Below are 144,179 nucleotides of genomic sequence, written 5' to 3' on the forward strand. Positions count from 1 at the left end.
TGGACTGAGCCACCCAGGGGCCCCATAACACATTTTAATTACTAGAGTTTATAGAAAAAAATTATGTATTGTACCACTGGATAAGTGACATTTAACATAGGCATTTATCAGTCAATCAGTTGATCAGTCAATAAGTATTTATAGAATACCTATCACATATCTAACTCTTTACTCTCAAATAGCTTACATCCCGTAATGCATCTATAGCTATGTGTCAAGGTCATGGTTCTCCATATTTTTTAGAAACTGTCCATATGACTCAAATAAAAATCTCAAATGACTAGTATCAACTAAATTCTTGTATTTATTATATTTATTGTGATTATTATTCATTAACCTGTTATTAAAATTACTTGTGATAGCTAAGAAGTTCTATGAAATTCTGAAAATACAATACTTTCAACAAAATATTTCTCTCATTTTAAGAGCACGGATAGAAGTCATATCTCAAACAATGATAGCCTCAACAAAAATTAAAAATTGATTTTCAACTTCCAGTTTCCTTTCTGGTATGTAAGTTCTTTAAAAGTAACCACTCTATTCTAACATCAAGTAAAAATCTGAACAAACTGAAAGAAAGATCACATCTCTTCTTGCATATATCAGAGAGTGAGGTCAAAGGTCAAACCACTGTCCTCAAAAATTAGAAAAACAGACAAGCAGATAAAGAGAATCACAACTTACCAGACCAGAAACCCACAATAAGAAATTTCATGGGAACCAGTGCCAGGATTAGAATATCTGACTGCAATCAACAAATTCCTGGAGGCTCAGTGTGGATAAGTCTCAGAGTTGAAAATTTCAGGGCACTCAATCATAAAGAGCCTCACACACCTTTGTGAGGCTTATCTCTAGGAGCTCTATCAGTTCTCACAGTGAATTTAGGAGAAAAATGTCTTTGGCTTCTACCAAGGGAAAATAAAAGGAACCATTTTGAAATATTGCAGGGCATTCTGTACTTCTTAACAAGGCCTGACCTCAAGAGAAAGTATTTTACCAAAGCTTAACCTGGCAGGGGTCTATCAGAGCCTAATTTATCTGTGGGAAGGGAAACAAACCAATTTTAGTCTCCTCTAGCCTCCCATGTAGGGAAAGAGAAATACCCAACTCCAGCCCTCACAGGCTTCCATGTGAACAGAAGGAAATACACACCTCCAGCCCTCTCTAGCCATCCTGTTCCACCTAAGATGGGAAACCTGAGAAGCACTGGTGAAATTCACAGCCTGAGTTTACAAAGACCTAATCACAGAACCATAGAACACTCCCTCTCCCCTAAAACTCTACTACTACACTAGTAAAGATCTATTTACCACAGTCCCTTTTATCCAGTACCTTATGTCTCCCTTCAAAAAAAAAAGACATACTAAAAGGTTAGAAGATATTCAAGAGATTAAATAGACATCAGAACCAGAGTTAGACATGGCAACAATGTTAGAATTATTAAACCACAACTTTTTAAAATTATGACTGACATGCTAAAATTTTTCATGGAAAACATAGACAATATGCAAAAATACATGAATCAGGTATGCAAAAAGGTGGGCATTCTAAGAGAATTAGAATGCAATGTTAGAAATCAAAAACACTAACATAAATGAAGAATGCTATTGACTAGCTCATTAGCACACTGGACCCAACTGAGGAAAGAATTTATAAACTTGAGGATATGACAATTGAAACTTGAAGATTAAAAAGCACAAAGATAAAAGACTAGGAAAAATGATAAATAAATAAAATAATATCTAAGAACTGGGGGACAATTAAAAAGGCATAACATACGTGTAATGGGAATAACAGAAAAAAAGAGAAAAGAAGAAATACTTGAAGAAACAATAATTAAGAATTTCCCCAAATTAATGTCACATACCAAACCACAGATTCAAGAAACTCAGAAAACACCAAACAGAATAAATGTCCAAAAAACTGCACTTAGACATATAATGTTCAAACTTCAGAAAATCAAAGATAAAGAAAAAATCTTGAAAGAGGATAGAGGGAAGGAAAAAAAAAAAAACACTCTATCTATACAGGAGCAATAAGGATTTCATCCAACATCCCCACAGAAACCATTAAAGGATGAATTAGAGTGAAATACTTGATGTTTGAGAAGAAACAAAAAACAATATAGAATTTCATAATCAGCAAAATTATCCTTCAAATATGAAGGAGAACTAAAAACTTTGTCAAACAAAAAGTGAGAGAATTTGCCACCAGTAGACCTGCCTTGTAAGAAATGTTAAAAGAGAGAAACAAATATTTCAGAGAGAAACAAAAAGATATAGGTTAGACACATGGATCTACATAAGAAGAAAAGAATTAAAGAATGAATAAACGAAAATAAAGTAAAAATTTAATATCCTTATTCTAAATTGATCAATAACAGTTTTTTCAAAATAATAATAGCAAAAATGTACTTATGTATACTTTTATGTATATATGTATATATGTATGTAGATTGTTCCTTATGTATATATACATATATATATACATATGTATGTATTTTGTTCCTTATGTAAGCTTATGTATAAGTAAATGAATGACAACAGTGACATAAGGAACTGGATGAAGGAATTAGAAATCTATATTTTTAAGGTTCTCACAATACTAATAAAAGGACATGGAGTTAATTAAAAGTGGACTTGGATTTTGTAAATGTATACTGCAAACTCTAGGGCAACCACTAAAAAAAATAATGTGAAAAGAAAGTCACAATTAATATGGTAAGAAAGGAAAGGAAAGGAAACTATACATATGTTCAATTAAAACTACAAAATGCAGAAAAATGTGGAAGACAATAATAGAAATAAAGAACAATAGCAACAAATAGAAAATAACAAATAGAATATATATTAATCTGACTATAGTAATTGTTACCTTAAAAGTAATTGGTCTGAATACACAAATTAAAAGACAGAAATGGTCAGAGTGAATCAAAAAATAAAAGCCAACTATATGGTTTTTACAATATGCATATTAAAAATAAACATGTGGAAAGATATACCATGTTAATATGCTAATCACAACAAATTCCCGATAGTAATATGAATTTCAGACAGAGGAAGAGAAGAAACCTCAGAGCAAGGAAGTTGCCAGGGATAAAGAAGGGTATTACATACTAATAAAAGGATCAACATGTGAAGTGTAGAGCAAGAGAGCATCAAAATACATGACAAAAACTGGTTAGAGCTGCAAGGAGATTAATCCACTATTATAGTTGGAGGTTTAACATCCTTCAGAAATGGACAGATCTAGCAAGCAAAAAATCAGCAGGGATATAGTTCAACTCAACAGCACTATCAATCAACTATATATAATGGACATCTATAGACTACTTCACTTAACAGGAGCAGATTACACCTTGCTCTCAAGCTCACATGGAACATTCACAAAGACCACATACTGGGTCACCAGCTAACAAATTTAAAAGAAGAGAAAACATACAATGTCTTTCCCCATACCAAAATAGAATTAAACTTGAAATCAGAACAGAAAGATATCTGGAAAATCCCAAAATACACGGATATTAAATAAGACACTTCTAAATAACACCTGGGTCAAAGAAAAAATATTAAGAGAAATTGAAAAGTACGGTGATCCTTGGACACCACACAGTTAGGGGCACTGGCTCCTCACCCAGTTGAAAATCATTATATAAGTTTTTATACCTTGAAAACTTAACTACTAATAGCCAACTGTTAACTGGAAGCATAACATAACATAACATAACATAACATAACATAACATAACATCATAACATAACGTAATGTAACATAACATAACATAAACAGTTGGTTAACACATACTTTCTGTATTATATCTATTATAATCTGTATTCTTACAATAAAGTAAGCTAGAGAAAATAAAGTGTTATTAAGAAAATCATAAGAAAAAACACATTTGCAATATTGTACTGTATCTGTCAAAAAAACAAAATATCCACATATAAGTGGACCTATGTAGTTCAAACCTGTGTTGTTCCAGGGTCAACTTGATTTTGAATTACATGAAAATGAAAATGCCACTTATCAAAATTTCCAAGGGCAGCAAAAAAATGTTTAAACTAAAATTTGTAACACTGAATGTATATATTAGAAAAGAAGAAAGATCTAAAACCAATAATCTAAGCTTCCTTAGGAAACTATAAAAAGAAGAGCAAATAAAATTATAAGTAAACAGAAATAAATAAATAAAATTAGAGCTTAAATAAATACTGAAAATAGGAAATCAGTAGAGAAAATTGACTAAACCAAAAGCCTGTTTTTTTAAAAAATCAGTAATGTCAGTAAGTCTCTAGCCATGCTAGCTAAGAAAATAAGAGAGAAGACCCAAACTACTAACATTAGAAATGAAAGGGGATATCATTACAGATCCTATGGACATTGAAAAGATAAATAAAGCAATAATATAAATAACAATATGCCCCCAAATATGATAACCTATATGAAATGAACCAATCCTTTGACAGGCACAATCTACCAAAACTCAGGCACATATGAAAAATATACAGTCTGAATAGATCTATATTAAAGAAACTGAGTCCATAATTAACAGCCTTCCAACAGAAAACTCCAGGCCCTAATAGATTCACTGTTGAATTCATTAAAACATTTATGAAAGACATTATACTAATTCTCCACAATCTTTTACAGAAAATGTAAGCAGAGTAAGTACTTCCTCACTTACTCTATGAGGCCAATATTACCCCAATACAAATATCAGACAAAGACGTTACAAAAAAGAAAAGTACAGTCCGATATTGCTCATGAGCATAGATGCAAAAATATTCAACAAAATATTGGCAAAATGAATCCACAATATATAAAAAGAATAGTACACCACATGAAATGGGATTCATCCAGGTATGCAAGGATGGTTCAATATTCAAAACCCCATTAGTTTAATCTCTCACACTGATGGATTAAAGAAAAAAAATCACATGATCGTATCAATAAATGCAGATAATGCATTTGACAAAATCCAACATTCATTCATCATAAAATCAGCAAACTAGGAATAAAGGAGAATTTCTTCTACTTGACAAAGAATATCTACAAAAACCCTACAACTAATATCATAATAATGGTGAGAAACTTGAAGCATTCCCACTAAGATCAGGAACAAAGCAAGAACATCCCTTCTGACCATTCCTTTGGAACATCATACTAGAAGTCAGATAATTCAGTAAGACAAGAAAAAAAAAAAGTTCTATAGTTTGGAAAGGAAGAAATAAAACTTTGTTCACTGATGACATGATCATCTATGCAGAAAATACAAATGAATCAACAAAAAAATCCCTAGGACCAATAAATGATTATAGCTAGGTTGCAGAATATAAGATTAATATACAGAAGTCCATCATTTTACTAAATACCAGCAAATAATAACTGAAATTTGCAGTTATTTCAGTGGTATTCAATGGTATTTAATACCATTTACGTTATCACCCCCCAAAAGTTAAATACCATTTTACGTTATCACCATTTACGTTATCACCCCCCAAAAGTTAAATACCATTTTACGTTATCACCATTTACGTTATCACCCCCCAAAAGTTAAATATTTAAGTATAAAGCTAACAAAATATGTATAAGAGCTATATGAGAAAAATTACAAAGTTCTAATTAAAATATATCAGAGAAGACCTAAATGAATGAGGAGATATTCAATGTTCATGGGTAGGAAGACTCAATGCTGTCAAGATGCCATTTCTTCCCAACTTGTTCTAGAGAATCAATGGAAGTTCAACCAAAATATTATCTCTAAGTTAAAGTAATCAGAGCACTGTGGCATTGGTGAAAGAACCGACAAACAGATCAGTGGAACAGAATAGAAAACCCAGAAATAGACTCATATAAAATAGCTAATTAATTTTTAACAATGGAACAAAGACAATCTTTTCAACAAATGGTAATAGAAAAACTGTACCTCACATGCAGTAAAAGAACCTAGACATGGATCTTACTCCCTTCAAAGTTAAATCAAAATGATCATAGAGCTAATGGGAAAACATAAAACTATAAAACTCCTAGGCTTACAAAGTATAAACCTAGAAGTACTTAGGTATGGATGTGACTTTTCACATACAACACCAAAGGCGTGATCCATGAAAGAAATAATTAATAAACAGGACTTTATTAAAATTAAAGACATACTCTATGAAAGGCAATGTCAAGAGAATGATTAGACAAGTTACAGACTGGGAAGAAGTATGTGCAAATGACACACCTGATAAAAGACTATTATGCAAAGTATCCAAAGAACTCCTAAAACTCAAGAATAAGAAAATAAACCACTTTATTTTTAAAAAATGGGGAAGGACCTAAACAGACACCTCTCCAAAGAATATATACAGATGGCAAGTAAGTATATGAAAAAATGTTCAACAGCATATGTCATTAGAGAACTGCAAATTAAAACATGGAGTCACTACTACACACCTATTAGAATGGCCAAAATCTAAAACTGTGACACTACCAAACGCTGGTGAGAATATGGAACAATAGGAAATCTAATTCATGGCTGGTGTGAATGTAAAATGGTACAGCCACTTTGGAAGACAGTTTATCAGTTTCTTGCAAAACTAAACATGTACTCACCATACCATCACAACCTGACATTCACACTCCTTCATGTTTACCCCAATGAAACAAAAGCTATGTCCACACAAAAACCTGAAATGAATGTTTACATGAGCTTTAGGTATCATTGTCAAAACTTGGAAGCAACCAAGATGTTCTTCAGTTGGTAAGTGAATAAATGGTGGTTCATCCAGACAATGGAATCTTATTCAGTACTAAAAAGAAAGAAGCTATCAAACCATGGAAAGACATAGAAGAATGTTAAATGGCTAAGTGAAAGAATGCATTCCAGAAAGAATCTGGAAAAGCTTCACACTACATTCTGGAAGAGGCCAAACTATGGAGACAGTAAAAAGATCAGTGATTGTCAGGGATTGGAGAGAGAAGGATGAATAGGCAGGGCACAGAGGATTTTCAGGGCAGTGAAACTATTCTGCATGATGATATTATGGTGGATAAATGTCATTACACATTTGTCAAGACCCGTAGAATGTCTAACACCAAGAGTGAACTCTAATGTGACTTACAGACTTTGTGTGGTAATAGGTCAATCTAGGTTCGTGGGGTTTTAACACATACACTCCTCTGCTGTGGGAAGTTGACAGCAAAGGAGACTATGTATATGTGGGGAGTTTATGGGCTCTCGCTCTGCTGTATACTCAATTTTGTGGTGAACCTGAAATTGCTCTTAAAAATATAGTTAATTAACAACAACAACAAACAACAACAACACTGACTCTCAAAATAAAGTGCTATACTTGGGAATACCTGTGTTACTCATACAACCCTACTCAATGAGGAGGTGGTTAGCATAAAAGTTAAATGTCCTGTTGTTTAAAGTGGATGGAGAAAATTGATACTTCCAACCAATTAGGAATTCCTAATGGTGAATGAGTTCATGGATAGACATGGGTGGTAGTTTACAGCTGATATTTTTGAGGTTATAACCAGTTTAAACTGAGACATTAAGTAAAATGTATTTGAAGGAAGAGGGGTGTGACCATTCAGTCACTCCTAACACATACAAACACCTCCTCCAAAAGTGAATCTATTCATTCTACAAGCATTGACTTAAGTAGCTACTATGTACAAGATACTGTACAAGAGCATCCGGGGATGAGTGAGATGTAGAATCTTTGTGGAAGTCACTAGGGAGTTGTCATGTGTATAAGGAAAAAAAAACACATCTTATAAGTCTAAATGTAAAGGAAAATAAAGTATATGGAAAAGGAATCCAATGCTGGAAAAAAAAACTGTCTGGGAAAGAGGTAGCATATGGACCAAGTCTTGAAAGATGAAAAAATCACCAGGTGGAAATGGGAGGAGAGGGAGAATTCTACCAGAGGGAACAGCATGAAGCAAAGGGAGTGAGAAAGGGTCCTGTTCGAAGGACTGGAGTTTGGCTGGGATGTAAGGTATGCAAATGAAAGTAGGTAGAAGCCAGACTGCAGAATTGTAAATGACAGTTTAGACTAGATTCAGTCAACACTGGGAAAGGAGGTTTTGAACAATTTTAAACAGAGGAGGATAACATGATTCTCAATGAGCTTTAAAAAGATCTAATCAACAGGATTCTGATGAGATAAAAGAAGAGGGAAGGGGGTGATAAAAACTATCTCCAAGGGTGCCCTGGAGAATTAATAATGCTTACTTAGAAAAAAAGTCAAAAAACTCATGTCTGGACTTAAAATGTATACATTACATACACAGTAACATTAACGTAGCTGCGATTCTGAGAGGAATGAATATTTCAAAGCCTGATAATCTAGTAAGCTAGTATTTTAAATCACCTTAAGTGAATTATAAGGATTTATTTTCTGTAACCGAAATGAGCTACAATTTAAGCAATTCATCATTTCCCAAAGTGTCTTTTAAATGCAGCGTATGTGGTGTATCGTATAGTACAATGCTCTTTCAAAGGAACTTTTTCAAATAAAGCACCACCGACTCCTCTGTATGTGGAGCATTGTTAAATTCCAGCCCTGCTTTGAGCATAATTAAGTACCCATAACACCATAAAACTTTTATTAAATTACAGTGTTGGGAATGAAATGTAAATTTGTCTTCCAATATGATGTTGGCATTTCAACCTTTTTTTTTTTTTTTTCAGCCTGAATATCATTAATAGTGAAAGTTCAGGGAGTAAGTAAAACTGAAGTATTGGGTGAAATTCAAGGTGTCACATGATCATAAATGTTACTGTAATTCTATTCTTGGGGTATTCTCCATCTCTCATACTCTACTGATTTTCTAAATAACCATCATTGATGCGGTTTATGATTATGAAAGAAACAGTAAGAGTGGGTTAAAATGCAAACATCACCTATAAATGAGTTTTCTCTTTTGTCATAATATATGGAGAACATAAATGGCTTTACCTGTCAATTGTTTATGTGCAAATTATAAGAAAAAATGCAAATATTATGAGCAGAAGATATCCATTCAAGCTCAAAACCACAAAGGAAATGCTCCAAAGAGAATAAGATTTCTATTAACACACAGAGAGAATAGAGTAATTTATTTATGCTTAAAATGAAGTGAAAAAAATAAAAATATTTTTATCTACAATATGGAAGGGACATGGACAAAAATCAGGGAATTCCACTACATGTAGGGTACAGCTGACTACATTGAGTTAAAAAATAATTGATTTGAGAATGTCCTACCCGAAAGAGATATCTCTCCCTTTTAGAAAAGGGAAAACTGCTTTCATTTCATAAAATCCTCATTGCCCCAGTATAAAAAGGTGCCAATGCAAATATGTTCAGGGACAATATCTGTCTAGAATACGTCATCAGTAAGCAGAAATTCTCTCACCTTCCCTAGGTCCCCTAGAGATTTGATCCAAAGAGAATGTGGATGGAGTTTTCCATTTTGTCTCACATCAGGGTCTCCTGAGAAGCAAAGGCCTGGAAAACTATAGCCACAATATCCAAAGCATGATTCAAGCTGATGTCTTAGTAAAGGAAATGTGTACTCCCAAGACTTTGTTTTTTTTCAACCCACCATTCACTTCAAATGATAAAATCACAGCCTCAAGGAAAATCACACCTTAAAAAAATTGTTTGTGTTGGCTGTTGTTTTAGAGAAGTTGAGTTTTCCTGGAAAGTTAGCATTCCTTGTCAGAGAGCAAATAAAAATAAATGTGGCACAGGCAAAGATGACATTTGAATCCAAACAAAAGTGTGCCTTTTGCTTTTTTATTTTTTTCCCCTTTTTCTCCCGATCATACACTGATGTTGCTAAAGAAAACAGTCCCAATATAGCTTCCCATAAGCCCTTCAGAGTGGTTCACATATACAGTCTCTCCAAGGGGGGTTCACTTGCAAACCTTTGTCAACAAAAGAACAAATATGCCATGTGAAAACTCTGGTTGGTTAGAGGAAATGGATCAACACTGAGACCACAGGGGAAAAAGTGCCAGTGACTTATTTATTGAATGATTCAATGTTTTAGACAAGGAAAGATTGAAGTATGTCTCATGAGCTGAAACCACCTTCAGGCTGACAAACTTCCACCTACAGAACTTATGAACATTCCTGTAGGATACATTACATTCAGGGTCCAATTATAAGCATCTTTGCTAAACCCTGGCCAATTAACAGTTCCAGACTGGTTATTCCAGGGCCACTGGTCTATATCCTTTCTTTCATTTATACTGCACCTAGACAAATGTAGAATATTCACTACAGGCAGTGACACGAAACACTTCAGAATAAAGAACTACATGGACAGAATATCAGAGAAGCCACCAATATCCTAAGTGCCAAATTCTGGGCAACATCACCTTTCCCCAGGATTCCTGCAGTGACCTTAATAATACGTCTTCCAAATGGATGTATTGTCTTATTCTCATGCATTGTCCACATTGTCCACTTCTCCTTCTAGAAGCTTAGATTCTCTAATGATTTTTCAACGACCACAGGATGAAATCAAAACTGCCTACCAGAAAGTTGTTCAAGGCATGGTGTGTGTCTCTGGAGTCTTCTCTCCACAAGCTGACACCCTCAAAACTCAAGTCCCAGACATGGAGGCTTCAAATTTCCCATGCCATTTCACTTTTGTCTCTGGGTATTGGTACCTTGATAACCCCTCAGACTAAACATTCTCCTCCTCCATCACAACCTCACCTTTCCTCTCATGACTATATAACTTTAATTCACTCCCATTTCATCCTATGCTTGCTATTATTTTTATACCGCAGACTGAAGTAACTTGTCACTCTTCTCTCTCATTATAAAAACTAATAGTTGCTAACGACTACTGACTACAGTATCTGGCTCACAGAGAGACTGAAAAAATACTGTGAATGAATAAATGACTGAAAAACAACTCATCTCACTTCTTGGTTAAAATCAAATTGTCACAAATTCAGTATGTTGAAATCTGAATTTGTGTGAACATGAAAAAATTTGGGGTAATTATCATGTCTGAGGGCTTAATAAACATTCAATAAGTGTTAGTAGCCAACATCTATGGTTTAGAAAATTCTTCACAACTATTATTTCTTTTCTACAGCCATTCCATATAGATTATCACTTAAAACTTATTAAAATAAATGTTGTTTGATATATGTACATGTCTTGCCAAAGCAACTTTATTTAAATGAAGGAAACTTGTAAGGACAAGAGGACTCCAAGTTAACAAACCATATGGTTACATACTATTGTAACAACAACAAAAAAATAATTATCATTAAAAGCAGCTCACCTATACCTCTATTTCTGTAGCGAATAGGGAATTTTAGGACAAAAAGCAGCAATGAAATCCCCCAAATGTTCCACAAATAACTTAATGTTAGAAATATACATGCATGTGGTTTATATGTCATTTTAATAAAAGTGCCTAGAGGGCACTGATTTGCCACATTTTTCTGGATCTGTATAGCAAGCGCTGTACATGTGTGGGTATTACTTGTGGGTAAGCACTATTTACTCTACAAATAAATTACTATGTAGCTTACATTGTTAGGGTCGCATGATAGCCCTATAGCTTAAAAGACTGAAATAACCATGCATTTATCTTGTCACTACAGGTACTTACAGTGTAATTACAAGGTCAACAGTTACTATGTAATTACGTAGTTTCAACATTGTGGTTCTTAAAAAAAAAAGTACACTGTTCTCCCAGTACCTGCTGAGAACCCCTATCTCTGCTCCACCATCTTCACTTGCAAATTTTAAATAGCCACAAACAACATTTTAAAAGGAAAACAAATTCACGCATCTTTATTGGAATAACGGGTGTCTTAGAATTATTATACAATGATAGCACTAAGACCTCAGACATCTTCTGGTCCAATGCACTCATTTTCTTGGAAGGATTGTTTTTTTAATTGCTTATAGTTCCTTGTCCTAATTTAGAAAGTAATTCAAGATAAAAAGTACCACAAATGGTAATTTTTGTTCAGCAGCACCATGTTATAATGGTTGCTTGCATATATATAGTAATGACATGTGGCACACTTTCAAAAGGGTCGATTTCCTGGTTTAAACTTAATCAAAAGAAAATAGCACTGAATCTTAACTTACAATAGAACCCTCCTAAAATTTCATGCTTCTGCAGTTTGGATCCTAAGTTCATTTCTGTGGTCTGATTAATACTGGTATCACATTTGTATATAATTTTGTGGTTGGTCCTGTATATGTGCACTGTGCATAAGCCTCTTAGATGTTTCTTTTCCAATGTATGGTAACTCTAAAGTCATGGGTTTCATTAAAGCTTTAAAAAAAACCTTCAAATTCACTCCCCCCTTTATTCATAGAAGCAGAAGGACACTGCTTTGATAGTCAATATTTGAACAACTCATTCCAAATTTATTATAGGTTACTATCATACAGAGAATAATAAAGAATTTTTTTAATTACTTTAGCTCATAAGAATGGGCTGATAGATATTCCATCAATGTTATGATTCCCTTGGATGGAGAAAAGCTAAATGCTAACCCAAACAGATTTTAAAACCATAATTACTTGGTAAACAAGGGAATTATAGCCAAATAATTATTCATGATTACAGATTAAATTCATCTATATTTAAAAAAAAAAATCTTATTGAATTCTTTTAAAATTATTTTATTTTTTATTATTTTTTTAATGTTTATATTTATTTTTGAGACAGAGAGAGACACAGCATGAGCAGGAAAGGGGCAGAGAGAGAGGGAGACACAGAATGTGAAGTAGGCTCCAGGCTCTGAGCTGTCAGCACAGAGCCTGATGCGGGGCTCGAACTCACGAACTGTGAGATCATGACCTGAGCCGAAGTCGGACGCTTAACCGACTGAGCCACCCAGGCGCCCCTCTTATTGAATTCTTCTATCTGTGGCAAAGCCACAGAGCATAGCACCATCCACGTAGTATTGCTTCTTCAATAGGTTCTACACAAAAGGAGCAAACTGTATACAGGTTTTGCTATAGTGTCTTTCTTCTTTCTCTCTCCAGGGATGAAGCACACATGAGTTATCCAACATTAGTGTGTGTGCATCATATTAAAAGGATGCTTGTTGCCTGATACAGTGGCTCATTGGAAAGTAAACTCCAGGCAATCAGGTAAGGAACATCACCCCACAATTAGTTCTTACAACTAAAGTTCTTACAACTAGTTCTTACTATGATGAGAAATCACAAGGAAGGAAATCACACTCTATACAGACAAATGGGGAAAAGTCCTGTTCAACAGAGAATCTCAGGATAGGTGATGGTCAGGATCTCAAGAGAAAATAGAAACTAACCTTTCTCTTACCATCTAATAAAACCAAGAAGTTCATTTAAATAGTTGCAGGATTTACCTTCCTAATACCGACTAATAATTGATTTGTCTATGAAAAGTTTCTTCTTTTCAATAGTTCCCAAACTAATTTGGACACTTCTTTGTAAGTTTCACCTTATAAATTAAGAATGCAAAATACACCATCTCTAGGATACATCAGAGGTTAAAAAATGCAAAGTATGAATGGTTACCTGCAGGAGGATGTTTTTATGCTAAGAACCAAAATGATTACATATATACCAAACTAAGTAGAGAAGCTGACAGAAGACTCGGATGGGGGATGAAGGTCAAAAATGACTTTAGTCTCATCTATGATGTTCCAATATTACTTACAAAAAGAACAGGCTGATATTAAATATATAAATTAAGAATATAAAAGAGAGTAAAGCAAATCAGAATATAGCATTCATAAAGAAAAACAGAGTATTTCTCCATTAGTCTAGAACACAGTTTTCTGCTTTGGTGGCAAGAGGTCTACCAACACAGTTTGTTAGAAATCAAAGGGCAGACAGAGGGGGTATTTTTCAGACTGCTTGGTATAGAGATGCATGGAGAAAACCATAAACAAGGACACTTGGACTGACCTTGTAGTTGCTAGAAGTGAGAAAAATGTATATTATTAGTAGCATACTGACCCATAGGATCTGACCAAGAAATGATTCACACTGTATTTATTCCACACTTTAAGTAAGTATGCATTGCAAAGACTGCTCTCATTCCATTTTTGGTAGTTATTTTCAGTAAGTAAGAAGCACTGTACCTTTAAGTTTTAAATATAAAAAATGACACTGATTAACCTTTAAAATGGTGCCATTTAATCAAAGCAAGTAGATCTTTAATGGGTTTTAAATGGACTAATAAATCACAAGATTTTTTTTTTACCATGGAAATAAACGAAATATTTGAGAAAAAAAAATCTCATTATGCCTCTTGGAGTGTTTGTGTGTGAGAGAACGGGCAAGAGGAGAGGTGACAGGAGTCCACACATGGGTATTTTCCAAGTGATGATGATTTGGAAGGTGACTGCCTTGCCTTATTTCTAGTGAGTTCTGTATTTGTTACCATTTTGCTCTGTGTGCTCATGCACAAGACTTTGAAAGGCTATACTGATATGTTCCAAGGAACTTTGTTAAATTTTGAGACTGGGACTAAGAAAGGTAGGTGAGCATCATGTTGAAGACAATTGATCTTTCACTTTAGAAGAAGCTAATTGAAGAAGATGAGTATGTTTTACTTCTCCCACTCGTTCCCTGCTCTCATGCCCATCACTAATTCTCCTCAGGCACAAGTGAAAAACCAAGCAACCATCAGTCTCAGAAAGTACAGACTGGTCTCCTTATGTCCCATTGGTTTTCCTGCTGATGCAGCATTCTGTATGTTCCCCATGGATGCGCAGGTCTGTCTTAGCACTGCAATATATCTTCACCTGGCTCAGAGTGGTTTAATGCAAATGAGTTGAATGAATGAAGTGGATAAGAAGTGACAGCTTGATAATGATAGACTAGCTGTGCTTTCCCTTTGAACCAGGTACAAACTTAGGTATAGAAGAGCAAGATGCCATTCATAATAAATTGATGTTCAACTCTAAACAGCCAGCAAAGGATCAGCTAAAGCAAGTGCCAGTGTCGGGCCACAAGTTGGAGGATGGAACAAGGGAATGGAGAGAAGTTGCACCTGCAGGAGGATTTTAAAAATCAGACAGAGTGTAGGAATAAAAGCCAGCCTTAATGATAGCCACCACTTTTAAGCACTTATAATGTGTTAGGTACTGAGCTGAAAATTTATAGGCATTATCTCATTTAATTCATATAACTCAATAAGGTCTAGATAATTAATGCCGCAATTTTACAGATGAGAAAACTGAAGATCAGAGAGATAATAAAACTTGCCCAAGGACACACCTGACAAGGCAAGTCAGGATTTATATTCAGAATAATGCAGTTTTGGAGGCTTCCCCCATGTCACTTCTTTCCCATCAAGCAAGTCTGTATCCACACTCTGTCTCTGGGGTCTGAAAGTGTATCTCTGCTTTTCCTTATCCAAGGCAGCTTTCCACCTGTGCCACTGAACACATGGCATCCAAGAATATTCTCCTGTAACTTGTCCCATCACCTATAAGTTGAGTCTCCCCCATCCTTTTATCTTCTTCCCCATCAGTCTCTAAAACTACTCAGATCTGTCTCTTGACCACAACCTCATTCCTTGACCCCTGCATTTTCTCTGAACATCGCCACTTTGTGATGGAATAATTGTCTGAGCTTGTTCTGCCCTTCTCCTCCCTTCCTCTGGTATAGATCTCTGCTGCACCATGCCAGGAACTGCTTCTGCTGAAGGCACTGATACTCTACCCATAGACAAGACAAATGGATACCTCACCATGACCTGAGGCTTCTGGGTCTAATGACTGCTCCTTGAAACATTAATGACCTTCTCTTCTGAACTATCAGCCTGCTGGCTCTCCATTCCTGAGAAGGCTTTTCCACCAGTGGTTCTTCCTTTAAATTTCTTAGAAATGGTGGTGGCATTCCAAGTTCCTTCTTTTCTGCTACTTTCCTAGCAGTGTCTGGATGCTCACAAGCTCTCACAGACTTACACAACATTCCTTCACCTGACTTCTTCACCTATCCCACCAACTGGTATTTCTCATCTGAAAACCAGAGCTGTGAATCCCATTGGGTGTTAGCCACAATGACTTCCCAAATGCATGCAGTAGCCTTAAAGTCAACATACTCAAAACTGAGCTCACTGGGTCCTTACCACACTTCCTCACCCTACAGTTAAACTTTTCATCTTTATTACATTCAAAGAAGCCAAAATCATGGATAACGTATTTGACACTTTAATCTTCATGACACCCTTTTTCCCCCTTCAAAATAGTTCCTCGGTCTACCAAATTCTCTCTCATAAACCATCTCACTTTGTTGTTATTCAGGCCTTGGTCACTCTTGCCTGAGCCAAAGAGATGGCCTGCCTCCTTGAACTCCAGTCCCACTCCTGCCTTGCCCCGTTTAGCCAGTCCTCCTCACTGTCCTTAGAACAGTATTCTAAAACACAAATCAGATAATGCTTTGTATCTGCACAGGATTTGCACCTGTGTAGGATATGGCTGCTGTCTCCCTGTTCAGCCCCATCTCCTATCACAAGCACCACTCCTCCCATATCTTTTGTACAACTGAGTGTTTTGAGTATGCTGTAACTTTTCACATCCCTGGATATTTGCACACTCAGTTTTTTCTTTGTCCACCTTTAATGACCTTATTTTTGCCAGAAAAACACGTATTTTCTCTTCACTATTCAAATAGACAAGAATTACCTTCTTGAAACAGTCTGTGATCTTTCCTAGAGGTAAGCACCCCTTCCCTTGAATGCAGGCACAAATGGCAAAAAGCATCTATCACTGACACTTTATGTTGCTAATTTTATTTTTACCAGAGTCTGTCTACTTCACTAGACTTTAAGATCTGAAGCTACCTTTTCAATCATTTTGGTATTTCCAGTGCCTAGCACAAGGCCTACCACACACTAGATGCTTAGTAAATGACTATGGAACTCGACTTGACATGTGATGGCCTAAGACCTTCAGTCTCAAACTGAAACAAATAAACAGGCAACCCCAATTGTTTTAAAAAGAATCAATATGCCTTAGAAGCAATTTGGCCATTGAACAAATGAGATTTACTTTGGAAATCAGTAAATTGGAAGTCCAAAACGTATAGCTCCAGAGCCTATCATGTGAGTGGATAAGTAAGTGTAAGTCCTTGGACAACGCGACAAACAAAGCTTAAACTGCTTTGTTTAAGCATTCCACCTGTAAAGTGAGGTGAACAGGATACTTTCTAAAATTTCTATAGCTCTCAAGTATCTATTTTGTTATATGAGGTCATAACCAATCACATAGGGCCAACATTCAAAGAAAAGGACTGAACTGATATTAGAAAAAAAAAAAAAAAACAAAACTGCTTGTTGTAAACAACCAAAGATATGTGTTGACTAAAAAGACATAACAAATTACTTCAAATCATCTTCTCAAAAGTACGCATATAACTGAATCTTTTCATACTTAGCTCCAAAAAATCCCCATAAAAATGTCCTGGAAAACAGTCATTTGGCCGGGAAATGTAGGTCTTAATAGATGCATCAAAGGCTTCTTTCTCTCTTTTTCCTCATATTTTCAAATCAAATACACAATCCTACTATCATTTGCAGCTCTAAGTTTCCCCCCAAAATATCAAAATTGTCTTTGATTCCACAGATCCTGAATATTTATATGCCTTTCAAGTCAGTACAGTTTACTGAGGAAAGAACATAGCTCCGTCACATCTATTAAATATTAAGTATTTTGCTGCAAAAGCAGATACAGGTACACAGATGTGTGATCACAGCCTCTAGAGATACAAACATGATGCTTTTCCCCCCATTTGGTTGCAAATGAGGGAAAAAAAAACGGTGCTGAAAGAAAACTTGCTTAAGTAACATGGTGAGCAATAATGTGGTATTAAACTAAAATGTGTTTGAAGTTGCATATTACATCCAAAGGAACACCACCATAATTCATAGTGATTAATGTTAATGTCAAAAATATTAAAGAAAGTAATAATGATTTGTATCTTCATGTAATGGGCTATCCTTTCTTTGATCTTTTATTCCCTTTGATCAATGAAATTAACGGACAATAAATTTCAAACCAATAAAAAGAAATTCATCTTCGCCCAGCACATCGGTCAGCCTGTGGGAATAACTGCCACATGAGGTCAGAGAGACAAATGCGAAGGCTGGTGTTAAAAAAAGATCAGATAATTTTATGACCATTAATAACATTTGTCGTGCTGCAAGCTCACATGAAGATAAGAGTAATCCAGTCCTCCTTTTGGGCTCAGACTAATTACCTCTGGGTCACAAAGACACTGCTGGACCAGCACACAGCCTGGGTCATTTGTGCACTTTCAGAGGGGACTTTACTTCCATTTCAGTGGAGAACACAGTCACATGAAGACCTCTGAAAGGCCCTCAAACCTGAAAAGATTATGGCACTTGCTCCTCAATTTGTAATTAAAAACAAAAACAAAAACAAACCTAAGCCAAAAAACCCTTAATTTCATGCATGTGCTGAAATTAAAGTGTTTTTGGTATTTTTCCCCCAGGTTCCTTTGGTTGAAAAGTTCAAGTTAAGTGTTTTTGTTTGTTTGTTTGTTTGTTTGTTTTTCCAAGCTGAATTGTTTAGAGTATTTTGATGTCCCTCGCATCCTAGGACCCTGAGCATTTGCCTGTTAGGTAATTGAACACTTGGTGGGCAAAGCAAAGATAAATTATGCTCACAACCAAAAATATCAAAATATATGTGGCTCTCTTTTTCAAAAGCAAAGTATCAGAATCTATTTCAGGAATTCTGCTCCTCTATGCATTTGTGGTGGTTGTGGATTATTAAGACCTTTAGTTAGGGCTGCTTATACAAATTATGGCCTGTTGGAGGTATCTTGCCAACCAAGGTATTCCTTCAGACATCCCATATGTATTATTTCCATACCTCTAATGAGATCCCTATCTGCACTTACATTAGTGCTCAGTGCCAGATAAATGTTGAATACACCCAGGGAATGCATGCAGTCAAGGCTGTCTTATCACAACTTCAATGTCAATTGCTAAGGAAATGCAAAATGGTTACATGGTTCACTATCTACTTGCATGTAGTTATTTGTTTCTTGTGCTCTGCTCCCATTTCACTAGATCCCTGGTGTATCATGGAAAAGAAAAGGTGTCTTATTGGTATCTAATAACCTAAGGGTTACTGAAAACTGACCACCATGTTGCTAAATCATTCCACCCACAGCTCTCAACAGCAGGAAATCATGATTCTCCTAATAGACTTATAATATACAGACACAATTTACTTTCATAAAACTGCAGGGGAATAGCTCTAGTTGGCTTTCATGTGAGAAAATTCATGATCATCAATAATTTATTTCAAAGATTCATTAAAACTCAATGTATTTATAGCCCTCTAACTACAGTAAAGCGGGATTAGAAACTGTCAGTGGGGGAAATATTATTCATATCATTTAACATGTATTAAAATACATTGTATAGAAATCTATTTTTTTTCCTTCAGAGTGTAGGTCATTTAGTCCTCTCCAAGGGAAAAAAATTGATAGAGAAGAAGAAATTTTCAGAACTGAACACAGACATGAAGATTATAAGTTATGGATAAATAAGGTCTTAAATATTCCCCTTAGTTACCCGCTAGTGTTTCTTCTCACAGAACTCAGTTATCTCACTTTGATTCTAACAACTCTTTTATTGGCTTCTGTGTTCCTGACCCTAATTTCATAAATTGACTGCTGTTTACTCTTTTAGTTTAGTGTTTAGGCTTATGAAACCATGTATCTGACCTGGGGACTTCAACTCCAGCCTTGAACCAGCACACTTCTAGATTGCCTAAATTATCAATCTCAACTTGAAGGTTCATGTCAAGGCCTACCACCCAGGAACCATTACCGATCCTGACTTTGGCAAGAGAGAGATCTGAGATGGTAATATAAATTAGCTCTGATTACCATTTAAAACTATAAGAAAACTTGAGATCACTCCACTAGTGAGTTCAAGAAAGAATGGTAGAAGATGGTATAACATGAGTATAGACTGTTCTTAGAAAGTTCTTCCATAAAGCAGACAAATGAGGGGTGGGTAGCAAGATAGGAATGTGAGACATAGAGTGTTTTGGTTTTTTTAAATATATTAAAATAACAGCATGTTTGCAGGTTTGAAAGTACTTATGGATGAATGAATGAATCCTGTAAGTCCTATTTATGCTTCCAGAGAGAAGGCACAGCCTTCAGAAGATTATTAGAGTCTCAATTTGAGGACTAATTCCCTAAAGAGACATGAAAAATTCAACTATGACTTCAAACATGACTGCCCTCAGGATGTATGTTGGTGGAGCATTAACTGAGGAGGTAAGCATTTGTGCTTTATTTTTGTCTTTTATGGTAATGAAATATTAACTTCTTTATGTAGAAAATTCATTTCAGAACCTTTAGTTATTCTGATTTCAAATATGCTTACAACTTTGGGGCGGGGGGGGGGGAGTGTTTAAAGTGAAACCTATCATGACATTGACCTAAAACTTTACACATTATACATACACAGATAGTTTTGGTAGCACCAATCAAAATGTGATGTTGCTTCCACCTTCTATTTTTGTAATTGACATTATATTCAATTTATGTTTTGTTTCCACTTGCTACCACAACCAGAAAAAAAAAAAAATCTGGCTGTACAACTGTGATTAGGGCAGTAGCCATATATTGGTCTTGAGTGAACACACATGTTGCTGCCAATACTATTCCTGTAAGCACAGATTCCTAACCTGCAAATTATAGGGTTATCTGCAGAGCAATGATAGTTTGAGGTTCCCAGCCAGTGCCTCTTCCATTCACCTTATCAACACCTAAAATCTCAGCATTGGTAAGGAAGCCCCTGGTATGAAATTCAAGATTCTTCCCGATGCAGGGGTCCTCTCCACCACCCTTTGGATATAGCTAGTTAGTATCTGCTTGCACATATCTAAAGATAGTAGCTCGTTCTTATAGGAACGCCTAGTTTCAGTATTTAAAAACAGTTCTGAATATTTCAAAATTGTAATTCACATTAGCATATAATCTCTCCCCCTAAAATGCCCCTAGTTTGATTCTGTGAAGACATACAGAATTAGAGTCCTTCAGCCATGACATATGAAGACACATACCAAATTCCCTTTACATCTTTCATTTTTTACAGGCTAAATACATGCCTTGCCCGCTATATCTGTTTTTCAGATGGCAAGGATCTCAGATCCTTTATCATCCTGTTACTTTCTCTTGATATTTACATTTCCTACATTTCCTACTGAACTTCTCCACAACCAGATTTGGGTTTCATTTCCACAGCAAAAGAGACAAAAAGTAGACACCAAATAAAGCCTGAGAATGCCAACTCCAAGGAGATTCCAAGCTGTTTTGCCGAGAGCAAGTCTCATCACTTATAGTGTCCATGATCTCTAAAAGCAAAAAAGTAAATGTTAGGGTGAAAGACTAGAACTACACCAGGTAAAGGTGGAAGAATACTATTCTTGACCTCCATCTCTATTCCCATCCATTCTTATGTGGATGGCATTTCTCTCCCCTTAAGGATTACCTACCCAGACCCCACAACTTTTCTCAGACAATGAAAGTCCTTAAGTGACTCTTAGTTAACAAAAATGCTCTTCTTCCATAACTAAAATGGCCAGTCTAAGACACTAGTTAAAACTAATTCATTTAAAGTTCATTTAATCATTACCTTTGTCCTCCCTGTCAGCCCTGCTTTGAGCCCAAACTCCATGTTTGTGGGGAAGAGCTATGGTGCCCTAGATTTCTGTTTACTGCTTTGTATTTCTCCTCACTCCTAGCTCCTCTGCCTTGATTTCTGACCTTGCCAAATTTGTAGCAGAAAAGCCAAGAAGGGGCAAAAGTTATAGGGTACAAAAGAGCTTATTGGACTAGCACTGATATAACCTGGCCTTGGAGTCCTTTGGTCATGAAAGATGTTTGATGCCTGACTGCTCAAGGATTTTCTCCCACACCTGCTGCCATTCTGAGGACAACCAGACCCCTCAGGGAGGTAAATGTCTCCATTGGCTGCTACTAGGCATGCCCCTTAGTCTTCATCTCCCAGTGCATCTTCAGTCTCTTTTTCCTGTGTCTGTCTTGTCTTCCAAGAGGCTTCCTTTGGGAAAGTTTCTCCCACAAAGCCTATGGGGAACACTTACACATCTTTTCCTTCAGTAGAATCTGGGAGCATAGGCCATTCTCAAAGCAGTCCCTCTCCTTGCTCCCAAATCTTAGCCTTCCATGTTCTCTCATTTCCTCCTCCCCAGGAATAGATGCACCAGCATACACTGTGCTTAGGAGATAGGAGGGGATGTGGGTCAATAATTCTCTGAAGACTATCTCTGTTGACTTGAGGGGAGAGACCTACTCCTCACCCTTTCACAAGACCCTGCAACCCCCTCCATAAACTCTCACCCTCTATGCCCAGCTCCTCCTTCAGGTTCTGCAGTCACTTTGATAGAAAGGATGGTGGTCATGTCTGGGTGGCATGTCTGAGTTCCTAGACACCTCTTTTGCAAGTTTGTTTGCTTGAGCTAGTACCATATGTTGCAGTGGAAGTAACTGGGGCCCGAGATGGAACAGGGACAGCCAGAGTCCTGATGTACTTCCCTGCTACACTTACAAACTGCAAATAATCAGCAGTGAAGCCGCAAAACATTGTTCTTATTTTAAATACATTAAACAAGTGTCCAAATGAAGACCTTAAAAACAAAAAAGCTTCAAATCATAACATTTAGTAAAACAATGGTAATAAATACAAGTGATTTATAGAACCTGAGATCAGTCAACAAAATTTTTCTCCTAAAATGATCACTTAAGTGTCTCAAGAAATCAAATTATCAAAACATCACTCAAAAGCTTGAAAGCAATAGTATTGATGGGTTGCTTTTCTAAAGAGAGGAAAATGGCAAAATCTGCAAAATGGTTAGCTAAAATGTTCCTCAAAATGCAATGCAAAAATGTCCTTGCAAGAACTGAAGAAAACAATAAGTCTTTAAATGTATTCTTTCACTGATTTTTTTTTTTTTTTTTTTTTTTTTTTTTTTTGAAAATAGAAACTAAGGATTCATACAATCTGGTTTCCAAACCAGATTCAGATCAGGGGAGAGATATTTTGTTGAAATGCAATTGAGGATCCCAAAGCAAAATAGAATTTAAATGGCAAAGTATATTCAGTGTGGGAGGGCCTGCCAGGTCTCACTTAACATCTTCATTAATGGTCCAGACCAGAGAAATAAACAGCAAGTTAATTAAACCTACAGGTAGTCTTAAATCAGTATGAGGGGAAAATACTGGTGAGAGATAATAAGGAGGCTTTAGAGGTTACAAACAGAGCAGCAAATAAAAAAAGAATTTGAGAAAGTGCATATATTTAACAGAATAAGGCCCCTGGAAAACAGGACGGCTTAAACCATATTCAACTGATTATGCAAACAATTAAATAAATCCTAGATTCACTGCCTCAGGAAAATAATCACCAACCTTATTTGGCATTCCCACTCAGAGATATAAAAGAATAGATAGGGGGAGAAAAACTTTATAGAAAGATACCTCAATTCTGGAAAAAAAAAACTGTTTATGTCTAAATGTAATATAAGAATTCAAAACACGGATGCTTCATTGATATAATTTGAGAACCCATGATACAACTTAAATAGAGAAGAAATTAATATTACCATTTGAATGTAATAATTATTTTATTGGTCTACAGAGTAGAAAAATTAAGATTTTGAAGGGTATAATTTGTTTATAAATAAACTATCTTGTTAATGCTTAACAATTATTCAAAACAAAGCAAATGAGTCACAATAAACATGAAATAAAGCCGGGTGTAGTCCAAACTCCATGTACTTGTTGAGCTTTCTCTCTTTCCAGCCTTATTTGTGTGACCTTACAACAACCTCCAGGCTTGGCTCTGCCTGTGGCCTTGTGCTTGCTCTTCCCTCTCCCTACAACACTCCACCTCTCAGACCTTCCCCTAGCTGGTGTCAGGTGAGATGTTCCCTCCTCAGAGATCCTTTTCTGACCATCACACTTAAAGCTGATCTTCTACCAAGTCAGTATCGCATTTTCACCTTGCTGAAGTTTCTTGGCAGGACATACCACTTTTTAAAACTATCCTATAAGCAGTTCATTATTTGCTTGCTTACTTTCTATCTCCCCTTTTCCTCCCCTTGAATATAAACCCTGTGATGGCAATATCTTCGTCTCCTTCACTACTGTGCCCTCAAAAATAGCTCCTTCCATATATGATCACTGAATAAATGAACATATATAACCAGGCTGATAGGTCATAGATTGCAAAAATATTACCAAGAGTAGAAGAAGTGGATGCAACATAGAAAATGGTGGTAGATGATATGATTATCCATGTGTCCCAGCAAGGAGTCTGAATTTAGATTAAAGTTTTAAAGAGGCAGATGCATTAAAACAAATTCTCCAGCATGGTTAAATTGCCAACTCTATAATTATGCATTTGGTGATATTAGGCCTCAAATAATGAAATTTTGAGGATCACTCATCTGATAGCATCAAACCAGTGTGTATATTTACTCATGAAAATTCATATGAAGTTAACTACCATGTAGTGACTTCCAGTTTTCTTTTTTTTCCAATAGAGTGGAATTAATGTGTGCAACCTAATGAAATATGCTGCAATTAAAGAACTACTATGCATAGTAATATCTCTGCATGTATATGTTTCAAATAAAGTAGAGTCTGTGGTGACATTTCAGGAAAGGAAAGAATGAAAAACAAAATTAAATTGCTATTAGACTTCAAATTACAGCTAGGCACTTGAACGCAAAGTCAATCTATGAAAAGCTGATTGTTTAACATGCCCCACCCATCCTAAAACATTATAATATGGATGTAGGTTTGTTGTATATTCATTAGGAAATATAACTTGGTCCGTAAACCAAGAAATGTAAAAGCACTTTCATTTATAACAGAAAATCACCCACACAAAGGTTTTTAACTTACTCTAGAAGAGTATTTTCCCTTTTCAGGAGGAATTTTGGAGCCTTAGAAGAGAGTACTAATTCCTGCTGCAGCAAGGGTCCCTGTGACCCTACGATGTGACTAGAGTAGTCAACCTCAAATCAAATGAAGTAGATTAAATAACCAACCCCTGGCTTTCAGCCTCAAAGGGATTTGGAAATTAATCAACACAGTTCAAGAGCATTTTGGAACAAATACTGGAGGAAAATAATAATAATTCAAATGCATTTTTCTTGACCACTGGTGTAAAACAATTTAACTCTGAAAATAATATCACACCTGCCTCTCTCTTCACTGTTTTTCTTCCTTACTGTCAGAGTAAGTTCCATATTAGGGTATCCATCCAGGATGATCAATTGTCCCATCATCTAATTATTTTTTTAAGTTTATTTATTTATTTTGAGAGAGAGAGAGAGACAGAGAGATAAAGAGTGGGGAAGAGGCAGAGAGAAGGAAAGAGAGAATTGCAAGCAGGCTCTGCACTAACAGCTTGACTTGGGTCTTGAATCCACAAACCGTGAGATCATGACCTGAGTCGATATCAAGAATCAGACGCTTAACCGACAGCCACCCAGCACACCCCCTCCCCATCACCTAATTCTAACATATCTAAGTGAAATGAACCTCTGAAAGAATGAACTAGTTTTTGCTGCTGAACCCTCAAGATTGAGTGAGGCAGCAAGAGTCATTGATTTGGGGGCATGAGGGTTGGTCTGGGGAATAGGAAACCACATAGAAATAGCCAACATTATTTTCCCATTTCCTGGTATGGTCAAAAACTTCTCTAGTCTTCCCCATGGAGTTCAGAGAAGGTTTCCCTCATTTCCCTGTACTTTCTCCCAAGATTCATAAAGCTTCTACCTATGGTACCCAACTCCAGTATTGTATTTTATCAAGGGGCTACTCTCAGACAATGGCAAGTATCTATTTTCATGATAATTGTGAGGATTTAGGAAAGTTAAGGTACATGTATATTCAGAAAGACATGCATATGAACTTAATGAATACACATGAAAAACTGATTCATCCAAGAGATCTTCCTCTTGTTTCTTTCAGTCTTTGTTTTATTTAAAGTGGAAAAAATCATTAAAGAAAACTATAAGTTCTACAACATGATATAAAAACTTTATGTTGTAGCACATTTATTATGTCTAAAAAAACCCAAACCTCATAGCCAACCCCCAAAAATGTATGGAGTTACAAATGTTGAATGACAGTTAGGTGTTTGCTAAAAACAAAAATGTTTCTTGTAATGAGTATCAATGTTACCCAGAATAATATGGTTAAGTTACTTATGTTCCTATGCTTACCTTCTTTCGAATGATGCAATTTTAAAAGTTTCACTGTCATCTCTTTTTAGTATTAGGAAGAAAAGGTCTGTAATATATTTTCATATAAAAGACAGGAATAAAACCTATAAAAATCACCATGAAATAAACTAAAACTGACTAGCTGGCTTTCACTTTTTAAACTGTACCTTCAACAAAAACAAATATCAAGTAAAATTGCAAGCATCTTTCAAAGGTTAGTCATCAGTGTTGAAGACAACAATCAGCTTGTCATAATTAACTTTATAACTAGGAAAGGTGAACACTAGAGACAACACGATGTCCGCATCTACAGCTTAAAAGATAAAACTCAAGTGGATGAAAATTGAACATGGGCCAACCTGCATTATTCTATTCACCTTGTATAAATCAAGTACGCAGAATGCCTGTACATCAGCAGTGTTGTGTATTAGTTCTGTTTTATTGGACTGAATGCATTATTTCATGAAGTGAACTTTCTCAAAAAATAGCAAGTATAAAGAGATGTGAATTATATATGTGCTTCAGCACAATATACTATTGACTTTAAGTTTAATGCTGTTCCTGCAAATATTACTAACCTGCATCCCAGCCCTTTGATCTAATACTTGTCAGTCAGGAATGTGACACTGAGAAAATTATTCCAGCAAGCAAGCCTAGATGCTTTCTACTTTTAACTTCTGTATCTCACTGAAGTTTTCCCATTGCCTTGCCTACACAGCCCTACTTGCTATGGCTTCCAATAATTACACCTCAATTTTTTTAGCTCAAAAATAAAGGAATTCAGGTGAGAACTTTATCTGTAAGAGCCTTGTATTCACCATGGAGAAACTTTAAAAAAAAAAATAGACATAAGATGGAATGATATAAAGGTGACAAAATCCTTCAGCTGAGTTCAAAATAAAGTATGTAAATAGCTCTGTAACACCCCACAATTTCTACAAATATGAAATACAAAAGGGAAAACAAGAATAAAATAACCACAGGTTCAATGAAGATAGACCATGCAGCCCTGGAGTGAGGGGGGAGGAGGTGGATGGGGAGAGGAATCCGATTCAACTTTTTTTCCCCCACAATTCAGGAATAGTTCTCTTGGCCACGTATTTATTAAAACTCCTTACCCAGTCTGCTTATAAACAATTTGAGAACTCATACACTACAATATTCATAGCCATGTTCAAGAAGTGACCTTCTGAGCTGACTTTATTATGAGCTATAAAAAGTGCTAGCTAATAAAACACAAGGGCATTTAGTTGATTTCCAAGACTTTACTTTCTAGGCTTCTCACCCCTTCACAAAAGCTCTCCCACTAATGATCAGAGCTGTTTTGTGAACCACCCTTGACAATACAGAAACCCAAAAGCAAAGGCAGCAAAAATACATCCCACTGAATCCTAAAGACATTATTCAACCTGAATTCTAATGTGAGACTTACAAATTGTACCACTAAGCATCTCTATTGTGCCTTACTTGTTGTTCAATTACGTTCATGCAGGTTTTTTTTATTTTTTTTGGTGGTTTTACCCTTGGGTTTGTATTCTACAAAAGCTCATAAAATTCTTGAAATTAGCTATACCTGTAATCTTATAATATTCCCCAGACTGTGAATGAAATTGTACTTATTCACTTAAAATTAATATCCTTTTCTTGATTCTCCGTGGAATTCTGACAAAACATGGAATTTAACGTTCACGTACCTAGCTGTTTTAATGCAACAGTCATGGCTATCTATCGCCTAACTGTGGCAAAGTAAGATTAGAAAACGTCTTACTGCTCACAGCGTGAACCTGTACGCAGGTCATTTTAGCAGGAAGAGAAACTGAACAATTCACAAGCTTTTCAAGAATTCAAAACAGGAATAAAAAGAAAAAGGGGGAGGAAGAAACCTTTCCAATCCTATGAAAATAAAATCCATTCATTTTATTCTTAAGTTTGATTATACATATCTTTGAGATTGTCCTATTTTGGAACCAACTACTGACTCAAGTACTCAGATGACTGCATGTTTACTAACTGAAGTCATGTCATGTGGGAACGCAGTGCTGCCATTTCTCGAGGAAAGACAAAATAGCTAGATTTTTTTTTTTTTAATATGAAACTTCTAACATTGAAATTCTCTTTACATTTGGCTTAAATGAAAGCTAGCCTCAATTGCATTATTAAACTGGAAAACAAATAGTCTCTGGTACTTGTGATGAATATTTATAGAGAGAAGAGATCTTGCATCCTGGCCATAAGCATGATTGAGTAGAATTTTGCCCTTTGATTGGGTCTCAGTCTTCCTACCTTCAAAGTGAAGCTTTTATTAGACTCTGGACCAGCCACTCGAAAGACCTGGAAACCACATGTTCTCAGGTCCCATTCCAGTTCTACAGAATCAAAATTGCCAGAAGTAATATTTAAGGAAGCTCCTTAAGCGAGGCCGGGAACTGGTTAGGCAGACTTCGAGGTGACCTTGGATTAAAGCCCTTCAGCTCTAAGGAACAATAACATTGTAAGGAACATCTGCAGAAAGTTACTTCCTGGCCAACAGGAATGAGTGTGGGGGAGGAGTGGTCAATAAAGTGTGTCTGGCAGGCATCAACAAAGTTTAAACATAGGATATGGTTGCCACCAATTTGTGCAGAGAATCTCCCTTCCCTTCTCATGAGTCTCCTACCCCTGCTGGTACTACCCAGAATTTTTCACTTCCCTGCTATGTTCCTGTTACTATAGAGACAGAAGCCAGTAAAAGCAGCAATGGTGCAAACACCAGAGCTGGCTCCTGAGAGTGAGGAAAGAAGGAGAAAGGTCAGAACAAAGAGGCCAGCAAATGGGAGTTAAGAGGAAAACAACAAATCCTCATAGGGCAGAGTCCATAAACACATATGACTACAGGGGCTAAGCAAGTAATAAAAATGAAGCTGGGTAAATGGAAAAAAGGGTGTGGGACAGGAGCATGTGACCCATCTAAGAGGGTTACCAGTCAATTGCATTTATGTGGGAATAACAGCCCAGGGCTGCCATATCTACCCATTTTATCAAGAAAAGCCAGAAATCTCAATTTTATCTGAAATTCTTAACATTTAAGTTTTTATAACTAATTAAGATAATTTTTAAAATCCACCAGCCAAACTCATCCTTGGCCTGCATCACTACCCAAGGAGATATGTGAACTGTGAGAAGGCAACCAGTGGAGAGGCAAAGAGCCCAGGAAGGAAAAACATGATGTACAACAGCTGAAAAGGAATTACCCAACAAAGGACCAGGGGATTTTAAAGATTAGCCAGGATGTTTGATCGACTCCTGACAATTGGAGATTTGACATGTTTGTTTTTAAGAAGTCACTAACTCTTTTTGCCCAAATCAGAGGAACATCCATGTGGCTGTTAGTCATTCTGAACTTGGTGAGGACCTGAAGCACAGGCTGAAGGGTAGGTCCCAGGTATCAGTGACTGAGGTATTTAGCAAGGTCCAGCAGGACTCTAACAGCACCCACTGCACCTTCCTTATAAGTGGGAACTATTATGTGACCGAATTATATGTTTCATTTTTTTCACCTGTGGAAGATGGTTGTGAAGATAATAAAGTAACATTCACTGAGTACCAAGTGTTGAGTCTGCAAGGGTTGTGAGCAGTGGATAAATGTCAGCCATTATGAACATCTCAATCATCCCTGACAAGTCCAGGAGGAAGGAATTAATGTAATCTTGATTTTAGAGATGAGGAAAGAGATTTAGAGAGATTACTAAATGACTTGCCCATGTACCTAGGAAGCAGTGAATCAGGTTTGGAGGCTTCTAATCACTAGTCTACACTACGAGCACCAAGTGTAGAATGCAGTAGAGAAAGGGCTAGCGTCCAACACACTGGAGTAGGTAAGCTACTTCTCTTCTACTCTTCCAAAATGTTTCAGATAAACCAAATCATTGATTATAGTGTATCTACTGACTCACTGGAGCACAAAAGAGACTGTTTAAAAATTCTAGTAGCTCTTTACTATATTTTATGAAGAAAATGATATCCTTGCTGTATTTATGACTGTTAGAATTCGCAAGGCCAAGGGTCTGTACTATTAGATGGGAAATCGGGGAAGAACAAAGTATTTCAGTTCAGCATCCTACTCTTGGAAGTGACAATGCAACAAAGAGATGTATTCATTGGGGAGCTCATCCTATGATTGCAAATATAAGCCATACAATTAAAATGACCTGGCTGGCTTGGGTACAATGACTAAAATGAAACACAACTCTGCTTAACTGATGAAATTAGACTGCTGAGTTACAATTTTTCATGTCCTGCTATTTAAAAAATCAAGTAATATTTTTCAAAGCTTCGATGGTAACATGGAAAAACCCAATACAATGCAAACAGAGATTCAAAGAATTTTAGACCTGAAAGGGTCCTTATAAATAATTTCATATAATTCTTTCATCTAGTAAGTTAGGAAATTTAGATCTATAAAGTATGACAATATAAGCCCCAAATCACATTGCCTCATTGGTTGTAGAACTTAGCTTGGGAGAGATGCTATTGACTAACTCATAGATAAGATCAACTTAGAGTCTTCTGTTACTTTAATAAGGGGGCCCGCTAAATTTGATTTCATTTGCTAAGGAAAAAAAATACATGAAAGAAAAAGTTAATAAATATGATGACTTCCTACATGTATTTGCTATTTATACATTTATATTATTTGACAGATATACTATATTGAGTTCTCAGACATAAGAAAAATGAAACATCTGCCTACAAAAGTTGGCAAAAGAAATTTAGAAAAGAAACAATAGCAAAACACATGAAACCAAAGGGATACATTTTTTCACTTAGATTGGCAAAGAGTAAAAACATGATAAAAACATTTTTGGTGAAGACACAGGTCAATTGACACAAAACAGACTGTTGACAATTCTGTGGAGAGAATTTTCACAATGTGTTTCAAAATATATAATGTGTATGCATACCCTCAGATTGATTAGGTCTAATACTAGGGATTTATTTTTAAGAAAACAATTTGAGAGTTGATCAAAAGTATGTGAACAAGGATTTTCATTTTAATGTGTCTCATAAAAAATTAGAAACAACTGAAATGTCATATTAGTAAAATAAGTTATAGTATATTTAGCTTATGACATTATTATACCAGCATATTGCTCTGTATTCATGGGCATGATGGTTAAGTTCTTATAACTGAGAGGGCAAAAAAAAAAAAAGTTTAAAATATAAATACATGATGCCTTTTATGTAAAATTTTACAGGTATGAATAACAAGATGTCTGGGACAATATGTACCAATTAATATTGATAATTTTTGGATATAAGATTTTGGATGATTTGTATATTCTTCTCTATGTCTTACTGAATTATTTAAGTCAAATTTAAATGACAATGCATTATAGTCAGGAAATAAAAAAACAATAAATATATTTTGATTTTGATTTTTTTCTAAAGTAAAAGTACTTAAAACACACACACACACACGCGCGCATACACACACACAAAACAAAAAAGGGCACAAGATGATCTATACCATTACCATAGACTTTCCAAGTAACTTCTAACATTTACCATTTTTGAAAAAGCAAGCAGAATTATCTGTGATCCTAACATAATTCTGCACCTAAAGTAAATGCTAATAGAGACCTAAGTACCTCCAGGACTTTACAGAGAGGATATTTGAATTCAAATAGAGATTTTATTACTATCTAGCTAGGTAAACCAGACTCAGCCAGTGAACATTCCCTAGACCTCATTTTCTAAAACATTAAATGAAAAATGTGAACCTGATGACCCCTGAAGGTATTTACACCAATAATAATAATAATAATAATCCCCAAAACTTGAAAATACAAAATAATTTCTTAGTAGTAATTCATATCCCCTGAAAACGTCCTCCAACCCCTGTCTGAATGCAACTCTTGATTATAGAAGATAAAGTCATATTTCAAAGTTCTTAAGTGGAGCTATGGACATTATTTGAAATTCTTCCAGAAGTCCTTGAAGAGACCCTTAAGAACTAAACAACATATAAACTCCTACTTGGATGGTCTCATGCCAATGATAAAGATTAAAAAGTGATATCTGTTCTTCTGCTTCCTGAGGGCTTTGCTAGGATCCTAGATATAATCACACTGTCACAAAAATGTTGACTAATCTAAAAAAACCAGCAATGGGCTCTGCTTCAAGTAGCTCATTCACTATGTTACTGCCATTCTCCAAAAAAATCTCGTTTAGAACTGATGAGAACAGAGCTTGCACTTTAAGCTTGAAGATCACTTGGTGTAGGGTTTTCCTGAAAGTGGAAGCTTTTCGCCTACACACATTTGTAGGGCAAAAGACACACATTTCAGGATACCCACATATCTTGTTTCAAACACAGCACTCAGGTCCTACCTCCAAAAGTCTATATAGTAAGCATTGGGAATCGGAAGAAAGTGACCTAACATCTGTGTATAATAATGACCCTAGCTGCTTTTGGAGGGCCAGGAAGTGTGTGGCATTGAAGAGAGCAGATTTAACATTGAAAGAGATCAGAAGTCATAAATTCATTAGCATACTTTTGGCCACAGAGATCATGGTAACAGTTATAATAAAATTGCAAGTACAAGAGTGATGATAAACAGTAACTGACATTCAGCTTCAGAGTCAGAAACACAAGAGAGCACAGCAGAAACTGGATACCTGAGGAATACATGTTGGCTAAAGGGGAAAGCTTCAACTTGACACTGAAGATTATCTATCATCAGGTGGAAATGCAAGCCTTGTGTTATCCACAGTTTTGTTTTTTTTTTCTTTTCTTTTTTTTCATGAGAAGCTGCAAATGTAATTGTTCTGAACAAGTCTAATTGATTCTTACATGCCAACAACCAATTTTTAAATACTATACAGACCAACACTGCTTTGGAAAAAAATAAAACAGTGTTGTGGGTGAGATTTGGCCTGTGGGCTACTACCAGAGAATAACCACTCAGATAAAGAATACACAATCTGGTGGGAAATTATATTCAAAACAGCAACAGAAGTAAAATATCTTCAAATATATACATATATATACATATACATATACATATATATATGTATATGTATATGTATATGTATATGTATATATATATCACAACTTGTTTGGTTGGCTTCATGGGCAAGATGACAGTGGAGAAAAAGAAGGAAAAATAGGATAAGGATGAAACTAATTTAGAGGAAAAGGTAAACATAACCAAAGGTTATGAAAGCCTTTGCCTTTTTTATTATTATTTTAATATAAAGATTCAACTGAGCTGAAGGATTATCTTACAGCAGGTACTGTTCTCGGTATTTTATCTATGTTTTCATATTTAATTCTAATGATAATGTGGTAACAATACTATTCTTCCTTTATAGATGTGGAAATGAGGATAGCAGACATTAATCAATCTATAATCCCACAACACATGGCTGCAATTGAAGCCCATTAATGTCTGACTACAAAACCAAATTTTCTACCCAGGACTATGTCAGGCTAGAAAGTAAGTAAGCTGGACTCATAGTCTATAGCTTCCCTGTCCAAGAAGGTAGTCACTAGCCACATATGTCTGCGGAGCACATAAAATACAGCTAATGTGACTAAGGAACTTAGCTGCCAATTTCATTCAAGTTTAATTAGCTTATAACTAATGTTTTTAAAAATGAAACTGAATTCAGTTATTAAAAAAAAAAAAACCTTTTAAGTATGTGATGAACAAAGTGGGTTTGGCAATCTACCTTTTTAACCATAAGCTTTATAAACAGCAAATATAACTCAAGTATTTCTGATGAACATTTGCCATCAGAATCAAGATATACTCTAAGTGGAAAATAGAACTGGACATAGGATGTAAAAAGAAATTTGACATATTTTTTAATTTTTGTATTGACTACATATTGCAATGGGGATACCTTGGACATACAGGGTTAAACAAATATATTATTAAAATTAACTTTATCTGGTTTGTTTTGTTTTGTTTTAGCGTGTTTATAATGTGGCCACTAGAATATATGTGGCTTATATTATAATTCTGTTGGACTGCACAGACCAAATCAATGTTTCTCAACCTTGGCTGTATATTAGAATCCACTATAAGCTGGATATGAATATCAATGTCCAGTCTGATTGGATTAGTTTAGAGTGGGACCTGAGCACTCACATTTTTAAACATGCCCAGTGCTTCTAATGTGCCTCCAGGATTGAGGTGCCATACTGAAGTGATCAAACTTCACTGTGTAGATCGGGGCGGTGGTGGGGGCCGGGGGAGGAGAGGCTGAAAGCTTTTCAAAGAGGAAGTAGTGGAATGATTTCAGCTATTATAGAAAGGTGAATTTGGGAGTCCTGGATGGAAGAGTGTATGCATGGATGTCCCTGCATGGTATAGTCCCTTACCTGTCAGCCTCATCTTCACCATTGTCCCTCTGGCTCACTAGCATCCAGTCACAATGATTTCTTACAGCCCCTTGAAATAGCCACGCTAGTACCACCTTACAATTTTTATATTTGCTGTTGCTCTGCCTACAAAGCTCATAGCACAGATCCTTATGTGGATAGCTCTGGTCTGTTGCCCATGTTTTCCTGCCCAAACCTGACTCTATAATATCCAGTAGTCTGGCCAGCCCTGACGCTTACTCTCACTCCCTTCTCTGTTTTATTTTCTTCATGACTCCTGACACCTTCTGACAACCTCTTGTTTATTATTTACCTTAGGTATCTCCTACTAGAATGGGAGCTCCAGAAGAGACTTGTGTCTTTGAGCCACTCTCCCATCCAGCAAATAGGGGGACCTCAGTAACTATTCAATGAATAAAAGAATACACATATAGTATTTAACAACAAATTATAACCATGGAGGTTTAATTTTCAAGTAGTCTACCAAGTTTTTAAGATACCTTTTTTCAAAATCTTACAGCTAATGACTAAAACTGAGGGGAAATAATTAGAATACTGATTAATATTCAATTCTGGTAAATCTCTGTTCTTAAGGCTAATTTGATTGCTGGTTCATTTATTTGAATAACCTATTACCTCAGTTAGAAATGTGGATATATTAAAGTTTAAATTAAATGTGCTTTCCTTGAGTGAAATGCAGGACTTGTGAATTTTTTTTTTAAATTCCAATACATAAATATGTATTTGTTTGCTAACGGTATTTCCCATTAGCAAGCCTTCATGAGTAATTTGCTTTTAGAATTGTTGACCAGAGGATAATTCACTAAGGGAATTATGTTTTCCATCCCAAAAGAAGAACAGAAAAATGCAGCTAAAGCTACACTTGTAGACATATGCTAATATGTGGCTCATTTGCTTCCTGATAATAATTTGAAGACCTCTGTGTTGCAATTTCTATTTTGGACGTATAAGGTGCATTCTCATTCTCTTGGGGTGCATAACAGTGAAAAGATAACAGTGGGTGGCTTTCAAAAGAGACTTTTTTAATTCATTAACTCTGATTCTATTGTCATTCTGGTCAACAGTGTAAGAGTAAATAGCCATCCTATAGGGATATAGGGGGAAAATAACATTTTTATTGGATGCATGTTACCTTTAAAAATCATCTACACTTTTACACTCACACAGTTCATAGTACTAATATCACATCTAATTTCTCTGAATCTTAAGAGATATTCAAAGAACGCTGTGATGGTTTGTGTCCTCAAAAACCAATAAAAGAATTACATTCATCCAGGTATGTGCCTTTCTCATCTGTGACAGGTATATGTGAGTAATACTCTTCACATATATAACCAAGCATAATTCAAAATATTACTAATGTAAGTTAATACCCTCCATTTCATTTTAACTACTTCAGAATGCCATGCATTAAAACACAGTAAGCTGAAAATTGCTAATAAAGTTTAGTTGCAAGGTGGTGTAAGAATTCCTGTCATTGTCCTTGGATTGAACCCAGTAGTGAAGAATGTTAGGATTATTATTACTCATCTATCAGTGGCCAGAGTCTCAGAGGCTAAAATTCTCTGAAGGGAGATGGAACATTTAAGAGGGCCAGTATGTAGAAAGTCTTAGAGGATGTGATAAGTATATCATAATTCCAAGGAAAATGCTTTCCTGTGGCTACATGATGTCTTGGAATAGTATCAACAAATATTAGAGTAAACAAATTTGTACTTTTGTCTTTACTAATTTAATGCACTTTTGAATCTTCATTAAAAACCTTCATACTGAAATGAACAAAATATATTAATACTCCAAATGCCTATGTAGCCACTAGAGTGAGGATTCCAAAGCCAAAGCCCTCCAGGAGAGTCATGTAAATTAGGGAAGAGGGGACAGAAGAGAACAATGAGTAATGGACAGGATTGAGGCTACTGGATGGTACATGTCTCAGGTGACGGGAGGAGAAGGTAAGTATTCAGCCTGTTATTGCCACCAAGGTCCAGTTTTACCAAATATCCTAATTTTTCAGAAGACTTTGAGAATTTACATTTTTTTCTTTCAAATTTTAGAAGCGACTAATACCGACTTTCATAAAGACACAATGTGAATTGAATAGCCAGATTTCTCAAATAAATGTACAAGGCATTCAATCTTTTTGAATTCCAGATAAACAATGAATCTTTTGGCATAAGAATGTCCTGAGGATCACGAGGCATAGTTATACCAAAAATGATTGGTTGTTTACTCTAATATTCAAATTTACTGTGCATCCTCTATTGTGTCTGGCAATCACATGTGTGAAGCAAATTTGCAAGACAGATTCATCACTTGGGCCACACCAAAGTTGCAAAATAAATCCTGCCTTGTTGAAAGGCAATGGCCACTTCATTTGGGTATTCAATTCAAACCACCTCGCTGGAGTCTGTTATTCAATTGCTGTGTTTCTGTTTCTTTGGGGTCTTATTTTAACAAATGGGTATCAAGTTTCCTCAAATGCAAGGAACTCCCCTTCATTCTGAAAATAGATCCACAGAGTTAAGTACACTAAGTACGTGCTATGTATCAGGTCTTGTTCTAAGTGTTTTATACACATTAAGTTACTTCACTCTCTCATTTCTATGAATTGTTGGTACTCTGATTATTCTCGTTTTCCAGATGAAATACTGAGGCACAGAGAAGTTAAGTATCTTGCACAGGGTCATGAAGCTAGTAGATGGCAGAATCAGAATTCTAATCCAGATGTTCTGGCCCTAGAGCCTGAGTATCTACTCCATAATCTTTCAAGAAAAAAAAATCAATGGACAGGAACCTCTGAAAGATAGGCAACTCTAGGAAAAATAGCCATCAGCTTAATAGAAGCTGAGGCAGAGAAATTTGATTCAGGTGTATATTCATGAACAAAGATTTCCCAGACCCCAAAGAGCAACATATGGTATAATCTGTGCTACCACTTGTATGTGAAGACAAAAAAAATGTTCTTTCTTTCAAAAAAAATACTTTTTTTTAAAAAAGGTAGAACAACATGAAGGTGAGACTATAGCCTCACAGTCAGAGGAGTAAAGTATGGCACTGGCTTTATGAGTCGTTCTGTGAATTTTATGTTCTGTGCATTCCACAAAGTAACGGGAAATTAAATTAACACAGTTCTTTATAGCATTTTAAATTTTTACCACAATTAATTTCCTGTACTACTGTATTTTCATTCTGCAGCAATCATTTGAGTAAATTTAACTGAGAGATATAATCCCTTCCCCCAAATCAAAGAAAAAGTCATTCTTTCCTGACTCCCACATGAAAACTCACCTGCCTACCTTATTTTATGTGAAAGGTTATGGGGCATAGTCCACTTTTGCACTTTAAAGTAGAAGTTTAGGTATTCTTTTAAGGGTGCTCTCTATCCCTTTAATACCTCTTTCAAAAAAGACCTCTTTATGCAGCGAATAAGATATACAGCAGACATGAGATATATATAAACTTTCATCTTTTTCTTGGGTGCTTCCCTAGAAGTCAGCCATTAGAAAACTTTGGTAAACAGGGAAGCAATTCACCTTGCCTCAAACTTAAACCAACAAACACCCACATCTCCAAAACGAAGACTCAATCACTTCCTAAAGAGGGCTCTTACAACCCATCTGGTCTACACTCCTTGTTTTTCAGGTAATAAATTGAGGTCCAAAGGAATGAAATGACTGATATAACTTGTTTCTCCCATTTTGGAAAGGTTCCTTAAGATTTCCTTTCTTCTACCTAGTGGGCACCCTTTGCTCATAGTCCTACAACAGGGACAGCTTGGGCAGACCAAGCACAGATATACACAGGTCCTGCACATTTGCAAATCTCTTTCCTCGGCTACAGAATGAGAGAAGAGGAAAAAGTATTGACAAGTTTCATTCTAGCTTTCTTACTACTCTGTAACTTCCAAAATGATTTCCAGTCACTTGAGGCATCAGGCATATAGAATGTTGACTTCTAAAAGGTGCCTTGGGCATGGAGCACAGTTTTTCCTACACCCAATGTTGACTACCTACTCACAGATACATTATGTTCCAGAGTGTTTGTGAGTAAAATCTTACTTGGAATAATTTTCCCATAGAGGATGTATTATATGTGGTTACATGACAGAAGGTGTCAGAAGATAAAGAACTTTAATACTAGGTGACTATTCCTCATTCAGAGTACAGGGCCAAATCTAGGTAAAGTTTAGAAATAGGGAAAATCTTTTTATACTCTCCCATATTTGATTTTTCTTCCTCCATTTCTCATCATTCACTCCCCAGCCCCTCCCCTGACCTATGCCATCTCCCATCTTCAAAGCTCTAGAATTCAGTAAATTACCTACTAGCTCTTGGCCTTACACACAATTCTTTTTTCGTTTTCTTTTTCTTTTTTCCTTAAGAAGAAGCCTTGTTAAATTAGTTTACTCTGGATTTGAGGACTTGAGAACTACAAAATCATCATGCAAGTAGTCTAAATTTGTCGAACCTGTGCTATTTGTTTCTTCCACAAAAAAGCCCAAATTGCTCGGCAGGATCTTTCACAATCTCTCCACAACCAAACATACCTGCCCATTTTGATACACACTCAGTGATCTAACCAAAGCAAATAGCTAGCCAGTCATGTTCTTCTTTGACCTCACCTACATTGATTTCTCCACAAGGCCCTTTCCCATCAGAAAAACATCCATCAGGACTGTTGAATCACCACTACTTTTTGGAGACTCACCCCAACCCCACTAAGTGGCAGAAAATGAATGCTGAGTGAATAAGTGGATGGGTGGATGGATGGATGAATGGATGAATACATAAGAGAGAATACCCCTTAATCTAACCCTGTGATTCATGGAACTTAGGCAAGGTAAATCAAAGGGAAGAGAAAAACAGGAAGAAAATAGTAAGGCAGAGCTTGCAGTTAATGTACTGACTAGGCTTCAGAAGGATCTACTTTGGAGAAGCTTTTTAAACCCTTCGTTTCCATACAACCACATTAGATTACAAAACATTTTCATTTGTATTATCTCATTTGATTTTAACAAGCCTCTGAGGCAGCCAGGAAAGGTATTATTTGTCTTATTTTACACACGTGAGGATTGAAGCTACAAGAATGCATTAATTTTTTTCTCAAGAGCAACTAAGTTGTGCATAATCTCCCAGACTTCTATCTCATGGTTGCCCTCTTTAAAACTTCACATCATCCGTAAAGTTTCTTTCACTTTTCTTTGCCTTAGACACTCTATTTTCCCCAAAGTATTTCCACAGCAATGAGTGTGAATAGAGACACAGAGATTAGATTGATGCAGAAATCTCATGTCCTCACATGTTATTTGCAATATTATACATGTAGACACACAAATGAGTGTTTACTGGCATGCTTCCCTATGATGAAAGTCTTTATTTCACATGAATTACTGTTCTTGGTAGAGGCAGAGATACATCAAATACATTATGATGATAATGAACTTTCATTAATTTCTTCATGCAGTGACTCAAAAACGATGTCTGGTTTGTGTTATATATTATTTTAAATGTATTTTTCTTACTTTTATATTAAATATATATATAAGTGGGATTTAAAAAAATACAGGTGAGATGGCTTTTCAGGTATCAAGTTCTCTGATAATTAGCTTTATTGTTGTCTGTAGTGCTAGGTTGAGCACCTCCTCTTTGTTTTGGGTAGAACACTGACCCACTTAAATGAAACACTAAAATGAATTTATCTTACTCTTGGAGTAACAAGAATTGTAATATATTATTTCAGTGGAAATTGACTGAACAAGCCTTCTTATATGCAGTGTAGCTCATTTAATGTTAATGAAGGTGATTGAGTGGTTTTTATACCTTTAATCTACTCGCACTTTTTAAAATTAAGAATGTGTTATGAAGAAGATTAAGAAACTTAAAAGACTATTCGATGTTATTTTCTATGAACAATTTTGCTTTTTGTAAAAGATAAACACCGGATAATCATATGTTGATTAACTGTTAAAGGTCTCTCCCACATTTTTGATTTTCCTCGGCCCTTTATCCTACTTTTATTGACATTGACTTGTTGCCATGTTCAACAGGTTAGCATGCCAGTTAAGACAGGAACGTTACTTTCACAAGTTCAACAGATTCCAGGGGAAAAGGCTTCTAGACTGCTGTAGTAACCCAAAATACCACAAATTTTCTGCATGTACTCATATGATTGAAAATAAATTTTAAAATTTTACACTAGGAAATTCACAATATAAAGTTTTAGCAATTATGAAGTTTAATCTCTCTTAGATCTTTGCTCAAATATAGAAATTCAGCTAATATAAACATTTCTGATTAAAAATATATATTAAAATTGCTGCTAATATATAAAATCAGAAACTTGCAACTTTAGAGTTGGGCCTCTAATTCAGGGGTTGGCAAAACAGAATCCACAGGCTATCACCTGTTATTGTAAGGGAAGTTTTCTGGAACATTCCCATTCATTTATATGTCATCTGTGGCTGCTTTCATATTATCTTGGCAGAGTTGAGTAGTTAACTGTGATAAAGACCTCATGGTCCATAAAGCCTAAAATATTTGTTTACTCTCTTTGTGTGTATAGGGAAACTGAGGCCAGGAAAGAATGACTTCCCTGAGGTTGCAGAGACTATTTTTGAAGTTTTATTAGAAATATATTCTCAAAAAAAATAAGCCCTGATATTCATCACAAAAGACTGTATAGAAGCCTGGACTTCTGAAATGAAACAGAACTGATTTTAAGTTTAGGGACCACTAGTAAGTAGCTATAAGGCCTTAAGTATTACCTAATCCCTCTGTAGTAAACAGTCATTTTTACCCAGAATCCATTCACACTTTCCTTCTTCTTGGAATCCCAGTTGTGTTCACTTATCACCTTCCCATTGTAATCAAAGAAAGGGGAAAGGAGAGCTGACTCCACCTCCAAGTTCAGGCATGAACTCTGATTTGTATAAACTTATCATAGTAACCCCTTCCCTTTTACCAGTGATTGGTACAGGAATGAGCATGAGACTTGGAACGGCCAATGTGATTTGAATGAAGGCTTGCTATAGAGGTTTCATGGAGAATTCTTCCCTTCTCCAGAGACTAAAAAGGAGCTAGTTGCTCTTTCTACCTCTGGACATAAACAAGAAAGTTATTTTGCTTCAGTCAGTCTTGGCAGCTCTTTTCTAAGCATTAGGGAAAATAGTCCAAGGTTAATGCTGATGCAGAGATTAGGACAGATTGAGAATGACAAAAAAAGTAAGATAGAACTCTAACCAGAACCTGCCTGAGTCTGCTATATCTGGTCAATTACCAGTTACATAAGACAAAATGTCCTTAATGCTTTTACCAATTTCAATCATACCATTCCTTACAGCCAGAAGCATCGTTCCTCTACATTTCAGAATAAGAATATATCTATCTCACAGTGCTGCCCTGAGGATTACATGAAATAATATATCAAGTATCTGGCATACAGTAAGTATTCAATCAATGTTAGTTACTATTATTGATATCCATGAATATTGATTTCCATGGGACAAAATGTCTAGAAAATGAACATAGTTACTAATATTTTATAAAATATGGGCTATGAATCCAGTGTTTATAAATACAGTATACATAATATACATATAGTACATATAGTAATAGAGTAAACAGTATATAACTTCCCTAATGCAATATAAATAATTATATTGCAGGGTTTCCAGATAAGTAACTCATATTTCCCTTGGTGTTCTTCAGCTTTATGGCCAAAGGAGCACAAGAATACTGGATTAGAAATTTGTCATAATTAACCTAGTTGGAATATATTTTTTTCATCTCAGTAGACAGGACAAATCCCACAAGTATAATATTCAAGATGAAGAATTTTTGCTTGTAATAAGACCAGAAGGGAAAGATACCTACCACTCAATCAAATATCTGAAGGAAATACTCATAACGTATATATTTGCTACCTCACAGGGTCAAGGTTGGTGGAGGAGAGAGTGACAAGAAGCTGGGGGACTTCAGTTTGGGGCATGAGTAGGTATCTGGATCTGAGGCATCACTGTCAGGCAGCTAACTGATATCCTGAATAAATATCCATGACAAATAATCTCTTGGAATTGTGGTATCACCAAATGCTATTTTCTCATTAGGTAGTAATCGGGTACGCTTTGGAGTCAATAAAAGTGTCTTGCTCTCATAGGGGTAATCTATTGTGACCTCATTAGGATAAGTGATGATATTACTAAGAATTGAAACCTCTTCCTTTTCCCATCTTCCCAGAACAGTTACAATAACCAGGAGACAGTATATAGCCATAGCAAGTGAATTCACTCGGGTTTCAGGGCATAAGTTTCATCAGACAAGAATTGGCTCAGGTTTATCAATATTTCATTCAACCCAACATTTAGAATAAAAACTATTCTTGCCAGTATAAACTCAATTTAGGTGATTTTTACTTTATCTAAATCATCAAAAATTGTTTTTTTAAAAATGTTGGTCCCATCTCCTTTATAACACACTCAAAAACAGAAATAAAACAGACTATCATGAGACATGGCATTGGTCAATGGACTAACAGAGTGTACTAATGATTGTACACAGAAAGAAAGTAGGCAGGAGGTTTCCATCCCTTCCCTCGCTGGAGCTCTCCTCGCTTTGTATGCCTCCGAGGATTATTCAGGGCAGAAAACAGAAAAGCAAATTGGTACAAGAGACAGAAAAAGAAATGCCTTTAGTATGTTTGGAGTCAATACCATGATGACTCTACATTACAGACTAGTAAATTAATGATAGTCTATTTAAATCCAAGGTAGGTGAGGTGGGGGGGGGGGACTTACATCTTTTCCTTCTAGCATAATTACTTGATTTAGCCACTTGGACCATTCTTACCATGAACAGTCCTTGTGAAATGAAAAGATGCCGAACAAATGAACAGACAACAATTTGTAAATACTTTATAGAAGTCATGTATTGTCTTATGAACTAACAAATGTACAAGAGATGGGTAACAATTTTTTCTATTTCATTTTATAAATAATTCAGGACCGTCCAGTATTCCTGGGAAGTATATGAATATATAGTAAAATGTACCACAAAATATATTCTTATGCTCTGATAATGAAGTTCCATATGCTCTTTGCACAAATGCCTATGTTTAAAAAGTGATTTCCAGGCTGGAACCTCAGCCAAACACCTGCATGCTAAAATATCACTGTGCAAATAATTTTTACTATACCTACTTAAATCTAAAAATGATCGTAAATGTTCCCCTCTGCGAAGATAGAACTAGAAAGAGTTACTGCATTCCCCATACTTCCATCACATTTTAGAAGAGCATAGTATTTTGAGGGAAAAAAAATCATTTTTATTTCAGCCACTGAAATAACCAAAAATATTTAGATTTTTCAAAATATTAACAGGAAACCAGTAAGATAAATGAATCCATTCATTCTTACATTCAGTAATTAAAGATATTTATTGAGAGCCTAGTATGTGCTAGAAAAGCATTTAAACCACCTACACTCTTTATATATAAACAGTAAACTATACCCAGGAAAGCCTTGCATTAAAGCTAGAGAAGAGGTTTGTATAACGATGGTTTATATAAAATTTTAAACCCTTACAGTAGACAGCTAAATCATAAAGCAAAGCTACAACAGTTTTTATGTACCCTTTCTAAAAGGGATTAATTTAGGTAGACCCAGCAGAAACTACCCACATTTACAAATGCATTTATTTAGGGGAAAAGGTGAAATGTCACATCTGGGATTGATAATGTTTGGTTTCACCCTGGTCTTCAATGATAACTCTTAGACTCCAAGCAGCACTGTATCTGGAAAGAAGAGTGGGTGTAAGGATACTCAGCGTAATGAAATGGGCCAGGTTTAATTCCCTTAATCGCTTGGTCAGGGCAACTGAATTAACCAGCCACATCTGTTCACTTTGGAGTACCCAGTCTGGGTTCTTTCTCTTTATGTAACAGAGTTCTGTAGGGTTATTACACTCTTTAGTGTATTTGGACTATTTGTACCTTACCTCTCCTCACCAAGCAGGGTGTGAGAGGAGATGGGGATACATTAAAATTCAGGACACAGGCCTGCCCATATTATCACTTTCCCTGAGATAATGTGAATAGGGAACTGATCCTTAAATAGACTCTTAGTGGGCCAGATCTTTTACAATATATTAAGGAAAGGGGAAAGGCGGAGTGAAAGAGTTAAAACCCACTGACTTGAGCTGTTTTTATTCCATTTCCTTCCTCCAAAGCTAAGAGCAGATCACTAAACTCTTCCTTTCTCTTGTTAAACCTAAAGTACTTCATGCCTTATTTTATCTGTCTCCAAAAAACAGCATTAAACACAAATTCTGTGACACTCTGAAACATTAAGTTCCAAAATATCTATGAGAGTCTTACTCTTATAAAGCTCATAATCATTGTAGGGGAAACGATTGGTCATCTTAGATGGCATCAAATGCCAGTAAATAATCCCCAGGTCCTATAGTGTAATACTTGATTTTCACAAAATAAACCTATATAATGCACTTCAATCCTAATTCTTTTAGGTAATTACAATGTCCTTGCTCTTGAGATTTCACTAAAGATTTCATGGAATCAGTGTTTCACAATCCCAGGTTCATCACTTTGCCAACCTGCTGTGTTTTCATGAGAAACTTGTCAACATTCCCTTATGAGTGTAATCATATTGGAAAACTTTATCATATACAAGTTATAATTATACCTTATATTAATAATCTTATAATCCAATTCTACCCAGAGTTGGCAATAAAGCACTGAGATTATAGTCAAATCCACCTTTTCCCCACAGACTTGTTTGTACTTTTTAATGTGGATTGGCTTTCCTGAAAACAAATGGCATTCATACATTTCCTTCATTTCCATCAATTTGGAATATCACTGTCAAACAAATGAGCTGTGTGCACAGGCTATAGATGGGAAAGATGGAAAATGCATGCTTTCTGAATATAGAATTCTTATATTTTTATTTTTTTGTCATGAGCCACTGCAAGATTCTAGTCTTGGCCTATTTTGATTATCAGAAGAGGAGACAAGGCCATTGGATAGAATATTGCTCCAGTAAGTTTTCTGTCCTGGTAAGGTTCTCTCTTCCACTTTACATGTCACAGTAATCTTTTTAAAACATAGTTACTATGTTATGGGATATGTTATCATATCCTGGAATAAGTCCTTCTAATAGCCTCTGTGTACTTAGAATACCATCCAAACCCCTTACAAAACTGCATGTTCTGGTTCCTACCTGCCTCTCTAACTTCACCTTCCACCACTCTATTCTCATTACTTCCTACACTCTACTCCAGCCTTACCTGCTAACAGGCCAACCTTACACACCTAATTAACTCAAGTCCACACTAGCCTATGAAACCATCTACACTAAAAACAAACAAACAAACAACGCACAAAACTCCTGGTGGAAATAATCTCCTTAGGTACTTAGCTTAGCAAAAAGAACAGCTTTTGCGGTTTAAACAAACAAACAAAAACCCCACTAATCTCTGGGAAGATTCAGCCCCATACCTGATAGTATGTTATGTAAGAGAAGCATAAGATTTCAGGCCCACCTTCTCCCCTTGGCTAGGTGCCTTTGTGCAGTGCACACACTACATAACTTCCCATGGCAGCAGCTTGGAAGCTCTTCCTCCAAATTTCTCACACCTGGTTCCTTCTCATCACTCAAATCTCATGTCAAATATCACCTCCTCTGAGAGTCTCCCCTGACTACAAAAACCTTTTAGCCATCCCGACCATCTCTATGCACACTATGCTTTATTACCTCTGTAGCCTTACTACTATCTGAAGTTATCTTGCTTCCTGGTTGTTTATATGTTGTTATCTGTCTTCCCCTCACTAGAATATGAGCTCCAAGTGCAAGGGGATATGGTTAGTCTAAGTCACTGTGTCTCCAGAACCCATGGCATGCTTGACATGCTGAAAGCATTTGATAAATACATGCTGAAATGATGGTTGGATGCAGGGACTAGAGTTTAATGTGGAAGGAAAATGAGATCAATGGACGGGCAAATTCACAAGTTTAGAGATAATCTTTGTGAATGCTTTTCATTCTGGGTGTGTTTGATCTGGGACAATACAAGACTTCTATAAAGTAAGGAATGGTAAACAGCCAATAAAACCTGTTAAGAAACTGAAAGCCAAATTGTTTTTGTCTTCTTTATTCTGGTTTTTATGGTTACTGAGAGGCCACAACTCCATGAGGAGAAGGATCCTGAGAGCAACAGAGCTATCAGTCAGAAGACAAGACTAAGCTGAAAGATTTCATGGCCATCAACTGCCATGAAAATAAACCTTGGGTAATTCACAGCCAATAGAACACTGCACTTTTACAAGTCCATAACCTTGATCTCCACAACAAAGACATAAGTAATCTAACAAATCACATCCTGTGACATAAGTCTATACGACTAACATTACTTTCCTGAATAGGAAGTGAAATCATAATCTATGTCACCTGCCAAGTGAGTTCACCAAAATAATCAACTCACTGTCTGGCCTCAAATTCTCCCACTAGCAAGGAGAAGAGGGACTCCCAAACCTTGGCTGCCAAGGCAAGTATATACAACAAACAAGAATGACCCCCTCTCACCTGTGCCCTAGCTCCCACTTAGGCTCCTCAAGGGCAAGTTTCGCACCCTCTCTCATTAAGTGACCAAAGAACCCAGAGACTTACTAGTATTTATATGTAAGACTTAATTTTTAAATTCACAGTTTATACCTCTCCATAAATGCTGAAACTGCACTTGTCCATGCTCAGAATAAAACCCAAACATTTAATCATTCACACTGGGAATTGTAGATATTATGACCCATAGCTAGGCTTAAGTTCACCTTTCTGTGATGAAGACAGGGTTTATTAAAAAGAAATAATAGTACAAATTACTACAGACTGTATAATTCCTTACTTAGAAGTTAATGGATTTCACCATTTATTTTTAGTTACAATGGCTCCTGCTCAGGCTGAATGCTGTTAACTATTTCCTTGCACAAGAAAAGTGGAGAAAGTAGTGATGAGCAGTTAGAGTTACTACAGGAACCAAAAAGCATTAACTTTCCTTTCCCAAGAATTTATATTTCAGAAGGTCCTAAACTTCTGAACAGGTAATTTAACCTGTTTTTTTTTTTTCCTTAATATCTATGAAATGGATAATTATACTATCTGGTGCACATGGGTGCTTTGAGGAACAAACATTATGATGTTTTATAAAGGGCTGGGCAAAATACCAGTCACATATTCATACCTCACATTTGTTCATCATTTGCTATTGTATCATTTTACTATCATTCATCCAAAAAGCTGTGTCCCTCATTGTTGTCATATTAAAAAAATAACTCTAGGGGTGACTGGGTGGCTTAGTCGGTTGAATATCCGACTCCAGCTCAGGTCACGATCTTGCATTTGTGGGTTTGAGCCCTGTGTCGGGCTCTGTGCTGACAGCTCACAGCCTGGAGCCTGCTTCGGATTCTGTGTCTCCCTCTCTCTCTCCCCCTCCCCCGCTCATGCTCTGTTTCTCAAAATAAATAATTAAAAAATTTTAAAACAATAACTTTAGTTTCATAAAAGTGTGCCACACAAAAACAAAAAAAGTCCCACGAAATAGACTAAAAATACATATTCCCATTGAAAACAAACAGAGTGTTTTGGGGAGGGATATAAATTACCATGGTGAAATTTTTAAAGTAAAAACTATTAGCTATAATGAAATAGTAGTTTTGCCCAAATAGCCATAAAGTGGCAGAATAGCTAACTCTATCAGGTACCCAAGCAGGAGATTTTTTTATTCACCTTATGAAAAAATGAATCATTTGCCAAAATGTATCACTCCATATATTCTCACCTAGCACTGCCATCGTCATTCACATATCTACCAAGCTGTCCATTAAAATGCCAAATGGGCAGTATCTTCAGGCAAATGGTTTGACTTCTTAAAAGATCTAGTTTCTTTGTAAAATTTTATTGCTGTTCTGACGCCAACTTGCACCACATATTTTACTTCCTATGCTTCATATCCAAACTGAACTAAGAACTGTATCCTAAAACCAATAAAAAATTCAATTACATTTTGGGATAAATTCCAGTGATATCTTTAATACTAACTTACCCATTTAAGAAGTATAGTAGAAGTCTCTATGAAAAATGCTCTTAATTCAGATACTTTTCTGGCTGACATTACCAGCAACCTAAAAACCAGTGTGATGGATGGAAAAAGTTAAAAATATTTCACTATGTGGTTCTAACATTTCAGAAGCACAAGTGCTGGGAACTAGATTTAAGCTTTAATTAGGAAACGTATATATCACAGGCTTGCTCCTTTCCTACGATGCGGGGAAAAAGCGTTTTTATGTGCGTGAATTGAAATGTAGAGATCAATAAAAATCAAGTTTGACAACACCAAGACCAAAGAAGCTTTGAGGAATTTGGAGATTGAAAAGATTACCTCCATAAATGTGGGACCACACCACTTAATTATTCTATCATTGGGGCTACAAACTAGAAACAGAAATCCTTAACTTAAATATTATTAGACATTTTAACACTTTATTCTAAAGACAAAGGGTACTTCACAAAACATCTGTTAATTATATAGCCATTTATTTGTTTTGAACAATATATATCTTTATACTTCTAATTATTGAAAGTAAGAAGAAAGGCACAGTCATACAGAAAGATTAACGAATGGGTTGGAAAGGAAAGGAAAGGTGAACAGCGCAAGGGAGCAAGAAGTGTAGGAAAGAATGTTTCTATTTCTTTGCTCAGATTAGCCACAGGAGAGAATGGGATAGAGTGGGATGGGTGGGTGGGCATGTGTGTGTGTGTGTGTGTGTGTGTGTGTGTGTGTGTGCATATGAGCACCTGATCATTTAATCAATATAAGCCATCACAACAGACAATTCAAGCCTAAAATTTAACTTTGGAGCTCACGTCTCTTTTGAAGGGTGTAAATGAGTTGATCTGAATGGCACAATGGAGTTGATCCTCTCACGTTTTCTGGTGGAAGCTCATTTTCTTACAAGTGCTTGATAACCACACACTTGAACAGCCAGGCCTCTGATCCGTTTCCTGTCATGTCTCGATGTGAAGCACAAAGCTGGAAGTGGGACAGCCTGCAGGACCGATGCTAAAAGCTTTGTTGTGGGAATTCCTAAAGCGTATTCCTATAAATAGGACGGTCTACATTTACTCGAGTTGTGCACAATGACCCAAATAGGGATGATGCATATGATTCACAAATGTGTACGTCAATACGCTGGGAATCGAAGGGGCAGGCACCGTTCCCAAACGTGGATGTTTCCTTAGAAACATCCTCCGTATTTTGATCTTCTAAATGAATTTTGAGACAAAGTCTAAACAAATAGCTACAAGAAAATAGTTTTAACATATATGTATACAAAGAGTTAAGATATCCCAATACAAACATATCCTGAAAATTGTTAGGAAAAAGGTAGCACACCCAATATGAAATATACTGCCAATTCACAAAGATAATGCAAATGGAAAAACAGAGCACTACAAACAAAACCCACATATGAGAGCAAGCCCGACTTCTCTAGTAATCACGTAAGCGGAAATTATAACAAAAACCATTTCAGACTAATTAGATTAGGGGCAATTTTTAAAAACTGTTAATACTCAGTGTGATTAAGGGTATAGGAAAAGGGTACAGGCAGGCACACTCATCCGTTGCTGGAAGGAGTATGAATTACTGCCAACATTTTTATGTGTTTTCTTCTGGCTCTATTTTTTTTTAAGCTTATTTATTTATTTTGAGAGAGACAGAAAGAGAACAAGCTGAGGAGGGGCAGAGGAAGAGGGGGACAAGAGGACCTGAAGTGGGCTCTGTGCTGATGGCAGAGAGCCCGATGCAGGGCTCAAACCCACAAACTGTGAGATTATGAACTGAGCCAAAGTCAAATGCCTAAGCAACTGAGCTACCCAGGGACCCCTCTTCTGGATCTGTCTATTAAAATTTAAAAACGACAACAGCTCAATGTTAGGAAGCTTCTATCCTACAGCAACAACAAAAGCAGCAAAAACAGCTGCATGTCAGGATGTTTATAGAAGTTTGAAAATTGAAGGAAAGGTTGCAAAAGCCAAAACTATAAATTAGTTAAATGTCCATTAACATGGAAGAAATCATAATGCACACTAGATGTCTCAGATTGAATTCCCTAGAAACAGACCCTGAAACGGGATTCATGTAAACTGACTTATCTGGATGTGCTTTAGGAAAAGCAGGTAAGGAAGGGGGACACAGAAGGAAGGGAGGCCAGTGTGCAGTCTCAAGCAGTGACCCATAGTAGCTAACTGGCTGAGTTATACAAACAGATTATGGAGGCCACTGGGGTCATGGTCAGCCTAGACAGACCCCTGCACCTGTCAGTTCCAGGTTCCACCAATGGGATATAAATCAGATTCTGGCATCTGGAGCCAAGTCCCTCAGAGAGCAGATGTTGGCTGGTGGGAGTGAAAGTGCACCAGGAGCCAGTGGGCATAAAATAGAAAGATTGAACCTTACCTGCTACTCATGGGTATTATGTGCTATAAAAAAGAATGAATTAGAGACATACATTTAACTATAGAGTTGACCATGATATATGAGTAGAGTAGGGGAGAATGTATAATACGAATAAGACACCAGATTTTCTTTTCTGCAAGTGGGAAGCCTTATTTAATTCTTTATTTATATAAGACTATTGTAGAGTATGAAATGATAAGCATCAAGATATTAAAATAAAAGCTACTATGGGATGGTGGGGAAAGAGTAGACTGAAGGAATAGCAAACAAAACTAGCACTTATCTATCTTTCTGTCTATCCGCTTTTATACTTTTGTTTTGCCTTTGCATGAATTGCGTCCATAAATTAACAGACAAATAAGGTAAAAGATCAAACATGCTGCATCAAAATTAACTTCTATAAGCTCTTTTCCTTTAATTGAAAAATTCTCAGATTAAAATATTTTCTCAGAGTTAATAGGCTTGCCCTTTTAACTGCATGCTGAGAAATGCCTTTGGGATTTAAGTCTACATATGCGATCCTGAAATTAACAGACAAGTACACACAGTCATTCTGGGCAATGGGGGAATAAGGCAGAAAGAAATGGAAATATGTATGTTAAAGCATTGCAATAATATTCAAAATGCAAGCATCTCCATTAATTATAAAGCTCTAAGGAATCAATAGCAGGAGAACGGGTAAACGAATGAAAATGCATTAAACAGAATCATGTACTACGCAGGCATTAAGTTATGTTTTTGAAGAATTTTTACTGGCTTAAAAAACATGATATAATGTGAGGTTTAAAAAAGGAATGTGTAGTACTGTATAAATGATTCTTATTATGTACTTAAATGTATCAGATACCTGATACATTTCTGTAGTACACATATACATACATGTAAATAAGAATGCATTTCTTTAGAAGAACACATACCATCTACATTTTAATAGTGGTTTTACCTAGGTTATGGGAATATGGCTGATTTTAGAAGTTTTTCTTTCTTTAATTTTTGCATTTTCTTTCAATGTCATGCTTTATTAGCATTTTCAAATAAAACCAAATCAAGTGATAAAACAATTTGCTTCTTTAAAAAAAAAAAACTTGGAGTGATTTTTTTTAAGCTTTATTTTATGTATTTTGAGAGAGAGACAGTGAGAGAGACAGAGAGTGCACCTGAGTGGGGGGAGGGGCAGAGAGTGAGGAGAGAGAATCCCAAGCAGGCTCCACACTGTCAGCACAGAGCCTGATGAGGGGCTTGAACTCACCAACTGTGAGATCATGACCTGAGCCGAAATCAAGATTTGGACATTTAACAAACTGAGCCACCCAGGTGCTCCAAAACAACTTGTTTATTAAAAACTACTTACTGTAAAGAAATAAGTTCCCATATACTTAGCAATTTTAACAGATCAATAGTGGAAAAGGGGTGTATGCATATCCTCTTCTCTTGTTGAACTGACCAAAAACTCCCTAAAAAATATCTGGTGTCTGGCCATTCTTATATTTTACAAACCTCATGGTAAACATAGTAATATGGTTGGCTAACCACAGAGTAGTTGGGATCTGAGTGCACAATTTCAGGACTCCTAGGTTGGCTTCAAATAAGTGGGAGGGAACCTCCAAACTGCAGGTCCTTAAGAATGAGGAACGCTAACCTAGACTCAAAGGGCTGTATTTGCCGCCTCTCTATTATGTCCTATTACAATTAAATTAGACTTCAGCAGTTAGAACAAAAATGAGCATTGACTATCCATAAGTACATCTACATATATCAAAAGAAGTGAAGATTCCTTAAAAAATTAAACATATTGGAAACATGCCATGGAGTTAAAAGTTTGGTATAGTACATATTGTTTATGGCAAGAGATCATCTTGTCTTCTGCACTCTTAGAAGGCAAGGAAGCCATTTTTAAAAGTCTAAAATGGTGGGAAAAGAGCAGCCTTCTATCATTATTATTAAATACCAATGGTGTTCTTAAAGAATGTTCTGCAGGTTTCAATCAGAAACTGACATTCTGTTGACTGACACACTAATGAAATGCATATACCTGATACCCAGGGAGAGGTGACAAATCTTTACATCTTTTAAATGTTCCTACCCCCCAACAGACTATTTGTAACATTCAAGAGATCTTCCTGGGGGCACCTGGGTGGCTCAGTGGGTTAAGAATTGGCTCAGGTCATGATCTTAAGGTGTGTGAGTGAGTCCTGCGTGGGCTCTGTGCTAACAGCTGAGAGCTTGGAGCCTGCTTCGGATTCTATGTCTCCCTCTCTCTCAGCCCCCACCCCGCTCGTTCTGTCTCTGTCTCTCAAAAATAAGCAAACATTGAAAAAAAATAAAAATAAAAAGAGATCTTCCTGTAAATTTATACATACGACATGCAGAAACATAAACGCCACTACAGAAGAAAGCCCTTGAATCCATCCCTACCGCATCACCTTGGAAACAGTGAGGCAGCACATAGACTCACGGAATTCCAATAAAAAGAAAAACCAAACCAAAACAGATTCCTTCCCAGACTTTGTTTTTTAAAAAATTCCCTGATAAAATGGTTCTTAATAACTTGCATTGTAGAAGTTTTCTGGACCTTTTAAATTTTGTAAATGGATGGCTGAATTAATTTATTTTTCCTAACTCAGCATTCCAATCATATTAGGAAAACAGCTGGAAAGAAAGGTCAGTTCCAAAGTGAGGTCTAGGTGAATAATATGATTTGACTAAGTTCTTTTTACTTAATTTTAAAGTACATCTGCCAGGCTTCCTTTCCACATTCCTATCACTCAAGCAGGCTGCATGGTAGAAGGAAAGTGCTTCTTTGACATTCAATAGTGAAGGCCTGCTAACCCAGGGGAGCACAGAGCCTAAAATGAACACATACCACCAACTGGAAAACTATTTAAAATATTTTTACGATATCAAGTTTTATTTCCCTACTAATGTACCTACTCATAACAAAACAATAAGCCACATACTAATTCAAAGAGTAATAATATTTCCCATCTTTGATTTTAAACATGATGATGTCTTAAAACGCAAATCCAAAGGATCTGGCAAAATACAGTATAGAATATTCTTGTTACTATCTTCTTTTCAGCTGTTCTTTTTCCTGCTTAAAATAAAAAAAAAAGGACCAGATTACATAATACTGCCACAAATAAATAACTTTTATAAGTGATGGCTTCTCTATATACTAGAGAATATACTGTAAAATGATACTTTATTCAAGGGCAGCAAATAGCTAGCTTAAGGTAAACATGGTATAGTTTATATGAAACATGATTTTTGTTACAGATAAAAAAAAAAAGAAGCCGAACTTTTCTTTTGCCAAGATATAACAGGATTTCTCATTTTTCAAATGAGACACAAAACCAAGTATTTTCTTCATCAGTAAAAACTAGAATTAAATGTTTTCTTGAAATATCTTTCAGTGACTAAGTTTTAAATCATCCTTCAATACATCAAACTCAATCTATCCTAATGGAGAAATACAGCACTGTGAATTACCCGTTATGTTGGAGAATCCAGAAGTCGTTTTAATTGGTTTTGAATGAAAGCATTATTCTGCATTTCTAATCATGTTTCTACCCCTAAGGCTAATATTAAAAATGAATTACAATTCCTGAGCAAAGGAACTGACTCGGAATCATGGCTGGGATTAACATTTTGTTGCAGATAATCCATAAACTAGAGAGTCCAAAAGCCTGTAACTGAAAGTTAAGTGTATTTTCTAAGTAAGAAGCTAACACGCTCATTAGACACACTCCTTGTTAATAATGAACAATCTGAAAATGTAAAGTGCTGTACATTCTATTGTACAATACGGGTCTCTCTTCCAAGATTACCAGTCTAAGTATTTATTCACTGAATTTTCTATTTCTAAAAAGGAGACACTTACAGGGTTAACTGTCTTGCCCTGAAATGATGTAGATCTTCAAAATGCCTTTATGATTTCAAGATATAAAACAAGTTCTACCTTACCAACCACGCAACAAATGGTGATTGTCAATCACAAATACACATTATAGAGAGTTTAAAGTAAATTTGACCTTGTGGTCACAGTGAATTAAATTATGCTATAAGACAGAAGCTTATCATTTGTGTCATGAAGTGATTTCAACTAAAACTTCAAATATTTATGAGGAATGATATACTGACCTATTCACTGACAATTAAGCAACTCTGAGGTGAGCACTAGAACGTATTTGCGTAATGAAAATACCCTTCCCCCAATTATCCAAATTACAGTTTAAAAGGAAAAGAACACTCTAGAAGAGGTTTTTTGTTTGTAGGAACATTTTAATGAGGTGATAGGTATCTTAATAAGTGTTCTTGGGTGAAGACACCTGGATTATTAAACGGCAGTTCTTCTGTATCCTATATTAATTCATAGAAAGATTCTATCATGTCTGTTTAATTTATTAGAGACTTGAAGTACTTAGTATCACTTGCATGGTTTAAAGTAAACCAATTTAAACAAAAGATGAAATAAATGGTAAGTTTGGATGATTTGGATTTTTCTGCTCTTTTTTTCTTTTAGTTTAACAATAATTCACTACAACTACAAATCAGGATGATCTGCATGAAATTAACTTCAAAGCAGCTTTGCAAATGAGTCCTAGAGGGTTTTATGAAAAAATGTCACCAGGCAAAAATAATTTTAAATATATTAATTATATTTAATTATATTTTATGTGGAGGATCTTTAAATTAAAGGGAAAAATCCATATCACTGCAAAATGACCTCTTGAGTATCTATTACTTTTTAAGAAGAAACCCTTACCTAATTAAATAAATAATTAGGGATAATTAAAAGACTATTATCATTATTATATTATCATTATTTACTGATTAACAAATTTTGAATGCTTATAAATTATTTTACTCCAGACTGCTTTAACTGATAGTTATAATTCTTTTCTCAAGATGAGATTTTAAATATAGTGTTAATCTTTTATTTTAAAGATAAAGAACTAGCATGCAATTTAATATCTTATGATTACTTTCATTTAGACAGTACAACAAGTTTTACAGATGTTTTTACAAGTTGTTTCCTTGCTTTTTGGTCCAAATTTACCCTTTTAGGAGGTTAAACTAAATGTTCTCCTAAGTGATTTACCTCTGCTCTTCCAGTGATATTTTTCTGAAAAAGATCGTTCTTTCATAGTTCTTTTTCATACGAACTACAGAGTCTGTCCAAAAATATCCCTTGTCATTTTACTGTTACAAGAAGGGAAAAATATTATTGTGAATAGAATCAATTTGATTTAAATGCAAAAAGAATTTTTATGATGAATTAAATGAACCTGAGCAAGTAACTCTTTCCGTAAGAAACTCACTGAATACGTAACAAGCAAAAGCAACATAAAGCAAAATAAAATAAGCAATTGGAGACTCCAAAGACATTTGTCTATTAAAAAAGAGATGGGGGGCAGGGGGAGAGAACTGGAAGGGTAGTCAAATTCCAGCTATCAACAAGTTTGTACTATGTGCTTTTCTGTATGAAACAATCACTGTCACCCATACAGTGATTATTATTTCTTTTGATCCAATGGGCTGTTCTCATAGATATGGTGGAAAGCAACATTTGCAATAAAATGTGACAAGGCAGGTTTTTGCAGCCAGCTTTGGAGAGCCTGAAATTTGATTGAATCTAATAGTCAAGGACCGTGCAAAAGTAAGAGACATTTAACTTGCATTTGTTATTATTGTTACTGTTCAGATTTTTGTTTTTTATTCCACTTTGGATAGGTCTTGTTGGACAGTGCTCTTTTCATGAGATGAAGTATAACGGCAGATGTCCACACATACCATAACTTCTCCAACCCCATAAATCAGGTTAGTACTGGTGTATAGAGAAAGAAATCAAGATTCAAGATATAAGATTAGTGCCTACACTCTGGAGAATAAGAAACGTGAAATATGAATGCCTTGAGAATGGTTTTTCCATAAGCCTGAAGAAAATGAGAGTAACTCATGATGCTGTTAGTGTTAGGAGATGATTTCCTTTCCATTATCTAACTTCAGTACCTTTAACCAAGGCTTATGCGTGAAGGTTATAAGGCCAAACTTTTTCCTTGAAACTGTAAACCTATAAAGTGAAAACTTGAGTTTCTTATCAAATCAAAACAATGTCTTAATTTGGAAATGTGGAACTTTTGGATTTAGACCAATTTCAGGTAGTTTTCACACCAGCCTACATTTTCATCTCCAAACCTCCACGTGACAAGCTGATTAACTAATTGGCTAATGGACTAAACTGTCATTTTGTATCAAGCAAAGTAGAAATCCAGGAAATAACAGCAACAACACAAATAAAATTTTAATACACATGATAATCAGCTTACTTTTCCTCAAGAAGGTCTGAGGATTAGAGAGCTTTTACCTGAGTAAATTGTAAAATATTTTAAAACCACCTAATTAGGGGCACCTGGATGGCTCACTCAGTTAAGCATCCAACTTTGGCCCAGGTCATGATCTCCCAGTGAGTTCGAGCCCCACATTAGGCTCTGTGCTGACAGCTCAGAGCTTGGAGCCTGCTTTGGATTCTGGGTCTCCCTCTCTCTCTGTGCCCCTCCCCAACTTGTGTGTGCACTCTTTCTACCTCTCTCAAAAATAAAAATAAAACATTGAAAACAAAAACACCCAATTAAATTTTGGAAGGAAAATATTTCTATGAAGAAAGCAAGAGAGTTCCAACAAGCCTATCTAGACACACAACCATTTATTTATGCATTTATTTATAGCATTTATAATAAATTTAACCATTTATTCATTCCAAAAACTAGTTCTATGTAAGATACTGGGATATCATGATTAAATTTAAATTTTAAAAATATAAAATTTAAAAAACAGGATATTAAAAAATATCCTGTTTTTAAAATTTTCCAATCTATTTTCTCTGTTCTATTTAAGTGGTCCCTAATCAAGCATCAGACCAAGTGCATAATGATATACCCCAAAAATCTATAACATGACTCAAACATCTATTATTTTTGGCAAAGAGAATTATTTATCAGCTACATTTTTGGTGGACTTTTCTTTAAGCAACAAATACACAAATGAATTTAGTAGTTAGAGATTACTTTGGAATTATAAAAGTCTTCCTGCAGATTGATTTCCAATATGTTTCCAATCACAAACTTGTAAATGTAATTTACAAAATAAAATCCTCATCTGAACCATCCAATGTCATAAAGCAAATTAAAATAAATTTCCTGATTATTAATGGTGATAGAGGAAATGTCTAACGATTCAGATAGGTTTTGGCATCTATAACTTGATACTTGATAGAAATGTTTCCTTTCTTTTTGATCTTCCCGATCTCTATTTGGTTTTCACTTAAATTTTGGCTGGTTTAGGTCTGAAGTCTCATTAACTGACTGACCCAACGTAGCCCTGCCTTCCACTGCCTGTGATTTTTGCTAAAATTTAACAGTGGCTTCTTCATGACCAAGTCCAATGATACTTTCCAATCCAAATCTTACAGACCCCACTATCATGCATGATGCCAACTGTAGTGTCCTGTTTCCTGAAACTCTTTTCCACCTCGGTGTACATTACTCTCTCAGAGTCCTGCTCTTGTATCACTTTTCAATCTGGTATGCCTCAGCTGGAAGTATTGGTGCTTCCCAGACCTCTGCTCTCCTCTTCTTTTAAATATGTGAGCCATTTTGCTCACACTGACACTACCAGAGGGCTCTTGTCCATATTTCTCCTTTGAGCTTCAGGCCTTCATGTCTAACCATACAGGACATCCCTATTAAAGGCATCTCAAAATCAGGTGGCCAAAACTGGGCTTCTAACTTTTTCCTACAAAACTTGTTTCTGCCCTAATTAAAACTGCTCACCACCTACCATATGCTCACCACCAACCTGAAAGCACTGTAAGATTTCCCTCTCCCTTCCTTCCTACCTCCAGCGAAGTCATATTGATTCCTCTTCCTAAATATGTTACAGATCCCTTGCCTTCTCTCCATTCTGACTTCTATTACTTCAGTCAATGCACTCAGCATTGCTCACCTGAATCACCACAGTGGCCTCCCACCTCAGACTCCCTGACTCTAAGCTTCAACCCCCTAATCTGTTCTTACTCCTAACATCAATCTGTCTTTGGGGGACCCCCATTATTTTCAGGTGTGGTTTTGGCATGTGTCCCCCAAAAGATGTTCTTTTTATGTAAATGGGGCAGCCATTTACTCAATGCCCAAACCAGAACCCTACATGTCGTCCTTGGTTCTCACCATTTCCTTTCTTTTTGCACCCAATTCAACAGCAAAAGTTGTCAACTCCACCTTGGAAATACACCCCATAGCTGTCTGTATCTTACTCCAGATACCACTTTCACCTACGTTAATCATTGCTTGGCTGGAAAACTGAGTTTCAGAACAAAGTTAGAGGTGTGCTGGGTATATCCCCATCGTGTCCATTTAAATGTATTCCTCTTTCCTTCTCTTTCCTATAAACGAATTATTGGAACTACACGTTTAACTATTTTCAAGTCAGATGTACTGAAGCATAATTTAGGTACAGTAACACTCAGGAAGGGTGATTTTTCTTTAAAAAATATATGAATATGATCACAGCACTCCTTTGCTTAAAATCATCCAATAAATTCTTATTTCAGAGAGAATAAAATCTGAAGATTCCTCACCATGGCTACAGAATCCTTCACAGTCTAGTCACTGACCATCTTTCTGATCTCACCATGGAGCACTCTCTTCCTCCTTAACCTTGTTGTAACCACATCTGGTCTCTTCTTCATCTTGCCAACGCTCCCCTTTCATTTCTACCTCAGGGCCTTGGCATTTACTGTTCCTTTTACCTGAAAGAATCCCACACTTATTCAAATGCCTGATTCCTTCTTGCTAGTGAAGTCTCAGCTCAAATACCATGCCTTCAGAGAAGCCCACTCTGTCCACCTTTTCTATTAACTGGTTCATGTGGCACATACATGTATGTTTATGTACATAAATAGCACTCCCTCTTGTCTTCCAAGTCATTATCATTTTCTAAAATTATTTTGACCTTTATTTGTTTATTTTTTTTTTCTATCTTATCCCAATAGACCATAGAATACATGTGTATTTACCACCCTGGTGCTGAAATATGTGCCTGGTACTTAACATAATCTCAATAAGTGTTTGCCGAACAAATCAATGATTCATGAATTATCTGACTCCTACAATTTCTAGCACTCTCCTTCACTAATGCTGTAATTCAGATCAAGTGAATGAAGACATCTGTTATCCCCAAATCCATCACTTTCTCTCTGGGCTCCACACCTTGGTATGTGATTTCTGGTGTGCCTTCTTTTGTCTTGATTTTTCTGCCTTGCTCACTCAGACTCATTCATTGTGTTTTAGTTAAAAACAAAAAGCCAGGGACACCTGGATTGTTGGTTGAGCATCCAACTCTTGACTTCAGTTCAGGTCATTATCTCAGGGCCGTGAGATTGAGCCCTACATAGGACTCTGTGCTGAGTGTGGATCCTGTTTAAGATTCCGTCTCTCTCTCCCTCTGCCCCTCCCCCACTGCTCTCCTGCTCTTTCTCTTAAAAAAAAAAAAAAGCTTATTCATTGATGGCACATCCTGTATATATAAAATACGGTGTTTGAACTTCAGGGAGAGCCCTGCAGAATAGTGATCTAGAGTAAGGTTCTGGAATAACATGGCCTAGAGTCTAATCTCTACTCCATCACTGAAGTATTCAGGTGGATTCCATAAAATCTTTTTGCCTCAATTTCTTTCTTTTACAAAGAATGGGACTCTTGAGGATTACATTATATATATAAAGTGCTTAGAACATCTGATCAATAAATAGCATCTGTTTTTAAATAGCTATTATGTACTTTATTTAACATTTCACACTAAAATAATTTGTCTCTGCTTATTACTACTGGCAGGTCTTCGACGGCATGTTGAGACAGACTTCTCTCTCTTTCCCTCCCTTCCTTTCCATCTTTCACTCTTCCTTCCTTCCATCCTTCCTTCCTCCCTCCTTCCTTCCCTTCCTTTTTTTTCTTTCTTTCTTCTGATCCTGGGGCTAGGCACAAGTCCTGACACATCATAATACTACTCTATATACTTCTTAAATGACAGTAAGTTCATCTGGTGTAGAGGTGAGGTCCAAATGCATGTGAATAAAAACCAGTAATACATGCCCCCGGTAATTGTACAGATAAAAAACAAAGCAGCCAGGAATAACTGCTGTGTGGGTGTGTAAAGATGGGGATCAAACTGGCTTGAAAAGGATCATCAACACGAAAGAATAGAAAGTTCAAATTTTGGGGTAAAGCCTTGTCCTTTGAACACATCTCTTCCTTATCTCACAGGGAAATATTGTCTATTCTGTTCTAAAACCGGGAGCTAACATTAGAAATAGCATTATTTTATTCAGGCACAAAATCTTCCTTTGGCTCACATATTCAATCACCTATCAACTCAAAAATCCCAAAGCAGGTCAAACCCAATAATATATATGAACCCATAGAAAAAGAGCGCCAGTTTTGTTGCACTGCCTTTGAAGCACTGCCAACCAACATTAGATAAGGGCCAGCAAACTTTTTCTGTGAAGGGACACATAGTACACAGTTAGGCCTGTGGGCCATACTAATCAACGCTGTTATAGTACAAAAGCAGTCATCAAAAACATGCAGTCGAATGGGCATGGCTGTGTCCTAATAAAACTTTATCTACGGACATAGACATTTTAATTTGATATCATTTTAAGTACCCTTAAAATTATTCCCCTTTTCATTTTTTTCAACCTCTTGACAATATAAAAACAATTCTTGGCTTATGGGTATATAAAAGCAGGGACTTGGTCAAAATTAACCCATAGTTTATAGTTTGCTGAGCCCTATGTTATAGTGATTACATTAGCTCTTTTCTTAACTTCAAGCAAAACGTGATGTAACTGGCTTTTCTTCATATACTGGAAGTAGTAATGGTGCATCTTCTCGTGCCAGAAAAGATGACTACTTTTGTAACTCCTATATAGTAACCCCTATAGCATGTTTTAATTAACAGGAAGGATAAAAAGAAAAAAAAATGATTTAAAATACCTTCATATTAATCATTTGATGGACAGCTAATTCAAGATGCTATTCATCCTAATTGTGCCACAAACTTATTGTTCAATACGTTAATATGCCCTTCATTCTTATTTGTGTCAATTTCTGTACTGATAAGAGAAAAGAAAGTATAATGATAAAACATTATTATATATCCATGAGACCAAGATAACTCATTCAGCCAGTCATTGTTAAACAGAAAAAAAAAATCACATAGTACATTCTTCCCATATTTTCAAAGGAAAAGAAATCGACATTGCTTTGTTGCTTTTACTCAACAGATATTTATCGAGAACATACTATGTGTAAGGCGATGTGAAATACAGCAACCTCTCTGGCATGTGTACAAGAATGATTCAGCTTTTTGTGCATTCACATGTAAGTGTCTGAAACAGTTAAATGAAAAATGTCATCATTCTTTTGCTAAACCTCAGAAGAAATGCAAGCACTTTCACTCAAGGATCAATATGACCCAGGGCCTTCGAGACCCCAGGTTCTCCAGAGAGTGCTACAGATTGACAGGATCGTCTCTTAGTGCTTGATTTGACATGAGATACAGTGAAAGACACGTAAACCCCGAGGTGAAGAGCCTCATCTCAGACAGTTCCATATTGGCCAGACAGGCATGGGGGCTCAAGAAGGCAGCCTACCTCTTCCATAAGTCACTTGTGAATTACTTTCTCTAAATTGGCTCCACAGCTGTGATTTCCAGTGCCTAGAGTACCCTCCAAATAGCTGGTTATGGGGACAAAATAAAAGCCTGCTTTTTCCTCAAACACACACCTTTTGGCAATCTGCCATTCCAACTCATGAAGGACATGCAGATCTGAAAAGGGACACTTCTGAAAATGGTAGATCAAAAGTTTGGCAGAAGGGCTGCTGTCAGGGACTCAAAAACATAGCTTATTCCAGTTTTGGAGACCTACAGAGTAGATCTAGGAGTGAAACTTGGCTCAAAGGGAGACTCAATTCCTCAGACCCAAACATGTGACAATGAGGGAAACTGTACCAAACTCTTGTTTCTTTTCAAAGGAAACGAGAAAAGTTTAAAAAAGGAAACCAGAGGGGTATCTAGGTGGTTCAGTTGGTTTAGCATCCAACTATTGATCTTAGTTCAGGGCATGATCTAACAGTTCATGAGATCTAGCCCCTCCTAGGGTTCTGGGCTGACAGGGCAGAACCTGCATGGGCTTCTCTGTCTCCGTCTCTCTCTGTCCCTCCCCTGCTCCTGCGTGCTCTCTCTCAAAATAAATAAATAAACATTAAAAAAAAGTAAAATAGAAGAAAAGCTAAAACCACTACCTACAGTATTAACCCTTTCTGGGAATCTGTAGGAAACTCACAATCTGGCTAGAGACGTGAGTTACAAAAACTGAGTTTCCCTGTCTTTCAGACAGTAGATATTCTGCTTTGATCTAACCAGCTGCTTGTGGTGGAGAGTTAGGAGATCTGAAAGTGATTGACAAATGTACATGAAAGCTGGTATTTCAAGGTACACCAGCAACCTGGGCTTAATGTACCACCTCTGTGTAGGGAAGTTATTTGTACACACACACATACACACACACACATCATATCACATCACATACGTACTGAAAGAGGTACAAAGGAAGGAGAAGAATAATGAGGAAAAGATTATCTTTCACAAACATACCTTTTATACATAAATACACACAGATACAGAAACAGTGAACAGAGAACCAACTTATCTCTCATGGAAAAGTGATTCAAGTCTTTTCAATCCTTCGAAAGCATGCTTTCTTTGAGCCTGGATTATGAGATAATTCCTGCATTACTATTTTCCACAGGTATCCTTCTGAAACTGTGTCAGCCATTTAATCTGCAGGTTAAATTAGACGCCTTTATCACCTGGCATAACTTTCAAACCCTGCAACTGTCTTACAGCCCTTCTGGTTTCATGGAAAGTTCACCAGGTTGACATTTAGTTACATGACTGAATTCTAAATAGGGATTAATAAAATGATTAATTTACTCTTCTCTTCTCCTCTCTCTCTCTCTCTGGTTTCCCCCATGAGTCATGGTTGGCCATCTACAAGAACACAATATCTAACTGAGGAAAACTGTCTTCCAACCGCAGCATCTGTCTCCCTGGCAAGCTCTGCTGACAGTTGGGCCCTGGCTGTGGAACTGTTCAAGAATCTTTTTCGGGCTGAGCTATTAGTGGGCTCTCATCCTTCTAGGTGCGGCTTCCTACTGATTCCACTCAATTTGAAAGATGGATTTGTATATATTTATCCTTCTGAGAATCTGCTATTGTGCAAATACCTCAAATTGAGACCCCCCCATGGGAGGCCATGAATGACACAGGAGTACTTGGCGTTCCTTTTCCTGCAAAACATCTATAAAATAGTTTGGTGGTTCCCAAGGGTCTGCTTCTGGGTATTATATAAGCAGCTTCTCCTTCAGAAAAGGGAAAGGGATGCTTCAAGACACAGAAATAAAAATGCTCACATTTCTCTAAGGGAATTTCAAAATAGCAAGTTGCTTAAATACCAAGGAAAGCACCTGGTTTCTCTCCAAGCCTAAAGATAGCCTTTGATAGTTTAAGAAATGGAAGCAGGGGTGGGGGAAAGGAGAGGCGAGTGAGGAGGTCATGAACAGCACCGGAGAGATTGTAGAACACACAGATCATCTGGCAGTGCGCATCTGAGTAAGTTCTGTCATTTTTGCAATTCTATAAAAAGCACTTAGTTAAGAAGTTTAGTGTTTTGTTTTTTGAAAAGTGGTTAAGGTGGAGGCATATTTTGTGGACACAATATTCCAGTAACAGCACATCTGTCTTGTTCTAATTCAGAGCCTAAAATACTGCTGTCAGGCTCTCCCTTTCTTTCTTAAAAATTTCTTCCCAAATCTACTTTATCTACTTTTTTTTTTCAAATAATTACTCAACCCTGAGACCCCCTGGAGGCTTCTGATTTTTAAAAGAATTAGAAAAGGTCTACAGTTATTATTAGATTCCATTTTAGAGAAGAAAGCAGAAAGTGAGCAAGATAGGCACGCCTTTATGTTGCCTGAGTTACTTTTGAAATTTGCTTCATTCAAAGGCCAGGATAGCATGGAGCACCTTCAAACTATAAAGTAAGAATTCCACTGGACCAATTATTTGTAACCTCTCACTGGAAGTAAAAATGATTTAACACCCCCCCCCCATCAAAGACCTAAAGGCCTTTAAGAGAATCCAAGAAGCTTCATACATTTAATATTTTCTAAGAATAAGTATGGAGAAAAAGATTAAGCCTTCACATATCCAACTTACGTAAGTCTGACAACAAGAAAAAAATACACAGTGGAAAGGATTAATCTCAAACAAAACTCAGAAAAGAGGTTTTTGCAGAGTAGTAGTCCACTGGCTAGATCTCTTTTGTTTACAATATGAAGTAAAATTTGGACCTATTATATATTCTTTCTTATGGTCCCCCTTGTGAATTGAGGTTGTTAAAGTAACATTGTAATTATCTTTTATCTATAGCATGATTTGTTTATAATATGAAACTCCCTTTTACATTTTTAGATTCTTAATACGTGAAGGCTCTCCTCAACAGTCAGAAAAAAAACTAACATTGACGTATGAAACAAATATTTATTTCACCATCCATTTTTTTTCCGGAAAATTACGAATGGGACTCCCATAAAAACACTGCTACACATCTCGTTTTAAACATTTAAAAATGTTTTTCAGTTTTAAAGGTCATATTTAGAACTGAACCAACTATGAATATGAATAAGTTGTAAGCCCTGCCTAACGCGGGTGTCTTTTCAAGTAAAAGACAAGACTTACTAATAGTCCCATTTGTTGTCCATTAAAAATCTACTCATTGTGTTCACAGCAATCCACACACCACTCTGAGAGCCTGCTTGGACAAAGCCTTTGCTTTGTGTGTATCAGATGCAAAATTTACTTAAATTCCAGATAATTGCACGTACATCTGCTAGGCTTTGTCACTGGTCTATATGAACATTTCCACAGTGTATACAAAGAGCAATTATCTAACAACTAAAGAAAAAGAAACAGTCATTTCGGCAAATTACAGCCAGCTCCTTTATCAAGGAGTAAGTTTGCTAAAAGAATGCTACCCCAAAACACTTTTTAAAAATAAAATGTATTCACTCACACCACATACATTAACTACACAGAACAAAAAAAAGAGCTTTTTCAACTGTCAAATTACTAGGTCTGAAACAAGGATAACTGCAATTTCAATAAAATCATCTCACAGAACACTGAAGTTCCCCTCTGGAGAAGAGATTAAAAAAAACAAAACAAAACAAAAAAACCCCAAAAAACAAAAAACCCTCACACCCAATTTAAACCAATTTGATGCACTGGTATAAATTCCTATTGTGTATTCATAACAAAATATTTCAATAATAGTCACTTACCCTGTTTATCATCTCAGTTCACTAATTTGAGACAGAAGAGCCAGAATCAAGATCACGAAGGAAAGTCAAAACAAGGAATATTAAAAAAACAAAAAAACAAACAAAAACAAAAAAAAACCTTGAGACAAAAATCTTAATTAACAAGTTTTCACTTCAATCCTTAGTTGATTGCAAACAGCCCTAAGGCTCTCCAGTGGGGCTATTTGGTCAATGTTTCTCCTCTCTTTCACTGTCCCCACCCCCCCCCCGCCCCCCCACCACTTTTCCCTCTCTTTTGTTTTTTTTCTTTTTTTTTAACTTCGTGAACAATCCTATTTCAAACTGTCACACTCAACATGGCCAACCTTCCTTCAAAGCCCAATCCAATTTTCAGACCTTAACACCTCATGCCAACTAAACAACATCAGCGGTATTCCACTTCCATGGCCTAATAGGGTAAATCTGTTCTTTTAACAAATTCTCAAACTATCTGCAATGATCACAGTGGTATCATTAGAACAGAGAAAAAAACTATGTAATACAAAGACTAAAAAATTTTGTGACATTTGACCTGTTTGAAATCTATCAATTCAGTGGCCATTTATTTCTTGCTTCACTTTCATTTAAATATCTTCATTATCATTTTGTAAAATGCATTATAGTACCAGCCAAAGCTATTAGAAAAAAAAAATCAGCCTATTCCCCAAACTGGAGAACCATCATTATCATTAATATTTCATGGAACTGCATTAAATGAGACAATATTCAATATTTAACTATCTAATCCTATAGTAATTTATATTAGAAAATACCAACCATGTGAGAATTCAGCCAGTTGGATTATTTTATTGGATGAACCTTTGTCATTATTAATAACACTTCAGTATCTCATATTTTTTCAGCACAGAATGTAACATCCAAGGGCTAAAAGTGATTTTGTTTCTAATTAATTCTCAAAATCCTTGGGAGACAGTGATGGGAGGATAAATATTAATTTGGAATTGAAGAATAAAAGACTGAGCCTTTAGATGCCAAAGTTTTACTAGAGATGTGGATTACTTGCCTGGGCCATATATGTCACTAGGTTTACTAATAATTTAGTGAGGAAGACCTATTTAAGCCTTGGAAAGTCTAAATTATGGTGGGGGGGTCGGGAGGATGCAGTTTTACTTCTTTCAAGTACCACAATTATTACCAACTTATAAGTAGAAAGTTGGTCTGATCTATTCTCCAGAATTCCTATTAATTTGCTTACAAGTAATCACACAGACATCCAGATGTTCTCCATATGTACTTCAAGAAAATCCCATTTACCTATTTCTCAGACCATTTGTCAACTTTACATATTTATACATAGGCAAACCAGCTCATTTGAGGTAAATTATCTTTAACTTCATCAGGAGCAGAATTCAAATGGATAACTGTTTAATATGAGGCTTGGTGATAAAGCTCTACGTAACAAGCATTTGAAATTGGTGTGTGCCAAAATCTAGAGTTATGCTTAATACTAAACAGAAATGTCCACCAATTGATTTTAAGCAAGAGAGAAGTTCTCACTGCTAGTCGTCTTTCAAGTTTATACACCAAGCCACTTGTCATCCCTCCCTTAAAACCCTAAAGTCACTCATGGGATAATGGTAAATATTTGCTGGGGGCTCTTCATTTATCTGTTTTGTTGACAGCTCCCCCTCCTGGTTGGTTATTGATTGATTGATTGATTGATTGTTTTTATTTTGAGGAAATTCCACTTATATCTTGCTGGAAATCGAAATCTTCTTATCTCATTATAGAACATGAAAGGGTCAGAGTATGGATTTCCCAGACTTCCTAGTTACAGGGGTATGAAGACTTTATCAAGATGCAGCCAATTGAAGGGATGCACCAGCCCAGAACTTTGAAACGAGAGCTAGGGACTCCCAAAAGAAAGGACAGGGGTTCCTTCCAGGCCTGGTATCAACAGCCATATCCAGGGCAGTAGTGCTGGTTGATACTAATGGCAGTGGCAGAGCCCAGTGTCAGGGATGTGGAGGGCTCCAGCTGGGCACCCAGTATGCAGTGGCAGAAGAAGTGCCAGGTTCCACATCTTTCCTGGTGATTGCATAATTCCCAATATCCTAATGTTCCTTTTCTGTTTACATTAACCAGAATTAGTCTGTGCAGATTACAAGCAAGACTATAACCTGATCCCACAATCAAAAATAATAATTCCAATTGTGCTCTTATTCTGTGTTGGTTAATTTTATAAACTGCTGAAAAATAAATTAAGAGCTCCTGCAATATTGTGAGTTGTAAAGAACATTCGTTTTCACAGAGACTAGGAAGCCTCCCATCCAGAAGGACCCCAGCAGCAAATGGTAAGTGATCTCATAAATCCTTGGAAATTCATGTACCCAACAGGAAGAGTCAACAATCAAAGTTTAAATGAGGAATACATCAGTGAAGACCCTTCCTATTTTTCTCAGCCATGGCTTCTCTGATTCAGATCAACAAGGAACAGAAGATGGAAAAGAAATTTTGATGTATCTATGATTTGCTGGAAATGAGATATGCACATCTTGAAAATCACAGAAAAAAATGAGCATTAATCAAGAGCCTGACCAGTGATATCAAAAGTCAGAGCTGACTGCCTGAAGTCTGGAAGCTATTACCTAGGGCTGTGGAAAGGGTCAGTGTCTCTACGTACTCCTCCGGTGCCTTCTACTTTCAGAGCTATTCACCTGGTACTTTTCAAGACTATTACCCTTCCCACAAATGACTGATAAAAGATGAATCTAAGAGAGTGAACAAGTTTTGAAAATTAACTCTCTGAACCTCCATATTCACTATGCTTTCAAGTTCAACAGGGAAAATATTCCGTTAGAGAGCATTTTTCATCTATGGTATTTTGGGAACACTTGAAAATTTTCTTTCCGTCCCAATTCCTATAATCTTCCAAAAGTCACTCATAAAAGAAAGGTATATGATAAATTGATTCATTGGTCATGAAGAATATAAATTGACGGCTGTGGGGTATGGAGTCATTCAGGCATTCACTGGCTGAATTTACACAGGTAACAGGTACATCCTAAAAATGACCAGCATCAAAATTTGTCCTTACTCTCAAACCTAGATGTTAACCATGATCTGATTCCTCGTGGCAAAGATCCATATTTTAATACTTGTCCTTTGGTTTTACTCTTTATTTAAATATGTCTGTTATTAGATATCCAAAGAAAAATAAAAATAAAAACAAAAACAAAAAATGAAAGAAAGAAAAGAAAGCTCAGAAGTTATGTCCCTAACCTCACCTGAAGCTATGCTTTCCTCAAAGTAAATACATTTGGAGTTCGAAGGCAATGCTAGTCAAAACAAAACAAAACAAAACAAAAGAAAAGGCAAGAAAAAAACCAACTTCTGTAATTAAAATGTTACTTTACACACACACACACACACGCACGCACGCACACACGCATCACGGTACTTTTGCCTATATAATGTAAGCTTCTAGACCAGAGATCAATCATATACACACACAACACCTAAACTGTGTACGACTCTGCATACACCCCATGGGGGATTAATAAACACTTATGAATTGACTGACAAGAGAAAAACCAAGAAATGACAACCTTCAGGGTAGCCGTAACACAATTTTAACTTGAAAATTGCCCAGGAATAGACTTCACAATCTATGGGAACATACACAAATCATATAAAAAGAAGTGCGGCCCCTCATATACCTAGAGTGGCCTTAGGGAATAGCTTAGTGAAAAATCACTGTTGCAGAAAGTGGAGTTCAGTCTCTCTAGCTACTGTTTGGCTTCTGCAGTGAATCCAGGTGAGAGCAACTTTTATTCTGTAATAAATCTATTACAGAATAACTTTTAAAACATAGATTAGAATAGATGCAAAATTTAGCTCACCTCTAGAATTTTCTTGCTATGTCAACAGGTATAAAACTCCCTCTCCCTCTCAATTCTCAAGACTCAACGTGCCAATTTAATTTCTCTGCATTCAAATGTGACAAAAGCATCATCTACAATGCTTAGTTTCTTCAACAGAAGCAGCCCCAAATAAATGTTAATTAACAATAAATCATAATTTACTCATTGTCTTCTTTAAATGATACATTAATGGCGTGCTGTAATTCTTAAAACACAATTCATTCAGTATCGCCTTGCAGACAATCTCCAAATGCCGCAAGTTCAAAAGTGGCTTATTTTCTTCCTTTTAAGTTTGTATACACGTTCTACCTTGGGGGTGTGGATAGGACAGATTTATAAAAATTCAGAGGTCTCTGAAATTGAAGAATTACAGAAATAAGATGATACTTCTGTTAACAATTAGGCTTGCCACATTTACTTGAAATAATGGCTATTGCAGTTGCTATCTATTTTAAAAAGCTACTTCCACAATGATAAATTTCCAAAAATGTATTATGAGAGCAAGTGGGGAAAAAATAAGACATAAGCTGTGAAGATCGATCCTCTTAAAAGTAGAGGGGGGTTAAAAAAAAAGAGAGAGAGAGAAGAAAACCAGATTGGATTGAGGTAAGGAATTCTTTTAAACAAAAACATAAGAGATAAAGATAAAAGTCTGTGTATGTTTTTACCATCAAAGACCAAACACAAAATCTATTTTAACTCACTGCCTTAGGAGTGCTGTCTTAGCATTCCCTCGGTAGAGTAGCATGTACTGGTCAATAACTTTGCAAACACCACCCTGCCTATCACCTTATCCGATCCCAGCCCACCATACTTCCTCAGATTCCCACGCTCCGTCACACAGCCAACGCGTGGGCTCGGTCATCTGCCTTGTCGAATCATTCAAGCCAGATTTCCAACACACACCTTGGAACATCTAAATCATTATTTGTTTCAAAGTGTTACAGAACTCCTTACTTTTCTTTCTAATATTATCATCAAGTGGTTCGGAAAAAGTCTGCTAGTGATAACTCCCAATGTTTTACAGATTTTCCTACGTCAGGCCAAATACATTTGGGGGTGACTCTTCTCAGTTTTAGTTCCCTACATTGAAGCAATGAGAAAGGATAGTTTTTTATGCTGTTGTTTTTTTTTTTTTTTTTTTTTTTTTCTTGTTTTGTTGGCAGTCTCCTCTGGACTGTGGAAGTGATGATTGATCATTTTTCCACACTCATCCACAGCCCTCTCTGTGGCCACATGTAAATTCGCCAATGGATAATTAAGCAACAGACACATCCAATAAATATAATAAATAAATTTGATTTTCCCCCCTTAGTAATTGGTTTCATCTGACTGAGTCTGATTATGTGTGGGGATATATAAACAGGATTAGAGAGGAGAAAAATTAGATGCTGGGTCACACAAATTGCAGAGTCCTAACCACTGTGAAATGTTTTTGTAATAATTACATTATTATTCCTAGGGTTAAAATATAGAGAAGCAGTTTGTGTCTTCTCAAGAAGTTAGGTCAGGCTAAAAATAAAACTGATGGCATGATTATTACCATGAGGAAATAGTAGCCACCTACAGAATACATTTCCCCCTGGTCTGCATTCCCTTCCCGCCATTCACATTGCCCTTCCCCACACTTCCATCAAATCCATGCACGTAGTGCTAAACTTGAACTCGCATCTCCAATTTCAGGCGTCATACCACACCAAACTACATGAGTGAAAATGAGCTGGGCATAGATGGTGGAGAATGAGCAGATGTTTGTATACAATTATTGCCTGAACAAATCCTAAGGCAAAATTAAATTAAGTCACCTTTCTGATATATTCTTGAGGATTACAAAGAACAAAGTTTTATCTTGTAGTTTAAAATAAGCACGCTCCCCTATATCCATTTACTTTCTCAGACATACTTTTGGCATCAAATTACTCTTACCATAAGATTTAGCTCTTATATGAGCACAGTACCTGACCTGTCTTAGGAATCCAAAAATGGTTTATTGAAAGAAAAAAAAAAAAAAAGACTGAAAGACTGAAATACTTTCCTGCAGCTTTAATTTGCCCATGTTCTTTGTAAGTAATATCTACTGAAATGTGTAGTATATAACCATATACTCTTACATTTGAAATGGTTCAGAAAAATTATCACAGCTAAGATCACAAAGTCTGTTGCAATGAGTTCTCCAATAATAACTATGATTTTAGCTATGTAGATGTCTACTATTTAGCCATATGCATGGACATAACTATCTTCTCTAATAGTTCAGTTTAATTCTTAGAAATCATCTAAGAACCCAACTTGACTATTTCTAACATTCAAAATGCAATTTTCAAGTGGCACTTTAAAAAAAATGTGTCACAAATATAGCAAGCAGCTTATACAAATTTGTGAAATGGTTATTTTACATTATGGGATTTTTTTTAACCTTTGCCAAAATCATTTCTACTTAATGATATATTTCTTTTCTCCACAGATACCCTTATTCCTGTAATTAAAGTAGGAGAAATGTCAAAACACTGAGTATCAGTTAAATCCTAAGCAATAATAAAAATGACATTTAAACATAAGCTTTTCCCAAAAGAATCCTCTGTAGAATTGTCCTCTCTAAAGATTTAAAATCAGTATGTTATTGTTAGTATCGGTCTGATCTTCATCATATGAATTCTATTCTCCAATGTTAACCCTTGCCTCCTTCAATGGAAGTTTGGGGGAACCTAAATAAACAAAAGAAATGATTTATTCTTTTGAACCAAATTCATAAATAAGTCCTTTATTTTACAGAGTCCACAACTCCCTTTTATAGAAGTTAAAAACAAGCACTTTACCAAGGCCATATGAACAGAAATGGATCATAGAAAATTTCTAATATTTTTTTTTTTTTTAACAGGCTTGAGCCTATCTAGTCAAATCATTTAGTCATCAGAACAATTAAGCAGAATGTCTTCTGGAAAACCGAGTTCCAAACTTTTACATATCTGCATCACATTTCAGAAATCACCAACTAATACAATAATAAGGACAGCCAAACTGAGAAATCTAGCATCCTGTTTGTATTACAATAACCAGCGGCTGAACTACATTAATGAAAGGGGGAGCTGGCGGGGGGGGGGGGGGGGGGGGGGGTAGTCTTCACAGGTGATCTAAATAAATAGCAAGAAGCACAAAGCCTCCTCCAGAAGGACTGCAGCCAAGGCCCGAGAAGTGGCAACTTTTAAAGAAATCACCTCTCTCCTCCCAAACCAAGCACTCACACTTTCCCCAGACAGATGCGGTATCGTTAGCACCCATCACCAATATTCTGGTGGGAGCCACAGAGCAGTGATGAGATGAGGAACACAGGAAAACTGTTCCACCAGAGTCAAAGGTCAATTCATATTGTCCGGGGAGAGGCGTGGGGAGTCTTTACTTGGGAAAATAGATTTCATTTTAACATACAACTGTATTATTCACTCTCTAGATCTATTCACTAAACTTAGATGAAAAGAGTTGAAACGCCTGCTCTCTTTTCATGCACACTGCTGCCGAACAGCACAGAACTGTACTTTTTTTTTTTTTTTCCCCTGATAATCCTTTCGGTCTAAAAGGCTTCTAATTCTACATTTAGGGGAGGTGGGCCAATTAAAGTTCTTCAGCAAAAATGAAGGAACTTTATTTACAAACTATTTCTCAAGGTGTGCCATTTTTTTCTTAATTAGAATTCAGAAGAAAAGGTTGCAATATTTCAAGTGCAAAATCACACTGTAGTACATAGTATACTAAATAGACTGGGGCACTGAGTAACATGAATTTTAGAGAAAAGATTTTATACCTCTTCAACTTTATGAAATCTTTCAGAAACAAGAGTAGGGTACTCTTAACACAGCTAAAATTATTACCTTAAGTCAAAAAAAAAGTATTTTATCTTTGTTAGGTAGAGAAAATAATCCAAATGAATTTAAAAAAATATGTTACCAATACAACAAAGTCTTGAACAATGTGAATGTTCCTTTTATAAAGCAAAATAGGAACGTAGCACAAAGAGATACTTTGAAACAGCTACTATTTGCTCTCACCACAAAAGACTTCTAAGATTTCTGTTGGGTTCACAAATTTTAAATGAGGTATTATCTAATTAGATACTATAGCACATTTTATGAAACACTGCTATGTCCCTTTCTATTTGGAACATATCAAAAGACACCCACCTGCCTCCTAACCCCCTGCAAAAAAAAAAAAAAAAAAAAAAAAAAAAAAAAAAAAAAAACCAAAAAACAAAAAAACGTTCTTGCCATCTCCCCTGAAGGTTGTCAATTTGGTGTGTGCACTGTAAGGGCAGAATGGAGGTTTCTGACCGTGAGTAGATCAGCACTACTAACAACAAAACTTTTGCTTTACCCAAAGTGATGAGAGACAAAACCTATACTTTTTCACATAGCCCCATTTGAGGTAGTAGCTTGATGTAAGTTTTGTCTCTTTAAATCTGACTTTGAATTTAAGTTTGAGTTCTTAAGTAGGGAGGGATAAAGGCCCTTGCCAATGACCTTGACCATATTTCACCAAAAATCACTTCTCAAAATTAGTCTACAGAGAATAGAAAACAAAGGAAAAGCGTGCCAATACAGGTTTTCCTTAAGAACACACAAGTAGTTCAAAGTTCCATTCAATTACACAATGAAAAGGATAGCAATTACTTTTAAGAAACATTCAGTAGCTCTAGCATAATAAACACCTCATACATGCAGAGAAACCTCCACTCTTATCAAAATGAAAATAGGAACCCTAATAATAGAGGCAAATGTGACTGTCAAGTTCCATAAGCCAACAGTCTCTTTCTATATATAGCCTTCTCCCCCAAACTAAGTTACCTTCTCTCCATGATGTTTGGAAATGCAGAAATTCAACACAAACACCAACTGAAAGTAAACTCGCTCATTTATCAACAAGCATGATAAAAATATGGAATTACTTTGATACATAACCTGAGATCAATACAAGGCACAGAAAATTAAAATGAGCTTAGTTAAGATTCAATGGAAAAATGTAATACTAATAATAATAAAACCACTGACAGGCCACAAACACTATACCACACAGACCCATAGAAGAGTAATTACAAATCCCACTGGTTGAACAGTCATCTAACCAGGCACTACACCCAAAATGTAGGTATGTTTAATATTTTAACATAAATTCTCCAAGCTTTTCAGAAGTTGCCAGGAAACTGGAAGCACAAAGAGGGGTGGGTGGGTAAAAACCCACCTCAGTAGGAAAGAGTATGCTCCTTAAATCAATGAACTCTCTCGGTCTTCACAGCTAGTGAAGATGCTGGTACTGAAGCTAACTGTGATGTTTCCTAAGTGGATTCATGCTCTGAATACATTACATAACAATTAGAAATCTTGCCCCATAGGCTGCATAAAATGAGTCCTTAGCCTGGGCAGTTAGGCGTTTGTGCCCATGTGTGTAGAATATGCCAAAGAAATAATACAGCTGCTCATCATGGGGTAAACTGCTCTCTGGTTTGGGTCCTAGAATGAGAAAATCATGATGCTTTAGAAGACTTGGCTTCTCAGGATCATAGTTTACTATATGTATTCATTTTTCTTTGGTACCCAGACAAAACAAATGCTCACTCAAAGACAGCTGTGATCCTAATTAATGGAAGTTGAGTCCTACCCCCTCTTCCCCAAACTTGATCAAAATGGTAAATTCAAGCGAGGGTCCTTGAAAATATTTTAGAACAGCAATTTTGCCATCTCAAAGGACCTATGAGTAAGCTGAGCTTTCATTCTAAATAAAATGCCTTACTACCATCAGCAAACTACAAAAGTAGAAATAAGCTTTAGATCTCAGGAATCCTGTCCACAGTTTCAAGAAAAGCCTTTGTCAACACAGGCAACCCAGAACAGGTGAATTTGCATGGTGTCTTGGATTTCCTCTATGAAAAAGAAGGTCTGACCAGTTGAGTGAATTTACAGTTTGTTTTTGTTCTTCAGTCCTGAACAGGCTGCATGCACTGTTTTATGCTGTTCTTCCAACAGCAGCTAAGTTTACATTAAAACAAAGTTTAACAGTATTACTGCAAACATATTCTTTGTACACAGGTAACCCGCTGTTCCCTGATGTGGCAACCACAAAGCAAAAACAGGCTTCCTTAAATAACAGTACTTTCCCTTTATAAAATCTGTGAGCCTCAGAGTACCCCTGAACTGGATATTCTCATCTCAGTCTAGAGTTCAGAGCTCCTCAAGATAATAATATACATATCAAAAATACAACCTGGTCTATCCCAGACTTCCCTCCCTACATTTATGTTGTCATTATTGTAGCTCATTTTCCCATGGCTTAGCAGAAATTTTACAACTATAAACTGATTTCTTTTTAAACTGCTGATTTGCCTTTACTTACTGACCCATCAGTTTCTCTACTGAACTGCAACTGAAAACTTAGGGGGGGAAAGAGCAAAACAAATTAAACATGGTAACAGCTAAGAACCCTCCAAAGAACTTAAATGATAGCAACACATTAAAGAACTGTTGTATATTAATTTTTAAATAATATTTAAAACAGATCCTGGAAGCAAGAGTTACAGAGTCAGTTCTATTTTTCAGAAAAGAGTTAGAGTTCAATTTGCATGCATTATGCTGGCTATTTTAAATAATTTTATTCCATGTGTATGGTAGAAACTGCCCTTCCCCTCCCCAATTGACATGATGCCACTTCAAGTAAGATCTAAGAGAGGGCTGGTTTGGCGTTAGATACTGCTATACACATCTCACAATTTTGAATAAAACCATACCAGCAATCTTTCTTCTTCTCCACAGCCCTAAATTTATTATTAAGTAAATTTCGCAATAGCTCAATCACTGGAGAACAGGACAGTATGTGATACACTAAACCACTTATATGTTTATTATCTTCGCAAGCAACATTAAGTAGTGGTGTCTATTATATTGCCTCCTGCAAATCTGCACCAATGTGATGCAAGCCAGCATTTTTAAGAAATTCTCTTTTGGAATGCAAATGATCCTTCCCCCAATTTTGAATATTTTAGCCAGCATGTACCATACAGTAGTTCTGGAATCACTGGCATCTGTCATGCTGTCAAAACTGAGTCAAAATGCATTGTAATCCTGGAGAAGGATAACCTTAAACATCAATGCAACGTTAAAATGCATCCTAAAAAAAAAAAATCCCTATAATTGCGATGAACATTAGAGAGAAACCGGCAGTCCTTCTGCAGAGAAATAACAGTCTGCTCTACCAATCTTTCCCCTCCCCCCTGAAACTCATGCAACTAATGATGACCTCCCGAAGTGCCGATTTTAAATGTTCCAGCATTCATCTGAGGATGAAGGAGAAAAAAAAATACACAGAAAACCACGAAACAAGTTGCAAACTGCACAAACGCAAGGAGAGAGGGAAAAGAGAACTGCAGCTGATTCAGGAGCGATTGCAGAATGAGGAGCAACAGAAAGGAAACAAGGAAGAAAGAAAAGGGGGGGAAAAAGCCTTCAGCATTAAAGAGTAAGAAGTGAAAAACATTTACCAGCGGCTCGGTCAGTAGCTTCGCTCCCTGACACCATCTACATAGAGAGATAACTTAGCCTAGAGTCTTCGGTCCCAGCTCGCTTTGGAGCAAAATTCCTTCACTTCGAGGGGGCAACACACACCCTCAGGAAAGAGGGAAAGAAGGGGAAAAATAATCCCAAAGACCAAGACAGGCTTTCCCCCTCCTCCCTCTTACCCGCCCCCCGGACTCCCCAAACGGTGCTCGCTTCTGCACAGTTCTTCCCGCTGTGCAGCTAAGCTGCTGCTGCCGCTGCCGCCTCGGCTGCTGCTGCTGCTGCTGCTGCTGCTGCTGCTGGTGCTGCTACTTCGGAAACGATTAGGAGGAGGACGCCCAAGCACGACCTGAGCCTGCGAGCCACCCAGGACCAATGTGCAACCTGCTCTGGAATCAAACCCATAACACACGCACGCACACCCAGTGGCTCCTGCACGCGAGTCCTTGCGCGCACACACGAGCCCGCCCGCGCGCCGCACAGACACACGCGCACACACACATGCACACACGCACGCGCGCGCGCACCGTCGCCCCCCACCCCCCCGCCTCTACACACACAAACACACACACGGAGCCGCCGCTCACCGCCCGCCAGCCAGCCAGCGCAGCCCCCGAATGGGGGGTGTGAGCCATTCCCCGGGCCCCGAGTGCGCGCACAGGCCGCGGCCGCCGGGGCTGTAGCTGCTGGGGCTGCGGAGCCCAGGACCAGGGAGGGGTTCACGCCTACGAGAGAGGGGCGTTGGGGCACGTGCACCCCTTTGTCTGCAGAGAGAACCCCGACCGGGCGTTTCCGAGACCAGACACTGAGTGCGCAAACCCCGGGCGGTGCAGAGTTCAGCTCCGCTCTGGGGTTGGCCAGGAGCGGCTCGGTTCCCTGCCTGCACGCACCAAGGATTCAGTTCTTCGAAACCTGACGCACCGAAGCTGCACCCGGGTCCCTGCACTCAGGGGGGAATAGCAAGCCGGCGCGTCCTGCGGACGACCCAAGCCAGCCTTGACTTGCGAGCATGCCCAGTGCTGGGCTGGAACCCAGAACACGCCTTCCAGGGTTAGGAGCGCGGAGAGGGGGCAGAGCCAAGTTGGGCGGCTTCTTGAGGAAAAAAGCGGAGGTTCCAGTGCCTTTAGTCCCTGCTAACCTGCCTCACCTGGACTGCTCCGTGGCCCTGAACCTGCCCGAGAGGGCGTGGCGCTGGGAAGCTAGGCATCCAGACCTCAGAGAGGATTTGCTTTTCTTCCCCTCATAAAGGAAATTCCAAAAGGAAGTAATTCCCGGCCCAGGAAAAGCTCATTCAGTTACAAGGTAGTTGCCAGAAAATCCAGAGGGCCTGTCAGTGGTAATAGTAACGGCTAACACATACTGGTTACTTATCCTGTGCAGGCTCTGTGCTACCTGATGCTCATGAAATACCTGATTTTATCCTTCCCAAACACTATATGAGCAACCCTAGGAGGAAACTGAGGTCCCAGTATATTTTACCAACTGCCAGTGAATGACAACCAGTGGATCCGGGAATCCAAACCTGGTGCTCTGACTCAGACACTAGAGACGGAACACAGTGCACTGATGAGCTGTAGACACTTCCAGCAAGAGAAAGGGCCCGTGGATGTTTGGGTGATAACACCCTCTGGCTTTCAAGCTGTACCTGGCCTGTCTTCAGCAACCTACAAATCTTTGAAAAGCTGCATGCCTGCAATTTGCCATTGTCCAACACAATGGCAAACCCTTTTATTAGGTGTTACATACTTACCAGTATAATCTTTAAAATAACCTTGTAGGGGTGGCTGGGTGACTCAATAGGTTAAGCATTGGACTCTTGGTTTCTGCTCAGGTCATGATCTCAGGGTTGATGGGTTTGAGCCCAGTATTGGGCTCTGCACTGACAATGCAGAGCCTGCTTAGGATTCTCTCTCTCCTCCTCTCTGTCTCTACCCCTCCCCCACTCACGTGCATGCTCTCTCTCTCTCAAAATAAATAAGTAAACTTCAAAATAACCCTGTAAAGAAGCTATGCTTATTCTCATTTTACAGGAGGAGACGGAAACAGAGATGTCCTGTTACTTCCCCAAGGTGAAAGGGTCTGAATGATGGGGTGTAGTTTGTTTGACTCCAAGCTACATGTTGTCTTTACTAAATTATGTGTCTTCCTTAACTGCAATCCAAATAAAGCCATGAGATGAGGGCATAGCAGTTACTTTTTATTTCATTCAACAAACATGTATTGATTTCCTACTAACATCCACTCGTTCAACAAATATTTATATTTACTAAGCATTTACTTCCTTCAAGGCGCTGTCTTAGAGGTGACAGAAGATGACAAAGACACATGCCAGTACTCTGAGTTTAGAGTCTAGCAAGATGATGCTCATATGCTAATGATGCTGAGTGAGAGCTTCCCAGGAAGATAGCTTCCTTCCACATTCATCTAACAAACTCCTACTTGTCCTTCAGCTTTCTGTTCCACTGTCACCTCTTCAGGGAAGCCATCTGTGACCTTTCTGGTTGAGTCAAATCCCCCTTACCATGGGCTTTCATGGCATCATGGCATCATATAACTCTTTTTTTTTTTTCCTTTTGTGCTAGGATTTTGATAGTATATGTCTCCTCAGTGCAGTCAACCCCCTAGACTGTAACCTCCAAGAGGACGGAAATTTGTCTATTGTAATTTCCCATCAACCTTATAGAGCCTGGCAGATGCTAAACTTTCTCTTGATCCATCTCCTTCTTTCACACACATATGTACATGCACACACACACACACACACACACACACACACACAAACTACTCTTGGAATAGGAATAATCATTCTTAGGGTAGGGACTGTTTTCCTTTCCATTTAACAGACGAGTCAAAATGAGGCTGACAGAGGTTAAGTAGCTTGCCCAAGGTCACACATCTGGATAAGTGGCAGAGAAGGACTCCAACACAGGTCTGTCTGACTGAAGCCCACAGCCCAGACCTCAGGCTCTACTGCTTGTCTAGTGTTATCCAGCAGCCACAGACCACATGAAAGCAGCTCATGGGAAATAAAGTAGACAGATTGCTGGGGATGGCATGAAGGAAGATACAGACAATTCAAAATTGCAAAAACAGAGAAGGCATACACTAGGATTTCATAACCTACTACTGAGCACCCCCCCTCCATACGTCAGGCACCTTGCTCAGAACTTTTCTTATGTTAACTTTAACAACACTTACTCTGGCAAAGTGTTGTTATTCCCATTTTTCAGATAAGGAAACTAAGCCAATAAAAACAAATCCACCTGACTGTAAACTACAGGGACAAAGTTATATACCCATTTTTTATTTTACATTTTATTCAATAGTACCTGTCAGACATTAAACTCCCTCTCTCTTCCACACACATACACACAAGCAACTTGCGCTATGTTTTATGGCTAGAAAGTCACAGAGCTAGGATTTTCACCTAGGTTGACTTAAGAAATTCAGGGGAAATTAGGATTGGGGTGGTCACTGGGGGATTCACAGTTGAGCCATGCTACAGTGCTGGAGGCTTTATCTGGAACTGTCCAAAGGGAGAGCCACTGCTGTGCCTTTTCTATCTCTCATCAAATATTACAAGGATTATGAGATTCAGAGACTGAAAGTTACTTGCTCAAGGTCACAGCCAGTGTCATAATGCAGAGGTAGATTTTAAACCCAGGACTTCCTCACTGCAAACTCATGGTATAGAATGTCATGAGTGGCAGACAAGAGTATCCAAGATCTTCAGAGGTTTCTGGCTGGGAGGACCAGGGAAGTCCTCACTCAGCAAGGAGCAGCTTCAGTGAAACCAGCAAAGCTTATGGCGCCACCCTTCCTACCTGTTACCATTCCTCTGGGCTCCACCTCCCTTCAGGCCCCTGTTCCTCTGCCTGTACAGGCCTCATCTTGAACCCAATGCCTCAGCCTGCCTGCCTGCTAATTTTCAGCAGCAGCAGTGGTTACAAACCAGAGCAAAGTAAAAACTGCATTTTGTACAATTCTGCTTTCAGACTACTGGGCATGCTCAGTGACAAGGAGAGACTTTGATTACAAACAGGAAGCTTTTGTTAACTATTTTTCCATTTTGGAGTATTACTGCAAAATGGGATATCTATAGGTAGCCTTCTGCAGAGATTCCCAGCCTATGAGAATTCTTAGTAGTCTAGAAGAATGAGATGCTTAGATATGGAAAAATATCTCAATTCCATGCATTTTCTACCCTGTTTCTAGTATTCATCTCTCTGTTCTGTCCTCTCTGTAGGTGCACACAAAAAACATCCAGAAATTGTACTCATCTATTTACATACCTGGCAGCTATAGACACATACACCAGCTGTAACTACACACCAGTCCTTGACTATGGATTTGTCTCCTGTATTTGTTTGGCTATTAACTTGCCCTGCACTGAAATCTGATGAATAAAATGAGTGAGGGATTGTTAAGAAGATGTTAAATACTACCCCCTCCTTCCTTCACTCTAAGAATAAATTTATTCCCTAGAGAATGTTTCAGGAGGCAGAAAGCTCTCTGGGATTCTCCGTAACCCCTTCCTACATATACATTAGTTTGATTTTTCTCATGAGAGCAGCAGAATCTTTAACTCGTGATGAGAATAACCCATTAAGAAAGTCATGAAGGGCAATCTTCAAGGAAAACTGTGCTGAAAACTTGGAATGTTGGCGGACATTCTACTCTGGCCCTGGGATGTGAACTTGAAAGCTTTTTGAGAAGTCCCCTAATAATTGAAATGTTGACTGCTTTCATGGAGATTGCTGCTGTTATCGCCCATTGCAATTCTCTGAAGAAGGTACAGTCATGATTCCCATTTTATGGATGAAGAAACAGAAGCTCTTGAAAGGCAAGCCACTTACGGCAAAGGCATACAACCAGGGAGTAATAGGGCTAGGGTGCAAGTCCAGGTCTGTCTGATGCCAAAACCTGTGTGGTGAACTCTACGTTCTGCTGCATTGAACTTCTGACATTCCTCTGCACATGGAACTGGAAGTGGGGAGAGGTGGGGTGAGGGAGGAGGCTTCTTTGCACTTGGTGTGCACAACACTCTGTGTATAGTGATACTGCTATCCTCCTAGGAAACTAAACTCATGTAAGACAGCCTTTCTAAAGGAACATGATTTAGTTTATTCTGCAAATTGGAAAAGTGATGCATATGGAGCCTAGTGGGAGGAACCCATCCAAAAGGGTGTCATTGGAGCTATGGATTCTGCATCTCCTTTGATATGCCTTATTCCTTTTGCCGGTAAGTAGCACTGCAAGGAACTTGTCAACCATTTCCCAGATCATTCTCTCTCGACAGATATTCCCTTCGATTTCCTAGAAACCTTTACAGGGTATACACTTTGGAAGATTCTTACTTTCTTAAAGATGGGAAACTTAAGAAGGAGAGACAAAATGCGCATTTTAAAGTCACTGCAGTTTGCCATGTTTGTTTCCAGGATCTGTCAACATCCTTTTGAAGATTCAGTCGAAGCTATGATTTTCTGCTTTTAAGAGAGGACAGGAAAGACCCTTCAAAATGTGATCTCAACCAGCTAGATTAAGCTCGTGCCGAGTAGTTCACACATGTGCCAGCATTTGCATTTTTGCATAAGATCTTCTATAGAAAAGGATAAGGAATGGTAGTCTTGGTTCTGTAACTTAAGTGTGGAGATTGCATCTTGTAGAGTAATCATTCATCTTTCCAGAAATCAGTCAGATAAAAAGAAATGATGTCTGAACAGCTCACATAGATGGAATAGCATTGGAATTTCAATCCTGAAAACCCCTCACACAGTTGCTCAGAGCCGATGTGCTTGAGTTTTATGTAGTATTCTAACAGGTCTGGATTTACAAACCCATAGAGAATCAGAAAATAACAGGCAAGCTGCTCTTGTTAGAAAATAATAACGTGAAGCAGAAACTGATAACCAGATAATTAAAAAACAGGAGACGAAATGTAAATTTTATACAAAATATGTTGAAGTCTTAATTTAATACATGGGTAAGTCTCCAAATACCCACATTTCAACAGAACTTCGAGTATCTTCAGAGGACAATAATGTAGACCAGCAAATGTTATTAATGATGTTGATTCTGAATCCATGCTTGATTATTATCTGATGCTGAAAAAGTAAAGGCTAGAGTTTTCAGTTTATCAGTTTCAAATCTCCATGTTGTGGGGGCTCCTGGGTGGCTCAGTCACTTGAGTGTCCGACTCTTGGTTCGGCTCAGGTAATGACCCCACTGGGTTCATTAGGTCCTGGGTTTGAACCTCATGTCCCACTCTGTGCTAGCAGTGTGGAGCCTGCTTGGGATTCTCTCTCTCCCTCTCTCTGCCCCTCCCCACCAGTAGTCTCTATCTCTCAAAATAAATAAACATTAAAAAAGAAGAGAAAAGAAAAGATTAAAAAAGAAGAGAAAAGAAAAGAAAAGAAAAGAAAAGAAAAGAAAAGAAAAGAAAAGAACGGCTCTCCATGTTGTGGTTCAGAAGTGGCATGTGTTTTTCCTCTCCTGAACGAATGCATTTTGATTCATTTGATTAGCAGTGACTACTGGACAGGGTCTCAAGAGGGCTTTGGAGGCCACATCCACAGGATCTACATTATGCTGAGTGCTGAGATTGATTAATAATGGCTATTGCTGATGGAGACACAATAGAGTGCTGTACATGCCATGCATTTTCCAGAGCCAAACCTCACTTCCCAGATTACGCCCTCTAACATTCTCCCAGCACCTCAGCTCTAAGTCAAAATCAGTGACTCCCATCCAAGTAGATTTTCCTTTCTCCATGGTTTCCCTTCTTAGTTTCATTCTGTCTGGAACAATACCTCCTCCTTCCTCATTTCCATAGGCCAGTTCCTCTTTCAGACCCCCATCAGGTGTCACCTCCTTCCAAAATTCCTCCCTGAATGCCCCAGCCAGAACTCTTCTCCCATCTTTCTAAAGGAACCTCGTTGAAGGTGTACATCGTGTCCCCCTTATATTAAGATTATTTATGTTCTTGCCTTATTTTTCCTGCTGGACAACAAACTCCTTGAATGCAATAACCCTGTCTGGATCATCTTTGAATCCATCACCATGATTCACACAAAGACTTGCAATGAAAAAGTGTATGCTATAGGAATATATAAATAAATGAATGTCAGATGCTCAATATCTGCTGAATTAATGAACATAAGATTATTATTACTACTCTCCTGCTATGTCACAAAGAGATTAAGTTACATTTTGTAGGCTAGAGAATAGGGCTAAGGTTGGGGAAGCACTAACAGTAGCTAGACTCTAAGAATATGGCAACAAAGTTGCAGCTTTTAGGGGGCTCCCAGGTGGGGGGGGGAGGGAAGACAGGAAAATACAAAGATGTAATAGGTCACATTGATACTTGACACTCAACATAAATTCTAGTCTTGACTTTACTGTCAGGTCAATAAAAAGCTGGTCAGCAGAGTAGATTAAAGAATCTTATATAATATTTTAATGTGTTTAATGTCAAGGGGTTTGGTTCTAAAAGAAAATTTTGTGTCTGTGTGTATGTTCCCATGCTCATGCTTTCTGGGATGCGAAGAGGGAGATAATTGTGCAGAGATTCTGCAAAATCTCCTGAAATGTCTCTCTCTCAGAACGAAAAGAAAGAAAGAAAGAAAGAAAGAAAGAAAGAAAGAAAGAAAGAAAAGCTGAAGAGATAACATCATTGAATAAATAATACTTTTTAAGAGGCTTAAAAACATTGTAAGGAGCGTTTTCACTGATTGGTAGAAATTCTTTTTGATTAATTAATTAGTTAATGTTTTCAAAGCACTTTCAAGATGAGAAACATTTGGTGAGGGCTACATAATTGTTATTTTTCCTTGTCCCTCAGTTTTCCACATTACCAGGTTTGTTATTCTCCCAGGTTGCTCAGCAGCTCATGTGCCCTCACAGAGACATGGTGTGGGGACTATTTTTAGAGAAAAAAGAGAGACAGGATGCCACTAAGCATGGAATAAGAAACAAAGTCCCTGAAAACAAATATAAAATTATATTTTAAACATAATCATACAAGAGAGGGGCATCATGATGAAAATTAGTGATATCTTCTACCGGGGAAATTCCATTTGCTTCGTAGCAAAGGACCCTGAGCTCCTTGCAACAGGTCTAGATTGACACCTATTGGTTTGAGGAATAACACGGACTTTCACTAAGAGCTTGCTATAGTCTAGGTATTGTGAAACTACTTTGTACACATTAAGTCATTTTCTCCTCAAAACAACTGTTTGAGAGACCATTGCTATAAACACTTTGTAAAGAAACTAAAGTCTGGAAAGGTTAAATGACCACCCAAGGTCATTAGACAGCTTGTAATTGACGCTGTCTAATTTGGCCATGATGCTGGGAGCAAGGATAGGGGGAAAGAGCAAAGAGGACAATAAGGGGAAGTAAGAGAGAGAAATTCCAGCTAAATCTTACCCTTATATGTCTGGTAACTCTCTAATAGATTAATAAGTAGAAAGCAAATGAGCCAACATGTCCTATTGGTTAAACTAATTCACATAGCAAGGGTGATTTAGTTTCATTTCCAAAGTGAAGATCTATATTTAATACTCACAGGATCACCTGACATTCTGTCCACAGACCCAGGCCCCTAAAATCCTCATTACTATCAAATGACATGGCACCATTGTGAGAATGAAGTCCTGGGTCATGAACCTCCAATTTCCCTTTGGCTAAAAGCAACTGTCATATTATTTCTTTAAAAGCCTCTTGATAGAATGAAAGAGCAAGGGCTTCAGATGATAGTTTCAGATCATGTCAGCCCCTTACTAACTGTGTGACCTTGGTCCTTATTATTTAACATCTCTGAACCTCAATCGTTACATTTATCAAATGGGGGCAAAGAAAAAAATCTCTTCGAGATTTGCTGTGAGCATTATTTGTAACCATACATAGAAGACAACTAACAGTACCCAGAATATAGTAGGTGCTTCATTAAAAAAAATCAAATATTCTTTCTTCTTCCTTCTCTTTCTTCTCTTCTTCCTCTCTCTCAAAGTTACACATCCCAGCCTGTTGAAAGCCATGTCAAAAAATTCCCAAGTAGCAGGTTCCTGATTGCCAAACATCATGGGTGGAGCAAAGTAATGCCATTGAAACTCACTGCATGCTTCAGCTGTGTCCCCTCCCCCACCCAGTAATTAAAATGTCAATGAGATAAATGAAATGTGTAGTTTCTGAAATGGGCAAGCTTATTCTGAGAATAGGTATCTGGTACAGGGATTAGAATCCAGTTAGGCAGGTGTACACAGTTTATTGTGTTCCTTGGGTGTCTGGGTGACTCAGTCCATTGAGTAGCTGACTTTGGCTCAGATCATGATCTCAAAGTTCATGAGTTCTAGCCTGATGTGAGGCTCTTTGCTGTCAGTGCAGAGCCCACTTTGGATCCTTGGTCCTCCTCTCTCTCTGCCTCTCCCCTAGTTTCTCCCTCCGTCTCTCAAAAATAAACATTAAAGAAATAAAATAAAATAAAAAATGAAAAAAAAAATTATTGTCTTCCTGGCTGCAGGTTTCTCAGTAGTGCTGATATAATTAAAATAAGTAAGTAAGTAAATAAATAAATAAGTAAATACTCCTTGCAAATAGGAGCTACAAGGATGCCAAAGTCACAGAGACAAGGGAGGAATGCAGAAGAGCATATCTGACCCTCCCCATCCACTGACTCAGTGATTTCAGGCAAGTTATGGGACCTCCTTAAGCCTCAGTTTTTCCTCAAAGAAATGGCACTAACACTTCATCAGGGTTGTTGTGACAGGAAATGAACTAACCCATGGAAAGGGCATGCATCAGGACCTAAGTGCTAGCAGTGGTTTCCAAGGTGGTTTAAGCGTCCGCCCTCTCCAGCAGAAAAGATGGTGCTTAAAGTAAGCTGTTCATGGTGGAGTCGGGAGGAGGGAAGGAGTAGAGGGATGGCAGCAGTATCACGAAAGATCTTTCTCAAGGTGTGCAATTCTGTTAAGGAGCAGCAAAAAGGTTCAGAAGTTGCTCTCATTTGTACGTGCTTTCAAGAGGCCTCAGGAACCTTCGCTGCCGTGGTCCCCTCACACACTCCATGTTCTGAGAGGCAGAATGTACAGTGAGCCGGCTCAAATAGAAGGTAGTAAATGGGTTGGAATTCAGCTTTCTATTTTTCTTTGTTTTTCTTCCACGAAGACTTTGAACAGTTCACAGCCATCAACAAACATGCTCAGAGAAGTAACAGGTTAAGAGCAGGTTAGTGCTTCGCCCAGAAACCTGTGAGGATGTGAGTTATAAAAAGAATGGAGGGCTCACTACATTTCCCCAACAGTATTTCTCTGGTAAGGAGACAACCTCCACCATCGGGCTTCCAAAAGCACTCGGAAGTTCCATGTGATTATGTTATAGTGACTGAGAGGGTCAGAATGCCTTCCATGGTGCAACGAAGTTTAAGAAATAAGGTAGTCAGAAGAGAGATTAAAAGGCCTGTGTCCTTTCCTGCCAGCCTAAATTCCACCCCCCACCCGCAACCAGGAACACTTCAAAGATATTCTAATAGGAAAGGTTGCCAACTAATTGTCAGAGAGGATTAGTATTATCAGTGAGCCTTTGGTCTTCTGGCAAGCCAGGTGGAGAGAGGAGCCAGTTCCACAAAGCAGTTTCTATGGAAAACAGAGAAGTAGCCTTTATCCTAGGGTACGCAGACTTAGGCAGCATTTAACACCCGCTATGAGCAGACCACCTATTCTTAGAACAGACCAGACATAGGGTACATGGCCCTCACTTCCATTTTATGAAAAAGACCAAACAGTCAAGGTAAGGGCAAGTAATAAACAAAGTAGCCGTTAAAGGATTTAGATTAGGAAATGTAATTATCCCATTCCTCCCCCAAACTCAGATCAAATGGGTTGCAAACCTTTATGGAGAGCTCTGACAGCCCAGGACACAGCCGTTGGTCATTGGAAGAAAAAAGAGAAGAGGGGAAGAAAGCCTATAATATATTCCAATCCACATTTCAGCTAGAGAGAAGGTATTGAGGAAGAAATATGACAGTGGCTCTTACAAGGAAGCTTGTGTCACTCCATTCCCTGAATGTTAAGGGAAATGGTAAGAGACTGCAGCACAAATTGATTTGATAACCTAGCAGGGGGAAAAACAGAAGAAGTAGGAGACTACTGGAAAATTCTTGTTGAGAACATTTCCTCACAAGGATATCCTTAAGACAAGTGTTTCTTCCTGATAAGACAAAATTGCATCCATGAATTTATTTCTTAAACTCTCTTTACCTTATAAATTTTCTCATGCCATCTCTTTCTTAAAAACCTTTAGTTGCTGCTTCCTCTTGCATGAAAAATGAGGTTTAAACCAAACAGGGCATACCTTGCTCTTGACCATCTATTTTTAATCTACTATCAGGTACTATCTTCCTCCTCTTCCCAACCATGGACCCCCAAGTTTGATCACACAGACTATCTTTTTAAAAATGAATCATGTTCTGTACCTTTGCATGTCTTTTTTTCATTCACTTTCAATATTCTCTTTCTTCTCCACATCTGGTGAACTATTTATCCTTCCAACTTTTGCATAATAGAAAAACACTGTTCTAAAATATTCTTACACTCCACCAGGAAGAATTCAGCATGGTCTCTTAGTGCTTCTTTACCAGTTCTTAAGTTTAACAATTCTTTTACTATGTAATTTCTGATATCCTTGCTAGGATGTTGACTTATTTCAGGGTTTAAGCCCAGGTTATATTCTTACTTATACTGGGAATGTCTGCCAACAATGAAGCAATCCATTAGTTTGTTTTCCACAAATGAAAAAAGGCTTAGGTTTTCATGGTTTGAATATCAGTTCACCTAATTTGTAAGTGGCTGATCATGTGATCATGACTAAAGCAAACACCACCATCTAGTGGCAGCATACACAAATTGCAGTATCAAGTCTTAAGACACGGATATATTTTTGAAGTTTCTACCTGCAAGCTTGAATTTAAAAATATGACTACACAAAGAGTTACCACCATATGATCATTTAAGTAATATATTCTTAATTTATTATTAATAGATAACTTCAAAGATACTTGTAATGCATTTGATTATTCAGTTTCTCCAGTTATTTTCAATTTAAAGTCTATTTATAGACTTTAAATGTATGCAGTTGATTTTACATAAATTATATCTTTATAAAGTTGATTTTTAAAAGTCTATTCATAACACAGTATCTTTTCATGCCAAGTCTGCATTTGTTCCTTTGACAAATGAACCAACTACATGTAAAGTAATAGATACTACGTAATGAAAAGTTCTCTCTTACATTAAAAGATTATAATGCATGTGCCCAGGACTTGGAAAACCAATGATTTTTTTTTCTATAAGTTAGTTCATTTATATGTAAAAAAATGATCACTGACCCTTTTAATGGTGATCCTTAGACACTAGTTGCTATTGACCCCAAAGAGTCTCATAATCATCAACCACAAAATTTACATACAATATACTCAGGATTAAGTATTTTCAGCTGGTGTAACATTTAAGATACTTTCCCAATAATTCTTTTTTTTTTTAATGTTTATTTAGTTTTGAGAGAGAGAGAGAGAGAGAGAAAGCCAAGAAGGGGCAGAGAGAGAGAGGGAGGCACAGAATCTGAAGCAGGCTCCAGGCTCTGAGCTGTCAGCACAGAGCCCGATGCAGAGCTTGAACCCAAGAACTGAGGGGTCATTGCCTGAGCCGAAGTCTGGCGCTTAACCGACTGAGCCACCCTGGCGCCCCTCCCAAGAATTCTTAGTAACCCTCCTCAGTCAGAATAGTTTATCAAATACAATAAATACTCTGTTTCATGATCACATAGAAAATTGATGGTACAATAGTTATCACACTGTTGCTGAGCAAACATCCATGTCTTTTTTGTACCACTGGAATTCTGTTCTTTTTCCTCTATAGTCCTCTAATATTGGGGGGTGGTGTGTATTATGAAAGAAATAACAAAGGTGTTCTAAACACACTGGTTGCCACTCAGAGTAAGATGTAGCTTATATCTCTATTCAAATACATAATGTAGCTCCAAAGTCAGGCTGCTAGAGGAGATAAGAATTCTTCAGGGTAAAACAATGTGTTTTGAAGATAAGAACTTGCCTACTGAATTGCACCCTGGTCTCAGTTTCACTCTTTGTATATTTGGGAATTGAGAATTCACATGGAGGCCTGAGTACCTGTTCACTTCCGGCCTTGTCCCTCTTCCTAATCTGTCTTGCAAATCATCACCAGATTATTATCCTAAACCATCCATGCACACATCACTTTAATTTGGAAGTTTTACAACTTCCAACCATCTACAGAACAAATTTTAACTGCTTATGTTAGCAATCAAAGCACCCGGCTGTTTTGGCCTCCACGTTGTCACATCTCCCCAACAAATGCACTATACTCTCTACTCCATCTATTGACCCTTGCTTGGTACAATCGGCCAATCCCTAAATATGTTGTATGGTTCCCCCTATTTTTCTATGCCAGTGCTTTTCAAACTATAATGTACATACCAATTGCCTGGGCATGCATATTCTGATTCATGGGAAAGCCTGAGTCTGGGAAAGCCTCAGATGCCACATTTCTAACACGGGTGGTGCCAATGCTACTGGTCCCAGACCACGTTTTGCACAACAAGGATATATTCCATATCACAACATATTTATCCAGTCCCATTTGCACTCCTGACATTTCCAAATTTTAAAATAGTTACTTGTGTTTTAGCAAATCAACTCTGAACCCCTCCTCTTTCTAACATTTTCCCTAGTCCCTCTAGTCCAGGGTTTTCAAATTGGCTGCACATTAGAATCACCTGGGGAATTCAAAAAATTCAGCTGCACAAGCACATGCCAGGTCAATTAAGTGAGGGTCTCTGGGGTTGGGGCCCAGGCATCAGTATTTTTTTTTTATCCTTAGGTGATTGCAACCTGCAGCCAAAGTTGAAAACTACTGCTTTTGGGTGGAAGGGACTTTTTTCTTTCAATATCTGTGACTTTGTACTTGTTTTTGTATTTGAATTAGCTGTGAACTGTTCTGTATAAATGTCCTACTTCCCTTACCAGCATACAGACTTCTTGAGGACAGAATGTTTACCATCTTTTGGCAGGCTGAATATCTTACCACCTAAGCAAAGGCTGTTGAAACAGTCCTTCAGTTCAATTTCCAGATCTATCACGTACCATCCTGAGATTATGTTTAAGCTCTTCTTGTCTCACTTTTCTTCTCCATAATAATAAGAGCAGCTGTATTGTCAGGTATTTTTTTAATAAGTGAGATAAAACATATGAAGCACTAAGTGAGTGCTTGCTCACAGTATCTACTAAACAAAAGCTAGCCATTATTATTAATTAGCCTTCTTTGCCTCACATTGTATAACATAGCAGTAAGCAGTCAATAATCATTTGCTGGATGAATAAGTCAATAAATGATGGAGAATAAATCATATGTAATTGCTCTAAAATAAACCCACAGCACCAGCCTTCTACTAAAAGTTCAAGTTAATGAATGTTAACTTTTCACTGCCTGTGACTATGCTGCCATTGGCCTGGTGACTTCTGATCTAAGAAAAGGTGTATGGTCTCTTCATAATGGAAGAGACTGGACAAAAGATAGGATAAAAATAACTTCACCTTTTTAAAAACATCATCAGTATTTGCCCACTAAAATTCACTAGACTTATTAACATAAATTAATACGTTCAACTGAAAACATTGTTTTTTGCAGGACACCTTTGAAACCCAATCCAAATCTCACCAAGCACCCAATTTCAAAACCTTTAACATATGTGAATTATTTGTCCTTTTGTAATGAACAGTCTTTCACCCTCAATTGGAAGGACCGTGTCTTGGCCACCAGGAGTGTAAACAGCCCAGCTTTGTAATAATTCTTATGCCAACAGAGCATGTCACCATCATTGAGCAGTAAAGTACGTAGGTGACTGAAGACACTAGACATAATACATAATGTGATGGAACAAGTAAAGTCTGTCTATTACCCGTGTGAATAGAGTCCTTTTGTTGGAATCCATCCTGGTGGAATGAATAGCCTCTGCTATGTTTATTGATTACACCCTAACTATTGAGGCAGAGGTGGCTAGAGCTGCCCAGAAAAATAGTCAGATGCCATTGTCCGCCTTTCATTTTGGCAGGACCAGATAATCAGTCAGAAATTCACTTTTAAAGTCTAAACAAAATGTTCAATATTCTTACATCCCACAAGAAAAAAAAATCAAGCAGAAAAAGAAATGTCTTAAGTAACTCGTACCTGAGCAATTTTCACTATCTCTGTGGTGGCCATGCAGATCCACCACACCATGACCTTTGCCTATCTGGTCTCCTGCGTCCACTTTCTTCCTACACAGTCAATATAATATTAAAAACCCTATCTGACCCCGGCACTGTCCCACCCTCCAATGTCAAACCCTCTAATGACCGCCAGTCGTACTTCAAATACACTTTCGATTCCTTGATGGTCATACTAGACCTCAGATGGTCTAACCTTGCCTATTCGTCTGACCTCCTCCCATTCTGTGGGAGTCACCACACCGTAGCTGCACAGGCTGTCTTCTGCCCCGAGTGACCTCAAAGTCACTCCTCTTATCTGCTTACCTTTTCCTTTTGCACATAACTGAAGCTCTCTTCCCTTGGATTTTACAGACCTTTTCCCTTATTTAGTCCCCGCTCAAATGCTCACTATCCCATTACCCTCTTTTATTTTCTTCATAGCAGTTATCACCATCTGCAAGCACTTTATTAATTTGTTTACTTGTTTAGCATCTGTTTTCACAGAAGCTTGTTCACCATTAAAGACCCTTGGCCTCAAGTAGCACTTGGCACATTGTAGGGGTTTAATACATAGCTGTGCTTAAACAAATGAATGAGCTTAGCAACCTTTTTACTTTCATAAAAATTATTTTTGTACATAACATCCAGTAATATTGCTGTCTTGCCCAAATTCATTGACATCTCCCCTGCAATGAAAAAAACTTGTTTTCAGAGAAAACTTCTCTGAAAACTTCACAGGAAATTTCTGAAATTGAAATGACTTTTTTTTTCCTTTTGTAACATTATTAAATATTATTCATGGTATCTTCTGGGTACTGAGAAACAGTGACTTGTAATTGACAAAAAAAGTTGAAAACACAGAAGCGTTATGTCTATCCTTCATTATTATACATTTGGTAAATCAATATGGAATCATATGATATGTGGTCTTTTGTGACTGGCTTTTTCATTTACCATAATGTTTTCAAGATTAATCTGTGTTATCACATGTATTAATATTTCACTTTTTATTGCCAAATAATATTCCACTGAATGGATATACCACATTTTATTTATACATCCATCAGTTGATGGATATTTGTATTGTTTATACTCTTTGGCTATTATCAGTAATGCTGTGATAAACATGCACACATGAGTTTTGTACATTTACATATAAGATTTGTGTAGATGTATGTTTCTACTCATCTTGGCTATACAACTTGGGTCATATAATAACTCTATGTTTATCTTTTTGAAGAACTGGCAAACTGTTTTATAAAGAGAGTACACAAATTAGATTCCCACCAGCAATGTACAAGAGTTCTAATTTGTCAACATCCTCCTTAGTATTTATTGTCTGTCTTTTTAAATATATCCATGCTAGAAGGTATGAAGTGGTAATTCATTGTGGTTTTGATTTGCATTACCCTAGTTACTACTGATGTTGAGTATCTTTAATGCACCTACTGGCCATTTGTCCATATTCTTTAAATAAATATCTATTATGATCCTTTGCCCAACCTATAATGGGATTGTTTTTATTTTTATTGAATTTTAAAAGTTCCTTATATATTCTGGATATAAGTCACTAGGTATATGATTCACAAATATGTCTCCTACTCAATGGGTTTTTTTTTTCACTTCCTCACTCGTGTCTTCTGAGGCACAAATTTTTAAAATTTTGATGATGTCTAATTTGTTTACTTGCTATTGTTTATCAAACCTTAAAAAAAAAAAAAAAAAAAAAAAAGGCCTAACCCAAGGTCACAAAGATTTACTTCTACATTTTCTCCTAGAAATGTTTACAATTTGGTCTTACTTCTAGGTTTATTATTCGGTTTAATTTCTGCATATGCTTTGTGGTAGGGGCTTAACTTGATTCTCTTGCATGAGGATATCCCATTGTTCTAGCACCACTTTTTAAAAAGACCACTCTTCCCCCATAAAACTGGCTTGCTCCCCTTATAGAAAATCAACTAACTATAAATATAAGGGTTATTTCTGGAAATGCAATTCTATTCCATTGATCTATATGTCTGGCCTCATGCCAGTACCACACTGTTTTGAGTATTAGACTTTTGTGTTAAGCTTTGAAATCAGGAAGTGTGAATTTTTTGATTTTGTTCTTTTACAAAATTGTTTTGTATATTTCTGGGTCCCTTGCAGGTCCAGATGAATTTTTGGATCAGTTTGTCGATTTCTGCAAAAAAGAGTAGCCACGATTTGACAGGATTTGTGTCGAATCTATAGATCAATTTGAGGATTATTGCCATCTTAACAATATTAGTTCTTCTGATCCATGATAATTGAGTGCCTCTCTGTTTATTTAGATCTTCTTTAACTTCTTTCAACAATTTTGTGGTTTTTACTGTACACATTTTATACTTCCTTTGATATGTTTATTCCTAACTATTTTATTTTTCTTGATGCTCTGATAAGTGGAGCTGTTCTTAGTTTCATTTTCATAGATATATACAAAATGTAACGCATTAAATATAAATGACTTAGGCAACTGTCTTGCAAGGAAACATGTCACATAGCTGATTTAGTGCAAATTTGTATAACGCCAAGGACAGTTTTCATTTTTAACTTCTACCACTGTACTCCTGTTGCGATATAGCGATATAAGAAAATTAGGCAACAACAACTGAAGAAGTTAAATTAGGAATATTTCTCCCATAGGCAGTAAAATGCCAAATGTTTAAAGATGCTGCTAAAAATGATCAGGGTTAAATGCTCTTCTCCTTTTTTTTTTTTTTTTTTTTTTTTTTTGGGACATCTATCTCTCAAAGCAAGCTCTTCTATTAGGTCCTGACCTGCCTAATTTTACTTATAGGATTTCTGAATTAGAAAAGGAAAGAAATATTTAAAATGGGAGAAAATACTATAAAATGCAAAAATAAATTTAACCTTGGAGTATAAATCAAGGCAGATCTATGGACAGCATATTTTGAAATACAACACATTATTATTCATACTATGTTCAGTGACATTATTCATTATAATAGTTGTGTTTAATAACCTTATTTCCCAGAAATATATTTTACATATTTTACTGACTGAAGTAATATACCCCTATAGCCTTAAAAGATTACAACAATCAACTCAAGATTTTTATTTTCCATTTTAATTGACAATTTAGCCTTAACACTTTTTTGGGGGGAGAGAAGGAGTGGATTCATTTTATTTATTTTTGGTTCAGGGTAGCCTTAATGCTCTATAACATTCAAGTGAAAATATCCGTGAAAACGAGGCTTCTGGCAGTGGTCTGCCCTTTCTGGTCATTGCTTCACACCTTTCTTCCTTACGTTATGAAAGGAGAGCCAGGTGTGTTGGGGATATACAGCTGTGTTATTTCTTGAAACAGCTGGTGCCAACTTGTCAAAGGAAAAGCTTTCCTTTCCAAATATGTGGAAACCCTGTGTAAGTAGATATAATGTAAGCTGCATCCCCACCATTATTGATTCTACTCATTGACAGCTGAGGTGTTTAATATATCCATCCTCTTTGTAATGTCATCTTAAAACTCTTTGAGGATTAGTAAGTTTGTTTGTCTCAAAGGTATTCCTCAGAGAGCAAAGGCCAACTAGCCCTGTAGTCATGAGGGCTCTGAAAGAAACCTAAGTGAGGAAAATGGAGCAGAGAAGCCAGCAGATATGTTCCAACCTGCCACAAATAATGATTTTTAAAAAGCCCCAGAAGAATGCGCTTTGCTACTTTACATAATGCTATAATGCATTAACTCATGTAATATGACTAGTGAAAGTTTATTTATTCATTTATTTCTGCCGCAGGCAAATACTGGATAAATGCTTACAATAGCAGGTTAGCAGGTGTTTCAGCTACAGCCATTAGTACCTCCTTGATGTACAGTAACTGTTCGACTGCTTGCTTCGTTCTAGCCCACGTGGAAATTGTCAAAGCCTTTAGTGATTTGCAGGAAAGAAAATAAGATTTTTAAGCTGTAGTATTTAGATCAGTAGAGGATTTGGTACATTCATGCTTGGATAATTCATTTCCCATAGATTATACCATATGCATAGTATATGTAATCTATATGTCAAGACCTTCTTAATCATTTTCACTACCCACTCATCTTCTCATTTATTTGTTTGGAAAAATAATCTGAGATGATGCTCAACGGCCTCACTAACTGCACCCTATGCTAATAAATTTTAGATACTTCTTCAGCAGTTCATTTTTATTATTTTGTATAATATACCTTCAGGCTACTGAGTGCATCTATAGGTTTCCTTCCCTCCATGATATGTCGTCCGGAGTGCTTAGCAGATCACTGAACTGAACTGATGTAAATGAGGCTTGAAATGTTAAACACAACTTGTAATATCAAAGGTTTTCATATCAAATAATTTTGTTCCTAGAGAATCCTAGGGAGATTAAGGATGCACATGGTGTCTAAAATGTCCACCAGTTACATGAAATATCCCAGCAGTAGATGCATAATTACCAGCTCACACTAGGAATACAAAGAAAACACAGCCAGTTTATCCAGCCCGTGTAAACAGACTGGGGAGTTTTTCTGGGAATTAGGTCCATATAAAACTTATTGAATCCAGAACCAAAAATAACTGCAGACATCTGTCTGATAGAAGCTTTTATGATCGGGCCTTGAGGTGGTATTTTCCTTACAACTACAGTCGCAACAATTTTCTAAGCCCAGCTGAGAAGCAAAATGTGTAAGGCTGAGCTTTCAAACTAGCCTCTGTCAACTTATCTCAAAACCCTGTGAAATAAGTTTTTCATAACCTGTAATGCTAAACTGATTTTCAGGGTATGTTTATACTGCTGTTTTGCACTCAGTGTGGAAGAATTCCTGACTTGAGGTTATTGGGGGGAGGTAGTGGGGCAATATGTCATCTAAACAGACTTGAAAAGAAGGTTTCCTAAACCAGGACACTGGGGTTTCCCAGTTAATGAGAATCAAACGGAAACAATGCACTTGAAGTTCATTGCCACAGGAGGCGCTGTGGAGAAATAGGTAGAGTTAAGATACAGAATAAGAATGGCTAGCCACTGGCAAATCCAGAACAATGGTTCTGAACTGGGGGCATTTTTGCTCCTCAGAAAAGATCTGGCAATGTCTGGAGATATTTTTGCTTGTCACAGCTTGGGGTTGTTGGTGAGTGGGTCAGTGGCACCTGGCAGACTGAAGCCAAGCACGCTGCTGAATATCCTTCAATACACAGGACAGCTCCAACAACCAAGAGTTTTCCAGGCCTGTCAATATTGCTAAGTTTGAAAAACCTTGATACAGAATATTGAGGCAACTACCTCAGTGACTCAGAATAAGTGGAGCTTTAAGGATTGAATTGTTGAAATAATTATCTTAAAGTCTCTACTTGGCTATGTCAGTGGGGGACTGGTCTGTGACCAGAAATAAAGACACCTTTGTTTGAGCTAATCAAAATAAACATTCAAAGTCTATGGAGGCTCCTCAAGAGTGCAGGCCAAGATGGGCCAATCAATTGTATCTGGTGTTAATCCATCACAAGAGGCAATCATTCCCACAGGAACAGACACAGTGAGGTGACATTTCTGAGAACTAAAGTTACACCAAAGGCCATGATAATTCATTGCTGTTGTAACCTCATTCTGGCAAGTACCATTATTTAGTTAAGGTGTATGAAGTGTTGTGAGGACAGAAAATGCTATATAAATGCTAAGGGTCATCATTACTGTTATCATCTTTCTGAGGAACTGCTTCTGTGAGTGATTTTACAGCACAAAAACACACACAGACATCACTTCATACCCATTTGTAGTTGTGAGGAGAGGTTACTATAATGAGTAATTCACATTGTGTCATCTCTTTTGCACTCCGAGTTAAAACAAATTAAATAAAGCTCAATTAGACAGTGTTTTATGCACTACAAAAATGCAGCTGATTTATATTCTGAGTAAATACAGGTTAGTTACTGGAGAAAGAATACTGAATAGGCTCCAGAATTATAAAATCAAAACTGAATTTCCATCACATTAAACACATGGATGTAAAGGATAAAATCCTTCTATATATTTAAATTTTTTCAATTGTTTTTTTTTTTTGTATTGCATTTAAAACATAATAAATTTTAACATGTCTCCATTTTAGTGAATGGCTGTCATCTTATTATTTTCATGTTGCTAGAATTTCTTTTTAATTTTAATTGTGCAGAGAAGGATCTCTTAACACACTGTGGGAAAAAAATAAAAGAACAGCCGATAACGGAAGAAAAACCTTCTTAAAAAGGCCTAATAAAATCTAATTGTAAATCAATTGCTTATTTTGTAACTGCTGATATATTTGTAAATTGTTCTTAGGTCTAATTTTGCCATGGTAGTTACTTTCTAAAATGGCAAACTTGTCTTAGGATTTTGATTCAGGTGGAAACTGTCAAACTGTCAATGGATATCGTAGTAACATTTTGACTGTCATGCCCAAGGCAGTGTGGAAGGTACCTATACACTGTGGCACTGCTAATGATTCAATCATTGTGAGAACACAGGCAGACATGGTTTATGCTTGCACGTGTACACTGATTGTGTTTTTCTATTAGTTTTTTTCATTTTTTATAGGACGATGGAGGAACACCAGGTTGATCAACTGAATAAATTCCTGCTACTTTTTGCCCACGTTAAGTCAAACTCTTTGACCTACTCGCTCATGATTGCTTAAGGCACCTTTTCCACTGCTAGAGACAGGGAGATTTAAGTAAGGAATTTATAGCAGAAGCAAATTAATTTCTAAAAAGAAAGAAAATGTCTTCTATGTAAATGCTAAAAACACAGCATAGTTACACTCTTGTATTTCTATACATGCTGATTTTTCTACTCAGAGCCAACGTGCTCAGCATCTGCCTTCTCCTACTTTCCATGCTGGGTCACCCAACAGGCAGACGGAATATTACTTAGGGTACTGGCATCATTGCAGAGTACGCCATCTGAGTGGGGGGAAAAAAGTGGTGGGAGAAGAGGAGAGAGAAGGCAGTTCTGATGAACTTATATAGAGTTTTGCAATCAAAAAAGCTGGAAAGCTATTTTAATTTCCACCTACATGTAAGTTCCAAGTTTAGGTTTTGTTTTCTCTTATTTTGAATTATGTATAGCTGTTGGCAACATAGTCATTCCCTGATTAGAACCACTAAGGTCTGAATCTGTTCCTGCCTCCATCTTCCAACACTCAAACATGACCAAGGAAAAAGTAGAGACCAAGTGACAGGTAGGGATGGAGATCAAAACTGAAGTGGATGATCAAGTCAGGAAGACCTGGAAACAATGAACTACAATTCTTCAGCATTCACATTGGCCCATTATTTAATTGCTATACCTAACCCGAAAATTCCGAAGTCCTTGGAGAGGGTCCCATTTTTCCAAAGAAGAGATCTAGAAAAGGAATGTTTGGAGCTAGTGTGGACCTGTACACTTTTTGACCTATATTTGAAAACATGTAATGTTTGCTTATATTTACTAATTTGGTTGTACCTATCTACCTATCTAAACATGTACCTAAAGATTACATGTTTTAAAATAGTTTATTTAGGTATATTTGCATACTGTATCATTCACCTTTTTACAATGTATAATGAATGGTTTTTAGTATATTCAGAATTTCAGTAAGAAACTTGCGGCCTTTGGCTATCGCCTCTACTGCCCATCACCACCTCTAGCCCCAGGCAATAGGTTTTCTGTCCCTATAGATTACCCTGTTCTGGTTATTTTACATGCATAGAATCATACAATATGTGGTCTTTTGTGACTGGTTTATTGCACCTAGCATGACATTTTCAAAGTTCAGCTATATTAATTAGTACTCTGTTCCTTTTTACGGCTTAGTAACATTCCATTGTATGGATATGGCACTTTTGATTATCCGTTACTCAGTTGATGGACATTTGTATTGTTTCCACCTTCTTGCTATTACGCATACTGCTGTTTAAACATTCATGTAAAGTTTTTGTGTGGACACATACCTACAATTAGATATTTTTTTTAAATATTAATTTAGTAATTTTCCATACTTTGACATTTCCTGAAACATCCTCATTCAGTTCTTTCCAAGTATCTTCAACAGTAATAAAGTCACCTTTGGACTTGCTTAACAGTTTTCCAGAACCCACTGTTTTTGCTTCATTCTAATCTCTTGGAAATTAAGAGCTTTTATGTATAATGCTTTTTGTATAATGTATCTTATATATTGATCTCGGTAATTTTATTGCAGTCCACAAGAGCTCTTTCACATAACTTCTTTGCTTGTTTTCCCATTCATACAGAAAGGTCATATATATGATCTCCAAGATGTAGCCATTTACTCTATTGCTGTTGAAAGGAAATTTAAAAGATTCACTTACAATGGAATGTAACACAGGTGTGAGGCCAGACCACAAGATTACTAATTTTGCGTTAAATTATTATTTCATTATTTCCCTGATCTCCTCTTTGATTTCTGTAAGAATCTGAAAGTTCCTTTGATTGAGATCATACCTGGAGAGTGTGTTTTACATTTCCTTTTTACACTTGCTGTTTTTCTGACTGTGGTGCTTAATATCTCCAGATATCCACATGGTTGGATCCCTCACTCACTGAACTTTCATTTTATTTTACAGAGGTCATCATATCTAAAATTGTAACTACATACTTCTTAAAATAAAATAAAATAAAATAAAATAAAATAAAATAAATCTTGTTTTTCTTTTTCTAAATTCTTTTTTAAGTAATCTCTACACCCAAAATCGGGTTCAAACTCATGATCCTGAGATCAAGAGTCACATGTTCTCCAACTGAGCTGAGCCAGACAGAAGACTCTGCTGTTTCTGTTTTATTTTTATCCTTAGAATTTGTGATAATCTAGCTGATATATTTTCTGATTTGGTTTAGTTATTATTTATCTTGACCACCAGACTATAAGCTCCTTGAGAAGCAAAGATTTTTAGATTGTGTTCATGGCTAAAACACAACATCTAGAAATTATGCCTTGCACTTAATAGGCACTCAATATTAGCTGAATGAATAAAATAGTTGTTGAGTAAATTATCCTACTGCTCAAAAATTAACTGATAGAGACAGCTACCCATGATGTGAGAGTATAACAAATCAGATTTGTTGATTCCCTCTTTGGTAATAATTTGGGGGGATAATATGCCCTTTTTAATTTGGCATATATTAGTTTTTAAAGTGTATCATCTTATTTAACCTTTTATTACTGTAAAATATTCACCTTTGGACAACAAAATAAAAATATAAAGCTCAATGATCCATCACAAAGTGAATACTGATAGAACTGTCTCCCTGGTGAAGCAATACTACATTTCCTGGAAGGCCCCCTATGCTTTCTTTCAATCATATGCCCTTCCTCCCGGTTCAAAGATAATCAATCTCCAGACATTTTTAGTACTCATATCCTTGCTTTCATTTATGGTTTTCCCACCAATCATTCTCTGAGCACTATGATTTTGCCTCTTTTAATTTTTTATTAGTGAAATAATAAAGAATGCATTCTTTTATATCCATCTTACTCTGTGTAGCTGTAGTGCATTTATTTTCATTACTGTATTATACCACATTGGGAGAATTTACCACTATTTATCCACTCTACTGCTGTTTGACATTTTTGTCACTTTCAGTCTGGAACCATTACAAATAATACTGCTATGAACCTTCCTATACATCTTTTCTATGTATATCTGTATTCATTTCAGCTGGGTATGTCAACTTGGATATTTCTGATCGGATCATATAAAATTGCCATGTGTAAGGAATTATTGTCAATTTTATGTGGTTTAAGCTAATATCTAAGAGTGACATTTCAAGCAGTCCGTGTTTCCAACTCTAGTTTCTCAAAGGTGTGCTAACCTATGTATGTGCAGCACACCTATGTGTAGGGAAGCCATACATGGCCGTGTATGAGAAGTTCCAGGTGCTACACATCCTCACCAGTACTTGGTATCCTCAGCTTTTTATTTTTAGGCATTATGCTGGGTGTGTAGTCATATCACTTTGTGGTTTTCATTTGTATAACCCTGATAACTAAGGATCCTGTATGCAATTTACATATGCGTATTAGGCATTTGGTTGTCTTTTTGTGTGTGTGTGTGAAGTGACTGTTCAAGTACTTATCTTTTGTTTTTCTATTGTATTATCTCTCTTTTCCCATTTGTAGGAATTCTTTGTATATGCCACTCTGTGGCTTCAGTTTTCACAGGTTTAATTCTGTGATTTAATATACCAGTGTTCCTAATGTACATGCTATCTAATTACCGATGTTCTTCATATTTATGCCTAGAGTGTCTCTTAAATTCTTTTTTTCCTTACACCAAATTTTATATTCTAGAAACATTATTGTTTTGTCTTTCTTTTTTATTGTTTTATCTTTCATAATTGAAGCTGCAATTCATCTGGGATTACTTTCTGTGTATGATATGATGTGGGGTCACTTTTTCGTTTTCTTATGTGCATTTCCAATCGAGTCAGCAACATTTATTGAAAGACTGTACATATCCCACTCTGCAGTACCAATCTTGTCATAGATCAGAAATTATGGGTGAAACTGTGGAATTTGTGTTTCATGTCTCAGTTTGATTATGTTTACAGAAACACCGTTCTGTCTTAATTATTATGTCTTTATAATAAAGTCTTGATATTGGGTGGAGTAAATACTCCAGATTTTTCTTTTCCAAATTGTACTGGTTATTCTTGGCCCCCAGCTTTTCCACATGCATTTACTATCAATATGTAAAGTTGCACCATCCGCAAAAGAAAAATTTTAAAACCTCCATTCATTTATTTAGGTCATCTCTAACTTCTCTCAATAATATTTTAGTTTCATTTGTAGGGTTATGCACAGCTTTCATCAGGTTTATTCTTAGGTGGTTTGCTTTTCTGATACTTTCATAAATGGTGTGATTCTATAAAATTCATTGTCCAATTTCCTGTTTAATATAATTGATAGTTAATTTTATATTGACCTTATCAATTCCAGCATTTTCAATGCAACTCTTTTGCACTTCTCATATAGATAATCATATTGTCTGCAAATAGTTTTATTTCTTGGTTCCTCGGCATTACTTCATTCTCTTTCTTTTTTTCCTGGATTTATTATATTAGCTATAACCTTCAGTGCAAAATTGAACAGAAGTTATTTTATTAGGCATACTTGTCTTGACTCAATCTCAAAGGGAAACCATGTAATATTTTACATTAAAAGTGATGTTGGGGGGCACCTGGGTGGCTCAGTCGGTTAAGCATCTGGACTTTGGCTCGGCTCATGATCTCGCAGTTTGTGGATTCAAGCCCCATGGCTCTGTGCTGACAGCTCAGATCCTGGAGCCTGTTTCAGATTTTGTGTCTCCCTCTCTCTCTGCCCCTTCCCTGCTCTCACTCTGTCTCTCTCTGTCTCAAAAATAAATAAACGTTTAAAAAAATGATGATGGTTGTGATTTATTTTATTTTTTGGGGAGTAACTTTTAGAAAATCAGGGAAATCCTTTTTTTCTTCCTAGTTTGCTTATCTTTTTATCAATAAAGAATAGTATATTTTATGAAAATTTTTCAGCATCTTTAGGAAAATTACATAATAGTTTTCCTTTTTTCTGTTAGTATGTTGTATTACACTAATTTTCAAATATCAAACAAATCCTGCATTTATGGCATAAGCCTATTTAGGATGCATTATTAGTTTTTAAATTCTGGGATTTGGTTTATTAATAATATGGTTTGGATATTTTCATCTAAGTTCGTAAGTTATATTGGCCATTAATTTTTTCTTATAATGATATTTTCAAGTTTTTGGTTTCAAGATTATTTGTGCTGGACACATAAAATTGCTCCTTTTTTTAGGAAAGATTTTGTGTTAGACTGGCATCATTTCTTTTTGCAATGTTTGCTAGAACTTCCTGGGCCTGATGTTGTATTTTTTGGCAAGGTTTTAATTTATGAATTATTTTTTTTTTTTTACTAATTACAGGTATGCTTAGATTTTTAATTTATTCTTATGTAATTCTTTTGTGGATTTGTCTAATCTAAACATTTATATTTATTGGCATAAAATTATCGTAATCTCTAGTTATCTTCTCAATATCTGTAGCTATGCAGTATTGACTCAGGTTTTTTTTTCTCCTGAAATTGTTTATTTGTGTGTCTTTTTTGTCTTTTTTTTTTCTTTTTAGTTAGTCCAAGAAGTTTATCAATTTTATGACTCCTTCCAAAGATAGAGCTTTCAGCATTGTTTATTTTCTATTTAATTTGATTTTATTCTTTTTTCCCCCTCATTGTCCTATTGTATAGTCAATTTGTTGTTACTTTTTAAATCCTGGGAAAGCTCTTTTCAGCATGTTTTCTTTTCTAATAAATACACTTAATGGCACAAATTACCATCTAAGAAGGGTCTTTGCTGCAGTTTATACATTTTTTTAAATAGAATTTTCGTTATCAGTCAATTCAAAATATCTTAATTCTGTTACTGATTTCTTCTTTGACCCAAATAGATTGTCATAAGGATATATTTAAAACTTCCAACTTATGTGAACATTTTTCTAGTTGAATTTTTGCAATCTTTTATAGCTAATTTCTTCATGGTCAAAGAACACATTCTGCATGATTTCAGTTGTTTTGTTGAGATTTTCTTGGTGACCCAGCAAACAGTCCATTTGTAAATGTTTGACATGCATTGAAAAGAACATGCAGTAGTAGTATACTACTGGGAGTAGTATACTATATATATATATATATATATATATATATATATATATACGTATATATATATATATATATACATACATATATATATATATATACTTATTAGATCATTTGCTCATCATGTTCTTCAAACTTTTTATATTCCTATTGATTTTTAATATCCACCTTCAATATTTAGGTTTAAATATAAAATTATGTTAAGTATTTTGTTCTACTATTTTATTCTCATGTGTCCTTTTTTTCCTGGCTCGTTTTCAATTTATTGGAAATTTTGGATTATTTCATTTCATTCTATTATTTGTGAAACTATATACCCTTTTATAATTCTTTTACTGGTTACCCTAGAAACTGTAACCTCTATGTTTCATTTACCAAAGTCTAAAATTAATCACTTGTTGCCTTATTCTTTAACTCCATTTATTGTTTAACACCATTTCATTTTATGTGTATGTATGTGTTTAAACACAATGAGACATGACATATTACTATTATTTTATTATTTTTAGTCTTTGGTGTTTTATTATTAAGTAGCATTAGCATTATTATTATATAGTCAGTATACATTAACCTTTACCCTCGTATTTGTCATTCTATTGCTCTTATTTTTTCTACATATTGGGGGGGATCATTTTTATTTGGAGTTACTTTTACTTGGCATGAAGAATACCCTGTAAGATTTCCTTTAGCATGGGAATGTTGGTGACAAGTTCCCTCAATTTTCATTTGTCTGAAAATATCTATTTCTGTTATATAATCTTGAAGGATATTTTTTTTCTTTCTATAGAACTCTAGTTTGATAATTATTTTCTCTTGACACTTTATAGTATATCTTCTAGCCATGCCATAATGTTGAAAAGTCAGATGTGAGTCTTTTATTTGCTTCTCTGAAGGGGATCTGTCTTTTTTATGTGGCTGCTTTACTCTTTTTCTTTGTTTTTAGTTTGCAACAGTTTTATGTTATGTGCCTAGGCATGGATTAGTTTTTGTGTATTTTGCTTGACATTCATAGAAATTTTTAAATCTGAGGCTTGATGTCTTTCATCAATTTTGGAAATTTCTCATTATCTCCTTACATACATACTATTTCTCTGCTAATCCTTTGTTTCTTTTCTTGTTGGGACTCAAACTGCATGCATTCATGTTAGGCCTTCACATCATATCCTCTATCTTTGACACTTCCTTGTAATTCTCCAAACTCTTCTCTGTTTGTGGCTTACTCTGGACATTTTCTTATACATTCTTAGTTGATTAAGTCTCTTTTTGTCTGTGTCTAATCTGCTGATAAACTTACCCAATGAGTACTTAATAATCGTTATTGTATTTTTAAAGTATCATTTTTTCTTCATTTCCATAATTTTAGCATTTTTAAAAAATTTATTCATCACAGAAAAAAGGTTAATTTAAATCTACATCACATAACTTCAGTCTCTGCAGTTGCAATGAAACTGTTTTTATTATCTTTGTGTTGACCATTATTAATATTTTAAGTTATTTGTGCTAGTTTTATTTATGTTATCTTATAACTTTGTGTGCCATTTTTAAACACATATACTGAATGAGGGCCTGGTGGCTTGGTCGGTTCAGCGTCAGAGTCTTGGTTACGGCTCAGGTCATAATCTCCTGATACATGAATTTAGCAAAGTTGCAGGATACAAAATCAATGTACAGAAATCAGTTGCATTCTTATACACTAACAATGAAGCAACAGAAAGACAAATAAAGAAACTGATCCCATTCACAATTGCACCAAGAAGCATAAAATACCTAGGAATAAATCTAACCAAAGATGTAAAAGATCTGTATGCTGAAAACTATAGAAAGCTTATGAAGGAAATTGAAGAAGATATAAAGAAATGGAAAGACATTCCCTGCTCATGGATTGGAAGAATAAATGTTGTCAAAATGTCAATACTACCCAAAGCTATCTACACATTCAATGCAATCCCAATCAAAATTGCACCAGCATTCTTCTCGAAACTAGAACAAGCAATCCTAAAATTCATATGGAACCACAAAAGGCCCCGAATAGCCAAAGTAATTTTGAAGAAGACCAAAGCAGGAGGCATCACAATCCCAGACTTTAACCTCTACTACAAAGCTGTCATCATGAAGACAGCATGGTATTGGCACAAAAACAGACACATAGACCAATGGAATAGAATAGAAACCCCAGAACTAGACCCACAAATGTATGGTCAACTAATCTTTGACAAAGCAGGAAAGAATATCCAAGGGAAAAAAGACAGTCTGTTTAACAAATGGTGCTGGGAGAGCTGGACAGCAACATGCAGAAGGTTGAAACTAGACCACTTTCTCACACCATTCACAAAAATAAACTCAAAATGGATAAAGGACCTGAATGTGAGACAGGAAACCATCAAAACCCTAGAGGAGAAAGCAGGAAAAGACCTCTCTGACCTCAGCTGTAGCAATTTCTTACTTGACACATCCCCAAAGGCAAGGGAATTAAAAGCAAAAATGAACTACTGGGACCTTATGAAGATAAAAAGCTTCTGCACAGCAAAGGAAACAACCAACAAAACTAAAAGGCAACCAACGGAATGGGAAAAGATATTTGCAAATGACATATCAGACAAAGGGCTAGTATCCAAAAATCTATAAAGAGCTCACCAAACTCCACACCCGAAAAACAAATAACCCAGTGAAGAGATTGGCAGAAAACATGAATAGACACTTCTCCAAAGAAGACATCCGGATGGCCAACAGGCACATGAAAAGATGTTCAACGTCGCTCCTCATCAGGGAAATACAAATCAAAACCACATTCAAATATCACCTCACGCCAGTCAGAGTGGCCAAAATGAACAAATCAGGAGACTATAGATGCTGGCGAGGATGTGGAGAAACGGGAACCCTCTTGCACTGTTGGTGGGAATGCAAATTGGTGCAGCCACTCTGGAAAACAGTGTGGAGGTTCCTCAAAAAATTAAAAATAGACCTACCCTATGACCCAGCAATAGCACTGCTAGGAATTTACCCAAGGGATACAGGAGTACTGATGCATAGGGGCAATTGTACCCCAATGTTTATAGCAGCACTCTCAACAATAGCCAAATTATGGAAGGAGCCTAAATGTCCATCAACTGATGAATGGATAAAAAAAATTGTGGTTTATATACACAATGGAGTACTACATGGCAATGAGAAAGAATGAAATATGGCCCTTTGTAGCAACAAGGATGGAACTGGAGAGTGTGATGCTAAGTGAAATAAGCCATACAGAGAAAGACAGATACCATATGGTTTCACTTTTATGTGGATACTAAGAAACTTAACAGAAACCCATGGGGGAGGGGAAGGGGAAAAAAAAAAGAGGTTAGAGTGGGAGAGAGCCAAAGCATAAGAGACTCTTAAAAACTGAAAACAAACTGAGGGTTGATGGGGGGTGGGAGGGAGGGGAGGGTGGGTGATGGGTATTGAGGAGGGCACCTTTTGGGATGAGCACTGGGTGTTGTATGGAAACCAATTTGACAATAAACTTCATATATTGAAAAAAACTGATTAAATAGCTAATCTTAGCAGTTAGGCAAGACAGAAAAGCAGTATGGTTCATATGTCTGCTGATTAAGAAAATACATACACAGAGACACACATACATCACATATATACATATAAAATACATATACTTGAAATCAAATAAGATTTTTGTTTTGTAACATGTAATACTATATATTTTCCTATTAAATTTTATTATTTAATTACAAATTTACAAGCAGATGCTGAAAGGTGCATGAATCATGCACAGTATTGATTGCATTTTCAGTGCTTTTTTCTCTTCTGTTGTATTAAAACAGAAAGCAGTTTATTACTTCTATCCACAATTAAAATGTAATTATCTTTTGGGTAACTGGCAATAAAGCTATATACTCATTTGCTAAAAGATAAAATTCTAGCAGATATTTTTGCATTTCCCCCCTTTTTCCAGTGACCCAACCTAATCCTCCCAAATATTACTAAAAACTTGCATTATTTTCAAGCCTCTTATTCAAAACCTCATAAAACAGTGGGAAATGGAATTGAGGCAGGGGTGGAATGATGTACGGTAAAATTCAGGTATCATAAGTATTGCTTTATGGTGGTAACAATAGACAATCAAGTTTAAAATTAATTTAAGCATATATAATTTATCTGGATTGAAATAAACCTATAGAAGGAGGTCTTCCAAAGAGCTTTATGAGGCTGAGAGAAATCAGTGCATCTTTAAAGCTTTGACAGGGACCTATTTTTCCCTTTTATTACTTTTTAGCTATGTAACCTGTTAGAAGCTACTCATTTCTTTGTCTGTCTGTAAAGTAATGATAATAACAATTCTACTTCTCGGTGTTGTTATCTGAGGATTGACTCACAACATATAAAAGCTTAGAAGAGCAAAGAGAACATAGTACATGCTGAGTAATGTTGCATAGCATCACCATCATCACTAAAATGCAGACAACATGAAGATTTCACCATGGCTTCAGAAAGCCTGAGAAGATCAGAAACATCAGAGGACTCTGTTTTATATGAATATTATACTATATATAAAATAATGGATATCAAAAGTCTCCTTCCTGCTATCCATTGTGAAGAAGTCATTTTTGTGATCTCTACAGAATTCCTTTGAAACAAGGTAGACATGTTACACTGCTCACTCCCAGTGAGTCTGCTGGCTTCATGGGGATGAAATACTCTACAGGATTTGTTTTGATCTTCTCTAAGTAACTTCAGGATCCACAGAAGTTCTTGAAAGATGAAGGAGGATAATGCTTTAAATATTCATTGTCTGGCCTATAAACACAATTTGTACTATATTGTAGGTTAGTAAGTCATATTATGAGTTAATGAATATGACTCAGTGAGGAGTAAGTGACTTACAAATGAATTTTGTATCATATCTTACTCAGAAATTAGGTACTCCCCATATAAGTATAAATTTAAATTTACTTCTTTTTCATATTTTGTTGCCTCCTTTTTGCCTACATGAATGTAGTCTGACTTGTGTCAGGGACTCAACATGTCACTTTTAATAGAAAAATAATTGACAAATGTTTTCTATAAAGAGTCAGATAATGAACATGTTCACTTTTATGGGCCAGAGGATCTCTGCCAAAACTATTCAAGTCTAATCTTGAGGCACAAAAGTGGTTATAGATAATATGTAAACAAATAGGCACGTCAATGTTACAATAAATCCTTACTTATGAAAACAGGTGGGTGCCTAGATTTGACCCAAGGACCATAGTTTGCCAACCCCTGAAAAGAAACATAAGGTCAAGCTTTTCTAGCATGGCCTAGAAACTTCTTTGGCTTTAATATTGTTCTGATTTACAGCAGTGATTTGGGAAAAATGAAAATTTCTTTAGTTTATATAATGGGAGGCCTGTATCTCAGTCACTCCTACAAAGGGAATACCTTCCTTTCGATTAACCATAGTTTGAAGCCTTCATGTGGGTTTCTTTTATGGCTAGCACTGTGAGGTATTTATTATTTATTTAAAGAATGCAATCTTGTGACTAAAGAATGTATGCATTATTCAAACTGTAATAATTTTTTTTAAGTCTCTGGTATATAAAGATACCTTGAGTGTAAGTGTATTTGAAAAGAATTCTTTCTCTCACATTGTTATGCAGACATCCTTGAGCTGTAACACGATTTGCACATCTGATTCTTTTCAGTATTTTCTCACCAACGCTTTTATGAAAAATACTCTGTTATTTTACAGATAATTTGAAAACTACCATACTTCATATTGTAGGGACTACAGTGTGACATTATCAGGACTATAAAGCAATTTTATCAAGAGGGATAAAGGAAAAGAACTACTCTGTTTTTTTCTTTCTTTCCCTTTACTTTTTTTTCCCCCCAATAGCAAAGCAGAGAGGAAATTCTGAAAAAATGAAATTATCCTTTCAACTTTGGCTCTTGAGCTTAATTTTTTTTTTCTTTCTCTTGAAAGACATGATTTCATACCATTTGATAATACTGAGATAGGTATGTTTTACTTAATAATAGGGACAAAGGACTGAAGCTCAAATCCTACGCATAATTTAAATTTTGACATTGACTTTCCATCTGGACTGGGAAAAAAATTAGCTTCTCCCTTAACTTGTACTTACCTATCTTGTTACAATATAATGAAAAGTAATTAGTCAGTGTAAGCAAAACACTTGGAAGATGAGAATGCCTTGTAAGTGCTAGATAATATTAAAGATGTCACTGTTGGAATGAGTGACTCCTGCCAAAATACTTTTAGGAAGAATATTACCTTGTATTTAAAGCCCTAATTTAATTTTCACTAAAATGTTATTGCTTTTTTTGTTAAATAGATTGAATAACCATAAAGTCTTTGATCAAATTAACGCTACCATGGATGGATTATTATCACATTTTGGTTGGAACATACACTATGTATTGATCTTAGTGATGTTTTATTCATGTTAGAATTTATGTCAATACAAGCCATTTGGACAGATGGAGAGTCATATACTTAACTACAGAATTTAACTACCTGTCCTTGTTTCCTTAATTTCTGCATTTCATTAAAGAACCGTTTTTATTAGTAAATCTAAGAATTAATGAGCTTGATGCTCACTTACATCACTGGGCTTTCCAGTGACACTTTCTATATCACCTGCAGATTAGCCTTCTGGGCACACAGAGTCATTCTCCTCTCCCCAGAATCTTTACATGAAACCTGCTTTGACATTAGTCATAGCAGACCAGAATTTAATGATTTTCAAGTACTGGTAAATAAAACTGCATAGATTGGCTCAAATTTGTGAATAGTGCAAAAACAAACATTAATATAATTAATGGTGAGTAGTTTTTCTACCTTTCTTGCAGATAAATCCTGCCTCATATCTGTTTAAAATAAAGATATGTTAATTGGCATGTTGTAACTGACTTTCACTTCTTTTAATATGCAGTGATATAACAAACTCTCTATGAACTTAACTATCTGTAGGTTGGGTTTTGTGTTTCTTCAATAATCTAAAAATTAGTGGATAAAATCAAGAATATGCCCCCTCACCCCCTAATGAAGTATAGAGAATATAAATAGCTTCTTTGGGTCTGGTAGCATTCAGTATATACTGTTTTTTAAATGCTGCCTTAATCCAATTGTGAGGCTGGCTAGAGACCTGGCAATTCTTCTTGAGCAGCTAGGTTCATACCCCAGCTGCCTCCCTTATCAGGCTCTCACAGCCCTGGCCATTATACATCCACCCAGAACCAGGTACCCGATAACCACAGACAACCCTTACATGCTGGACCTCGCTGAAATTATTCAAATTAGCCAATCAAAGTCCTGCTTACCCTGCTGTGTCATTCTTTGCCCTGGAAACCACAGTAAAGATGCTTGCCCACAGTTCCTCCTTCCTCTGTCTGTAATGGAACCCAGGGATCCTCTGTCTGCCACCTACCACCCACAGGTGTGGCCTGTATGCTCAACCTTGGGAACTATGAGTAGAATTAACTACCTTTTCAATGGCAGTCATTTCCTGATCTATGTATGAGCCTTGCCATTCCTACATAATAAGCCTATTAAAACAAACTGGAATTATTTTGTTTTGCTTTTTCATTGTATCTTTCTCTCTCTCCATCCTTCTCTCCTTCCTTCCTCCCTCCCTCTTTTCCTGTTCCTTTCTATTTCTCTCCCTCTCTCCATCTCTTCATTCTTCCTTTCCTTCTTCCCTCCCTACCATTCTTCCTTCCAACAAGTACACATCTGTGCTCTCTGACTTAAAGATGCTTTCTTATAATTTGTACTTGACAACTCTGATATTTGCTACATTTTAAAACTAAGACCAGAGTAATAACAGAAATATCAAGCAGTAGGCCACATGGAGGATTCATCAGGCATTTTTATGATACCAAGAATAGGGCCATGTAGAAGAGATATTTCATCTAAGTAGGCAGTGAAGGGCTGGCCAGCCCACTGAAGCCAACTCAAGTAGATTCATGAATGTTGTTGATGACCTGCCTTCTGTTTTCAAGGTGCTTCCTGATGCCTCCCATGCCACCATGCCCCTGGCTCCCAGTCACTCCTGTCATGGAGCACACAAACTGTAATTATGTCATTGTGATAAGTGGGTCTCATTCATGCAAAATGAGAAAATAGATAAGATGCTAATGTTACAAAAGGAATTCAGTTTATGGAGGTAGACTCGGCCTTTAGTGCTTATCTTAGTTGTTATTTTCTCTGAAAGACCTTCCCCAACTTCTCCTGCTGTTATGTATAGAATAGACTGAGTAGATTATTAGAGATTGCTGTTAATGGTTTTGGGGGAAGAGCCACGGAGCAAAGCACCATTTTGATTAGATCATACCAATGATGGCTTATCACTGGTGATACTGAATTTGATCACCTGGCTGAAGTAGGATTTGCTAGGTTTCTCTACTGTGAAATTGCTCTTATTTTCCTTCTTTCCAGACTGTATTCTTTGGAAAGAAGTCACTATACAGAGTCTACACGTTAGGAACAGGGAGTTATGGTCCAATGCCTTGAGAGTGGAATATCGACATAAATTGTTTATAATTATTATGAATGAGAGATTTGTCTCTTTTCCCCATTTATTTATTTATTCAATAACTTATATCAGCACAAACTTATGTAAATTTACGGATATTTTATACTTTAGGTCAGATTCTAATTTATGCTTTATCTTATCTTATTACTCAAATAGTTTCAGCTTTGGCCACTGAATGTTATTTCATTTGACTGCTATGTCCCTTTAATGTACCTCCTTCATTGTGGGAGCTGTTTTGTTTTGGTTTTATTTTCAGTTTGGTTTTTAGCACTATCTTACCATCTTACATCACAGGGTGCTCCAAGCTCATCTTGTACATTTTTTGACCCAGTCCTAGAATCAGTCTTTTCTCCATGGAGGCCTCATTCTTTTTACTGGAGAATAGTATTTGAAATCAAGACCTTGATACTAGTGTGTTCATTGCTACTGAGGTGTCATTGCTTCTAAGCTTGACAAAACAATGAAGTATATGTGAGTATACTAACAAGAGTATATAGACATATTTATAAGTATTTCCATATTTAACCATCTGTAATTATATTAACCTAAACATAAATTCATATTAATATCTCCAAGTGTAATCCATTACTATCTAGGTCATTTTAGACTTCTCGCTTTGCTTATCTGTAACTTCCCATTTCAACAGTGAGAAACCTGACTCTCACCATTTGCTATCCACTTTCTCAATTGTTCCATTTCAGGATTCATGGGTAATAGCTTCAGAATCACTGAGTCATAAATCTGAGGGAATCAAGCTTACCAACTAGAGTACAGTGCTTATGTAGTTCATTTTGACATTAATCTTACAGACTCCACTCATTCCCAGTGTTACTTAGGTCAGCACCTTTTCTCCCACAGTCTTCAGTGAGATTATTTTATAGGCTTGTAAATACACTTACATTGTTTTATCACATTTTGATTTCCACCCTGGAATCCCCTGCACACCTAAATGATTTTTTTAAAAAACTGCGAATGTGCCACTCCTCAGGCTATTACGTTCTATGAGTTTTGACTGATGCGGTGTCATATATATATAGAGAGAGTATCTTATAGATACCATACTTAGAGTATCATACTGTCCTAAAAATTCCCTTGTGCTTCACCTATTCAACAAACCCCCACACCTTGAGTCTCTAGCAATTGCAGACCTTTGTACCATTGCTCTAGTTTTATCTTTTTCAGAATGTCATACAGTTAGGACCATGTAATTTGTAGAATTTTCAGATTGTCTTCTTTCACTTAGAACCATTAAAAATGAAAATAACCAATAAAAATAAAATAACAGTCTTCTTTTCTTTATTAGATCCAAGCTTCTTACCTTTAATATTTTCCTTCTGCCTGAAAAAAAAAAAAAAAAAAAACTTCTTTTAAGATTTCCTACAGAGCAAGTCTGTTAGAGATGGATTCTCTCAATTTTTGTTTGTCCAAGAAAGTGTTTACCCTTTACTTTTGAAGGACAATTTTGTTGGATATAAAATTCCAGATTGGTGGTTTCTTTCTTTTAATACTTTAAATATTTCACTCTATTGCCTCTTTCTTTGCATGCTTCTAATGAGAAGTCTATTAAATCCTCTGTAGGTAAATTATCTGTAAGATACTTAGCCTCCCCTGGCATCCTTCAAAATTGTCTCCTTTTTCTCTTTGTCTTTGGTTTTCTGAAATTTGAATATAATATTCCTAAATGTAAATGTCTGGGTATTTATTCTGCTTGATTTGTGAGCTTCCTTCATCTGTGCTTTGGTGTCTTGCATTGATTTTGGAAAATTCTTAACCATAATTTCTTCAAATACTTCTTCTGTTCTGTTCTCTCTTCTCCCTGGTATTCCAACTATATGTATGCTCATCTTGTGAAGTTTTCCAACAGTTCTTGGACTCCTGTTTTATTTTTTATTATTATTATTTTTCTCTTTCCATTTGAAAACTTTCTTATTTATCTTCAAACTTATGGATTGTTTCCCTGATCATGTGTAGTCCACTGATGAGACCGTCAAAGCCACCTTTCATCTATGTTACAGTATTTTTTAATTCTACTATTTATTTTTGACACTTTCTTAGAGTTTCTACCTCTCTTATTATATTGACCATTGTTTTTACATGTTGTCTACTTTTCCATTAGAGTTATTAATATATTGATCATAGCTACTTTAAATTCTCTGTCTGATAATATCAAAATTTTTATCATATCTGAGTTTTGTTCTCATGTTTTGTCTCTTCAGACTGTGTTTTTTCTTACCTTTTAGCATACCTTTTAAGTAATTGGAATTGAGATAAATATATTCTTACTGTTAGGTTTTATATTAATCTGAATAGGAGTTGGCCTGTGCTTTATGTTTGTTGCAACTATAGGTGCCAGAGGCTTTAAATTTCTCTGGAGGACTTGTCTTTCACTCCCATGTTGTCTTTGGATTTCCCTAAGAACTTTTCCTTGGATAAAGTCTGTGTCCTACAGCTCTTTCAGCTTTAATTCACTGTTATTACCCTGGAGCTTTGTTCATGTGGTGATAAGGTATAGGAGAAGGGAAGCATTCCATAATTTATGAATCTCAATTTTCTAATGGTCATGTGTCCCTGGGCTGTGACCTTCACAAAGTATTTTTAGATCCCTAACTCAACCCCTCCAGGGGTTTGATTTGGAGAAGTGTTATTCCCTACTTTGGATAAGGTTCTAGTAAAGTATTTTCTCTGGATGGTAGACCTTTATTATGGAGAATGATCTGGGTATATTTCCCAATGGATACTCTTCCCTTTCCCAGCCAGACTCATGAGGGAATCTTTCTTGGCTCTTCAACATGAGAACCTGGTGGGGTTCCTGGAGATAAAGCCCATGAATGAGTGGAGAGTCTCTGAATGTGGCCTCCAGGATTTTCTCACTGTCAAGTGCATCCATGCTTAGCCTCCAAAAGTTTCTTACAATTACCATTTAAGAATTCTTGCTAGTTTATGGATCCAGCAGCTTCTGCTCCAGTTATAGATCCTGGTTATGCCTTTAGGGATTTTCCTTTCTTTGTATATATTGCCATGGGGGTTTGCCTTGGAACCTCAGTTCTAATGGATACAAGAAAAAACAATGGTTTACAGTTTATTCAGCTTTTCTTTTTTGTTTGTTTTAATAATGGCAGTGATAACTTCCAAGGTCTTTACATGTCACAGCTAGAACTTGAATTTGAATAATATTTTTATGATATACTGTTAAGTGAAAGAGAAGCATGTTATGAAACATGATATAAAGTGTAAGTTTTTAGTATTTAGATGCATGCATATATAATGAAAAAAAAACACCAAAATATTAACAATTATTATTTCAGAATTTGGGGAAGAAAGGTTATTTTATGTTATTTTCATCTCCTTCTTTCACTGAGTTATCTCAAGTTTCTACAACAAATTATATCATTTTGACAACATATTATTTTTATCTTTTTATTATGAAATATTTTAAACATTATAAAGAAAGTAATAGACAGCTAATTATCCTTTTTTTTAACGTTTATTTATTTTTGAGACAGAGACAGAGCATGAGCAGGGGAGGGGCAGAGACAGAGGGAGACACAGAATCCAAAGGAGGCTCCAGGCTCTGAGCTGTCAGCACCAGAGCTCGACACGGGGCTCGAACTCACAGACTGTGAGATCATGACCTGAGCTGAAGTCGGATGCTTAACCAACTGAGCCACCCAGGTGCCCCTAATTATCTTTCTTTAGAGGAAGTGTTTGTCCTGGTTTGTGTTTTAAAAATTTACAAATATGGTATTTAGTATATGTATTGTTCTACAACTCACAAATTCCAGTTTAAGATCTGGATCCCTATGATCCAGGAATTTCTCTTCTACATATTCTTGAGCTATTCCCCTATGATAATAAAGCAGGTTTAAAAATAAAATTTATTTTGTAGTATAACAGGGCAAAAAATAAAAATTGAAAACAGCCTAAATTTCCACCAATTAGAGAATAGGGAACAAATTAGCACATTCATACAAATTCTGTAGAAAAATTCTGTAGAAAAATTAAAATAGATGCATTAGATCTACATGTTATCAACATAACTAAATCTCCCATAACATTATAGTGAATAAACAATTTATAAATATTAAAATGAAAATAGCATTCACTCTTCACCCTGTTTCCTAAATTAATAGTAATATTCTCTTGCTAATAGTTGAACAGCTGTCCTGGAGATCTTCCATTTCACCTATTCCATCCTCCTCAGCTGCTCCAATTCCAACATTTATACTTAAGATATCATCCAGTACTACTTGGATTTCACATGACTCTTCTACATTTTAATGATCATTTTCACTCATTTTGCACATCTTTAAACACTTTTTTATTTTATCCTGAACGAATTTATTTATCTCTTTTCCTTTTGAAGGATTTATATCATTTTCCTTTCTCTACTATTACAAGCAGCATTGCCAATATCTCCTTGTCCATGTGGCAGAGTGTATTTGGAGAATGCTGTGAGAAGAGGAGATGCTGGGTTGAAGAGTATGAATAATTTTATTCAGCATTATTAAACTGAACTTCAAGGGGCACCTGGGTGTCTCAGTCAGTTAAGTCTCAGACTTTGGTTCAGATCATGATTTCATAGCTCGTGAGTTCGAACCCCATGTGGGGATCTGTGCTGACAGCTCAGAGCCTGGAGCCTGCTTTGGATTCTTTGTCCCCCCCGCCCCTCTCTGCCCCATCCCTGCTTGTGCTCTATCTCTCTCTGTCTTTCAGAGATGAATTAGCATTTAAAAAAATCTAAATTGAACTTTAAAATGATTGTTCAAATTTACATTCAAACAACACATTGTATTACTGCTTGTTTCCACAAACCTTCACCCACACTTTTTATTATAAGACTTACTTTGTTTTGCCAGTGAGATGAAAATAAAATTTTATCTTTGTGTAGTTTTTCATTTTATTGATTATTACAGCACAGAGCTGCTTTTCCTATGGGTATTGTTCATTTGAGTGTTCTTCTCAATGAATTGGCCATTTAGTAGACTTTCCCACTTTTTATTTTTATTTTTTATTATTGATTCACATTCACTTATTTATTTAACAACTACTTAGTAAACATCCACTGTTATAGGCACTCTTTTAGGAGCAGGAGAAACTTCAATGAACAAAACAAAATGGCTGCCCTTGTGGAGCTGACATTTCTGAAGGAGTGTAGATAAAGAATGGAATGAAATTAGTAAAATATATAGTCTGATGCAAGGTGACAGGCAAAATGAAAATAAAAATGATGCACAGTGAAGGGAACTGTGCAGGTTACATTGTGAAGTACTGTGATCGGGGTAGCGCTTACCGAGGGGAGATTCAAGCAGACTGGATATTGGTAAGGGAGTTAGCCAAATAGTTTCTCACAGAAAAAGGCATTTCAGACAAAGGAACCAGCTAGGCCAAAGTCTGTAAGGTAGATGCATGCCTGTCATGTCTTAAGATCAGAAAGGAGACTAGCCAGTGGCTGGACCAGAGTGATTAAGGGAGGAAGAAGTTGCAGGGGAGATGAGAAAGCCACTGTAGTGTTCTGAGCAGAAATCTGCTCTAAGGTTTTAACTGATCATGTGGGTTCTGTGTAGGAATACAATAGCAGCAGAGAGACCAGTGAGGAGGCAATTGTAACACTGGCAAAAGATGATGACGGCTTGAACCAGAATGGTAGTAACATACATGATGTAAAGTGCACAGATTCTGGATATACTTTGAAAATAAACAGGGACAGGATGTGAATTGTGTGTGTGAGAAAAGAGGTGTCAAGAACTGCTCCAGGAGCGGCACCTGGGTGGCTCAGTAGGTTAAGCATTGGACTTAGGCTCAGGTCATGATCTCCTGATTCATGAGTTTGAGCCCCCCATTGGGCTCTGTGCTGGAGCCTGCTTCAGATTCTGTGTCTTCCTCTTTCTCTGTCCCTCCCCCACTCACTGTCTCTCTCTGTCCCTCGAAAATGAATAAATGTTAAAAAACTGAAGAAAAAAAAATAAACAACTGCTCCAGGCTAGAGTTTCTCTTGCAACACTGGAAGGAGGGTGGTGCATCAATTGAGGTGGGAAGGCTGGGGGTGGATCACAGTTTGAGATGCCTATTAGTCATCAAAAGCAGAACTGAGTCTGGATGGGTAAAATCAGCAAGGGTGTAAGTTAGAAAGAGAAGAGTACCAAGGATTGGGATCTATGGTAGTCTAACTTTAAAGTACTGTATGAGTTCTTGATATAATACATAGGTAATTACATGGGCAGCAAAATTCTCTCAGTCTGAGACTTCTCCCTTATGTTCATGGCATATACTTTAATACTTAAGTTTTAAAATTTAATGTAATTAAATTTATGACTATCATCTGAGTTTTGAGTGCTTTATGTTTTTTTCATAAAATTTAAGCTTTTATTATATTTATTCCTAAGTATCTCACTGGTTTAAATGGTATCTTCTCCAGAGTTATGTTCCTAATTGTTATGTTGTAGGTGCATAGGATATTATTAGATTTTGTACATAGCTCTTTTAAGTTCTAATAATTTGCTTTTGATGTTTTTAGGAATAATGAGTGTACTTTTTTTCTTTTCCGCTCCCTATACACAATTTTTTCTTTCTTTTTTTAAAAATATATTGTCACGTTAGCTAATATACAGTGTATAGAGTGCACTCTTGGCTTCAGGGATAGATTCCTGTGATTCATCACATACATAAAATACCCAGTGCTCATCCCAGCAAGCACCCTCCTCAATGCTCATCACCCTATGCACATTTTTTAAAAATCTTTTTCCATTACTTAAGACCATTATACAATGTAGAACAGAAAAGACAACAAAAGACATTGTTGACTTTTTCCTGACTTTGGAATGAATATTTTGGTTTCAGCTAATGCTACAGTGGTAATCATATTGCAGTACGTAAGTGTAGTAAATCATCACAGTGGGGACCTTAAGTTTACACAATATTGTATGTCAATTATATGCCGATTTAAGAAAATCTAATGTAAAAAAATATTTCTACCTTTTAACATTAAGATGATGGCTTTAAATTTTTGGTATATACCCTCATCATATTATGGATGTCTTTCTTCTTAGATTTCCTGAACCTAACATTTTTAATGAGGAAAGGGTGTTTAATTTTGTCATATTATTTTTTTTGTATCCTTTATGATAACCATGTAACCATGTAATCCTTCCTCCTTTAATCTGTTGGAATATTTAATTACATTAGTAGTTTTTCTAATGCTAAACCACCCATGAATTCAGGAAGGAAATCCTTTCTGGTCACGAAGTATTTGTTATACTTTTCTTTATTGGGCATGCTAATAATAGTCTACCTAGTATTTTTGCATATAGAATTTTAATTGATATAGGCTATATATATCTATATCTATATCTATATCTATATATATATATATATTACTTTCCTTGTTTTGCTTCAGTATCAAGGTTATACTACCTTTAAATTAAATTTGCAAACTATTCTCCCGTTTTATCTCTTGTTGAACAGTATGTAAAACCAAAGATTTCATGCTTGTGGAAGATTTGCTTAAAGTCACCTTTAAAACAATCAGGACCCATCAGGTCCATTCTATTCACATATATTTTATATTTTTACTGCATACGTGCTGAACACCTATAGGAGCCTCTAATTGCTCTCTTAACATCCTACATTGCTAGGATGATCTTTGTAAACTTTAAATCAGATCAAGTCACTTTCTAATGGTTTCTTATGGCCCATAAGGCCCTGAGTGATCTGGCCTTGACTGCCTTTCTGACCTCATCCACTGCCATTCTCTCCCTAACCGGATATGTTTCAAGATTAGCAGCCCTCGTTCTGTTCTTCAAACTCACCAAGCTCATTCCCACTCAAGGGACCTTGCACTATGTTGTGGCCTCTGCTTGGAATGTTCTTTCCTTAGATCTAAGTTTGGCTGGCTTAATTGCATCATTCATATCTCAGTTCAAAAGTACCTTTCACAAAGGCTTCACCTGGTTTCTCTATTTAAGACATTAATCCCTCCTCCAGTCTCTCTCTACCCATTACCTTGTTCGGTTTTTGTCTGGTTGGTTGGTTTACTAACAGTTACCAATAACTGTAACTTATCTTTTTCTAACACAAACCAATATCTGAAGTTAATGTTTTTATTGGTTTTTGTTTGTTTTTATCCCTCCTAACATAATGTAAGCTCCTACAACATAATGTAGGAATTATTTCTCTATTATCCATTAAAATGTCTCCATGTCCTAGAACAGTGTGAAAACCTAGCAAACAGGTTCTCAAAAATATGTACTGAACGCCTAAATTAGTGAATGAATAAAAGGATCAATCTCATTCTTCACAAATATTAAAGGCCATAAGTCCTAATCCTCACTAACCATTCATTCAGCATATATTTATGAATCATCTACTTTGTGTTGGATACTGCGAGACTCTTGATAGACAGTGGTGAACAAAACAAGCCCCCTGCTCTCACTGAACTTATACACTGGTAGTGGACAGCAGTAAAAATGAAAACAAGTAAAATGTATTTATTATACCTTATGGTATTCTGGTAAACCAACTCTCTAAAAAATAAAAGCTCTGATTCATAGAATTCTGCCAATTTCCATGGTGTAAATACTCCCATCAGAGTCAGTTGCAAGCGTTCAATGTTTTAATGACTGTCAAAATACTTTCAGTGTTTTAACAATATTTTAACAAAAATTAACAAGACCTAACAAAACTTTTGAAAATTTAATAATTGGCTCTCATGAACATGTATTGTTGACTATGTCAGACAGCATTAAGTGATATGGAGAAATATAAAACCTGGATGGATATGAGGGAATTTTGAGAAAAGCAATGTTAGTCTGTAGAGAATGGCGAAGTGACATTTGATCTGAGACCTGAAGGAACTGGGGGACCAATCTTGCAAGCATTTGAAGGAAAGGCATTTGAGACAGAAGAAACAGAAAATACAAAAAGGCCTGAGGGCAGGAGCATGCATGGAACAACAGGAAGGGTGGTATGGTTGTGGCAGAATGAGCAAGTGGAGAGGAGGGGTGAGATCAGAAGGCCTTAGAGCCCACTTCAAGGACTTCCATTTTTATTGTGAATGAGATGGGACAGCACTTTTGGATTGTAGCAGAGGAATAACAACATTAACAATACATAGTCATTTTAAATTATTAAGAAATGTTGTCATATTCTGCCTCCAAATTAAATAAGAAACCCAACAATATAGTACAGACATCCTACTTAAGTCATTATCAACTCAAGAGTGTATGTAGCAAAATCTTTTCATAAATCTGAAGAGGGATTTTACCCTTACAAATGTAGGTTACAGATATGTGAGCAGCAAATTTCTTGTGGATAACTTGAATCACTTGTTTATAGTTCTGTCAATAACATGTAAATCTGGCAAACACAAATGAATGTTTGGCAATTGTTGGCCTTACTTAGGGTAAACATTATTCCATTATGTCATACTACAAATTTCCTTGGGAGATTATTTTATGATAGTCATTTTGGTTTTTAAGGGGACATCCCTGCATTGGCTTAGTAACACATGAAGGATATTCACAGATTTTTATAAAACACTGATTTTTAATGCTAAGACTAGTTTTGATGTGAGTGACTTTTGTGCTAATAGCTTTTTAAAGTGCCACTTAACTGAATATTACAGCTAAAGAAGAATGTGAGTAACACTGCAAGAAATAATTTTTCATTTTGTATCCATAAAACTTTGGTCTTGGTTTGTGAATTGCACTAATGAGGTCTATATAGTTAATACCCACTCGGCCTTCTTACAAATGCATACCCTGACAAGAAGAGGGCTGTGTAAGAGAGTGTGAATGGTTCTGCACAAACTCATAAGAAGCATCAGGGGGAAAAAATGAAATAGTTGCCTCTTATTGAGCACTTACTATTTGCCCAGCATAATGCTAAGCTCTTTGCTTATATTATTTTCATAATTTCTTTTGAGCTAAGTACTATTTATAGGTCAGGTTCAAAGAATTTAAGTGAGTCATATAAAGTCATGTAAGTTGCTAAGTGTCAGGGTTAGGACTTGACCCAACAGCTTGTGTTCCCACCTGCCAGGATTTTTCATGTACAGTTAAAGGGTCAGAAGTAACACCACCACATATAAAAAGCCTATATTATGCCAAAAATGTTTCTCCTTTAAAAAATCTTATAAATTAAGTCATTAGAGGTTATGAAAACTTTATCTACACATAGGAACTTTACTTTTCTACCTATCATGAACCACTTAAATTTCTTTAGTTGACATTCCCAAAATATATTCCATAGACAACTAATTCCATGGGCTTTTTATGGTGTCATAAGTTAAATTATTAAATTATAGTGGCCAAATTAGTTTGAGATATACTGGGTGAACAAAGCTATAGAGGTTATTGTTGTTGCTATTGTTTGTTTTTTAGGACTTCTTTGATTCTTTAATAATGGTCTTTGTGAATTTCTAAGAGATCAGAAAATTCACTTTATTTCCTAAATATATTTGATTAAGGAATATTTTCTTCTCACATGGTAATCCATGGATTAAGTGCTTTGCAAGAGCATTATTTTGGGCAGTCTCTAACTTATCCTTATGTTCAAGTTTATAATACAAATTGAAGCATCATATCTTAGAAGAGCGTCTATCCAAGAGTATTTCAGTATTATGTCTGAAAAGAATCAGAGCCACACACTGTTTGTTTCTGTTTTAAAGACTCTGGCACTTGTTCAGCTTCTGACAGAGATGTGTAGATCTCGCTAAAATCAAAGAACAAAATTGTATTCCTTGAAGATAACTCTTATCACATTCTTAGACACCACAGGGGTATTTTCTTTGTAACTGGTAAGATATTGAACATCACCCAAAAACAAGCTTGCTTGGTTATAGACACTGACTGGAGGCGAAGCCTAGATGCTTTTGTGTTTCATATGGCTATTTCCCATTTACAGTGTGTGTGTGCATGTGTGTGTGTGTGTGCACATACGTGCATGCATGCACACATGAGTGTGAGTGTCTGTTTCTGGGAAACACCTTTGGGCAGGTTTTCCTTTTATCAAAATAACATAATTATCAGACTTTAGTCATCTAATCAGCCTGATTTTGCCAGGAGATAAAGCAAATTGTTCCCCAGAACCAGAAAACAGAAGGGGAGGGAATCTTCTAACTAACTGAAAACTTTGCTTCACTGGGTGTGTTTCTTTTTTGCCTTTGAATAAACTTTTCTCTGAGCCTAGCTCAGAAAATCAAACCGATTACATACTACATGAGGAAGGCATTGTTATATAGAGAGTGGGTTTTGAAGTCTTAAAGGCTGAATTCAGTTTGACCCACTATCTTCCAAGCCACGTGACCATTATTATTTTATTTTATTTTATTTTATTTTATTTTATTTTATTTTATTTTATTTTATTTTTTGAATCAATCATGCATTTATCCAGAAAGTAGTTATTGATTGTCTTTTATGTTTTTAGACCTGTTCTCATTTCTGGTCTACAAAATGGAACAAGGCAGGTAAGTCTGAGCTTTACTTTCTTCATATATAAATTAGGAATGTATAGGATCATTAGTGAGAATTAAATGCAAATATGTATATAAAGTAGCTAATATAGTGTCTGGCACTCAAAAGGGGATTAATAAATCATAATGATCATAAAACCAAGTATGACAATAATAGTTAATGGTCTGAAGATTTCATATAATCAAGGATATTTCTTTGCATGGGGGGAAAAAGCAGCTGCTTAAATGTGTTTTTTTTTTCTAGTAAATAGCTATCATTTCCAGTCTTTACTCCTTGAAGTCTAGATAATACAAGATGTTTTAAAGAAAAAAAATTTCTATCTTAGAGGAGCATCATTTTAAGCTGAAGTTACTACGAATGCTCTAATTCATACTGATTTATCAGATTAGTTTACAAATTACCTGGCATGACCTGAAAGAGAAGGAAGCTGAAAGGTACATTTTATTAAAAGAAATATAAAAGATCCTAGGCAAGGGAGCTATCATGAGAGTTATAATTGTAAAAGATTCTAAAAACAAAAACAAAAACAAAAACAAGGGAAAAGAATCAAAGAGAGAAGAAAGAGGACAGATAGCTACTAAAACTATGCAGTGGGTTCCCATCAGATTGAAAAGAGTTCCTATTAAGTTTCTAGAATCTGCATAAGCAGGAAACCCCTGTCTTACTCTCTTGCCTTATATTGTTCTCTCTTTGTTCATTATACTCAGTCATACAGATCTTCTTCTTATCTATCAAAGTCCAAGTAAGCCCCCTGTCTCACTTACATGGCCTTGAGGTTTTTGCATTTGCCAGAATTCTTCTGTTTATAATGGTGTACCCCAACATTTTCCCATGGTTGGATCAAAGGCATCGGCTCATTAGAGAGGTCTTCCTTTACCACTTGACTTAAGACAGCCCTAGATACTCTCTAACATACCATGCTATTTTATTATTTACATACAATATAATTGCCATTGTATTTACTATAATCCAAAATTTTCTTTTTTGTTAACTTATTTTTTAATTGTCTGAGTCCATCTTAATTTCTGTAATGTAATCTCTATACACACAGGGTGGTTGACTATCTTTTTCACTGCTCTACCTCTAGCACTGAGGATTGTGCCTGCCATCTAGTAGGCTCTCAATAAAAAATTATTGAATGAATAAATGATTGAGTGCCAGCAAAGGAAAAAAATCCTTCAAAGGGATGTTGAGAAATGGCAAAGAATAACTTTACCAAATTGACAATTTTGCCTAGGGCCAAAGCTGAACATAACATGAATAATGTTCATTGATATTTTCTGGACTAATTTTGACATCTCTAATGAAAGAACTGCTCTTTCATGCATGCAATTTTGGGAAATCGGTTATTATTCTAATCAATGTCTTACTAATTTGAGCAGTGGTTATTTTAAATCATCATAAAGGTGTTTTTGACCATGTGTCACATACAGAATTTTTACATTTCTATTTATTATAAAGGAGCGGTGACTTTTTAATTTATATAGGGAGGATTAGAATTATGTAGCTACTTGTTGCATATTACATACTATCAGGAAGAACAACAGATTTTATTTAAATGGATGTTTGGCAAAATATCATTAAGTTTATTGTATCCCTCAAAAACATATAATCAATTCCTTACCTTGTTTCATTTTCTTAATGACAAACTTCATTAGTTTAAGACATTTAAAAATTTTTTAATGTTTATTTATTTTAGAGAGAGAGAAAGAGAGAGAGAGAGAGAGTCAGAGTGCAAGCAAAGGAGGGGCAGAGAGAGAGAGATACAGAGAATCCGAAACAAGCTCCAGTCTCTGAGCTGTCAGCGCAGAGCCCGACACAGGGCTTGAAACCACAAGCTGTGAGATCATGCTTGAGCCGCAGTCAGACCCTTAACCAACTGAGCCACCCAGGTGCCCAGTTTAAGACATTTTTTTAAATCCCACAATTTCCCTCTTTGCTATCACAATACTTCTAAGAATGTCAAATTTCTGCTAACCCACAAATAAGATATTCAATGCCAGTATGTCAAACTCAGGTTCTTATCCAGAGCTCAAAAACATCTTGTGCTACAAACAGAATGGCAATTACTGATGCAAAAAACGTATAGCTCCCTCAAGGCTTTTCAGAAATCTTGATTATTTAATCAGTGTTCTTGATTTGTAAGGCTAGGTAGTTGATGGCTCCCAAAATGTGTCACATTGGACATTATCCAGATGGAGTGCCAGTTTTCATTTAAGATTCAAGAGGTAAAACCCAACAAAAAAGGTTTTCCACCATCTCGGACTATAGCTCAACTTATATCAGATGACAAATAAAACCTGGCAGTCTGCTTTGCCCATGATTTTAAAACAGAAACTTCATTGAACTGTCAGTTACCAAATGAGGTGATTAACTCTGATGTTGATTAAAGTTTTATACCATGTTTTTATTACTGACAAGTTTCTTCTCTCTTTTTGGGGGTCTAGTTCTTTCAGTATAATTCTCACTTTATTCCTAAGATTTCATTATGTCATTTATGTTTTGATATATATACTAACTGGTGCTACTTTCAAGGACTTTCTATTGTATGCTTGCAAAATTAATGTATAATATGAATGCATAGGAGGAATCTAAGTCATGCATATTCCTTTAAAAATTATAAATAGGAGGACCATAGTGATGTTCAACTTAACTCTTCCCAGATATGCCTCTCTTTTGTAGTCCTTCCATTTGATGTGTACAAAGTTTCACTTTTTAAAAACTCTGCTCTTGATTTGCAACAATATCATCCCTTAGGTTGATAGCTCTCCTAAGAACAGGTGATAGCTACAAGGAAAGTCAGACAGGGATTGGACAACAGCAAGAAGTCAGACAAGAAAATCAATAAATAATGTTCATTAGTAATGATACTAAGAAACTCACATGAGGTTAAAGGTCCAGGAGACTGAAGTCCAAGAGTTGTAGAAGCAATCACTTCAGATTTTCAGGATGGAGAGGAGTCAAGATCCCAGGCTGTGAGGTGCATTAAATGAAGGGCACCAATGGTCAGTCAGGTCAAGAAGCTAGCCAGATCAAAATACAGGATTACATTTGTTGGATGCACTCTCTTATACGACATTTCCCCTTTCTTTAGCTTTAATCATATGAAAATTATTTCAATTTCCTTAATAGATCTTGCTCACTCTCATTGTGGGTCATTTATAATATTTTGTCTTTTTCCTAGAGCATTCTTCCCTCTTCTCTACCCTTTCCCCATTTTTCCCTGAAGTTGTCTCTCTCTCAGTTTTCATTTCCATATCAGTTCTAGCAGAAACATTTTACTGACTGTGCATGTGCATATTGTGTATCCTTAGGGCCCTGTATATTTTCCATCAGAACACTTGGGCTGTAATAGGACTGCTAGTTACCAGTCTGGGACAGTTACCAGGTACTAAATACCTCGAAGGTAAGTGCCATATTGATTTTTATGCGTCCCTGTATCTCTAGGATCCAGCACAGCACCTTCCAACTGTTCGATAAAATATTTGTTAAAGCAACAAACATTGCTTATGGGTGTGGGTGGCTGTGGACGCTTGGGTATAAACAAGAAATTGATTGTTCCTTGTTGAACAGTGAGCATTAGTAGCAGTAGAAAAACTGATATCTGCAGGGGCAGGGCTAAAGGAACTGAGATTCCTGACAATGATATAGGATGAGGGTATTACTCTGTGGTACTCCATTCAGCAGCCCCTGGCATGCTGGTTTAGATATTAAGAAAGCAGCTAATAAGTAATAATGCTTTCCAATCTCACTGCACTTCTACCCAAAGGATTTATTGAGTTTTATAAACACTGATCAGTCATCCTTGCCCCAATGAGGTGGGTAAGAGTTATTATGCTCATATTATGAAGAGGAAAACCAAGGCAGAGAGAGATTAAGTGGTTAACCCAAGGTCAGGCAGTGAGTCATGGAGACCTGGCACTTGGACATGGAGTTTTAAACTTGCAGCTCTCTGGGGGCGCCTGAGTGGCTCAACTGGTTGAGCATCCGACTCTGTCTCAGGTCAGGATCTCACAGTTTGTGAGTTCGAGCCCTGTGTCAGGCTTTGTGGTGACAGCTCCGAACCTGAAGCCAGCTTCAGATCCTGTGTCTCCCTCTCTCTCTGCCCCTTCCCTGCTGACCCTTGGTCCCTCTCTCTCTCTCTCTCTCTCAAAAATAAATAAACTTAAGAAAATAAAATAAACTTGCAGTTCTCTGCTTAGTCTATTTAGCACTGAACTAGAAGCTGGATGCCTTCCTGAACCCCCTAGGAAGGATGAGTAGCTCCTCTTTCCATGCTTTCCCATTGCCATTGGCATCACCATTGCCACATCTTACTGTATGTCAGGCATTATGCCTAGCACTTTCTATATATTAAGTCACTGAATCCTGGAACAACAACAACAACAAAAATGAAATAAGTTTTATTTTCACTTTAAAGATAAGAAAAATTGGGTCTCAGAAATATAATTAACTATTAACTCCAAGTAGGAGACTTGGAATCCAGACCCTTGATTATCAGAATTGAAAGCCTATGCCATATTCCAACATCCTACAACTTAAATCCTTGTGTACATGTTAGTACAAGTTGGGATCAGATATATGGTATGAGGAAGTGATATAATTCACAAAGGGTAGCACAGCACTGGAATATAATTAATTACCAATAGATGTTTGTAGAATAAATAACAGAAAGAAGCTGAAATTCCTCCCAAGATCATAGGAAACTGGAGCTAGGGTCCAACATTTGAATGGCTCACAGTCACAGAGGATGGGTTGATACCAAGTTCATTGCTTTCACTCATGGATACAGACACTACTAGGCGTGTCTGTATGTCCTCTCATGAAAGGGAAGTTGAGACATAATCAAGAGCCATCTCAACTACACCTTCACATCTCCTCCATCCCAGCAAGACATAAGAATCTACCTTTATCTTTTCTCATTTAATCCTGTATAAAGAGTATAGGCAAAGGTTAACATATCAAGAAAGTCATTGCAATTCTGCTCAAATTAAGGAAAAATCTAGATACTACCAAAATATCCAACAAGTGAGTATTAATTCAATTTACCAATATCTTACAACTCCTTACAGGTTGCACCATTAAAATGCTTAAAAGTGATTTTTAATATGTCATCAGTACTAGCACCTGGTTAAAAAAAAAAGGGCAGGTTGCAGAATAATAAATAGGTATGGTCTTGTTTTGTGAAAGAAAATAAACACATAAAACTCTGGCAGGATATACCCAGAGAGTTAATAGCTGTTATCTCTAGAAAGCAGGATTGTGGGCATCTTTCTTTGGTTTATCTATATTTTTTCAATCTTCTGAAATGATTATGTATTGCTCTTGTAATGAGAACAACAGAAGTTATTTTTAATTTTGAAAAAATAAAATAAAACAGATGCCTCAGGGAAGAATGGGTTTTGAACCACTGGAATCCTAAACCAGGCTCCAGCTGCCACCTGAAAATCTAGGCTTTAAAATAAGCCACAGCCTCCTGAACATACCCAAGCATGTGATCCCCCTCCCATGCCACACATACTGTTCTCTGATATAAGAAATCAAATGATTCATTCTGTTCCCTTCCACCTTACCCTGACATAGCAAAGACGGAATGTGCACTATTTCCAAATCAAAATAGGCACACTGCAGCAAGAGGCACTTCCAAATGATGGAATTAGATTAGAAGTTAAGACAAAATATGTTTAACTGGCTTTTAAAGAAATTTGGTGGAACACATTACTATAAACAGTACATTTGGGCAGCCAAACAAACTTTGCCTAGAGAAAATCAATTTTGCTCCCCAAACAATGAGAAAAATTACTTTAGATTCGACATTAAACATTGTCGTAAGTATTTTTTAAGAAGCATTTCTATAACTCTGTGTAGAAATAGGAGTCAAAGGATGCCTTTGTTACTATGGTAACAGTCTCCCCGGGAAGAGCCAAGGATGAAGTAGCATACATCCGCCCTGCATATATTTGGCCAATCAATAAACAAAAGACTTAATCTGCATGCATCACATTAGGAAAGTGGTCAAGGTGTACATGATTAGTAAAAGGGTAGGGGGTATTCAGGTATTCTGGGTTCAATCAGCCAGCCTAATTTTCAGCTGAGCTTTGTTAACACTTTCTTCATTTAGAAACCCATTATGAAGATAAATTATTGCTAAAATGCCTGTAGATACTTGAAAAATGGAAATCTTCATCACAGAATTTTAACATAACAGTATAACATGCAAGGTGGTAAACTATGATTAGGAGTATAGAAAAAATGTGTACTATAGTGAGAAACACACACACACCCAGGAACCCAGGAGTAATGATAACACTAATAACAACTAATATTTCCTGAACATTTACTACGGGCCAAGCATGAGCAAAATGTCTTCCATGATTTTTCCTCTGACTCTTTTAAACAACCTTAACAGTTACTACTATGAGTTCTCATTACCATTTTTCAAATGATGTGAGAACTACTTTTTTTAAGTGTTTATTTATTTTTGAGAGAGAGGCAGAGACAGAGTGTGATCCAGGGAGGGTCAGAGAGAGAGGGGGAGACACAGAATCCGAAGCAGGCTCCAGGCTCTGAGCTGTCAGCACAAAGCCCGATGAGAGGCTCGAACTCACCAACTATGAAATCATGACCTGAGCTGAAGTCGGACGCCCAACCAACTGAGCCACCCAGGCACCCCGATGTGAGAACTATTTTTAATCTTGTTTTACTGATGAGGGAACTCACACTTCAAGATTCAAGTTAGGAGCCCAAGGTTCCATCTTGGGAGTGTTGGAGCCTAGGGTTTAAACCAGAGCAGTAAACTATCGTGGTGTCCTCTATCCACTACACCCACTGAACTTCCAGCTTTGCCAGTGATCAACAGCATGGCTTTACGAAAGCAATTTGACTTTCTGAGTCTCAGACTCAGGCTTTTGTGAGGTTATAATTACATAATGTATTTTAAGAGAAAGCACATAATAGGCCCTCGGTACATATTCCTTCCTTCCTCTTGAAACCCTTCAGTTCCTCAGAATCAATATAGGTTATTGTGAATGTTAACAGGTCTTGACTTAAGCAGCATAAAAGAGAGTTGAGAATTATTGGAATAGTAACATCTCATTTTACTTTCTGGGTATAACTTCCTCCTCCTTGAACACATGAACAGAATTTCCAACAAATCTCTCTCTCTCTCTCTCTCTCTCTCTCTCTCTCTCTCTCTCTCTCTCTCACACACACACACACACACACACACACACACACACACACCATGGGTTTCATCTCATATTTTCTTACCCCTATCATATGATATGACCCCAACAAATATGGCAACAGAGGAAAATACAGTAAACAGTCATCAGAAAAGTAGATCTGTGACTTACAGATTCTGTAACATCACCTTTCTGGGCCTCAATGTCCTCTGCTATAGCAAAGAAGAGGTGAAGGTTATTTCTTCCAAAGAAATTCCAGGAGTAACTATCCATGACATGATTGTTGCTGTGAACTGAGTAGCCCTTGCTCATTTGACCCTCCCTACTTCTTTTATACCTTTTGTTTGGAATTTTGTACCTGGCTACAAGAATGAGTCATCTGTAGTCCTCATACAGATTACCCTGCTGACAGGTAATTCTTTGGCCCTATGTTGAAAACTGGATGCTCTTTGTTTTCATTGAAATATTTATCCTCAATTCTGTCATTATACAAATTATTACTCTGAGATAAAGACCCTAAAAAATTGGGAATGAGACAGCAAATACTTAAGTGATCCAAATGTCCCTCAATATTAAAAAAACAAACAAACAAAAAAGATATGATTGAAGTATCAATAAAAGGCAAAAGAGGGAGGCACTTTAGAGGATCAATTGTTTGGAACCGAATTATGGAATCATTTCTCTTCCAGACTTTAATATTAAGTGAAATGTTTCTGTCACCTTTAGCCGTGTTCATTTCAAGTAGTTTCATGAGGCATTTTTCATTAGTACCATTTACACAGGGAAGAGTACTTAGCATCTGTTTTTTATGCAATATATTTCCTTAGGTAAAATCATAAATATAGTCCCTGAATTTCATACCTACCTGAGCATAACATCAAGCTCATATTTAAGCCATCTATAGGAAATGTTTTCTTGCAAACTCGACATGTAAGTACACGGAGCCTCTCTTTGGTCACGTGAAGATGGGAGTTTTATGCCTTAAAAGGCACAACCAAAAGTTGTCAATTGTCTGGCTCCTTAAGAGGCAGGCCCATTGTTGTCTCAAATACCAGCTGCAGTCTGAATTCACCTGGAATGGTGTTTCAGAGAAATCCTTTTTAGTGTCAGGAGAGGAGGTCTGTAGTCTGAGAAATAATTCCATGTTGGAACTGAGAATCGAGACATTCCTCTCCCCATCCTTCTAAAGCAGAATTTGCAAACTGCTGGCCCATGGGTTATCCCCAGAAGGGATTATATAGGCTGCAGTGGGGGCTGAATAGTGTTTTACATTTGAATTAATTGTCAATGTTTAAAAATCATTAGATTTCACTGCTTCTCCTGAAAAAGCTGGCAATGCTGGACCTGCATTCCCACATGGCGACCATCTGCTGAATCTGGGTAGGGGCTGCTCATATTTACAGTGGCATGTGCTATCCAGTGCCCCACTGTCCCCACCACTCCTGAGTGTTTACTCTTCGGTGAGGCTCAATGTCATCATCCGTATAACATCTTCCACCTGGGCCATTTCACCATTTACTTTATCTAGACAGATAAATATTTAACAGCAGGTATAGCTTGGGCCCCAACCAATTAGAATTCTTGCAGGCCCTGGAAGCAGTGTCTGGGGCTCCCTGCAAGGCTGTGAGTTAACCCTTTTGTTGTGGACCACATGCATAGAGGTGTGAGGTGGCCTAGGAAACAGGTCAGGACCCCTGGGGCAGCTTGCACTTCCTGGTGGAGCTTGCAGCAGAGGCTGTTCTCGAACTATTGCAAAAGCAGTGGTACCTGTATCAGCCTTGCTTTAGGAAGTTAAGCTTGTGACCCTGGCTTTAAGTTAAATTCACCTTTCGGAGCAGACAGATAGAAATGGACCACACAAGCTGAAATAGAAGAGTATGCCAATGTATGTATTCCATTTTCCCTAGTGTTACAACTTCAACTTGGGTTTTTGTAAAGCAGTTTCCCAGGAAAAATGCTAAATGCCACATTAACGACTTCAAATAGAATTGGTCTTACAGACAGTGAAAAACATGCTCATTGGTAGAGAATATGGGGTAACAGAAACATTATATTCCTACCTTCCATTTGAGTGCCACAGAGTGCTTCATTCATGATCTGCCCCATTTGGTTATGTTTTAAGTTAAAATATTAAACAATTTTCTTTAAGTTATGACAGCACTTTCTCAGAGCCTAAGAAGCTTCAGACATGCTATACATCAGAATTTCTCAACCTCAGCACTGATGACATTTGGGACTAGATCATTTTTTGGTGATTGTGGGAAGGGACTGTCCTGTGCATTGTACATTTTGGCAACATCCTTGGTCTCTACCACCTAGATGCCAGCAACAATCCCTAGTCATGACAACCAAATACTGCCAAATGTTTCCTCTAGGGCAAATGATTCTTGGTCTAGAGTCACTGGTCTATATTCCTACAACCCAAAAGGGTCATGTTTCCGATAACTGCTTACAACCCCAAGTGAAAGATCAGAATATATTGTTAGGAATATAACAACAACTTATTTCTATATTACTACAAATAAAGATTTGAATATTTGTGATGTTGCTTTAACATGATCTTTTAATTGCCTTTTCTTTTGGGAACATTTGAAAAAGGACAGTTTTAGATAGTCATTTGTTTTCTCCAAACTTTTTAAGGGGCTGACAAAAAGCACAGATAGCTTTGTCCCATGTTCCCTAACTCACTAAAAGCCTCAATAACTTTTAGATTTTTCTGGAACATTTGAGATTATTTGAAGGTCTTCTCTCCAGAATATTTACTGTGCCTGATTTTTAAAGCACATTAGTGCTTAATTACTAATTTTCCTAGTTGGAAAATACTGGACTATAAAGAAGAATCAGACTGAGGGAAGTTAAGTGACTTCTCCATAGCCAAAAACTGCTTACAGATGTGATGCTTATACTTGATCTCTTCAGAGTAAAGAATTTTGTGTGTTATTTGCAGAGATGGTACATTAAATAATTTTTCTTATTCTGTTAGTGTATTTTCCACATTAGAATCAGCTGCTGCTCAAATAATTGACAGGGAATATTACTTAATACTGAAAATGCTTTTGAAACTAGCAAAGTGATTAAATTAAGGGTGGTTTTAATATTTAATAATAGCAGAATTCACCTCGTTAGAGGTTTTAGAGCTCTACATGATGTCTCCCTTTCATCACATACCTTTAACAAGCCCTGTGGAAACTTGAAGTTTTGAAGAATTCCCTCACATCTACCACTCCAAGCTTGCCTAGACCCTCATTATCTTCACCCTTGACTAGCACAATGCCCTACAATTATAGTCTTGCTTTCTCAAATCGCCTACCATTATGATTCCATAATTACTGTATGTAAAACTCAAATCTGATTTTATGTCTTTTAAAGCAAACCAAAGACCAAATTATTTGTGAAACATACATATACATGCATACACATACATATATCTTTCCACCCTCAAATGCTTCTACTTCTCACTATGTGATAATTATTAAGCTCACAGGCTATCCAAAAAAGAACCTACTATGTGCTGTCCCATTTCTGTGTGTCTCCTTGGTCTGTGACATTCATACTTGGAAAAGTTCCACTTGTTTTAAACTCACCTAGAATGCCACCTTCCCCGTAGTTTTTACTATCTCCTGGAACACTTAACCTTCCTTGCTGTGCCAAATCTTCTACAGAAACATTTTATAATGTGGTCTTGGAATCATTTGCACATCTGTTTCATGAACTACAGTGTAAGCTCCTATAAGGTGGAAAACTGTTGGACTATTTTTTAACATGTATATCTTTCACTTGGTAAAGGGTCCACCATACAGAAAAAATTTTTTTTTAGTTTTTCAAATATTTATTTTATTCACTTTAAAACAGGTCTATCACATGGAAAGCCTCAGTAGATATTCCCCCAAAACAGCCTTATTTAAAAACTTATAATATGTTTAAATAATTTGTTCAACAAATATTTACTGAATGCTTTCTGTGCTCTAGCTCATGTTCTAAGTAATTTAAATCAATAATATGCATTCATTTGATAGAAAATAAAAGAATGCATAAAGTTTCCTAGTGTTTATAAAGAGAAGAGGTTACTTAGAGACAGAATCAGAGAGGTTATTTTGCAGTTATTTTAATCCATACAGAGATCCAAGTCAGATTTTTATTACATAAAATACATAACACTTATAGCACAGTATCTAGCACTTAGTAAAAGCTAAATATATGTTGGTTAATGTTACTATTATTGTCACTATTACTCTCTATTAGAGGAAATACCTCAAAATGAAAAAATCCAAATAATGTGAGATGACAAAGAAGCTGCAGAAATAAAAATCTATAATCTCTTAATGAAATATTTTTACAGTTCAATTTATTTTTTTAACTCAAAAAATATTTATTGAGTCCAGTTAAACCAGAAAAAAATGGGATTGGCTAAAGTAGAATATGCTATGAAAAGACGGGCATGTCACTGTCTCTAAAACTCAAAGATTTCCATTTAAATATTAATAAAGTTAAGAAATAATAAAAGCTTCATTTTAAATGGTATGTTTATACCTAGTATAGTTAGTATCTTTCTTTGATTAGAATATCTGATCCACGAGACTGTCTATCACTAACCATGGAGCTGAGAGTCTTGTCATTTACTACTTATCATTTACAGTGGGGAAGTTTTTGTTTCCACACTTGGGTCTTCTCATTTTATGCCACAGAGTGGCACATTCATTTATTTAATAGTGATTGTTCTTATAAGAAATCATATTCATTCAGAGAAATTCTATGACCTATGGACAATCCAATTTTCATTATTTATTTTTTGGATAGTCATCTTGGGTTTTAAAATCAATGAAAACTTAGACATTGGGTAAATTTTTGTTTAAAAAATTATTCTAGGGGCACCTGGGTGGCTCAGTCAGTTAAGTGTCAGACTTCTGTTCACGTCATGATCTCATGGTTTGTGGGTTCAAGCCCAGCTTTGGATTCTGTGCTCACAGCTTGGAGCCTGGAGCGTGCTTCAGATTCTGTGTCTCCCTCTTTCTCTGCCCCTCCCCTGCTCATGCATGGGATTCTTCTCTCTCTTTCTCTCTCTCTCTCTCTCAAAAATAAATAAAGATTTAAAAATTTATTCTAAATTGAAAAATATTTAAGAGCTACACTTGTATTTGTTCTTACACTAACATTTGAATTATACTGTCCAATATGGTAGCTGCTAACGTCATGTGGCTTTTGAACCCATCTAAATTGAAGTGTGCTCTAAAATCTCAAAGATTTAGCACAAACAATAATATAAAATAGGTCATATATATATATATATATATCATGTAACTATATGTGCATGTATATATATGTATATATAAAATACATACATATATGTGTATAGGTAAGATTACATGTTGCAATAATATTCTTATGCTCTAGGTTAGATAAAATATTATAATTCCATCTTTTTTGTTTTAAAATATGGCTATTAGAGAATTTTAAATTGCATATACAGATCACCTTATATTTCTCTAGCACAGTACTGGTTTAGACACTTTGTTCCAAGAATGAATCATATCTTTGGTTTCCATTATCCTGTGTTAAATATTATTGACAGAGAATTACAGGACAATTGCTCTAGTAATCAAGTTTCACAGATGAGGAAATGGAGGTTCAAAAACACTCCTTTTGTCTATAGTCATAAGGCTAACTAGAGACATAAGAGAACTGGAAAGTGTATCTCTAGACTTCCAGTCCCAAGCTAAGTTACTGGCAAAGTAGCAGATAATAATGAACAGCTGTTGGAAGAAAAAATGGATAGATATCATTTCCATGCTGTGTGGCATTCATCTATATGATTCTGACATGAATCTTCCTTGTATGCAATGGGGAAAAAGGCAAAGCCATTGTGCTCAATAATAAAAATGATAGAGTTAGCTTTGTAAAAACAAACAAAAAAACAAAAAAAAACCTCAAAAAACTAATAAATTCCAAAATGGTATCATTAAATAGTAAGAGATATGACTGATGCAATGAACCTGTTAAAATATCTCTGACCATCTATTATACTTTGGTGACTTTGTTTACAAAGTAGCAAGAATGAGACTGTCAATGAATGAGAAACAAAACCTACATTTCTTGGGAAAGAGGCATCCGTCTTTTTCTGTTTGTAAATGCTGACGAGCAGAGTTTAAGGAGGGCTAATGTCACCCATTCATCTTAATTAAAGAGTTAATTGCTCGTGTATCCTGATTTAGTTAACCGAACCTGGTAGCGTGGGAAGCCCTTCCCTCTATGTATTTTATTGACCAGTGTAATGACATCATCAGTAAGTCTCGGGATTTATTCATGCTTCAGCCTATCCTCATAATGTTAATAGCCTGTACATGATAAAACTTTCAAGAGGAATGGAGTCCTCGCGCCTGGCACAGAATACAAAAAGCACGGTGGCTGCTGAATGTCTCGCTTCAGCTGTCATTGAAGAATTCCTTCGAAGTCTAGAGTCATGAAAATAGTAAAAAGTAATTTTAAATGCTAGTTTTCAGAAAATGTTTACATGTGGAATCATGTAGCAGTTTTTATAACTACACATTAAATATCTGAAAGTTAGCAATATTCCCTTAATATTATCAAACCAAAGGCAAGTGAGCACGCATTACAGGGAGAGGAAGATCCTGTTGGCAAAGAATATTTTTAAAACATACACACACACATACACTCAGAAAAAAATTTAGGCCAAATAATTACCCCTGAACTGGATGAGCAGATTCCTAAAAACAAGGTTTTTCAACCTTTAAAATATAATTTTCCTCAAAATTCTCTACCATTTCCCCAGAAATAATGTGTTTAGATGAACTAAAAAGCTACAGTGATACATGGCTAATTTTAGACTCACACCATTCACTAATACATTTTTTAAAAAAATGGGGAAAGAGGCAAAAATCAAAGAACAGCAGGGAAAAAGTACTATCTTGAGGGCATACAGAGGCAAAAACATGGAAATGATGTTCAGAGTTAATGGGCCTTTTTGTGTCTCTTCTCACATGTAGTTATAAGCAGTCCTAGTTAAAGTTAATTAAAGTTAGTTCCTTGCTTCTGCAGACAAAACTGGTTCAAGAATCATCCCCCGTGTTTGAGCTACCGATTACATATTAAATGCCATGTTATGGCCAAGGTAAGCACATTGTGGTTATAATAGGAAAAATACAGAAAAACAAAAGGCTAGATGTGAAAGTATTATATATGGGTATCTATAAAATTTGTTTATAAATATATAAATATAAGGTATATTTATACATCTCCACTGTGTATCTTATAGGCTGCAGCATCCCAAATAGTCTTAGGTTGATCACTTAATTCATCTGCTTTGAAACGGTGACAATTATGGTACTTCTCCCATGGAGTCATTGTGAGTGTGAATGAATCCATGTATATCGCACTTAGAACACCGCCTGGCATGAGTTAATAAGCATCTCACAGGTGTGAACCATAATTATTATTCTTATGACTAAATCTGCCCTTTTAAGATAATGATTCACTATAGTCTCTTTAATATAGAGTTTCACTTTTAGTCATAGAAATGTCATTTTTTTTTCCTTTTTTTCTTAAACTTTTTATTGTTTTTATATGTAAGAAAACTAATTTTGTTGAAATTATATATAACAGCATATATGTACAGAGTGGCAGCACCGTGTTGTAATTAATATGGAAGACGTGTGAAGTGAAGCAAATGTTGGCTCATACCCACTTTCTACCCCTTTGTCAAAGCTCTGTGACCTTGGGAAACTGGCCTGAGAGTTCTAAGCTTTGGGTTTCTTTTCTATCAAATGAGGTTATGAAAATAAGATACTCCTACAGTAGTCATAAAGATTATGTAATACAATGGTTGTAAAATCCTAAAATAGTATCTGACACATAGTAAAATAGTGATAGAATTTCTACTTTTCACTAGAAGGATGATGATGCATAAGGAGAACAAAGCCAGAAAAGCCTATTATCGACTATTGATAGGAGTGAAACAATGAGCCACTTATTTCTTTTTCTTGGTTTTCTGCACTGCTCACTTTTCACAGTGAATATGGCAGAGCTAGGGAGGAACGTGTGCTGATACAAGGCCCATAGCACAGAGGAAGGAGACCCTATTCCCAGCAGTGGGTGATTAAGTCAGTTATTAGACAGGTAGAAATTCTCGAGGTGGAAATAGGGGAAGATTATTACATATAAAGGGGACTGGGCCAAGTTTTCAAAGCAGAAGCACAGTCTGTAATAGGGAAAAATGAGCAAGCCTGATGTGATGCTCTTAATGGTGTGTAGAAGAATAAAAGCAGAAGTTGAAGACTTAGGTAAGAGATTAAAGAACTTGAAATTTATTCTGTAGTTAGTAAATAGCCACCTAAGTAGGTGAGAAATGGGACCATGGAGTCCCAAAGTAAGCATTCCTTATAAAGTAGCTTGTAAGGCAAAAATCAGAGAGGCAAAATTAGCCATGAAAATCATTTAAATTTCTCATAATCTACAGCATGGGGGAGATGCATCTCATGTGGTGGTTGTATATACAACCATAAAGAATAAATTCCTTACCAGACAAAATTTTTAGAACTACAGTTAGAGTAAGGAAGGAACAAAAGAAAATTGATGTATAGGTGTCTGTGGGCTTCCAAAATATTTCACCTTTAGGGAAAATGTTTAATGAGTTCCTAGGAGTAAAAGAAGGGGGGTATATTATGCCTTTGTACACTGGCTTGATTTATGCCATTATATGCTAATATTATGCAACATTTTAATAATATTTATGATTTATAATAATACAATATAATATTAATAGCCTTTTTCATCATGCTAATAGATTTGTTTGTGAATTTGATCATTAGGTCAGATACTTCATCTGAAAGCACTTACCAGAGTTTTGTTTTGTTTTGTTTTCAGTACTAAAGCAAGAAGAATATCAAATGCCCAGGAGAGACTATCAGTGAAGGTTCTAAAGTCAAGGGAATCGGGGGTACCCAAGTGGCTCAGTCAGTTAAGAGTCAGACTCTTGATTTTGGCTCGGGTCATGATCTCAAAGTTCTTGAGTTGGAGCTCCACATATCTGACTCTGTGCTGACAGTACAGAGCCTGCTGTGATGAGCTCTCTCTCCCTCTCTCTCTGCCCCTCCCTCGCTCTCTCAAAAAAAAAAAAAAAAAAAAAAAAAAAAAAAAAGAAAGAAAGAAAGAAAGAAAAAAGGAAAAGAAAAGAAAAGAAATCAAAGGAATTAGAATACAAGGTCAGACAAGGTCTGAATGACAGAATCAAGGGTGACTTAAAGGACTCACTACAATGATACGACCATTGGCACACATTGGCAAATGTGGGATTGCTTTGCTAGGCAGGTGGTCAGAAAATGCAAGGATGTTTTGACTTGCTGAAACTGAGGTAAGAGCATATACCACATTCAAGTCACACAGTAGAACAGCAGCTCTCAAGAGGGAAGGCAGGCCAGCTGAGAAAGGTTTTGGATGGAGATGGAGTTGACCGGGAAGGCAAATACTTTCAGAGTCAGAATTTAATTCCCTGTGTAAAACCTTGACTTAGGAGAATGGGACTCTTACTTGTATATACTCTTAATTAGCTAATTTTATTTATTTATTTATTTATTTATTTATTTATTTATTAAAATGTTGATTATTTTTGAGAGAGAGAGAACCTGTGAGCGGGGGCGGGAGGAGCACAAAAAGGCGGGGGTGGGGGTGGAGAAGATCGGAAGCTGTCTCTGTACTGACAGCAACAAGCCTGATGTGAGGCTCCAAGTCAAGAACCCAAACTCAGGAACCCTGAGATCATGACCTGAGCTGAAGTCAGATGCTCAACCGACAGCCATCCAGACACACCCATAACTAGCTAATTTTAAACAAAGTTACTGAGGATACTATCTGCAGAGGGCTCCTGTAAGAACTAAGGAAATGTGTCTTCATCATTAAGAATTCCATAACCTCCTGCTTCGTTAGATTTCTTATATCAGTTCTTAAGGCACCTCATTCTAAAAGTTTTATTCAGACTCCCCTTAATTATAATTTTCCTACTTTGTGATGATATAATCAAGAAATATTTAACCATTTTTAAGGTGTCTTTTTTCCCCCTAAGGCAACATCTACTTGATACTTATAGCTATCAAATTTCTCTAGGTTGCCATGTATTTTTTTTTTTTTCCCTATCAGGACAACTATACATTCAAACTATAATGATAAAATAATAAATTCTTAATAGGAAGAAGACAAATGCTCTCAAACTGAAGAGATGAAAGAAAGGTCATGGCTACTTTTGGCAATAATCTCACACTTAAAAGAAAATACTAGAAATGTTGACATTTTATATAAAATAAAAACAGTGGCTACAAGTTACTGAGCACCTACAGTATTTTAGCCTCTGAATTAAAATACTTAAAAATGGCATCACGTCAAAACTTCCAACTATCCATGGAGCAGATACAATAACCCCAATTTTAAGAAAAATGAGAAACTTGGAGCTGAGAAAAATTAATTTTGCTGAAGGCTGCACATTGTAAGGAGGTGAAACCGGGATTCAAACTCAAATCTGTTCAACTCCAGAGTTCAACTCTGTCTACTACACCCAAGTGCTGCCCCAACCTTATCAATCTCATTCAAAACATTTAAGTTTACACTGTAAAATGTTTCTTGTGTGAAGCTGTTGTACTTTTCATTTTCGAAACGTTAATCAAAACTTAAAATAACTCAATATGCAGTGATAACTCAGAAAAGTATTTCTTGTGGGTTACCAAGACCACTTGAACACTTGAATACCAGTAAGTTTTTACAAAACTAAATCTTATTTTGAGATATACTTTCTTTTAGATTGAAGTACTTTTTTAAAATAAATATAACTCTGGACAAGCCTCGTATAAGAATGGAACCTCTTCCAATACTATCCACTTACTAATAAACATGTGCAGAGAGCGGAACAGAGCAGAGGACTTATAATTCTTTGACCGTACCTAGTAGCAGAGATTTCTGATATCATC

Source organism: Panthera leo, chromosome A1, assembly GCF_018350215.1.
Source record: "Panthera leo isolate Ple1 chromosome A1, P.leo_Ple1_pat1.1, whole genome shotgun sequence".
Classification (NCBI taxonomy): Eukaryota; Metazoa; Chordata; class Mammalia; order Carnivora; family Felidae; genus Panthera; species Panthera leo.